At 44.7% G+C, this 102,600-nt stretch overlaps 1 protein-coding gene across 2 annotated transcripts; it reads left to right on the plus strand.

Annotated features, from left to right (window-relative positions):
- The first annotated feature begins 5,398 nt into the window (after nt 1-5,398).
- Nucleotides 5,399-102,155, plus strand: ORC5 (origin recognition complex subunit 5). Of its 2 annotated transcripts, none has more exons than XM_038741494.1 (14): nt 5,399-5,522; nt 12,666-12,758; nt 13,200-13,400; nt 16,102-16,176; nt 18,939-19,050; nt 20,043-20,173; nt 28,436-28,484; nt 28,594-28,684; nt 36,896-36,948; nt 40,670-40,782; nt 46,684-46,731; nt 58,449-58,559; nt 96,298-96,410; nt 101,661-102,155. In XM_038741494.1, the coding sequence occupies exons 1-14, from the start codon at nt 5,490-5,492 to the stop codon at nt 101,704-101,706; spliced, it is 1,269 nt and encodes a 422-aa protein (XP_038597422.1). In that variant the 5' UTR covers nt 5,399-5,489; the 3' UTR covers nt 101,707-102,155. The 2 variants fall into 2 exon arrangements, with proteins under 2 accessions (XP_038597422.1, XP_038597421.1); XM_038741493.1 differs by lacking the exon at nt 5,399-5,522 and adding an exon at nt 8,980-9,103.
- The last annotated feature ends 445 nt before the right edge of the window (nt 102,156-102,600 follow it).

The raw sequence follows: 102,600 nt of genomic DNA on the forward strand, positions 1-102,600 counted from the left end.
GAAGACTGTGAGCCCCACGTGGGACAACCTGATCATCTTGTAACCTCCCCAGCGCTTAGAACAGTGCTTTGCATATAGTAAGCGCTTAATAAATGTCATCATTATTATTATAACAATATATTTGCCTGACATTTTCTCCCTCTTGGCACTGGCTCGCCAATGAGTTAAGTCCTCAAGTAGGGGGAAAGAGCATGGCCCAGCGGAAAGAGCCCAGGACTGGGAGTCGGAGGACCTGTGTTATCATTCCTGCTCTGCCACTTGTCAATCAATCGTATTTATTGAGCGCCTACTGTGTGCAGAGCACTGTACTAAGCGCTTGGGAAGTACAAGTTGGACTTGGCTCTGTGACCTTCTGCAAGTCACTTCACTTCTCAGCTACCGCATCTGTAAACCGTGAGCCCCACGTGGGACATGGACTGTGGGACGTGGAGGGAAAATTCGATCGGCAGGAGTCCCATTGGGGAGCTGAAGCCTATGTCACTTCACTTCTCTGGGCCTCAGTTACCTCAGCTGTAAAATGGGGATGAAGACTGGGAGCCCCACGTGGGACAACGTGATCACCTTGTAACCTCCCCAGCGCTTAGAACAGTGCTTTGCACATAGTAAGCGCTTAATAAATGCCATTATTATTATTATTATTATTATTATGTCATCATCATCATCATCAATTGTATTTATTGAGCGCTTACTGTGTGCAGAGCACTGTGCTAAGCGCTTGGGAAGTACAAGTTGGCAACATATAGAGACAGTCCCTACCAAAGAGTGGGCTCACAGTCTAAAAGGGGGAGACAGAGAACAAAACCAAACATACTAACATAATAAAATAAATAGAATAGATAGGCCTTCCCAGACTGAGCCCCTTCCTTCCTCTCCCCCTCGTCCCCCTCTCCATCCCCCCATCTTACCTCCTTCCCTTCCCCACAGCACCTGCATATAAGTATATATGTTTGTACATATTTATTACTCCATTTATTTATTTGTTCTACTTGTACATATCTATTCTATTTATTTATTTTGTTAGTATGTTTGGTTTTGTTCTCTGTCTTCCCCCTTTAAGACTGTGAGCCCACTGTTGGGTAGGGACTGTCTCTATATGTTGCCAATTTGTACTTCCCAAGCGCTTAGTACAGTGCTCTGCACACAGTAAGTGCTCAATAAATACGATTGATTGATTGATATGGGGGTGTGGAGAGGATCCTGAGGGGAAGAACCGCTTAAAAGGAAATACACCTCCAAGAGACAGAAGGCCGTTTTCCAGCTGGGGGAACAAAGGAGTGTTCTTTCCCAAAGGACTGGTTCTTAAACAAAGGTTCTAGCATGGAGGAATGGGTCTATTAATTTTGTTGAACTGTAGTCTCCCAAGTATTCAGTACAGGGTTCTGCACACAGAAAGCACTCAGTACATTCCATTCTTGGATTAATAGACAGCTCTCAGTCAGGGAGGCATGGTTTAGTGAGACCAGGGAAACAGGATATATATATATATATATATATATATATATATATATATATACACACACACACACACACAGAGACAGACAGATATATATATATACATATATATATGTATATATATATCTGTCTGTCTGTCTGTGTGTTTGTGTGTGTGTGTGTGTACGTGCTTGCATACACGAGATGATGTCCAGACTGGACCAAGATGTCACCAAAGGAGGAGGGAGATGATTTAGAGGAAGGTCTTATGCTGCTCTTCTTCCCCATTGCTTTGGAGCAATTTAGGAAAGAAATCCAGAGAAATTTCCTTAGACACATACAGATATAAATTTGGAGATTTTACCATCATGCCCTGGGAATTTCAGGAGGAAGGGGGCTGTCTGATGGACCGGATAAAGTACGAGAAGCAGCATGTTCTAGTGGGTAGTGCCCCAGCCTGGGAATCAGAAGGACCTGGGTTCTAATCTCCATTTCCTCAATTATAAATTGGGGATTGAATACCTGTTCTCCCTCCTACTTAGATTATGAGCCCCATGCGGGACAGGGACTGTGTCCAACCTGATTAACATGTATCTACCCCAGTGATAATCAATCAATCAATCAATCAATCGTATTTATTGAGCACTTACTGTGTGCAGAGCACTGTACTAAGCGCTTGGGAAGTACAAGTTGGCAACATATAGAGACAGTCCCTACCCAACAGTGGGCTCACAGTCAAAAAGGGGGAGACAGAGAACAAAACCAGAAACTCCTTGATTAGATTAGATTAGTGATTAGAACAGTGTTTGACAAATAGTAAACATTTAGCAAATACAATAATAATAATGATAATGACAGCTGGAGCAAGGACAATGAAACATGCAGTCCCATGCAGATAAATTTCTATCTGGGGCTTTTCCTGAATTCTTACTTCTTAACCAGGCTAATCTGGGCTTTTGCCTCATCCTGAGCTGTGACTTATTTTTTAATGGTATTTGTTAAATGCTTACTAAGCGCCAAGCTTTGTACAAAGCAATGGGGTAGATACAAGTTAATCAGTCCATATCCCACCTGGGACTCACTGTCCTAATCCCCATTTTACAGATGAGGTAACTGGGGCACAGAGAAGCGAAAAGACTTGTCCAAGATTATAGAGCAGAGAAGTGCCAAGATTATAGAGCAGAGAAGTGGCAGGTGCAGGATTAGAACCCAGGTCCTCTAATTTCCAGGCCCACGCTTTTTTTACTAGGCCATGCTATTTCTCATACCTTCAATCATACATCATTCCCTCCTCTGACAGAGCAGGGTGGCTCTACTGTTTACAGCCTGTAAGTGAAGCCTTCAATTTCATGTATCTTTGAACAGGTTATAGCAAATTGGATTTGAGTTTGCTTTCCAAATATGAGGAGAGCTACCTGCACTATTTCCCAGAGCACTATTTCCCCATATACATCGCCGTTTTCATTACTGCTCTTCAGTTTATTCTGTTCATATATCCTAGGAATCATTAATGGCAAATAGCGCTTTATATAACAATTGTTACACTGTATTCCCCCAAATGCTGTGGTGTGCTCACATCAGCACTCAATAAATGCAATTGATTGATAGTATTTAAAATTTCTATGCCATCATTGACCCTGGTTGAATGCTTCATACATGGTCCAAGTTTTCTTTGCTGTTGGATCATTTTCCCGTTAGAACGTGATAAACTAATACTATTATGTGGGAACTTGCTTCACTACAGTTTTGTAGTAAATGTGTAGTAATGGTAAGGGAATTAAATCATATTAGTTAACAATTTATCAATCATTCGATTGTATTTATTGAGCATTTACTATGGTCAGAGCACTGTACTAAGTGCTTGGGAGAGTACAATACACAGAATTAGCAGACACGTTCCCTGCCTACAATGAGCTTACAGTCTAGAAAGGGAGACAAGCATTAATATAAATAAATAAACAATCTATAATATATAATTTAAAAGTATGTACATAAGTGCTGAGGGTTTGGGGTGAATATCAGATGTCCAAAGGTCACGGATTGAAGTGCATACTGATGCAGGGGGAGAGCGAGCCGGGGAAAAGATGGTTTTTAAGTTCTCTTTTTCCTCTCTCTAGAATCATAGTCCCCACATCCTTGAAACAAAAGTGGTTTAATATATTAGATCTTTCTTTCATCATTAGCAATAGATGATACTGCTAATGTTGAAATTGTATTTATCAATCCATGCAGAGAATTGACTTTGAGAGATGGTCTTTCGTTCACTGAGCCCACTGAAAATGGTAGGACAGTTTTATTGCCTTTTTCCATACATTGTCTACACGATGCCTCTAAATAGGATTGCTCAGACGTCAAGGGCCCTGTCTTTTCAATAGCTGTCACCTTCTCATACAATTCATGCAATTGTATTTATTGAATGCTTACTGTGTGCAAAGCACTGTGTTTCGCGTGTGACAGAGTACAGTATAACAATAAACAGACACATTTCCTGCCCACAATGAGCTTACAGACTAGAGTTGAATTTAGGGGTGTGAGGGGAAGAAGGGAAGTGTCCTTCTGGCTGAAGGCAGGGATCACATCAACCAACTCTGCTGTATTGAACTTTCCCAAGCGCTAAATACAGTTCTTTGCATACAGTAAGTGTTCAATAAATACCACTGATTGAGCCAAAGTCATTGCATTCCCCTCCCAGGTCCAAAGGAATTGGATCCCATAGTTGGCGTTAGACTGGGCTGGCAGTCTTCGGGGACAGCCGTGTGTTTTCAAAACATCCAACCAAAGGTCCTGTTGAAAAGCTGACAAGGGAATTGCAGAGTCAGACAGGAGAAACTTCATTTCTCGGGAAGCAAGGGAGACCATTTTCAAGTATAAGGGGATCTTCTGGTTTGACCTGAGCCCCCAGTGTTCTTCTGGGGTGGGGTAGCGGGGGTGAGGGGTACAAACACTGGTAGTAAGCGCTCAGTAAATATGATTGATTGATTTATGGCTTCCTGGCCCAGGCGCAGCGGTGTTGTCTTCCTCCAAATCCTAGCAGCAGACTCCACACAACCACTCAAAGTGATGGGAGAAAGAGGGTGGGGAGATGAGAGATTAATCAGGAAAGGCCTGTTGGAGGAGATGTGATTTCAGAAGAACCTCGAAGATGGGCAAAGGGGAGGGAGTCCTGGGCTGAAGGGAAGGCCAGAGCAGGGGTTTGGCTGGGAGAAAAGAGAACAAGAGAGAGCTGCGTGAAGTAATGTTTTCCTCTCTTGCCAAGCTATAACTGGGGTAAAAAAAGCAAGTTGGTGTGGGTTAATTGGATTATGAGCTTAATCTGTAATTTTGATCTACACCCTGTTTTTCCCCCCAAACAGCGTGAGAAGCAGCATGGCCTAGTGGATAGAACACAGGCCCGGGTTCTAATCCCAGCTCCGATACTTGTCTGCTGCGTGACCTTGGGTAAGTAACTTCACTTCTCTGTGCCTCAGTTACCTCAAGTGTAAAATGGGGATTAAGACTGTGAGCCCATTCAGGTCAGGGAATGTGTCCAGCCCGATTTGCTTATATCTACCCCAGCGCTTAGTACAGTGCTTGGTACATAGCAAGCACTTAACAAATACCACAATTATTATTATTATGAGCCGCAAGCTTTATATGCCCAGGTTTGTCCCCAGGGCAGCCCGAACCTGCTCCTATCCCAACCTACACAGCATCACGCATTGGAAGGACAGGGAGTGTGTCTACCAACTCTCATGCATTGTGTTCAACCAATCGATAGTATTTATTGAGTGCTGATTGTGCAGAGTACTGTGCTAAGCACTTAGAAAAGTACAACGGAGTTGGCGGCCGTGATCCCAGCCCGGGGCACTGCAAATGCGTTAAGTGCTCAATATTTATCGATTAATTGACCAACAGTCCCACATTTATCTAGTTTTCAGTTAAAAGTAAAAGAAAAAAATGGGCAGATTCTGTTGAGATGGAGACACACGCTCAATAGACTGAAAGCCTGCTGCACAATAACCGGACCCTGGGAAACTTTTGAAGAATACCCACAAAACCATCTGGAGTCCAAGTTGGAAATGAGCAAATGTCCCAGCTTTGCAGTTTTAAGGGTAAGTCATTCATATGGCACATAATGACAGTAGCAAAATACAGGATTAGATTCTCAGTTTCCATCTCTGTTGAATATGCAACGTCCTCTTTTTGATCATCTTGCTTTTTGGTGGTCAGCAGTTTCACCCTGTGATGCTGATTGCTTATATGAAAATGCTCTGGGCCCTGCAGTCGAGTAAACCCATCTTGGCTTTCTTTACTGCAGAATGTCTATTTCAAGATATTTATCTACACGTTTGTTCTCAAAATTATTAAACATTATTTCGATCCTACCACCCTTCTGAAAAATGATGCCAAGTTTATCCACTCGTAAACTGCTGGAGGAAAAAACGCAAGTCAAACATTTTTACAATATCTGTTTTCCCACTTAGAGTGGGAGCCCCATGTGGGACAGGGACTGTGTCGGTTGTGGCTATCTTTTATCTCCCTCAGTGCTTAGTACAGTTCTTGGTACATAATAACTGTAGTATTTGTTAAGCGGTTCCATGAGGCCACACTGCTGCTAATGAGCACTTAACAGATACCATAATCACCATCATCCTCATTATTATTACTATTATTACAAGTTCAATCTCTACAGAGAGCCTGAGATTCAATCAACGGCCACTTTTCCCCTCACTGACCCACCAGGAAGATCCGACCTAAGACTCATACTTGGGGGAGTACAATAATAATAATAATAATAATGGCATTTATTAAGCGCTTACTATGCGCAGAGCACTGTTCTAAGAGCTGGATAAAGTAGACAATATCCTTGCCCTCAAGGACCTTACAATCTGGGGTGGCACTGTTTAGATGCCATGGTCAGCGTGGCTCAGTGGAAAGAGCCCGGGGTAGGGAGTCAGAGGTCGCGGGTTCTAATCCTGGCTCTGCCACTTGTCAGCTGGGTGACTTCGGGCAAGTCACTTCACTTCTCTGTGCTTCAGCTCCCTCATCTGTAAAATGGGGATGAAGACTGTGAGCCCCGCGTGGGGACAACCTGATTATCTTGTATCTCCCCCAGCTCTTAGAACAGTGCTTGACACATTCATTCATTCAGTCGTATTTATTGAACGCTTACTGTGTTGCAGAGCGCTGGACTACGCGCTTGGGAAGTACAAGTACATCCGCCAAGCTAGCTCTCTTCCTCCCTTCAAAGCCCTACTGAGAGCTCACCTCCTCCAGGAGGCCTTCCCAGACTGAGCCCCCTTTTTCCTCTCCTCCTCCCCATTCCCCCCGCCCTACCTCCTTCCCTTCCCCACAGCACCTGTATATGTTTGTACACATTTATTACTCTATTTTACTTGTACATATTTACTATTTATATTGTTAATGATGTGCATTTAGCTTTAATTCTCTTTGTTCTGAGGACTTGACACTGGCCTTCCCAGACTGAGCCCCCTCCTCCCCCTCCCCATGCCCCTCGCCTTACCTCCTTCCCCTCCCCACAGCACCTGTATATATGTATATATGTTTGTACAGATTTATTACTCTATTTAATTTGTACATATTTATTCTATTTATTTTATTTTGTTAATATGTTTGGTTTTGTTGTCTGTCTCCCCCTTCTAGACTGTGAGCCCGCTGTTGGGTAGGGACCGTCTCTATATGTTGCCAACTTGTACTTCCCAAGCGCTTAGTACAGTGCTGTGTATTCATTCATTCAATCGTATTTATTGAGCGCTTACTGTGTGCAGAGCACTGTACTAAGCGCTTGGAAAGTCCAAGTCGGCAACATATAGAGACAGACGGTCCCTACCCAACAGCGGGCCCACAGTCTAGAAGGGGGAGACAGACAACAAAACAAAACATATTAACAAAATAAAATAGAATAGTAAATATGTACAAGTAAAATAGAGTAATAAATATGTACAAGGTGAGGTAGGAGCTGGCAAGGTGATTGAGTGGTGATACAGACGGTATTAATCCTCATTTTACAGATGAGGTAACCAAGGCGTGGAGAAGTTAAATTCATTCAATCGTATTTATTGAGCGCTTACTGTGTGCAAGGCACTGTACTAAGCGCTTGGGAAGTAGAAGTTCATTCATTCATTCATTCAATCGTATTTATTGCGCGCTTACTGTGTGCAGAGCACTGTACTAAGCAGTTGGGAAGTACAAGTTAGCAACATATAGAGATGGTCCCTACCCAACAGCGGGCTTACAGTCTAGAAGGGGGAGACGGCCAACAAAACAAAACATATTAACAAAATAAAAGAAATAGAATAGTAAATATGTACAAGTAAAATAAATAGAGTAATAAATATGTACAAACATATATACAGGTGCTGTGGGGAGGGGAAAGTGCTCAATAAATATGATTAAATGAATGAAAGTTGGCAACATATAGACACGGTCCCTACCCAACAATGGGCACACAGTCTAGAAGGGGGAGACAGACAACAAAACAAATTAACAAAATAAAATGAATAGAATAGTAAATATGTACAAGTAAAATAGAGTAATATGTACAAACATATATGCAGGTGCTGTAGGGAGGGGAAAGCGCCCAATAAATACGATTAAATGAATGAAAGTTGGCAACATCTAGAGACGGTTCCTACCCAACAACGGGCTCACAGTCTAGAAGGGGGCAGACAGACAACAAAATATATTAACAAAATAAAAATAATAGAGTAGTAAATATGTACAAGTAAAATAGAGTAATATGTACAAACATATGCAGGTGCTGTGGGGAGGGGAAAGCGCTCAATAAATACGATTAAATGAAAGTTAGCAACATATAGAAATGGTCCCTACCCAACAACGGGCGCACAGTCTAGAAGGGGGGAGACAGACAACAAAATATATTAACAAAATAAAATAGAGTAGTAAATATGTACAAGTAAAATAGAGTAGTATGTAGAAACATATGCAGGTGCTGTGGGGAGGGGAAAGCGCTCAATAAATACGATTAAATGAAAGTTGGCAACATATAGAGATGGTCCCTACTCAACAACGGGCTCACAGTCTAGGAGGGAGAAGACAGACAACAAAATATATTAACAAAATAAATAGAATAGTAAATATGTACAAGTAAAATAGAGTAATATGTACAAACATATATGCAGGTGCTGTGGGGAGGGGAAAGCGCTCAATAAATACGATTAAATGAAAGTTGGCAACATATAGAGATGGTCCCTACCCAACAATGGGCGCACAGTGTAGAAGGGGGAGACAGACGACAAAAGGTAGTTAGTGCTTAACAAATACCATCATTATTAAGCGCTTATTACAGCGCTGTGCACACAGTAAGCGCTCAATAAATACGATTGAATGAATGATGATTATTATGGTTAAAACTCATGTTCCCTTTCCCCGCAGCAGGGCCGGCCCTGAGGTGAAAGCCCAGCACAGGCCTGGTGAGGGGAGCCTGCTTCTCCCGGCATCCCCCGCGCGCCGCTGCCTGGTGGCGGCGCGTCGACGTGATGACGTCACTGGCGGCCCTTGCTGCCTCAGGCAGGGCCGCGGGCGCTGGTCCTCGCCGGTTCCGACCGGTTCTGACCGGTTCCGACCGGCCCGGCCCGCCATGGCGCCGCTGGAGGTGGCCGTGCCCTGCCGCGACGCCCAGGTGGCCACCCTGCTGGCCCTGTTCGGAGAGGTACCGGACCCCGGACCCTTAACGGGGGGGCGGGGGCAGGAAAGGCAGGGTGGCCCACTGGGTAGGGCACGGGCCTCATGCCTGCTTTGTGAGAAAAAGCAGGGTGGGCCAGTGGGCAGAGCACGGGCCTCATGACTGCTTAGTGAGGAAAAGCAGGGTGGGCCAGTGGGTAGAGCACGGGCCTCATGCCTGCTTATTGAGGAGCGGCAGGGTGGGCCAGTGGGTAGGGCACAGGCCTAATGCTTCTGTATTGAGGAGCAGCAGGGTGGCCCAGTGGGTAGAGCAGGGGCCTCATGCCTGCTTATTGAGGAGTGGCAGGGTGGCCCAGTGGGTAGAGCAGGGGCCTCATGCCTGCTTATTAAGGAGCAGCAGGGTGGTCCACTGGGTAGAGCAGGGGCCTCATGCCTGCTTATTGAGGAGCGGCAGGGTGGCCCAGTGGGAAGAGCACGGGCCTCATGCCTGTTTATTGAGAAGCAGCTGGGTGGTTCAGTGGGTAGGGCACAGGCCTAATTCTTCTGTATTGAGGAGTAGCAGGGTGGCCCAGTGGGTAGAGCAGGGGCCTCATGCCTGCTTATTGAGAAAAAGCTGGGTGGTTCAGTGGGTAGATCATGGGCTGCATGCCTGCTTATTGAGGAGCGGCAGGGTGGGCCAGTGGGTAGGGCACGGGCCTCATGCTTGTGTATTGAGAAGCGGCAGGGTGGCCCAGTGGGTAGGGCACAGGCCTCATGCTTGTGTATTGAGGAGCGGCAGGGTGGGCCAGTGGGTAGGGCACGGGCCTCATGCCTGTTTATTGAGGAGCAGCTGGGTGGTCCAGTGGGTAGAGCACGGGCCTCATGCCTGCTTATTGAGGAAAAAGCAGGGTGGGCCAGTGGGTAGAGCAGAGGCCTCATGCCTGCTTATTGAGGAGCGGCAGGGTGACTCGGTGGGTAGGGCACAGGCCTCATGCCTGCTTAGTGAGGAGCAGCAGAGTGGTCCAGTGGGTAGAGCAGGGGCCTCATGCCTGCTTATTGAGCAGCTGGGTGGTTCATTGGGTAGGGCACGGGCCTCATGGCTGTGTATTGAGGAGCAGCTGGGTGGCTCAGTGGGTAGGGCACAGGCCTCATGCCTACTTATTGAGAAAAAGCTGGGTGGTTCAGTGGGTAGAGTGTGGGCCGCATGCCTGCTTAGTGAGGAAAAGCAGGGTGGTCCTGTGGGTAGGGCACAGGCCTCATGCTTGTGTATTGAGGAGCGGCAGGGTGGCCCAGTGGGTAGGGCACAGGCCTCATGCTTGTGTATTGAGGAGCGGCAGGGTGGTCCAGTGGGTAGGGCACGGGCCTCATGCCTGCTTAGTGAGGAGCAGCAGGGTGGTCCAGTGAGTAGGGCACAGGCCTCATGCCTGCTTATTGAGAAAAAGCAGGGTGGTCCCGTGGGTAGGGCACGGGCCTCATGCCTGTTTATTGAGGAGCAGCAGGGTGGTCCAGTGGGTAGAGCAGGGGCCTCATCCCTGCTTATTGAGGAGCGGCAGGGTGGTCCAGTGGGAAGAGCACGGGCCTCATGCCTGTTTATTGAGGAGCGGCAGGGTGGTCCAGTGGGTAGGGAATAGGTCTCATGCCTGCATATTGAGGAGCGGCAGGGTGGCCCTATGGGTAGAGCAGGGACCTCATGCCTGCTTATTGAGGAGCAGCCGGGTGGGCTAATGGGTAGGGTACGGGCCTCATGCTTGTGTATGGAGGAGCGACAGGGTGGTCCAGTGGGTAGGGCACGGGCCTCATGCCTGCTTATTGAGGAGCAGCAGGGTGGCCCAGTGGGTAGAGCAGGGGCCTCATGCCTGTTTATTGAGGAGCAGGGTGGCTCAGTGAGTAGAGCACAGGCCTCATGCCTGTGTATTGAGGAGCAGTAGGGTGGCCCTTTGGGTAGGGCTCGGGCCTCATGCCTCGGTATTGAGGAGCAGCCGGGTGGCCTAATGGGTAGAGCAGGGGCCTAATGCTTGAGAATTGAGGAGCGGCAGGGTGGTCCAGTGGGTAGGGCACGGGCCTCATCCTTGCATATTGAGGAGCGGCTGGGTGGTTCAGTGGGTAGGGCATGGGCCTCATCCCTGTGCATTGAGGAGCAGCAGGGTGGTCCAGTGAGTAGGGCACGGGCCTCATGCCTGGTTACTGAGGAGCAGCAGGGTGGCCCAGCGGGTAAAGCAGGGGCCTCAAGCCTGCTTATTGAGGAGCAGCAGAGTGGCCCAGTGGGTAGAGCACAGGCCTAATGCTTGCGCATTGAGGAGCAGCAGGGTGGTCCAGCGGGTAGAGCCTGGGCCTAATGCTGGGGGGCTGTGAGCAGATGCGGGCAGGCCAGTTTCCCTCAGCTGCTGCTGATAATTATCAATAATGGTGCTTAAGCACTTACTGTGTGCCAAGCACTGTCCTAAGTGCTAAGGTAGATACAAATTAATCATGTTGGACACAGTTGGAGTTCATGGTCACAATCCCCTTATTTCAAATGAGGCAACTGAGGCCCAGGGAAGTTAAATGACTTGCCCAAGGTCACACAGCAGACATTTGGCAGAGCCAGGATTAGAACCCGGGTCCTTCCAACTCCCAAGCCTATGCTCTATCCATCAAGCCACCACACTGCTCAGCTGTAAAACATTTTGTTCCATTTCCCTAATTTATTTATATTATTATCTGACTCCCACTCTAAGCTTGTTGTGGACAGGGAACCTATCTACCAACTCTATTATATTATACTCTCCCAATCATTTAGTACAGTGCTAAAGTGTTTTTGTTCCATATCCCTAATTTATCTCTTTGATTAATGTCTCTCTCCCTCTCTAGACCGTAAGCTTGTGGGCAAGGAACTTGTCTCCCGACTCTGTTATATTCTACTTAGGGCTTAGTACAGTGCTCTGCACAAAGAAAGTGCTCAATCAGTACCATTGCTTGATTGCTGTGAGGAAACAAAAGTATTCCAATCAGCCCGCTGATTCATCCCACCCATTATTGTTTTTACAATTATTATTATTGCATTTGGGTGCTTACCATGTGTTCTAAACGCTGTTCACTGTTTTAAGCAGAATTATTTGTGTCTGTAATGACCAACTTGGAAGAACCTTCATTCTTCACTCCGTGGTATTTATTGAGCACTTATACTCAACATTGTTTTAAGCATTTGGGAATGTACAGTACAATAGAGGTGATGAACACTATCCCTGCCCATAAAGAGCGTACAAGAGAAGACAGGCTTTAAAATGAAGTAAAGAAATTACAGAGAGGGGAAATAGTAGAAAGTATTCAGTTATATTCTGAGATTATCCGTCTCTTAAGAGATGCGTGCCCTTCTGAACAGTTTGAGACAGGTGCTTTAAAACTGTAAATCAAGTAGGGCTTCCAAAACTCCTTTCAGGCTTCTAGTCTGAATTAAATACCAGAGGGCCTCAAACACTTCCACCTGCATTCCTATTGAACATATTTTGGGTTTGCTGTTATATTTTCCAATTCAAACCTTATTCTAAATCCCCAAAGAGTTAAATCAAAGTTAACAGATTTCTTGCAAATGAAGAAAATTCCACGGTCGACGTTTGCCTTTTCTCCTCTAGCGTCATCATTTCAGCTTTCCGGCCATCTTCATTTATGGACATACAGCCAGTGGAAAGACCTATGTGATGCAAACTTTGTTGAAAACGTTAGAGGTAAGATATGTTTTGTTTGGTTGTCTGTCTCCCCCTTCTAGACTGTGAGCCCGCTGTTGGGGAGGGACCGTCTCTATATGCTGCCAACTTGTACTTCCCAAGCGCTTAGTACAGTGCTCTGCACGCAGTAAGCGCTCCATAAATATGATTGAATGAATGAATTGTGGTCCCTGTTAAGCGCTTACTATGTTCTAAGCGCCAATGTAGTTACAAGATAATCAGGTTACACAGAGTCCTTGTCCCAGCTGGGACACACTAGACTTCACTGCTTATCCTTCCTCAACCCTTCCCTCACCCCCATAGTTTATGTTTACTTTAAATGGATCTGTTTATTGCAAATGGATTCAAAGACATTAGGTGCTCTGTCCCCATCCTATCCCTTAATTACTGTCCTAAAAGGAATAAACTAACGTCTCTCATTTTTTTCCCCCTCCCTTGTAGCTTCCTCATGTCATTGTGAACTGTGTGGAATGTTTTACCGTCAAACTACTTTTGGAGCAGATATTAAACCGATTGGATTGCCTTAGTTCTCCCGAAAATGGATGTTCGTCTAACGTTGCCTGTGACTCGCTTAATGACTTCGTCCGTTTGTTTAAGCAAGTGACTCAGGATCGAGGTTTGGAGGATCAGACGGTGTACATTGTAAGTCGTAAAATTATAGCTTGTAATTTTGAACTGATTCACTTATTTGTTCTCTGGAGAGTTCCCAGGTTCTATTAGTAACTGAGAGCCACCCTTTCTTGGTTCTCTAGAAGCATATTTGTTTCAGACGCATCATTCAACTACAGTGTATTGTAGAAATGGTCGTTGGATAAGATTGGGCACTTAATTGAGGCTTTAAACTATGGACTTAGAAAGCTATTAATAGTGGAGAGAAATCATCCACGAAGGATGTAGTTGCACAAGTTGGGTACCGAAAAAGATATGCAAACAGGGATTGTGGGCACCCTAAAAATAAGAAAAAGCTAACTCTTGTTTTCAGAACATTAAATTTTAATAGCAACTCTTTTAGCTACTTGATATTGAGTGGAAGTAATAAAATAAGGCAAGGACCAGTGAAAATCACTGAGCTTATAGTCCCACACGGGGCTCATAGTCTAAGCAGGAAGGAGAACGGGTAATTAATCTCCATTTTTGAGATGAAGCAAGTGAGGCCCAGAGGAAGTAAACTGACTTGCCTAAGGTGACATGGTAGACAAGTGGGCGGAGCTGGGATTCGAATCCAGGTCCTTTGACTCCCAAGACGTGCTCTTTCCTCTCAACCACACTGCTTCTGTGGTCCCAAGCTCACCTCAGGGGTCTGGGCCCTCCGCAGGCCCCCGGCCCTGCGGTTGTGTTTGGGAATGCTGCGGCGGGACCCAAAGATACTGGGCCGGTCCCGCAGGAGCGGCGAGATCATCAGGAGAGCCGCTTCCCCAGCTCCCTCCGTCATCGGGAGCGTCGGCAGCAGGACCCGGGACAAATTCCACGTGCACTGTCAAAATGGTCAAGCCCACTTCTCCCAGAGGTTGGTCGCTTGGTTGGTTGCTGAGGCTCTCGAAGAGACCACTGGCAAGTTTGCCTGCCAGTTGGCAAATTTCTTTGCCAATAATAACGGTATTTATTAAGCGCTTATTATGTGTCAAGCACTGCTCTAAGCACTAAGGTAGATACAGGTTAATCAGGGTGAACACTGTCTCTGTCTCACACGGGGCGAGCGAGGGGCCAGTTATATGTGACCTGGAAAAGCCGTTGGTAATTTTCGCAAACGTTTTAACCTTTTCAAATGTTAGAATTACTCAAAAATTGATGGCAGATGACAGGGAATTGAGTACCGTAAGATAATGGACAGGACTGGATAAACTCTACTCAAGACAGAAGGATTAAGTGGTAAATTAATGTCCCAACTCCATTCTGCCTCAATAGAGGGGGAAAATCAATTTATATGAATTAACCTGTTTCCTGGATTATGGGTTTTTGTTTAAATTGAGATTGATGGGAAAATTGCATAATAGGAAAATGGACAGGAAAGATGGATTTATTACTTCTCATTCTAGGAGTAACTTAAAATATTTCATCCTCAATTAACTGAGAAGAAATTAAGATAAATGGTTGCTCTCCTGTAGTGGTTTCTGCAAGGGTCTTTTAATTATATACAGGTACCTAACAATTACAGTAAACTAAGGAGACAAAATAATGCGTTTTGTCTGTTGAAAAATCAAGTCCAACTGTGTCTTGCATTTCTTCTTCTTGCTGATCAAGAGGCTTATAAACTTATATTTGCTATGATAGTGAAGATTTAGAAAGTTTTTCAAAGAAGCATCCAGTTCAGCAATAAACTGAAAAGACTTGTTAATGATATTATTATAATGATTATAATTATGGTATTAAACACTAAGCACTGGGGTGGTTACAAGATAATCTGATTGGACCCACTCCATGTCCCACACAGGGCTCACAGTGTAAGGAGGGAGAACAGATATTTTATCCCCATTTTACAGATGGTGAAACTGAGGTACAGTGAATTTAAGTGACTTGCCCAAGGTCACAGGGCAGGCAGATGACAGGGCCAAAGTTAGAACTTGGGTATCCGGTTCTCTGGTCTCTGCACTATGCCTTACTGCCTCCTCTTTTCAACTTCCATGGGCAGTATAACATGTATCAAGCTCTTGTCTGGTTCATCTGACCAGGCGATCACTTTGGTGAAGTGATCAAGTTTAATGGCATAGACTTGTGAATAAAATGTGTTCAGAAATCCATATTTGCAGGCCACCTCTCATTAAGATGATTTTTCTAGAAGCCTGGTTATTCCCTCTAAGTAGGTGAAAAGACTTAAAGTGAAAGCACTTTCACTTAATATAATAAAGATTTTGAACATTTTCTTCAAAGCGGACAAAGGTATTTTCAGTTCATATTTTATAAATGTGAATAAGAGCAGGGCTCTCTTTCTCTAGGAAAAGTCTGTGCAGTAAATTCAAGCCTTGAAATACCTGCTCCCTTTCCCCCTGCCCGAATCGACATTCTAAGTTTTTTTTTGGTTTTGTTTTAAATGGTATTTAAGCACTTACTATGTGACAGATACTGTTCTAAAGGCTGGGGTAGATTACTACGTAATCAGGTTGGACCCAGTCCATGTCCCATATGGGGCTCACAGTTTTAATCTTCATTTTACAGATGAGGTAATTGAGGCACAGAGAAGTAGTTTGCCCAAGGTTGCACAGCAGACAAATGGCAGAACTGGGACTAGAACCCAGGTCCGCCTGATTCCCAGGCCTGGGCTCTAGCCACTAGGCCACGTTAGGTTTGAAAGGGCAGATTAAAGAGCACTAACGGTATGAGTAACAAACTGCATTTTTGTTGGTAGGTCTTAGACAAAGCAGAGTATCTAAGAGACATGGAAGCAAACATTCTGCCTGGATTTCTTCGGTTGCAAGAATTGGTAAGTGGTTGCCACCGTAGAGCCAGGGTTTGCCTTCCTCCTTGTTTGTTTGTTTTGTGGTATGGCCTTGATCTTGTCCATCTTGCCGCCAACCCCTTTCCCACGTCATCCCTCTAACTATCCCCTCCCTATACGCCAGACCAATCAATCAATCGTATTTATTGAGCGCTTACTGTGTGCAGAGCACTGTACTAAGCACTTGGGAAGTACAAGGTGGCTACCACCACACTCCCCACCTTCAAAGCGTTGTTGGGGTCACATCTTCTCCAAGAGGCCTTCCCCAATTAAACCCTCTTTTGCCCGGTTTGCTTTCCCTTTTGCTTCATCTGTGCGCTACAGTCTGTGACCTTTGGTCATGTGATATTTGCCCCAGCCCCATGGCACTTATGTATATAGCTAGACTATAAACTAGCTAAGGGCAGGGACTAATTCTGTTTTACCATACTCTCCCATGTGCTTAGTACAGTGCTCTGCACAGAGCAAACACTTAATAAATCAAATTGATTGCTTAGGAGAGAACAATATTACGGAATTGGCAGATATGTTCAGCACCCACAACCAGCCATAATTTACTGTGCATTAATCAATCAGTGGTATTTATTGAGCAGTTACTGTGTGCAGAGCACTGTACTAAGGGCTTGGGAGAATATAATGCAACCGAATTGGTTGATACATTCCCTGCCCACAACGAGCTTAGTCTAGACATTCCCCTTCGAGACTGTGAGCCCGTTGTTGGGTAGGGACCGTCTCTATATGCTGCCAACTTGTACTTCCCAAGCGCTTAGTACAGTGCTCTGCACACAGTAAGCGCTCAATAAATACGATTTGAATGAAAGAAAATGTATGATCTGTTGCAATCTGTCTTCTCGTCTCATTGCACATGCAGTACAGTAGTTGTAAACTACAGAGTACTTAGGATATTGCCCTCAAGAAGACCACCTTCTGGAGATGATTGTGAATCAATCGACCCATCAGTGTTATTTATTTAGTGCTTACTATGTGCCGAGCACTGTACTAAGTGCTTGGGGGAGTTCAGTACAGCAGATTTAGCAGACACATCCCTAGCCCATAATGAGAATCATGTGGATCGCTCTGTGTGTGCCGGATCCCTCTGTCCTTTTTCAGTCACGTTTCTCCCAGCTAAGTATGGGCATCTGGCCAGCTGGGAGTCTTGATCATCTTGAGATTATTTCTGATGGCGTGCTAGGTATTCCAAGTAATAATAATAATAATAATGGGATTTGTTAAGCGCTTACTATGTACCAGGCACCGTACAAAGTGCTGGGGTGGATACTAGCAAATTGGGTTGTCCCACATGGGGCTCACTGTCTCAGTCCCCATTTTACAGATGAGGTAACTGAGGCACAGAGCAGTGAAGTGACTTGCCCAGGGTCACACAGCAGACAGGTGGCGGAGCCGGGATTTGTACCCGTGAGCATCTGGCTCCCAGGCTCGTGCTCTAGCCACTTTGCCATGTTGCCGATGGGGTTGTTTTATTAGGATCATTTTGTACTAGAGATGAAGTACCGTCCCTTAATGGCTGTTGGGTTGTGAATCTTAAAAACCTGCTCTCTCCCTCTTGGCAACCCGCCTGCTGGGTCGAGTGCATCCTGCTGCCTGCTTCCCGGCTTCCCTGCTTCTTTGTTGTTTGGAAGCATCCCTTTATTGGGATCAAATCTTTCCCAGCGCGACACAGCCATTGCCCACCCTTTGACTGATGCCATTCCACCCCATAGCCAGTTCCATTTTTCCGTGTTTAATCTTGGGGCCTGGGAAATCAAATTATAATGATTTGCCTTCTTAGCTTGCAAACTAAGAAATTCAGCTCATCACCAACCAATCATGTAGTGTTTATGGAGGTGAGTGCATCTTAATGCCCCTCTGCCATTCTCTCACGGTTTGGCCCACCGCCCTTCTCTGCCAGCTCCTCTAATTACACCTCATTTTGTGACTCCTACTAACATTGGCACTAGGCTTTCTGCTTGTCTCATAATAAGAGTTGGTGAGTTAGGAAAGGCGACACCCAAAAGATGGCCCGGAAGTCAGGAATTAATATGCCACCCTAAAGTTATAAGGAATTATTCATGTAAATAGTGTGCATCTTCTTAGGCATCTTTTCTATCATTGGTACCACATTGTAGAGGATTTAAAAAATATAGGTCTTCTGTTTTTTTACCTTTTTGTTCCTTTCATATTTTTAGAATTTACATTTTTCATAAAGATAATTGATTTCTTCAGTAGTCAGTGGCAACGGCACCACAAATTGATCCAAAAAGCTTGGATGCTTGAATATTTTGGCATGAGGTGGGAGAGGGGTATTACTTTTGGCCCGTTGTGTTTTTTCGTCCTTTTTTTCCCTAGTCACACAGAGCCAGTGGGATTTTGGCAGCTGAAGAAATATGCTTTTAAGAACTGCTCTGAGTGTTCCTGTAAAAAGACTTAGCTCTTAATTATTCCAGGTGATGCAGTATCATGGTTTGCAGGAAATTTTAAAACTCCTTGGGAAGTTTCTGATAACTTGTGAGACACACAGGAACCGGAATGTCATTTAAAACAGCTGGGTTTTTTTTTTTTCCCAAATTTCAGATACAAAAATCTTGCAAATATGTGAGCTCCTTGATTAAGCTATCTAAAATTGGCTTATTAATATGTAAATAATTTGCAATAAGTTGGGAATTTGATGAAATTCTCTGAATGAAAACTCCTAATAATTTTCGCATTAAGATGTTCTAAACAAGGTCGCCTTTATTCCTTTCTCTCAGACCAACAGAAACGTGACTGTCATCTTCCTTAGCGAGATTGTGTGGGAAAAGTTTCGCCCAAATACTGGATGTTGTGAGCCATTCGTCTTGTACTTCCCCGACTACAGCATAGGTACAATTTTCATTTTTATTTCCTCTCTGGGTAGGTGAGAGAAGACAAAATTGGCACGAGCAAACATGAATAATTACGTACCCGAAACTTCTAAAACTCAGAAAGCGCCTACCACTACCACATGGGAAATTAGATTTTTCGAACTAGGAGACGTCGTAGGAATCTCATATCACAGTGAAGAACAAAATGGAAGTCTTAGTTTTACATTTTGAGTACTGTTTGGGGATGAAATTGCCTTAGAGCAGAAAGCCAGAGAGGTAGAAAAGTAGCTTTAGGCCCAGCTCAAGGTTGTCTGTGTCTGATTGAGAAGCAGCTCGGCCTAGGGGATAGAGCACCGGCTTGGGAGTCAGAAGGACCTGGGTTCTGATCCCGGCTCCGCCACTTGTCTACTATGTGACCTTGGACAAGTCACTGCACTTCTCTAGGCCTCAGTTACCTCATCTGTAAAGTGGGAATTAAGACTGTGAATCCCATGTGGACATGGACTGGGTCCAACCTGGTGAACTTGTATCTATGCCAGTGCTTAATACAGTGCCTGGCACATAGTAAGCACTTAACAGGTATCATTTAAAAAAAAATCTGCTTAGCTGTATCTACCCCAACACTTAGCACAGTGCTTTGGCTAATAGAAAGCTCGTAATTAGGTGCCTGCCAAGTTACAGTGAGAACATAAAAGGCCTGGGCCCTGCCTTTGAGTCGCTTATGGAGTAAGAACTATAACCACTGGCCTATAAGGTTTAATTCCAGAAGCGTCTTTTGCGGGTTGGGAAAGAGAGGAAGCACGTATAGAAAAATGTCATGTTAGAAACAAAATGAAAAATTATGCCAATAAAGATGGAAGCAAATACCTCCAAGTCCAAGGATGAAGACACCAGCTGCCACATTGGAAAAGAATCCTGGTCTAGATTTCCATTTCCCCTCAATATTCTGAGCAGGAGGTAAAGGGCCGTGATGTGTGAATCATTAAAAAATAATTAGTGCTATTTGAACAGGACACCTGCAGAAGATTTTGACCCAAGATCATCCTCCTGAGTATTCTGCTGACTTCTATGCTGCCTATATTAATATTCTTCTTGGTGTTTTCTACACTGTTTGTCGCGACCTAAAAGAGCTCAGGCATCTGGTGAGTTATGTCATTGGTGTAATAAAAGGACTAAAATGATTTTTTTTTTTTTTGAGGAGAAGCTATAGTCGGGCAGTCTGGTTGTTTTAGATAGAGGGAGAGACTATTGTACCACACCAACTGGGAAGATAGATTCAAAAAGATAACGACCCCTGAAAATTATGATCTGTTCATGAGATTTTCCCTTATCTACACGGAAGAATGATAGTTTTCTCTACCCAACAGCTACCTTTCTCTTATTTCTGCAGTTCAGCGTGTGTCAGATATATCGTGTCTGTAGTTATATCCATCTGGATTATCAATAAATAGAGAGAGAGAAAGAAAGAAAAGCACTGCACAAATGTAGGAGAGAAGATGATAAGGCTTTAAGGTTTTTTCCCCCTAAAGACCGAGGTGCTGCAAGGTACTTGGAGAAGATTTGGCCCAGTTCTAGACCTCTCAACTGTGGAATGAGAAGCAGTATGGCCTAGTGGAAAGAAAACGGGCCTGTGTGTCAGAGGACCTGGGTTTTAATCCAGGCTTTTCTAATTGCTCTGCCAGTTGCTTAGCTATGTGACTTTGGGCAAGTCTCTTAACTGACTGAGTCTCTTTTCTCAGTCCTTTAACTGAGAAGCAGCATGGCTCAGTGGAAAGAGCCCGGGCTTGGGATTCAGAGGACTTGGGTTCTGATCCCGGTTCTGCCGTTTGTCTGCTGTGTGACCTTGGGCAAGCCACTTAACTTCTCTGTGTCTCAGTTCCCTTGTCTGTAAAATGGGGATTAAGATTCTAAGCCCAACGTGGGATGGCCCGATTACCTTGTATCTACCCCAGCACTTAGAACAGTCCTTGGCACATAGTAAGTGCTTAACAAATAGCATTATTATTATTCTCTCTGTGTCTGTTCCCTCAACTTTAAAATAGGGATTCACTACCTGTTCTCCTTCTCACTGTGAGCCCCTTGTGGGACAGGAACTGTGTCTGCCCGAACTTACTTGTACCCACCTCAGCGAATAGAACAGTGTTTGACACGTAGTAAGAGCTTAACAAGTACCATAAAACAAGCAAACCAAGACAGCAAAGATCGATGGCTGACTCACCCAGGGCAGAGAGAGAGGATTTCTGCATTGAGGTCACCCGATGTCATTTGGAGAGAGAATACGCTGGAAACCAGCATAACGCAAGATAGAGAATGTCGTAGAAGGGGCCAAGCTTATTTTATTGGTAGTCACAAGATGCGGGTGGTCAGTTCTGGGGCCAGGGAGAGGAGGTACCAATTGGTTAGGGTTAGGAATGTTGGCACTGAGGCAGGAGACTTGCCCGACAGCTGCCTATATGGCGCAGTTACAGTGTACTCTCCCAAGATCTTAGGACAGTGTTTTGCACACAGGGAGCGCTCAATAAATATGACTGAACAGATGAATTTGCTTAGAAAAAGTTAATAATGCTCGTGGCCGAATTGGCGTGTGCCTAGCTTATTTCTTAGAGGGATAGTTTGATTGGAAATATCCATTTGTGTCCCCCACATACCCTGGGGAAATTAAAGTCAGTGCCAGTACAATCATTGCTGGGGTGGCCAATTCAGGCAAGAGGGAAGATTTGGGTGCCACAAAGAGCTCCTGCTCTTGAGCCCAGTGGAGTCTTTTGGGTAGTTGTTCTATAGTGTTTGTTAAGTGCTTACTATACGTCAAGCACTAGGACAGATACAAGTTTATCAGGTTGGACAGAGTCCCTGGCCCCAGTGGGGCTCACAGTCTAGGATTCCATCTCCATTTTACAGTTGAGGAAACTGAGGCACAGAGAATAAAAATAATGATTGTGATATGTAAGTGCTTAACTATATGCCAGGCACTGAATTAAGCTGTGGGGTGGATGCAAGCATATCTGGTTGGATGCAGTCCGTGTCCCATGTGGTGCTCACGGTCTAGGATTCAATCCCCATTTTGCAGTTGAGGAAACTGAGGCACAGAGAATAAAAATAATGATTGTGATATTTAAGTGCTTAACTATATGCCAAGCACTGAATTAAGCTCCGGGATGGATACAAGCATATCTGATTGGACACAGTCCATGTCCCATGTGGGGCTCACAATCTCAATCCCCATTGTACAGATGAGGGAACTGAGGCCCAGAGAAGTGAAGTGACTTTCCCTGGGTCACATAGCAAGCAGTTTGGGAACCCAGTCCTCAGACTCCCAGTCCTGTGGTCTTTCCCACTAGGCCCCGCTGCTCCTCATCTTTCTCCTGGGGTTTTGGTTTCCCAATTCTGAGTCAAATAAAAGGTGTGTTTTTTTCCTTTCCGGACAGAAATCTAGACTAAACCCGGCAGCGCCTCTGCAACTCCTTACGGGAGTAAAATTTTCAAGAGTCTCTTCCTTCTTCATGACCGATGACATCTGTTTTGATACCAATTAGTGGTATTTATTGAGTGCTCACTATGTGCAGAATGCTCTGTTAAGCGCTTGGGAGAGTACAATCCAATCCTGATATGAGTGGACATGGACAATAATCAAAGCAAGCTCCCCTCAAGACTGTAAACTCTTTGGGAGCATGGGTAGGGTCTGCCAACTCAGTTGTATTGTTCTCTCCTAAGCACTTCGACCAGTGCTCTGCACACAGTAAGTGCTCAATAAATACCAGTATTGATTGATTAAAACATCGATAGTTAAGGAAACCAGAGCCAAAAGAGAAAAAGAAATCTGAAATAGCACAGTAACACACAATGGCATTTACTGTAATTGGCTAAAGGTTTAAAAAGAGAGAACAGAGTTATGATAATTGAGAATGAACATTTCATTCCACTATAACAGGCTTCTTCTAGGAATTTGTCTTCTATTCTGAAGCGTTCATGTTTAATTTGTCTGGGATTCAGAGCGTTGGTAACATTGGCTTTTAGCTGAGTGATATGGGTGTGATTATTTTTCGGTTAAAACCATTCAGGTTAATCAGTCAGGTTAATCGGTTGAACTGATCAGATTTATTAGCATCAATGTGGGGCAAATGTTAATTTGCCATTAAGTTCATTAATTCATTAATAAAGCTGAATATTATCTTGCTGGCAGAATTAAAGGGCCCTTTGAAGGAGGATGATTTCATTGAGTAGAATTCAAGTCCAAAGGGTACAATTTCAGTGCATGCAAAATTAAGCACTGAAATATTTTTAATGGAAATGAAACTTTTATGCATATTTCCAAGCCTCCCCCTGGAAACGGTGTCTCCGGTTACTGTCCCCTTAGGTCTGGCTTCCTTGTCCTAGGTAGGACAGCTGGCCTTTTGTCAATCAATCAATCAATCGTATTTATTGAGCGCTTACTGTGTGCAGAGCACTGTACTAAGCGCTTGGGAAGTACAAGTTGGCAACTTGTACTTTTGTCAGTGTGCATTCTTTATTTTAAAAAAACTGCTCGAGTCTTTAGGGGTCAAAGTGTTTAAAGGTAATTAAGCTCAAGGTGAATTTATACTCCATACTCACCCTGTCTAATTCAGAATTTTATCTGGCACGAACCAAGTGTCACTGGGCTTTTTCTGAAAAAGTCCACTTTTGTCTTTCCCCCGGCCACTCAGTTTGCCTTTGCCTGTTAAAATAATAATTAATAATTATGGTACTTGTTAAGCGCTTACTATGTGCCAAGCTAGCACTGGGTTCATTACAGATTAATCAGTTGAACACAGTCTCTGTCCCACACTCACACTCTTATCCCCATTTTAAAGATGAGGAAACTGAAGCTGAGGAAACCGAGGCCCAGAAAATAATAATGATAATGGTATTTGTTAAGCGCTTACTATGTACCAAGCACTGTTCTACGCGCTGGGGTAGATACAAGGTAATCACGTTGTCCCACGTGGGGCTCACAGGCTTCATGCCCGTTTTCCAGATGAGTTAACAGAGGCACAGAGAAGTGACGTGGCTTGCCCAGAGTCACATAGCTGACAAGCGGCAGAGGTGGGATTAGAGCCCACGACCTCCGACTCCCAAGCCCGTGCTCTTTGTGACTTGCCCACGGTCCCACAGCAGACTCGTGGTGGAACCAGGATTAGAACCCAGATCCTTGTGATTCCCAGGCCCGTACTCGATCCATCGAGCCGCGCTGCTTCCAAGTGGCACGCGCCATTGGGGGCCAAATTTCCGTGGTGCAGTCAGGGTGGATGTTTCAGGGCCAGCCCGTTAGCCCTGCCTTCTGGCCCGGCCCAGGTTTCCCGGGGTCAGCCTGATCAGCCGTCCAACGACAGGGTCTCTGGGGCTTCTCCCCACCACCATGGGGGCCCGGAGCGGGCCTGAGAACTGGAGACTGGTGGCCCAGTGGTTAGGGGGTTCACTGGGGTAGCGGCGGTCAGTAGAAAAGTTCCAATCCCTGGTGAGTTAGAAGGCTCCCGCGAGGGTCCCCACTCAGGAAATCAATCAGTTCCTCTCCCCCCTGCTTCAAAGCCTTATTGAAGGCCCATCTCCTCCAAGAGGCCTTCCCTGACCAAGCCCTCCTTTCCTCTTCTCCCACTCCTTTCTGCGTCACCCTGACTTGCCCCTTTTATTCATCCCCCATCCCAGCCCCACAGCACTTATGTCCATATCTGTCATTTATTTCTATTCATGTTTGTCTCCTCCTCTAGACCGTAAGCTCGTTGTGGCAGGGAATGTATCTGATTATTGTTATACTGTACTCTCCCAAGCTCTCAGTACAGTGCTCTGCACACATAAGCCCTTAATAAATACAATTGACTGACTGATGTGTGAAACGCTAACCTTGTGCAGAGCACTGGATTAAGTGCTTGGGAGAGAACAGTGCAACAGTTTGTGGTACGTTCCCTGCCCACAAGCAGTCTAGAGACAGGCATTAAAAGAAATACATGAATTATTGATATGCATGTATGTGCTGTGGGGCTGAGGGTGGGTTGAATAAAGGGAGCTCATCTATGAGCAAGCTTGATGCAGAAGGAAGTGGGAAAAGAGGAAATTAGGGAACTTCTTGGAGGAGATGTGCCTTCAGCAAGGCTTTCAAGGTAGGGTGGGTGATGGTCTGTCGGTTATGAAGGGAGTGGAGTTCCAGGCCAGAGGCAGGATGTGGGCGAGAGGTCGGCATTGAGACAGGTGAGATGGAGGCAAAGCTTGGCATTAGAGGGGTGAAGTGTGCCAGCTGGGTGGTAGGAGAGTAGCGACCTAAGTTACGAGGGGCAAGGGGGTTGACTGGTAAAGATTCTTCACTTGCAACGACACATCCCAATCCTTACGAGTACTGCTGAGCCCAGTGACCACAGTAAAAGCGAGTGTCAGATCCTCCTAATCAGTCAATCAATGGTATTTATTGAGCGCTTCACTAACATAAACCAGGAGGATAAGCCCTAAAAGACGTGGTTTGGGCCTTTTTTTAAATTTTCCTTTTGTTTTTTTAAACTGCTATTCAGTTTGCTTTGGGCAGGTGCAGACCCTGAGAATAAATTGAGCCTGGTCCATAGACATCCCAAGTCTAATTCCTCTCCATTTAAGATGAAGAAACTTCGCAGCACCGATATTTCAGTTTGGAGCCGCCAGACCATGTTAGCTAGAGCTTCTTAGTGCGTATTGCCTGGCCGTGCATGGCATAAAGAAATGTGCTGACTCAATATCCCGATGGTTAAAAGGGGCATATGTAAACCAGAGACACACTTTATGTGTAGTCGCTTCATTAGTTTCCAGAATTCCCCAGGATTCAAAGAAACTGATGAATAATGTGTACGAAGATTGGCTAATCACGCTAGAATTGTTCGCCGGATAGTCAGCAGAAAGAGATATGAGTATCTCTTCCCTTCATCAGTGATTTGTGCAAAGCCCAGGTCAGTAGTTGGTACTAATTGGTTCCATCTGTTTGCTGCTGTTGACTGGCATAGAGACCCAGGGGTCTAAGATGCCAGGCCCTTACTAATAATTATAATAATACTAATAATTGTGGCATTGGTTAAGTGCTTACGACATGACAAGCACTGCACGAAACACTCGGGGAGGTATCTTAGTTCCCTTTGTTGCTCACAGAGTAGCAGGGAGAATGGGTATTGGATCCCCGTTGTTCAGATGAGGAAACTTAGGCACAGAGAAGTGAAGTGACTTGTCCAAGGGCACACAACAGGCAAGGGACAGAGCCAGGATTAGAACCCAGGCCTGCTGACTCTTAGGCCCAGGGCTCTTTCCATTAGGTCATGCTGCTTCTCTGAAAAAGAGGTCTCATATACCAAGATAGAATATGTAGCAGCTGAGGGTTCCTGGACACAGGCCCATAGGGAAAAAATAAAAATAAAAAGGCTAATCCTCTTGAGCTGTGACCTCTTATACAAATAGGCAGTGAATTTTGAAGATTCTGTCTTCAGTGCAGTTCTGCTATTGACCATAGTCTTTCTGGTGTTTTTTTTATCCAGGAAAGGATGCCGTATATTAATTTCCATCACAGTATGAATGACTCAAAGCTTTTACGGCAATTTACTTCTCTTATGTTGAAGGGCTTTGTTTTTCAGAAATGTAATTTCAGTTTGGTGTTGAATGTAGGACTATGAAATTGTCGTGAGCTCCTGCTCAGACAAGCATCAGGGTTTAGTCATGACCACGTGAAAATACTAAAGATATGGAGCAAATTTACTGATATTTTTAAAATCATGATTTGAATTATTATTTTTTTTTTACCAATTAATGACTGAGCAGCTTGCTAATAAATGGGACCAATAGTTTACTCCCTTAGGAATGGATAAGTTTGGATGGGAATTAATTTTGTAAAGGCACCACTTAATATGCTGAGGTTGCATCCTCAGCGCTTTTGCATGTACTCATATTCAGTTTACTCATCCATCTCTTTCTGATGTACTACTGCTACTGTCTATATCGTCTTGGCAAAAATAAATGCATAATTGCAGAGGTGGCCAAAGGGCTCTTAAGAGTCAGGTTATTGGCAATTAGGGAAGGCTTGTTGGAGGTGGTAAGAAGTTAAGGAGAATTTTGAAAGCAGGGAGGACTGAAATCTGCCAGATTTAAGTGAGGAAGAAAGTTCCAGCCAGATATTTTTTCAAGCAGAGCCTTTTCACTGAAAAAAGGTGTCAGTGCTTATAAAGGAAAAAGTGAAAGAAACTCGACAGGGAAAACCCAGTTGCCCTTCAAGTGCTTAGTACAGTGCTTTGCACCCCGTAAACGCCTAATAAATACGATGGAACGAAAGGAGTCATTTTGCTGAATTCATGCGTCTCGTAAAGCCTAGAGAAATCCTTGTTTAGCGGCTTTCCACAGTATTGTTTCTTGCAGGTGAAAGAGGACTAGGAAAAGCATTAGGTTAAAGCGGTACAGGGAGGAAATTTTTCTGGGCGTGTCTCCTCACGGGCACAGGGATTCTTCTCACGTCTAAATCAGCCCGGATTCTGGAAACCGCCTTGAGGCGAGCCACGGTGGCAGTGGGAAATTGGGGCAGGGCTGGGGACTGCCGAAGAGCCTCAAGTACTTTCTTCCAATCGGGCATGTGGGCAGACTTTACCATTCCCAGGAAAGAACCCAGAGTCACTTATCTCATCCAGAATGGACACACGCCAACCTTGTCTTCGGACATCCAGTGAGCAGATTCATCCACCAGTTCATTCATTCAGTTGTACTTCTTGAGCACTAACTGTGTTCAGAGCACTGCATTAAACGTTTGGGAAAGTACAATGTAAAAGAATTGGTAGGCATGATCACTGCCCAAAAGGGGCTGACAGTATGCAGCATGGGCCCGGTAAATATTTGTTATAGGCAGAGATTTGTTATAGCCAGAGTGCAAATCTTTCTATATCAGCTGAGGCTTTCTAAAGAAGAGCAGTCAGTCAGTTGCATTTATTGAGCACTTACTGCGTGCAGAGCACTCTGCTAAGCACTTGGGAGAGTACAGTGTAACGACAGTCCCAGCTCTGCCACTTGTTTGCTGTGTGATCTTGGGCAAGTCACTTCTCTGTGCCTCAGTTGCCTCATCTGTAAAATGGGGATTAAGACTGAGCCTCGCATGGGACAACCTGATTACCTTGTATCTACCCCAGCACTTAGAACAGTGCTTGGCACATAATAAGTGCTTAACAAATACCCTAATTATTATTATTATCATTATTATTAATAATAAACAGCCCTGGCATGGTCACCAATAAGTGGTCACAACCCTTTAGCTCCTGGGCTGAACCCACTCCTGACTGTATTTTCTGGATACCAGTTTTACTTTCAAAGGTAACATCTTTACGTGGTGAAGAAATTTTGGTCAATACAATGTGTGATCTATGGTTTGGAAATGAGCCTGTTTTTCATTTATCTTTTCCCTATAGGCAGCCCTTAATTTTTCTAAATATTGTGAACCTGTGGTCAGAGGAGAAGGTAAGCGTTTATCATGTTTGATACATGGTAGTAATAATTGTTTTTCTGGGGCTGTGCCTTTGGGAATTTGTACCCGTGAGATTGAATTTTTTTTTTTAATTTGATGCAGCAAGCGAGCGAGATACACGCAAACTCTGGAGAAATATTGAGCCTCATTTGAAGAAAGCCATGCAGACTGTTTATCTCAGGGAAATATCAAGGTAATCGTCCACACATTATTTTCCAGGGATTTATTATGCAGTGGAACTTCACTCTAGACAGTTCCTCAAGGATAAATTCAAGTTTTTGCTCTTGTTTTCATTAAATAAAGGTGTCGGGGGGGCGGAGGGCGGTTAGGGGTGGGCAAGAGGGGCTTCTGCTAAAGATTTTACCTGACAGAAAAGTAAACTAACATGCATTTCGTTCCATTTTTTCCCTGGGGAAAGTGGTTGGAAAACTAACAATCGTAACAATATTTGAAGTGAGAGATTTGTCCGTTAAATTATTAAACAAAGCATGGTATATTGAGACAAAAGACTGTATCTAGGGAGAAAACGTTGTCTAGAAGCTATATTTCTCACATTTGCCTAAATGCTCTTTTTTATTTAGCTGTAGTTTCATTAAGAATCAGCAGAGTTGAGAGTGAAATTGAATGGTTTGCAGAGCTGCAGTGTAGAGGGGAAAAAGAAACTGAGTGAATCAGAGCTTTTATATAGGCATGCCATCTGATATTAATGTGGAAAACATAGCTATAGTGAAGTGACTGGATCATGAGGGACATTGTCCCATAGACTTTCATGTTATAAATTGGTATCCGCCCCAGAACTAACACTGACATCAGTTATTGGCATTTATTGATTTTTCATTATGATTTTTATTAACTGCTTACTAAGTGCTGAGCACCGTTTTAAGTGCTGAGGTAGATACAAATTTGTCACGTTGAACAAATGTCCCACATGGAGCTCGCAGCCTAAGTAGGAGGGAGTAGAATTTAATTCCATTTTGCAGTTGAGGAAACTGAGGCACAGAGCAGTTAAATGACTTGCCCAGTGTCACACAGCAAGCCAGGATTAAAACCCAGGTCCTCCGACGCCCAGGCCTGTACTCTTTCCACTAGGCCATATTGCTTCTCTTTGAGTGCTTAATGTGTGTAGAGCACTGTACTAAGCGCTTGAGAGAGTACAATAAAACAGAGTTGGCACTCATGTTCCCCGCCCACAGTGAGCTTACAGTCTAGAGAGGGAGACAGACATGAATGGAAATAAATAGATTATGGATGTGTAAATGAGTCGGAGCTTTTATGAAGCAGCGTGGAGTAACGGGTAGAGCACGGGCTTGGGAGTCGGAAGGTCATGGGTTCTAATCGCAGCTCTCTCTGCCATTTGTCTGCTGTGTGACCTTGGACAAGTCACTTCACTTCTCTGGGCCTCAGTTACCTCATCTGTAAAATGGCAGTTGAGACGGTGAGCCCCACGTGGGACAGGAACAGTGTCCAACCTGATTGTTTGTATCACCCCAGTGCCTGGCACATAGTAAGCACTTAATAAATACCGTAGTTATTACTATAATTATTATATAGGCATGCCATCTGATATTAGCAGGGAAAGCATTGCTGTATTGGAAGTGGTTGGATCATGCGGGGCATTTTCCCATAGTCTCTCCTGTTAAAATTGGCATTCGCCCCAGAACTAACACTGACATCAATCAGTCAATGATGTTTTTTGAGTGCTTATTGTATGCAGAGTACCGGACTAAGCGCTTGGTAAAGTACGATATAACAGAGTCGGTAGATACATTCCCTGCCTACAAGGAGCTTATGGTCTAGAGGGGTCAGTCAGTCAATCCTATTTATTGAGCACTTTCTGTGTGCTCTGCACACAGTCCTGAGCGCTTGGGAGAGTACACTATAGCAATAAAGAGACACATTCCCTGCCCTCAAGGAGATTACAGTCTGGAGGGGGAGATGGACACGAATGGAATTAATAAATTGTGGATATGGACATAATTGCTTGGAGAACATAAGTGCTGTGGGAAGGAACAAGTTCACTGAACATTGCAGTGTGTTCACTGTAACTCTCTCCTCCGTCCTCCCCTTCCTTCCTTTTTCTTACAGCTCAGCAGCTTGGGGTATTTATTTTATTTTGTTTTTAAACTTTGCTTGGCCTTTCCTGGTGGCTCCTTGCATTACTTGCTTCCCTTCTCCCTCAGAGCCCATCCTCTGAAACTATCCAAGCCTTTGTCTATTTTTTTTTTTGTCTTAATTTTTCACTTAGTATCTTGCTTGCACCCTCTTCCCCTTCATTGACTGGCACTCCCCCATCCTGTTTGACTGGGGATTGTGGCGGGGATAGTGGTGCCACTGCTGTTTTAAAAAATATAAGTGGAGACCCCCCCCCACCCCGGAAAATAATTAGGGGCTTGGGACTGCCTGACTCAGGGGTTTTGGGTGGGACCCCAGGGAGACGTGGGGTTGGGAGGCAAGTAGGCCGGGGGAGGGTACTAATAATAATAATTGTGGTATTTGTTAAGCGCTTGCTATGTATCAAGCACTGTACTAAGGGCTGGGGTGGATGCAAGCAAACTGGGTTGGACACAGCCCCTGTCCCCCAGCCCCATTTGACAGATGAGGGAACTGAGTAAATTCCACCAGTGGCTTTGCCATCCTCACCCTCCTATCATGGCCTAGTGGATAGAGCCACAGGCCTAGGAGTCAGAGGGACCTGGGTTCTAATCCCGGCTCTGCCACTTGTTGGCCGTGTGTCCTTGGTCAAGTCACAGTCCTTCTGTGCCTCAGTTGCCTCATCTGGGAAATGGGGATCAAGACTGTGAGCCCTGTGCGGGACAGGGACTGTGTCCAGCCTGATAAGCTTATATCTACCCTAGTGCTTAGTACAGCCCCTAGGGCATAGTAAGTGCTTAAATATGATAAGAAAAATATTGGGTGGGGGTAAATAGCAGTGTAGGAAAAGGAGTGGATCAGAAAGGGCAACTTCTGGCTGCTCTGGGAGGAATGGGGTGTGAGTCTTGGTGGTAGTCCTGCGTACACCCCCAAGTTCTGCATAAATCCCCACTAGAGAGCTTGCATTCCCTATTTTAGAAAATTCAAAAAACAGTAAATTCCCAATAATGTCTCTTGATTCCTGCCAGTGCTATGAATGGACTGTTTTAAGGTACCTACAAGGGAGTCAATCAGTTAATGCTCTTTACTGAGCGCTTACCATGTGCAGGGCACTGTACTAAGGCGTTGGGAGAGTACAATCCAACAGAATTAGCAGACACACTCTCGGCCCACAACGAACTTACCTTCTAGAGGGAACCAGTCCTCTAGACTGTTAGCTTGTGGGTGGGGAGTGTGTCTGTTTATTGTTGTATTGTACTCTCCCAAGTTCTGCACACAGTAAGCGCTCAATAAATACCATTGAATGAATGAACCAAAGCCTTTCTGTAAAGCTCTTTTACTAAGAAGAGGGGCATTTTTATAGTTGGGTTTTTAATTTTATATTTGCTAGACAGGGGTCTTGTCTTTGGATTTTGTCCCATCTGCTAAGTGTGTGATGATAAAAAAATGCTTATAAGGACGTTGGTTGGCTACAGATATGTGATCCACCAGAGAAGATCGAAGTATTGCAAGTGTATCGACAGCTCTGTCTGCTCACGATCAATTTTTTGTGATGTAGTCTAGTCAGGTTCTCACACACAAAAAATGCAAGCCTGCAGTTGTCCGTGTAGTTTGGCAATAATATAAAAATGCATCCCACTGTAATCCAGTTGTAATGGGTCATGTAGGTGTAATGATTTAATTTTGCATTTAATTTCAGTTTAATTTGGCATTTGAATTAACCATAAATCTGAGTCATTTGACCTTGTAGTACTTGATGTTCTTTAGTTAGAAATGCAGAGAGTAACAGGATAAGTCAAGTTAAAAATGAATTTTCCCGGGTTGAATTAAACTGGCAGTCAGATTGCTGCAGTCTCATTTCTAGTAATGTGTAAACTTTGAAAAAGCAACGGAGATAAGATTCAACCCTGGCAGTTAGCAAACCTGTCATGTGAGTGAACGAGGAGAACAAGCGGCAGACAAGGATGTCTGCTGCTGTTGTCGGCAGAGAACTTGTCTGTTTATTATTGTATTGGCACATTCGTACAGTTGTTCTGTACAGAGTAAGCGGTCAATAAATATGACTGACTGACTGAATCCATTCTAGTTGGATTCCACGGCTATAATTTTTTGTTTATTAATGCCTGTCTCCCCTGCTAAACTGTGAGCTTGTTGTGGGTGGGGAATGCATCTGTTTGTTGTTATATTGTACTCTCCTAAGCGCTTAGTACAGCGCTTTGCACACAGTAAGCGCTTAATAAATATGAATGAATGAAAACCCCTGGCCATTCAGGAGTGGATGCGGAAACCCCGTCCGATCGGGCTGATGTGTGGGTTTAGGGGTGACAGTCATTGTTGAGGCCGTGGCCTAGTGGAAAGAGCACAGGTCTGGGAGTTAGAAGGACCTGGCTTCTAATCCCAGCTCTGCGCCTTCTCTGCTGGGGGGCCTTGGGCAAGTCACTTCACTTCTCCGTGCCTCGGTTGCCTCATCCGTAGAACCCAGGTCATTCTGACTCCCAGACTCATATTCTGTCCGCTAGGCCATGCTGGGAGGGTGTGGATGGCAAAGCCACCGGTGGGATTTCCTCATCGGCAGGACCTGGCTGGAAAGTCAAGGTTGAAGCAGGCCCTTTTGGGGGATAGGGCATCCAAATCCCCAGGTTGGTTCTGTGATGATGATGGCATTTATTAAGCGCTTACTATGTGCAAAGCACTGTTCTAAGCACTGGGGAGGATACAGGGTGATCAGGTTGTCCCACGGGGGGCTCGCAGTCTTAATCCCCATTTTACAGATGAGGTAACTAAGGCACAGAGAAGTTAAGTGACTTGCCCAAAGTCACACAGCTGACAAGTGGCAGAGCCGGGATTAGAACCCATGACCTCTGACTCCAAAGCCCGGGCTCTTTCCACTGAGCCACGCTGCTTTGGAGCAGTTGTGTCCCAGCCCGGGGCAGGTGTGGTCACATGGGCTCACAGTGTAGCAACCCAGTTAGCGCTTAGTACAGTGCCTGACATAAAGGAAGCGCTTAACAAATACCACAATTGCTCCCGGTGCCTCAGTTTCCTCATGTGTAAAATGGGGATTTCAGTACCTGTTCTCTTTCCTGCTTAGATTGTGATCCCTGTGTGGGAGAGGGACTGTGACGGACCTGATTATTCCATATCTTCCCCAGGGCTTAGAACAGTGCTTGGCACATAGTGAGTGCTTAACAAATACCACAGTTATTTTTAATACTATGATGCCCAGTCTCAGGAACTCTTCTTGGGGACCCTCCTAACCTTCCTCTCCTTGAAAATGGAGAGGAGAGCGAGGGACCAGTCTGGTCACCACCGTTTGCAATCATTATCTCCAGGACAGGAGTGGTGCGGATTGGTTTAGAAAAAGGCTTCATTCCTTCTTTATTTTATTTTTATGGAATTTGCCAAGCGCTTACTATGTGCCCGGCACTAGTCTACGCGCTGGAGTAGATACAAAGGAAATAGGTTGGATGCATTCCAGGTCCCACATGGGGCTCACAGTCTTAATCCCTGTTTTACAGATGATAGAACTGAGGTACAGAGCAGGGAAGTGACATGCCCAAGATCACACAGCAGACAAGTGGCGGAGCTGGGATTGGAACCCAGATCCTTCTGACTCTTAGGTCTGGGCTCTATTCAGTAAATTGCCCTTTAAAAAAAAAAAGCTATGCAGATATCTCTAGACTAAGTTCTGTAATGGGCAGAGAACTTGTCTACCTATTCTATATATTGTATTCTGCCAAGCGCTTAGGACAGTGCCCTGCGTGCCGTAAGTGCTCGATTAATATGATTAATTGATGGTTGAATTGGGAGTTGAGTCATTCCTCCGTCTCAGCAGCTTTGTCCATGTAGCTTATTATTTGACAACGTGGTTATGTTTTTTAGAGCATAATTCTTACTTTAATGGGAAGATTCAGGGTGCTGTGACCTCTGCATGTGAATATAGTGAAAAGTAGATAGATCATTATTTGACAACGTGGTTATGTTTTTTAGAGCATAATTCTTTAATGGGAAGATTCAGGATGCTGTGACCTCTGCATGTGAATATAGCGAAAAGTAGATAGATCCGCCTTTCATTTGCCTCAAATCAAGAACATTGGTTCCTTTTCATTGTGCGCACCAAGCATTATACTAAACACCGGGTGAATGTACAAAAGAAATATATAGCTCAGTCTCCGCCCTCAAAAGTTTGAAATCCAGTGGGAGAAAGGAATGACAAAGATTGATGAAGTACTACTTACAAGGGAGAGAATATATTATTAACAAGAAACAAGTAAATCAATCAATCACAAATGAAATGATAAATACATAATAGAGGATGCTGAGAGAATAGCATGTCTGGGAAGGATTGGAATTAATCAGGGAGTGACTCCTGGAGGAAGAATGGAAGGGTTCCTCTGGGATGAGTTACAAAGAAAGCAGAAGATACAATCCCTGCTCAGAGGAGCCCTTAGCACTTAAATTCATTTTTTAATGGTATTATAGCACTTGCTATGTGCCAAATGCTGTTCTAAGCACTGAGGAAGGTACAAGTAAATCAGATTGGGCACAGTCAGTGTCCCACATGGGGCTCACCATCTTAATTCCTATTTTACAGATGAGGAAGTGGAGGCACAGAGAAGTGAAATGACTTGCCCGAGATCACACAGCCAGACATGTGGCAGAGGTGGGATTAGAACCCAGGTCCTCTGACTCCCAGCCCCATGCTCTTTCCTCCAGGCCACACTGCTTCTCTTTTCTTTGAATACAAAATTGTTCAGGACTGTTTCTGGAGGAAGTCTCAGGAACTATTCTATTCTATTTATTTTATTTTGTTAGTATGTTTGGTTTTGTTCTCTGTCTCCCCCTTTTAGACTGTGAGCCCACTGTTGGGTAGGGACTGTCTCTATATGTTGCCAACTTGTACTTCCCAAGCGCTTAGTACAGTGCTCTGCACACAGTAAGTGCTCAATAAATACGATTGATTGATTGAAGTCTCATCAATATAGTTGTGAAACCTAATTCCATCTTTAATGAGGATATTCCTGTTAGTATTTGGACTGATGCGTCTTTCAGCAGCAGATTCCTCAACTTCTCTCTCCTTTACCCCAGCTTTTCTGAAGGCCACCCTTGGCTTCCAACACTGGGGAATTGAGGAAAAATAAGCCCAAATTAGAATTATAAGTAAAGTGCCGATGACTCCCTGCCCAAGGTTTCATTCATTCTGTGTTTTATCGACTTCGCCCCTCCTCTCCTCCCCAACTCCTGCAGATGTTCGAGAAGTAGCATGGCCTAGTGGGTAGAGTGTGGGCCTGGGAAATCAGAAGGTCCTGGGTTCTAATCCTCTATTTGCCACTCACCTGATGTGTGACTTGGGCAAGTCACTTCACACCTCTGTGCCTGTTACCTCACCTATAAAATAATAATAATAATAAAAATGATGGCATTTATTAAGCACTTACTATGTGCAAAGCACTGTTCTAAGCACTTGGGGGATACAAGGTGATCAGCTTATCCCACGGGGGGCTCACAGTCAACCCCCATTTTACAGATGAGGTAACTGAGGCCCAGAGAAGTTAAGTGACTTGCCCAAGGTCACACAGCTGGCAATTGGCAGAGCCGGGATTTGAACCCACGACCTCTGACTCCAAAGCCCAGGCTCTTTCCACTGAGCCACGCTGCTTCTCTAAAATGGTGATGTAAGTCCCAAGCGGGCCATGGACTGCGTCCAACCTGATTAGCTTGTATCTACCCCAGTGCTTAGAACAGTGCCTAGTGCAGAGTAAGCACTTAACAAATTCCATTTAGATTAAAAAAAAGTGCTTACTGGTTTTTTTAGGTTATTCTCGGAAGCTCATACCCCTCTCATCCCTCTTGGAAAGATCCACCGTTTATATTAAGTGCCAAACTGCTGAATACACGGCCCTTTCCTTTTTCCTTTTACTGGTTTTCTTGTGGTCTCAGAGCGAGGAGGCTCTAGGCCAAGATTAAAACAGCAGGTACAGCCTAACTGCGGCACCTTCTGGGAATAAATACCAAATAGGAAAGCCTGGACTGCGTCTGGAGGTTGCCTTACATTCCCATACATTCCTGCAAGGATAAGATTTCAGGGGCTGACTGAATTGGCACTAAACCATGATGGAAAGGAACATAAATTTAATTGAAATCCCAGACGATTCATTGTACAAAATTACCTCTTGTTTATAGTCAAATTAAGCCTGCCCACTTTAAAATACACAGAAGTTTATAAGTCTCGTTGAATGGAATTTCCAATTTGAATTTTTATTGGCTATTTTTCTCTCTGAATTCTAATTGATTTCTTACACTTTTCTTATAGTTCGCAATGGGAGAAGTTGCAGCAAGAGGATACAGAACCAGGGCAAGTGAAAGGTATCCAAAGGAACGTTAAAATAAATATTGAGACAGCCTCCGCTGATTTATGGTCAGTTGTAGGGTGAGGAGAAAACAATTTGGAAAAAAATATAAGATGAGGGAAAAAGCAAATGCACTTAAATGCAGGAGGTCTTTCTTTGTAATATTTTGAGATGTTTTTAAAAATCTGAAAGACTATTTTTCAACTCTTTCCAGGATCTAGTTTTGTTCCCCCCCATCCACAAATGCCTACTTGAGTTAGTCTTTATTTCACATGAGCAGACAGATTATTCTTCCTCTGTCAGAGCCGTTATCCCCAAATGACTGTGCTACTTTGGAAGTGGTGAAAGGCATCATCGAAGTGATGTCTATCACCTGCTCAGTGAGCTTGAGGTTAACCAGTGGAATAGTGGTTGTCACACTCTTGTGTTGCCTCCCAAATCCATCTGGGTTAGTAGACCATCGTTTCACCTTCGTGACTGATGTTGAAGAAGTATCATAACCGTCGAGAAGCAGCGTGGCCTAGTGGATAGAACACGGGACAGGGAGTTGACAAAACCTGGGTTCTAATCCCCGCTCTGCCACTCGTCTGCTGTGTGATCCTGGGCAAGTCGCTTCACTTCTCTGGACCGCAGGTGTCTCATCTGTAAAATGGGGATTAAGATGGTGAGCCCCATGTGGGACAAGAACTGCGTCCAACCCGATTAGCTTGTATCTACCCCAGTGCATAGGTACAGCGCCTGGCATATAGTAAGGACTTAAATATCATTTAAAAAAACACAACAGCATTCAATTTATTTTATTCAGACCTAGAAACAAAAATTGCCACTTGCGGTATCCAAGAATAAATTTGCAAATTGAATAAAGAACGTTCACTCTGTGATCTCAGAAAAAACGTAAAGCCCTATGTAGCTAACCCTCGGGAAATACGGAGTCTCTGGTGTCCTGGGTCAGCGAGTTGAGGGAAAGATTTTCCGATTGAAGTTTGGAGCTGTAAGGGATTGGGTTTGTGTCAGGTGTCCTCCCTAAGGGGAGACTCCACAAGCGGTAACGTGGGATGTGCAGTTGCTCGTAATTCTCCTACAGCCTCGGATTCCCTCAGGAGGCGAGCTAAATCGTTTCATGCTCTGCTCCAGGTAACTGGGGTAGTTTTGTGCTCCCCGCTTTGGCAAAATTGACCCCTCTTAAAAATGAACCGTGTGGGCTTTGCGTCTCAGGTTAAATCCATGACCCTTTTTGTTTATTTTTCAGCGAGACAGAATAGACTGAGGCGATTTTTCAGCTACTTCTATTTCGTCTCCAGTTGTGTAAACGTCTGCCCTCTTTTCTTCAGCGATAGGACATAGGCATTATCGTCTTCTATCTGTTCTCAAAAGAACTGAGAGAAAAAACCTAGACACCAGCAGAAGGGGATTCTGGTGAATATCAGTACTTTCCCCAAAAGATCACCCAGGGGTGCTGGGTAAACATAGCTCCAGACATCTAACTGGAGTGAAGGCCTGTGTATAATATCGAGCTGTAGCACAAGAAGCCCGTTCCCTGGCAATTTTCGTTGTTTGTACTTAAAGAACTCATGCACCCATTTTGGAACTCATTGAAATTGGTGTGTTGGAGTCCTGGGATTGTCCTAAACTATCATCTCGAAACTATTGTCCCTTTATCCTCCATGCTTCTGATCACAGTTTTGGTCCAACTGCCCACACGTTCATGAAATTTACAGGGTAATAGTAATTAATCATTATGGTACTTGTTAAATGCTTACTCTGTGCCAAGCACTGTTCTAAGCACTGGGGTAGGTACAAGTTAATCAGGTTGGACACAGTCCCTGTCCCACATGGGGCTCACGCTCCTATCCCCATTTTACAGATGAGGTAACTGAGGCATAGTGAAGTGAAGGGTAGTTTTACAGGAAGGGGGTGACCATGCTATCAATTCACCTCAGTTTTAAGGCGTTAAATTGTGTTTTTTAAAATGTTCCGGATCGTGACAGAACAACTTCAGGTCCAACAGACTTTGGTATTAATATTTTATTTAAATTCAAAGTGCATTAAAATCAGAATGCTGGGGTTGCCATTTGAAGAATGTGTGCCAGCACAGTGGCTAGTCTTAGCATGTCAGAAGAATGAAAGATCCCAGGCTAGTTATTCAATTATCATATTGTTCTCAACCTGAAATGAGGGGGTTTTTTGGCCCTTTTAGTGGTAAAATGGAGCCATGTCTTCAAACCATTCTCTAAGCCAGGGTCAGCATGGATGTGAAATGAGAATGGGATCCAAAAAAGCTATTTTCCAGTAGATGTGCTAGGAAAAACATACTGAATCATCCAGTTTGCTTCATTTCACCTAATCAGCAGCATGCAGAAAGACTGGCAAAGAGCTGCAGATAATACTTACGAGCGTTCATGCAGGCAGTGAGCATTTCAAGAGTCAAATTTTTCCTCTGCACACAGATTTCCAATTCACGTTTGCCGATTTTTCTAAAAAATACATTTAGAGCCACTTGTAAATTTGAGGATGAATGCATTGCGGTGTTGTAATAAGAATGTATTCTACGTTTTAATTAATATCTTTCCATGGTTTGAAAAATGAGAACTGTCGAGTAGAGTTAGGGCATTTCATTTTATTCTGACCCTTTAGGGTATGGAAATCAGTTTGGGGATTCATTCATTCACTCGTATTTATTGAGTGCTTACTGTGTGCAGAGCACTGTACTAAGCGCTTGGGAAGTACAAGTTGGCAACATACAGAAACGGTCCCTACCCAACAGCGGGCTCACAGGCTAGAAGGGGGAGAGAGACAACAAACAAAACATATTAACAAAAAAAATAAATAGAATAAATATGTACAAGTAAAATAAATAAATGGAGTAATAAATATGTACAAACATATATACATCTATACAGGTGCTGTGGGGAGGGGGAGGAGGGGGAGAGGAAGGAGGGGGCTCAGTCTGGGAAGACCTCCTGAGCAGAGGAGGCAGATACAGTGAGGGATCATTTTGAAACTAGCTCATTATTTAAGGGAAACCATCATGCTTGACTGAACAGAGAGCCTGAATTAGCATTTCTCAGATCTTTCTCTTTCTATGCTCCTTGTCCCATAAAAGTTAAAAAAGGGAAAATCCTCCTCTCCTCCGCCCGGCAAATCAGTCAGTGATATTTTGAGTGCATATCATATTCATTCATTCATTCAATCGTATTTATTGAGCTCTTACTGTGTGCAGAGCACTGTACTAAGCGCTTGGGAAGTACAAGTTGGCAACATATGTGCTCAGAGCACTGTTCTGAGCATTTGGGGAAGTACAACGGAGTTGGTAGATACGTTACCTGACCACAGTGAGCTTACAGTCTAGAGGAGGCCCCCCCCCCCAGAAATCTGAAATTCAAATTTTGCCCATGATTGTCCCTCACCTGGAAGCAGGTAATGTCCAAGCCAGGCCTTCTCTGGGAACAGGAAGTAGTGGATCATCATAATCATCATCAATCGTATTTATTGAGCGCTTACTGTGTGCAGAGCACTGTACTAAGCGCTTGGGAAGTACAAGTTGGCAACATATAGAGACAGTCCCTACCCAACAGTGGGCTCACAGTCTAAAAGGGGGGATGTCAAGGTCCGGGCTTCTCTGAGGCGAACATAACAACTGGGAACCTCAAATCGATTAATGAGGCAAGGATGCCACTGGCTCAGTCAGCTGCGACGATTTCTCACCAGAATCCTACATGAGAGGTTTTGTGTCCTAGGTCTTTCTGCGCATGCTCACGTGGAACTTCCTTATTACTCCAAATTCCTTCTCATCGCTGCCTATCTAGCCTCGTACAACCCGGCACGAACAGATAAGAGGTTCTTCCTTAAGGTATGTGAACATTTTTTTTTTCCCCTCCTCCACTATTGGGTTCCCGTGGTTTCTCATATATTCTCACTTGCCTCTGGAGGGTTAGGTAGCGGGAGGGTAAAAGTGAGGTGTTAAGAGAGTCACTCTCTGGGGTGAATTCCCAAGGGGGAGAGGAAAGTAGATGATCTCTTTGGGGGTATTCAGGACTTCTCCCATTCAGTATGTTGACTCAGGTCAAAAGCGTGAATTGCAATGCAACTGGTAATTGGTAACCTGGCAGAAAGGAAGGTAGCATCCCCTCCAAGAGGCCTTCCCCAATTAAGCCTATTTTTCCATGGCTCCCTTTCCCTTCTGTGTCTTCCTTGAACTTGGATCTGTGACCTTTGGGTATTTGATGTTTGTCTCACACTCAACTCCATAGCGCCTGTCTACGTATCTTTAAATTATGCATTATTTATATTAATGTCTGTCTCCCTTCTAGAATGTAAGCTGGTTGTGGGCAGGAAATGTGTTTGGCAACTCTGTTGTCCTCGGCATATACTGAGCGCTCAAATACCATTAATCATTGATGATGAAGAAGCCCATTAGATGTAGGAGTTGTGATATTGTGATATAAAAATAATTATCAATTATTATAGCCCAAATTCCGTGATGGAACGGGGCCCTCGTAACTGTGGCCTGAGAGCCCTCAGTGACACCGGGAAGTTGTGGCTCCCAATTCTCCCCAGGACTTTGTGAGTTTCCACCCTGATTTTCATTTCAGCTCGGGGGTGTGGGAGATGGGGCCAATCAGTCAGAAGTGAGGCTGACACAGAGGGGAGAAAAATGAGAAATGAGAAAAGGGCCATCAAGAGATGAGGAAAAAAACTAAGACCATTCCAGAGGGGTATAGCGAATGCAATCCTAACTTTAAAATTGTCCAGAAGTGGTGTTTTTTAAGCACTTTCTGTGCTCCAGGCACTGAACTAAGCCCTGGAGTAGACACAAGTTAATCAGGTTGAACACAACGCATGTCCCACATGGGGCTCACTGTCATAATCCCCATCTTACAGATGAGGTAACTGAGGCACAGTGACTTGCCCAAGGTCACACAGCAGGAAGATGGCGGGGCTGCAATTAGAACCCAGGTCCTTCTGTCTCCCAGATCTGTGCTCTAGCCACTGGGTCACACTGCTCCTCTACTGATTGCAGACTGCATGCAAATCTTATGGAGCTGCCCTGAAGCCCCTCCTTTTTTTAAACATTTTTTGTGGCCCTGAAAAATTTCTAGTGGAAATCACTGGAAATAGAGGCCAGGTAAAGGGAAGCATTTAAGAGTAACAGTCTTATTAAAGATAATTAACAATGGTCCTAGCATAACAGCAATAGACAGTAATATTGAATCCTATCCTTTTAGGGATCCAAAGAAATTGTATTTTCTGTAATTGAAAGAACAGTGCATTGTCTCTCCTTTGTCCCATACAAATTACCTTGTTTCAAGATAAAACTGGTAAGCGATGACTAAAATTGTACCGGAATGTAACTTTTGACTTACGCACTCCTTCCCCAGAGATTCTCTCCCTTCTTTTACAATGCAGTTTCATCTTTGGATTTTATGATAAATATTAAAAAGCTGTTTCAGCTCCTTCCGGGGGGATAGATTTTTTTCCAGCCCCACAGTAAATTCAGTTTTCAACGGAATATTCTTCGATTAGAAGGTATAACTTTCCTGTGGAATCAAAAAAGCATTTAGAATTTTTTTCTTAAGCAAACAATCTTACAAATGGGTACCTCGCAGGGGCAGTTTTTAGCAGAAGACAAAGCAACTCCTCTGCCACATGCATAGAGGAGGCTGTCTGTGTTATGTGCCAAAGGGTGGCATTCCACTTTGTGGTAGCTAAATGCGATTAATAATCACAGTCAATAAATGCGATTGACTGACTTCTCTGCTGTATGACCTTGGGCATGTCATTTTTCTGCTTCAGTTACTTCATCTGTGAAATGGGGATTAAGAGTGTGAGCCCCATGTGGGCATGGACTGTGTCCAACCCGATTAGCTTGTATCTACACCACTGCCTGGCACGTAGTAAGCGCTTAACAAATACCATTTAAAAATAAAGTAGGGGCACAACAAAGAACAATGTATTGACAATGCACCAATTTCTTACTAGTTTGGGAAGCTGGAGCCAGACGTGCACCAAGTCTTTAAAACATGTCTCATCTTAAAGGGGCTTGGTAGCTTATAATGACAATCAGTAGCATTGACTGAGCACTTTACTATGTGCAGAGCACTGTAGTAAGCACTTGGGAGAGAACAATACAATAGAGTTGCTAGGCACACTCTCTGTCCATAAAGATCTTTATGCCCAAGGGGCGAGTTAGACATTCAAATAAATTGCACATCCGTATAAGTGCTAAGAGTGGCGTGACTATCAAGTGCCTAAGAGTAAAGTTTCCAGTGCATAGGGGAGGAGGAAGGGAGAGGGAGTAGGGGAAATGAGGGGCTTAGTTGAGGAATGCCTCTTAGAGGAGCTGTGGTTTTAGTAGGGCTATGAAGGTGGTGAGAGTAATGGTTTGTCATATATCAATCAATCAATCGTATTTATTGAGCGCTTACTGTGTGCAAAGCACTGTCATATATGAAGGGGGGAGGGAATTGCTGGCCAGAGGGAGGACATGAGCAAGAGGGGGTCGGTGGTGAGATAGACAAGATCGAAATGCGGTTGAGTGGGTTGGCAATAGAGGACAGAAGTGTCGGGGCTGGGTTGCAATATTAAATTAGTAAGATAAGATAGGCAGAGGAGAGCTGATTGAGGGCTTTAAAGCCAATACATCTTTGACGTAACCCATCATGCAAAGGTGGGGTAGCTTGAGGGTCTTGGTGAACTTCTTGAGGGGCCAACGTGGCTTGACAATTGCCCAGGCCCTTGGCTGGCTCATAGTCTTCACATGCTTTTGTGTGGCCCTTGGAAAGGGTGAAGAAGTCCTGCTGGTGTTTGTCAGTGCAGTCGTATTTATTGAGCACTTACTGTGTGCAGAGCACTATACTAAGTGCTTGGGAGAATCCAATCCAACAATAAACAGGCATATTCCAGCGCTTAGAACAGTGCTTTGCACATAGTAAGCGCTTAACAAATGCCATCATTATTATTATTATTATTATTCCCTGCCCACATCGAGCTTACAGTCTTGAGGGGGAGACAGACGTTAATATAAATATAATGTTCTGAGACCTGTTCTCTTATCTGTTGTGCGGCAAAGGTACCTGCTGTTCTAGGTTGGATCTGAAGCCATTTGATGATTGAGGGAGCGCAGTACTTAATCTTTCAGACTTTGAGCTCCTTATGGGCAGGGGACATGTCTGCCAACTCTGTTATATCGTACTCTTCCAAGCGCTTAGTACAGTCTGTCCTTTATTGGGACTGTGAGCCCCATGTGAGACAGGACTGTGTCCAACCTGATTAGCTTGTATGCACTGCAGCGCTTAGTTCAGTGTCTGGCACATAGTGGGTGCTTAACAATGGCCATCATTATATCACTATTGTTATAACACACAGTAAGCGCTCAATAATTACGATTGTTTCAGTGGTTCATCCAGGGCAATTCTGGCTAGAATCTTGACAACAGCGGAGAACAGTGAGCAATTCCAGTTAGCCCTCCTAATTGGTTTGATAGTAGTAGATAAGTGCTAAACTAGGCTTGATTTTCAATAGGAAATATTGCGAAGAGCATCAGTGCTTATGTTCAGTGACATTCCTTAATGGTTTTTCGTTGTTTATTGTTGACATTCAAGGATATGGGTTTTTTTTTTTTTTTTGGATTTCTTTCTTCAAGGCCTTCAGAGACAAAAATGTTCATAAAGGTTGATGATGCAAAACTGTACCCACTCATACTAGAAGTAAGTGAGCTAAGGGCTCCTTTGATTGATTGACCACACAATGTGTTGTTTAGCATGTGGTGGATTTTTAACATCCAGAACATGAGAGTCAGAAGTACTTGTGTTCTAGTCCCAGCTCCATCTCTTGTCTGCTGTGGGAGCCTTGGGCAAGTCACTACACCACTTCTCTGTGCCTCAGTTCCCTCATCTGTCAGATGAGGATTAAAACTGTGAGCCCATGTGGGACATGGACTGTGTCCAACCTGATTCATTTATTCATTCAGTTGCAGTTATTGAGTGCTTACTGTGTGCAAAGCACCATCCTATGCACTTTAAAGAGTACAGTATAACAATAAACAGACACATTCCCTGCCCACAACGAGCGATTAACTTGTATCTGTAACTTGTATCTGTATCTGTGCTTAGTCCAGTGCCTGGCACATACATATTAAGCGCTGAACAAATGCCATTAAAAAAATAAAGACTATTGGAGGGATGGTATTGACTTGGGTGAAAGGTAAGGAGGTAAGCAGAGGTAGGCCATCCAAAAGCCACACTTGCAAATCTTTCCCTAGTCTCTTCCCTAGGGAGCTACGTTTGGCTATGGGGAGGAGCGCATTGTGTAAAAGAGATGTGGGAAACCTCCACCCTTCAATCAGTCTGTCAGTCAGTAGTATTTATTGAGTGCATACTGTGTGCAGAACACTTCTGTAGGAGCTTGGGAAAGTACAGCACAATAGAGTTGGCTGACAGAATCCCTGTCCACAGAGAGCTTGCAGTCTAGAAGGAGAGATAGATATTAAAACGAATGACGGTTAGGGGAAATGGCAGAGTGTAAGGATGTGGTCATAAGTTTAGATTTCCTCTAGTGTCTTAGACATTCGTATCCTAAAAAATGGCTTCTAATGTTCGCAGTCATTGTGGAGATGTGAGAACTCTGATTTTTACTGTAGCAACTAAATAATAATAATAATGATGGTATTTGTTAAGCACTTACTCTGTGCCAAGCACTGTTCTAAGTGCTGGGGAGGACACAAGGTAATCAGGTTGTCTCACATGGGGCTCCCAGTCTTAATCCCCATTTTACAGATGAGGTAACTGAGGCATAGAGAAGTTAAGTGACTTGCCCAAAGTCACAAGCTGACAAGTAGCGGAGCTGGGATTAGAACCCATGACCTCTGACTCCCAAGCCTGGGCTCTTTCCACTGAGCCATGCTGCTTCTCTACAGCTTCTCTTCTTTTATTTTCTCGCAACCAAGCCTCTTAAAACTTGGATCTAATAAAGCCCGGATCTATTACATCGTCAGGCAGTTACTGTTTAATGAGTTCTGCTGGGTCTTCACAATCTTACATGAACTTTTTGAATTGCAAGCAAAGAAAACCTGGTCAGTCAGGAAGTAATTACTTGGGGAACATCGAGAAGGCAGGGTGATATTCTTCTCTGGCCAAAGGGACTGTGGAATCTTTAGCAACCATAAAAGGAGTCATAAAAGGCCCAAATCTTGTCATAGAATCAGTACCCTCCTATGATTTTAGGTCATTAATTTAAAAATTAATCGGGAAGATCACATCTCTCACTAAATTTATGATCCTTTGTAGCCGCATTGACCGTTATTTTGCTGTGAGCTGTAATTGGGTCAGGGCCTGTGTCCAACCTGATTATTTTGTATCTAGCCCAGGGCTTAGTGCAATGCCTGGCACATAACGCTTAACAGATACCATGAAGAAAAAAGGAGATTACAGTCTCGTGGGAGGGAAAGACAATAAAGTAAATTGGAATTGGATGGGGAAATGCAAGGTTAGTCAGGGAAAGCCTCTTGGAGGAGATATAGTTTAAGTAGGGCTTTGAAGATGGGGGAGAGTCGGACAATCACATAGGAAATGGGAGCGGAAAGAGAGCAGGGGAGTCTCAGGCCAAAGGGAAGGTGAGGGCAAGGTGGGACGAGATCCAGGTTGGCATTTGAGGAGCAAAGTGTGCTGGCTGGGTTATAGTAACAGAGTAGTGAGGTGAGGTTGTCGGGGGAAAGAGGATTGAGTATTGAGTGTTTGCTTTTATTCATTTGCAGCATCATGGAAAAATTAAGAAGACCAATTTTCTGAAAAAGCATGAAAAGGTAAGTCGATTTTCATTCCTGTGGTAGAAATATAAAATCAGGTTGATGAGTTAAAAAAAAATAGAAAATTGGGAAGTATTGCATATTGACCTTTGGTTTAGATTCGCGTTTCACTTTCATATCCTGTGATTTTATATATATATGTTGGTGTCTTTATTTTCCTGTCTGGCTGTGCATTTTTGGTGGCTCTGTTCCACTCTGCCAAACACTTGGGGATTTAGTTGGCAAGAGCCGGCCCTTCAATTGTATGTGTTTTAGTGTGATTGACAACCACCCAGCTTTGATCTTCAAAACTTGGGTAGTGGTACTGTAAGCCACCGCCAGTGGTTCTCTTCATCCACAGCCCAACCCAAGTAACCAAGGGAGATCCAGGCCTGGAAGATAAAATCAGTAAGAGGTATCAAATTCCCTTGCTCCCTTTGACTTATTTGATCTGCTGAACTTTCTAGTCTCCCTTCCTGGCCTTTGTTTTCCATGCAGGGATCCAGCAGACAATCAGTGGTATTTATTGAGCACTTCCTATGTGCAGAGCACTGTACTAATCACCTAGGAGAGGAGAGTACAGCAGAGTTGGCAGACATATTCCCTGCCCACAACGAATAGTACCTGCTGTGGTGTTTGCTAAGAATTTGAACTGTCGTAAAACCTAGCTAGAGCCCGGCATTTGGAAAAGTGTGTATCTCCATAGCCTTGCCTTGCACACAGTAGGATCAGACCTGATCGGGAGACCTGGGCTCTACACAGTAGGATGAAGAACCTGTCCTCCCTCGCCCTTAGACTACTGCTGAACTGGCAGGAGGAGGGGAAAAGGGGGGAACTTTTCGATTCGAGCCTCGAGGGCAGGTATCGGAGACAGTTTTTAGGGGGCAGGCAGGACAAAAGCTGGGAGAGAGAGGAGAGAAGCAGCAGGGGAAAGAACGAGGAAGGAAAACCTATGCTGTCTCCTCCTCCTCCTTCACCATTGCCCCAACTTTTTTGGTCCTTACCAGGATTCTGGACTGGCACAGGAAGTTCCTCCCAACCCAGTCTCAAATCTGTGAGGAGGAGCTTTCTGAATGCCTCACTACCTGGTCCTGGCTCAGAGTGGTAAAGAGGTGGAAGAGCCACCCTCTTGGCTCCCCAGAGGTCCCCCTCCCCCTCCGTCCTGGTAAAGTTGAGACTAATGGTGAAGAGAAGGTGGGGAGGGAAGAGAGTTTACTACTCTATTTTATTAGTGATGTGCATATAGCTATAATTCTATTCATTCTGACGGTTTTGACAGCTGTCTGCTTGCATTGTTTTGTTGTCTGTCTCCCCCTTCTAGACTGGGAGCCCGTTATTGGGTAGGAACCGTCTCTATATGTTGCCGACTTGTACATCCCAAGAGCTTAGTACAGTGCTCTGCACACAGTAAGCGCTCAATAAATATGATTGAATGAATGAATGAATAGGCCCAAGCTTCTCTGCCCTGTAGCAAACTGAGAATTCTAGTCAGCAACAATCAATCAATCAATCAATCAATCGTATTTATTGAGCGCTTACTATGTGCAGAGCACTGTACTAAGCTCTTGGGAAGTACAAATTGGCAACACATAGAGACAGTCCCTACCCAACAGTGGGCTCACAGTCTAAAAGGGGAACAGGAACAGATTGACTAAGAAGGGATGATTAGAGGCTACCTGTGGCTGGCCCTTTTACCTCCCACCTCCCTCCTCCTTATCTACCATGGATGCCAACCCTCTTTCCCCCTACAAGCCCCATGGCCTAGTGAAAAGAGCCCGGGGATAGAAATCAGAGGACCTGGGTTCTAACCCTGGTTCCACCACTTGTCTGCTGCATGACTTTGGGCAAGTCACTACATTAGTGTGCCTCAGTTATCTCATCTGTAACATGAGGATTAAGAACATGAGCCCTGTGTGGGACTGTGTCCAACCCACTTAGTACAGTGCCGGGCACACAGTAAGCACTTAGCAAATGCCGTAAAAGAAAAAAAAAACCCAAATGCTCCTCCTCCCCAGAATTTCCCTATCCTGCTTCAGAGACTTGCGCTGTAGGAAAGGGAGTGCGGGATTCGGGAGATAAGGAGCTAAGGGACAGGGCTAATCTCCCACCCTGTTCCTCCTGGGAATAAAAGCCAAAGCGTTACTGAGTTGGGAACACAGTTTTTGGATGCTTTATTCATGTTGCCCCATTCACCGAGATCACTAAACCAAGGGTAAAGTTGCAGTGCGTTCTGTGGGGAACTCACAGAAAACGACCCTGTTCAAATTGAGTGGTTCTGAATGGCAAAAATTCATCCAGGAAATGCTATATTCAAACTCGCCTGTCCAAAGGTCGCTTCTCTGGGGAGTGAAAAGAGGTGTCCTTAAAGAGGTTCCTCCTGTGTTTAATCTGAGGCTGTTGGTTTTTAATGATTTTGACACAGTGATTGTATTTGTCAGCCATAATAACAGTGTGGTCTTTTCAGTTTGAAGGAAAAGACAGACCTTGCCTTGGCTCTTTTATTTGGAGTTTTCAGCCATTTCCTCTAGCGCTATTCCACTCCATTTATTAAAATTCATATGGCCTCCGAACTCCTTTGGTAATTCTTTGTCAGATTTTGAAATCCACCCCTGGAGTATTTCATTTTCTTCTTCACGTAGGGAGACTAACTCATTAGCAGCTGCCCTCTTAATTGGGAGATCAAGACATCTACAAGGACGAGAAGCCGTTTTTAAATTGCTGATGTGTTTCGGTTATTTTATTTTATTTTATTTTTTATCCAGCATAGATGACTGAGGGTCCTAACCCAACTGTCCCTTTGAGAATCACTGTTCGGAGAAATGTGAATTTGAGCATTTAGTTTCTTGTCGTACTGTTATCTGCCATGTCTGGAAAAGGAGCATGCCTTAAGGAACCGTATAATTATTTCAGTGGGGAAAAGGGCTTGACTATAGATAAATGTTACAAAAAAGGGATTTAAAATGCACATATTTTAATTCTGATATCCCTAAAATAACATGAAATGTTATGGGAGACTTGTATTTGGACTATATAAACATCAGAGAAATGTAAATTTCTGACTCAGAACAAGGATCTTAAACAAATATATTCCCCTGACAGCATGCCTTGAGCCCCCAGACCCTGGATAGTTCTGAAAGTTCTTCCCTACTGTCTTTCTAGAATAAATTTTTCCACCTTTTAAAAAAGATATTCCAGGAAAGAATAAATATTTCATAAAAGCCCACCCTGAGAAGAGCCCTTCTTCCTCAGCCTGTCACAGAGCTATGTGCCGTAAAATGTAGGTGCAGAGGAAGTGGGGTTAGATAGGGCAGGATTTCTGGAAGGAAAGCCCAAGGAAATTCATAAATAGGGAAATAGGGGGCCCTGAGATAATAGGATACGGTGTTATCTGGCACCCTCCAGCAAATAGCTTTGAAAAATCATGGGACCGGAGAAGATCCAGTTTGACGCCTAAAGTTTGCATCTCATTTACAGTTATCCCTTTATCCATCCGCCTCCATACCTCCAGGTTGAGAGCAAAAGAATTGTCCACAGCAAATACCCAGATGATGTTCATAATTGTGGTATTTGATAAGGGCTCACTTTGTGCCAGGCGCACTGTACCAAGCGCTGGGGTGGATACCAGCAGATCAGGTTGGACACAGTTCCTGTCCCACATGGGGCTCACAGACTCAACCCCCATTTTACAGATGAGGTAACTGAGGCACAAGTGAAGTGACTTGCCCAAGGTCACAAGTGGCAGAGCTGGGATTAGAACCCATCACACCTTCTGACTCCCCTTCCCATGCTCTTATCCACTATGCAATCCTGCTTCGCTATGTTGATATGCCTAAAATGTGCCAATTTGGGGGAAGAAATAAAAGGGAACTTGAGTGAACATTGCCCCTTCTCCCACTCCTCTGGACTGCAAACCCCATGTGGGGCAGGGACTGTGTCCAACCAGGCTAACCCCAGCACTGAGTACGGTGCTTGGCTCATAGTAAGCATTTAGTATTATTATACTATTATGATGTTATTATTTTATTGAGTCCAGCAGTTATTAATAATAACAATAATAATAACAATAATTCTGGTATTGAAGTGGTTACTATGTGCCAGGCACTTTACTAAGCACCGGGGTGGATACAAGCAAATCGGGTTAGACACAGTCCCTGTCCCACATGGGGTTCACATTCTCAATCCTCATTTTACAGAAGAGGTAACTGAGGCCCAGAGAAGGAAAGCGAATTGCCCAAGGTCACGCAGCAGATACGTGGCGTGGCAGAGCTGGGATTAGAGCCCATGACCTTCTGACTCTGAGGCCCGTGCTCCATTCATTAAATCAAATGTTTTGAACAGTTACCGTGATTCATTCATTCAGTCAAATGTTTTGAGCACTTACTGTGATTCATTCATTCAATCAAATGTTTTGAGCACTTACTGTGTGCAGAGCACTGTACTAAGTGGTTGGGAGAGTGCATTATACCAATAAATACACATTCCCTGCCCACAGTGAGCTTACAGAGGGGGAGACAGACAATATAAATAAATAAATTACAGATAAGTGGGGCTTGGAGAGGTGGATGATTAAAGGGATAAAGTCACGGTGACGTGGAAGCGAGTGGGAAATGAGGAAAAGGTGGGCTTAGTCTGGGAAGGCCTCTTCGAGTAAGGCTTTGAGGGAGGGAAGAGTCATTGTCTGTCAGCTATGAGGAGGGAGGGCATTCCAGGCCAGAGGCAGGACGTGAGTGAGAGGTTGGCAGCGAGATAGATGAGATTGAGGTACATCGAGAAGGCTGGCATTAGAGAAGTGCAGTGTCGGGGCTGGGTTGTAGTAGGAGAGTGGTGAGGTAGGAAGCAGAAGCAGCGTAGCTCAGTGGAAACAGCCCGGGCTTTGGAGCCAGAGGTCATGGGTTCAAAATCCCGGCTCCGCCAATTGTCAGCTGTGTGACTTCAAGCCAGTCACTTCACTTCTCTGTGCCTCATCTGTAAAATGGGGATTAAACTGTGAGCCCCACGTGGGACAGCCCGATCACCTTGTAACCTCCCCAGCGCTTAGAAGAGTGCTTTGCGCATGGTAAGTGCCTAATAAATGCCATCATTATTATAGGAGGGGTAAGGGGGATTGAAGGCTTTAAAGCCAATGGTGAGGGATTTGTTTGATTCAGAGGTGGATGGGCCAAGCACTGGATTTCCAGGAGAATATAGTGTAGCAGAATTAATGGACTTCTTCCCTAGGTGTCCGCACCAGCCGTGAGTAATCCCGTCTCAACAGGCGTCTTTTCAAACCGGAGTCCTAATCTGTCCTCTTAAAGAAACCTCTTTTGATTCGGATAGGGGTTGAGCTCTCCAATCTGAGAATTAGGTTTCTGGCCATACCGTATTAGGGAATGGAACCACTGGTAAGTGGGGGGAGATCATTTTGGGGAGGGGGAGAAGGGGGAGAACAAGCAGCAGATGACCCGGGGACACAAGACAAGTTGCGCTGGTGACAGAAAGTTGTTCTGTTAGCACCATCTGGTGGGAGGAAGGATCAAGTCTGCTATTAATAATAATAATAATAATAATAATAATAATAATAATGGCATTTATTAAGCGCTTACTATGTGCAAAGCACTGTTCTAAGCGCTGGGGAGGTTACAAAGTGATCAGGTTGTCCCACATGTGGCTCACAGTCTTAATCCCCATTTTGCAGATGAGGTAACGGAGGCCCAGAGAAGTTAACTGACTTGCCCAAAGTCACCCAGCTGACAATTGGTGGAGCCGGGATTTGACCCCATGACCTCTGACTCCAAAGCCCGTGCTCTTTCCACTGAGCCACGCTGCTGCTCTGTTCCTATTTCTATTTCTGTTTCTATTTCTATGGTATCGCCTACTCCAGGGTCATGGGAGAGGGTGAGCCTCCTTAGCTAACAGCAGGAACGCTCCTTGAAGCAGATAGCGCAGTGACCTCATCTCTGCAGTTTTGGAGCCCAAGATCCCAAAGGTCGTCACCGTCTTCAGTTAGAGAGGTGAAAGATCAGACTGCGGCTATTGTTCAGTCAGCTCTGTAACCATTCATCTGTATTTATTGAGCGCTTACTGTGTGCAAAGCACTCTACTAAGCCCTTGGGAGAGCACGATATAGCAGCAGTGGAGACATTGAGGAATAACTGACCCAAAGCCCAGGCCCGGGAGCCAAAAGGGCCTGAGTTCTATTTCTGGCTCTGCCACTTGGGTGCTTTGTGACCTAGGGCAAGTAACTTCACTTCTCTCATTTGTATTTATTGAGCACTTACTGTGTGCAAAGCACTCTACTAAGCCCTTGGGAGAGCACAATACAGCAGCAGTGGAGACATTGAGGAATAATTGACCCAAAGCCCAGGCCCAGGAGCCAAAAGGGCCTGGGTTCTATTTCCGGCTCCTCCACTTGGGTGCTTTGTGACCTAGGGTAAGTAACTTCACTTCTCTGGGCGTCAGTGATCTGTAAAATGGGGATTAAGAGTGTGAGCCCCATGTGGGACAGGGACCGTGTCTAATCTGATTAGATTGTATCATCCCGTGCGCTTAGTACAGTGCCTGGGACTAGTAAGTGCTTAAGAAATGCCATAAAAAAATAATGATTATTCTCCTTTACTCTCCATTGCCAGCAAAGTCCTACCACAGGACTTCTGGATCAGTGATGACTACTAGTACTACTACTGCTACTATTAATAGTACTTGTTAAGCACTTTCAACATGCCAAGCACTGTTCTGAGCACTGGGGTAGATGCACACTAGTCAAGTTGGACACGGTCACTGTCCTATATGGGGCTCACACTCTTAGTCTTCATTTTACAGATGAGGGAACTGAGGCCCAAAAGAAGCCCATTGGGCTTTACAGTCACATAATCACATATACACATGCTGGGAACGCACTCTTTCTCTCTCTGTCCCTCTCTCTGTCACTCTATCTCTTTCTCTGTCTCGTTTCTCTCCATGGACTACCATCTGAATCACCTAATTGATCATCAGTGCATATTACCTGTTTGATGATTAAAATCTCAGAAGCCTATCACTGTTCGGAAGCTGAAACTTAGCTCCTGAAGCACTTTGTAAAAAAAAAAAAAAAAAGCAGGACTGTTAACACTCCCTCAACAATCACTATTTTCAGAGCAAATTTCTGAGGTGAGATTAGCAGCGTTATTTGATTCTAGTGTGAAATTGTCAAATTAGAGAATACTTTCAGAGCTGTTGGTTTAATTCACTGAAGTTCTGGCGAGTGGAAACGTTGATGTCAGCTCTGCATTTCAGTTCATTTAAACTATTTCTTTCTGTCGGCAAAAGTAAAGAAAAATATCTTAATTTTTCTCTGTTTTCATTTGTTAAAGATGTCTGAAGCGATACTTTCCATTTTCATTGTATTAGCCTCTTCTGGGTGCCTAGAGTTACGGCAGGGATTCCTTACGCTTCCTTGATCACTAGATGACTAGAGACGTTTAGAGGGACAAAGTGTGGTTTTTCTTTTACAAAAGATAACATACTCCTAATCTCGGTCAAGACCACGTGGAACAAAAAACGGGTGAACTGTCAAAGCTTAGAGAGAGAAACATGTGCTTCTGGGTAGGTATATGAATTTCAAATCAGACCTTGGAGTATTTAGCAATAATAATATTTGGCAAACTCTTGGAATGAGCAAAGCACTCTGCAGGCACTGGGAAAAATAGAAGAACATTGATTTCGAGACTTCCAGCGGGAGAAAAGGGACACACAGAAAAAAGCAGTGTGGTCTAGTGGAAAGAGCTCAGGCCTTGGAGTCAGCTGATCCGGGTTCTAATGCTGGCTCTGCCACATGTTGGCTGTGTGACCTGGGGCTTGGGCAAGTAACTTCACTTCTCTGTGCCTCAGTTCCCTCATCTGTAAAGTGGGGATTAAATCCTCCTCCCTTCAGTTTAGACTGTGAGCCCCATGTCAGAGACTGTGTCCAAATTAATTACCTAGTGTCTACCTCGGAGCTCAAAACAACCTCTGACACCTATTAAGTGCTTCTCAAGCAATAAATCATATTTATGGAGTGCTTACTGTGCACAGAGCGCGTGGGAGAGTAGAGTTCAACAGAATTGTGGTAGACACGTTCCCTGCCCATAGTGAGCCCACAGTTGGTACTGGGACAGTAGTATAAATAAATCAGCCATGTAATAGGTGTCAGAATTCAGCTCTTGCACTCTCCTGGTCTCTTTGGAGATTCCAGCCTGTGAGATGGGATTTTATTTTGTGGAAATAGTGACTTGTGATGATCCGTGAGTATTCACTGCAAGAGGTGTCCAAATTGTCAGCCAGTAGCTGTGACTCTTTCCAGGCTGCACAGACCCATCAATCCATCAACGGTATTTATTGAGCGCTTACTGTGTGCAGAGCCCTCTACTAAGCGCTTGGGAGAGTACAGTATAACAGAGTTGGTAGACGTGTTCCTTGTCCACAGTGAGCATGTAGTCTTGAAGGGAAGATGGACATTAATATAAATAAATTCAATTAAAGATAAATCCATAATTGCTACGGGACTGAGGGGTGAATAAAGGGTGCCAATCCTAGTGCAATAGTGACGCAGAAGGAGTGGGAAAAGAGGAAGCGAGGGCTTAGTGTGGGACGGCCTCTTTCTTTCAGTGTGGCTTTAAAGGTGGGCATAGTGGTTGTCTGCAGATATTTGGAGGAAGGGAGTCCCAGGCCAGAGGCAAGACACGGGCGAGGGGCTGGCAGCGAGATAGACAAGATTGAAGTACAGTGAGTAGGTTGGCATTAAAGTGAAGTATGCAGGCCGCGTTGTAGTACGAGAGCAGCAAGGTGAGGTAGGATGGGGGGGAAGGGGTTTGAGTGCTTTGAAGCCCATGGTGAGGAGTTTCTGTCTGATGTGGAGGTGGATGGACAGCCACGGGAGGATTTCGGGGAGTGGGGAAACATGGACTGAACTTTATTGTAGAAAAACGATCCGGGCAGCAGAGGGAAGTATTGATTGGAGTGGGAAGAGACAGGAGACAAGGGGTTCAGCATTAAAATACTATTAAAAAAAAAAGAGGAAACTAACAGGTAAAACAACAAAGGTACAAGAATAGCAGCAAGGTAGCTGCTCATTACTTCTATGAAGCAGCAGTCCTTCGGTTCACTGAACCCTTCAAGGGCACAATCACACACACATACACACACTGATGATGTGTGTGTGCATATATTATCCCCCCCCCCCACCTCTTTTTTCTGTCCCTCTGTCTCTCCCTTTGTCTCTTGGTATGCTATATTGTGTGGCTATCATTGCATCTCACCTTCCGCACCTGTGAGGAGGGCCAGAATGGGGCTAGGTTCCCAGGAATAATAACAAAAGTAATAGTATTTGTTACTGGCTTATTATGTGCCAGGCACCGTACTAAATGCTGGGGAGGAGCCAAGCAAATCGGGTTGGACACAGTTTCTGTCTCACATGGGGCTCACAGTTTCAAACCTCGTTTTACAGATGAGGTAACTGAGGCCCAGAGAATAATAATAATAATAATAGCATTTATCATCATCATCAATCGTATTTATTGAGCGCTTACTATGTGCAGAGCACTGTACTAAGTGCTTGGGAAGTACAAATTGGCAACACATACAGTCCCTACCCAACAGTGGGCTCACAATCTAAAAGGGGGAGACAGAGAACTAAACCAAACATACTAACAAAATAAAATAAATAGAATAGATATGTACAAATTAAATGAATAAATGAATAGAGTAAAAAACATGTACAAGCATATATACAGGTGCTGTGGGGAAGGGAAGGAGGTAAGATAAATAGAATAGATATGTACAAGTAAAATAAATAAATAAATAAATAGAGTAATAAATATGTACAAACATATTAAGCGTTTACTATGTGCAAAGCACAGCTCTAAGCGCTGGGGAGGTTACAAGGTGATCAGGTTGTCCCACGGGGGGCTCGCAGCCTTCATCCCCATTTTACAGATGAGGTAACTGAGGCCCAGAGAAGTTAAGCGTAAAGTCACAAAGCAGGCAGGTGGCAGAGACAGGATTAGAACCCACGCCCTTCTGATTCCCAGGCCTGGGCTCTACCCATTAGACCTTGCTGCTTCTTCAGGGACTGTGTCTGACCTAATAATAATAATGACAATGTCATTTATAAAGCGCTTACTACGTGCAAAGCACTGTTCTAAGCGTCGGGGAGGTTACACGGTGATCAGGTTGTCCCACGGGGGGCTCACAATCTTAATCCCCATTTTACAGATGAGGTAACTGAGGCACAGAGAAGTGAGTTGCCCAAGGCCTCACAGAAGACAAGCGGCAGAGCCGGAATTAGAACCTATGACCTCCTGATTCCCAGACCCGTGCCCTATCCACTAGGCAACACCGCTTCTCCTGTACCGACCCCCCTCCCACGTCCGCTGCCCAACCTCAGGGAGCGTGACCTGACGCATGCCTATTCCAACTTTCCAAGCTCGCCGTCCGCTCCGTATAAATGGTGGGATCCGATCCCTTTCCATCCTATCGATGTTACAGAGAGCGACAGAACTGTTTTGCTTCGATTTGCCCGGGAGCCGGGGGATGTGAGGAGGTAATGAAAGATGAAGGGACGAGTGGGAGGTGTGAGCAATGGTGACATGATGGTAATTACAAACTATTAAAACACAGCCGCCGACTGCACGGAAATAGAACGGAAATAGTCAATACTAATTCTGAAATTTCATGGGGAAGAAACCTGGTCTAGTCCACTTGTCTGTCGTGTGACCCTGGGCAAGTTGCTTAACTTCTCTGTGCCTCAGTTACCACAACTATAAAATGGGATTAAGACTGCACGCCCTATTTGGGACAAGGACTGTGTCCAGCCTGATTAACCTGTATCTACCCCAGCACTTCGGGCGGAAAGTGCATAACGTATACCTCAAAGAGTGGATACTGAGTAAGTTACAAGTGTAAAATCATCAGACTACAGACAAAGCAATGTATAAAAAAAGGCCTGAACAGGGGGAACAGACTTTCAGCGAGGGAGAGGGAGAAGAAATGAAAGGACATAGAAGCCAATCAGTAGTATATATTGAGCATTTACTGTATTCCGAACACTGTACTAGGTGCCTGGGAGAGAGCAGTACAGTAAGAGTTGGTAGACACGTTCCCTGCCTCAATTTACTTCCAGTCTGCGGAGGATGACAGACATGAAAATAACCCAGAGGGCAATGAGACATCTGCTAAATCTCGAAAAACAACATGCAGTCACAGTGATAGCACTTAGAAGAGAAAAAAAATCGAATAAACTCGACTCTCTCCCCTACTCAACATTCTTCCCCACTAGCCTGCCGTTAGTCGTTACTTGGCCTGGGCTAAGAGCAAATCACTGCCTCTAAGGCAGGTAGATGGAGAAAATGCCATTGGAAAGAATAAGAAAAAATGATCCGTTTGCCTGGAAGCGTGCCCGAACTGACAAAGGGAGTTGAAAGACAGGAGCCATTTTGGAAGGTTTCAAGAAATATTCCAAACCCACCACTGTCCCCCTCTGTTGCCCCCCCGCCGCCACTCGGTAAACGCTTGCTTGCAATATCTTGACCCAAAAGACTCAAGCCTAGCGTCTTTTGGGCTCAAATAGAACTTACCAGAGACTTTTAGACTCTAGAGTTTTTGTGATTTTTCTGTGGGCTACCACTGGCCCTTTTCCAAAAGTAAAAGTTGAGGTATGTTGCCTTGGGGGGAGATACGGGAGAGTAAATAAGCTCTTGAATTCCCAAGAAAAAAATCCATTGAATTGATCGTTTTTCTTGCAGACGAGCAATCATCTCCTTGGACCAAAGCCATTCCCGCTGGACAGACTGTTAGCCATATTATACAGCATTGTGGACAACAGAGTTGCTCCAACGGCCAATATATTTTCCCAGGTGAGTGAAGATTTAATTATATAGGTGGCTTTTAATCATCCTCTGCAAGTTCCCGAAAATGCCACCGTCTTTAAGATGAAATCCCAGGCCTCGTTATTTCTGACAGCGTAGGGTAATTCATGTTCAAGCAGAAAGGGTATTGTGGGAAAAGTGGAAAACGAATGGCTTGTCAGCAATTTTGAATTTCGGGCCCCTGGAGAATTTGATCTTTTGTCAATTCACATACAGTGGCCTGCGTTCCATCGTGTTGGAAATTTTAAGGCAAAAACAGATTTTCAGCATGAACTGTGTTTTGTACGTCGCTAATATCGATAAAGCAAGAGTCCTGAATTTTCTATCCAGCAGTGGTTTCATTATGGAATGAATCCCAGTTTTGGAAATTTTAATTATTCCGTCCGTGGCTCCGTGGGAAAAGCACAGGCTTGGGAGTCAGAGGTCATGGGTTCTAATCCCGACTCTGCCACTTACCAGCTGTGTGACTTTGGGCAAGTCACTTAACTTCTCTGGGCCTCAGTTCCCTCATCTGTAAAATGGGGATTAAGTCTGTGAGCCCCATGTGGGACAACCTGATTACCTCGTAACCTCCCCAGCGCTTAGAACGGTGCTTTGCACATAGTAAGTGCTTAATACGTCATCATCATCATCAATCGTATTTATTGGGCGCTTACTATGTGCAGAGCACTGTACTAAGCGCTTGGGAAGTACAAATTGGCAACATATAGAGACAGTCCCTACCCAACAGTGGGCTCACAGTCTAAAAGTCTAAAATAAAGTCTAAAAAAAAGGTCTAGAATAAAAAACAGTCTAAAAATAAATGCCATCATTATTATCATCAAAACTGAACCTCTCTCCTTGCGACTTAGAGATTTGCTTCCTTGAAAAACGTATGATGGTCCATACCCACTGACATTGTTACGATGCGCAGCAGCCTTCTTTTGGGTAAAATGAAGTCATCAAGAAGAGTTTAGGAAGGAAGAGAAATGTAATCAGGCCCAAATCAATTAGGGCCTTTAAAATTTACAATGTAATCTTGTTCTCGAGTGTCTATTCTCTATTGTAATTCACTAGATGGCAGCAATTCTATGTGGAAAGCAAATCCAGGGAACTTTTCTAGCAGTCGGAGAGCACGTGAGCTATTGACATGTTGCTGGAGAAAGCTTCACCCTCGAAGGAAAATGGCGAGTGGGATTTTTCAGGCCTTGCAAATGGATTCCTCAGTAGGTCCCGAAAATTACAGAATGCTGTCTCACTGGAAACAAAGTTCAGATGAGATACTGGGGTGAAAAATATCTTTTTTGATCCATCCGAGTTCATCTAACACTCCCAGGTTTGTTTTCACAAAACCCCGTGTTAAGGAAAACTTGTGAGGTTTCCAGTGCCTTGTGACTGCTTGCAGGCTTCTTCCAGCGATGTGTTATTCTGTATCCAGACAGGCTCACGCTGTCAGAAGAACTCTCTTTCGTTCCCTAAAGATGTAGAGAAGCAGCTTGGCTCAGTGGAAAGAGCCCGGGCTTTGGAGTCAGAGGTCGTGGGTTCAAATCCCGGCTCCGCCACTTGTCAGCTATGTGACTTTGGGCAAGTCACTTAACTTCTTTGGGCCTCAGTTACCTCGTCTGTAAAATGGGGGGTTAAGACTGTGAGCCCCCCCATGGGACAACCTGATTACCTTATATCTACCAAGTGCTTGGCACATAGTAAGCACTTAACAAATACCAACATTATTATTATTATTTTAGCCAAAACATGTATTGAAATATTCATTCTGGCAGATCCAGGTGTGGGGGGGACAGGAAACCCAGGTTTATAAAATCCAGGAAGACACTCATTGACACAAGCACTTTCTAAATCCAAAGAGAGTATGGCAGTTTAACTCTTTCAATTTTTTAAAAAATCTAGTCTAGTTAAAGTTCTCTTTCCAGGATCCTCATTAATATTTCTACACAATATACTGTAGAACCACTTGTACTTCAAGCACTTAGTACAGTGGTCCACACACAGTAGAGAAGCAGGATGGCCCAGCAGATAGAGCACAGGTTTGGGAGTCAGAAGGATCTGGGTTCTATCCTGGCTCCGTCAGTTGTAGACCGTGTGACCTTGGGCAAGTCATTTCACTTCTCTGTGCCTCAGTTCCCTCATCTCTAAAGTGGGGATTAAGACTGTGAGCCACTGTGTCCAACTTGATTAGCTTGTATTTACCCCAGCACCTTAGCAAACAATAAGAGCTCAATGAATTTGATCGAATGAATGAATAGATGAATTCTTAGGTGCTGAAACTGATTTAAGGCTAGAGTTAGGAAAGATCTAGGCCTGCTTTCGAAGCTCATGAGAATGTGGCATCCCCCCCATAAGAAATGCCATTACTGGGTCATAATCAATAAGTGGTATTTATTGAGCACTGACTGTGCAGAACACTGTACTAAGCTCTTGGGAGAGTATAATAGTACTTGGGAGAGTAGCTTTGCACATAGTAGCGCTTAACAAATGCCGTCATCATTATTATTATTATTACAGTGCAGCAGTTTGTAGACATGTTCATTCGCTACCCGCAGCGAGCTTACATTCTATATGGGGAGACAGGCATCATTGTAGCACTGTACTAAGCACTTGGGAGAGTAAGATATAGCGGAGTTGGTGGACACATCCCAGTCCCACAAGGAGCCTTTTTTAAAAAAACAAATTGTTATTAATAAAAATAATAATAATGTAAGCGCTTACAGTGTGTTATTGTAGTACGTGCAGGGGACGATATAAGATAATCAGGTCAGACACATTCCCTGTCCCACACAGGACTCACATTCTAGGAAGGAGAACAGATATTCAATCCCCACTTTACAGATGAGGTAGCTGAGAGGCAGAGAAATAAGCCCCACAGTACTTACGTATATATCTTTAAACTGCATATTATAAATTATTTATATTAATGTCTGTCCCACTCCCTCTTTGTTGCCCTGATTTGCCACTTCAGTACCACAGCACTTTTTGTACATAGCCGTAATTAGTTTATTAATATTAATGTCTGTCTTCACCTCTTGACTGCAGACTCATTTTGGGCAGGGAATGTGTCTTTCAACTCTGTTATATTGTTACATTGTGTTGTCCCAAGCACTGCAGAAAGAGCTCAATAAATATGATTGACTGATTGATTGAGTGAATGAGTGAATGATTGATTGAAAAAGCCCTTGCCTGGGAGTCAGAGGAGCTGGGGTTCTAATGCGGACTTCACCACTTGTTTGCTGTGTGACCTTGGGCAAGTCACATAACTTCTCTGAGCCTCTGTTACCTCATCTGTAAAATGTGGATTCAGACTGTGAGCCCCATGTAGGATAGGGACTGAGTCCTACCTGTTTATCTCACATCTACCCCAGTGCCAGGCACATAGTAAGTGCTTAACAAGTACTATTTAAACAAACAAAATTAACTTGCCTTCTGCCTTCATGAATGGCATTGTGTCATATTAAATAATGTTTGTAAGTGTACAACAGCTCAGCACACCATTGAGGTTTTTTTTGTTTCTTTTTGGGAAAAACTGCTGTTAGATCGTGAGAAATTTTTTTCTGGGTTAGTCTAAATACATAAGCAGTTTTCACTGAGAAACCTTAATTTGAGAGTTGAAATGCCTAAGGTCAGGAATATTCTTAAGAACCTCCCCAGCCCATTTTCACCTTCCTTTCCACCAGACCTAGGAGCTATATGGTCCCACATTGTACCTCAAGGGTTCATGGCTCAGTCTCAAGGTGACAACAGGAATCCCGGGCAGGAAATTGTACCCTTATGCCCACAAGGAAGTAAAAAAAAAAGGGGAAAAACGCCCAAGCAAACCTGCCCGGTTTTACAGATCTCTCTTGCCAGTTAGACTAGAAGATGCTTTGGACATGTCCTATCTTATGCTGTCGAGCTTCTAGACTGTGAGCCCGCTGTTGGGTAGGGACCATCTCTATATGTTGCCAACTTGTACTTCCCAAGCGCTTAGTACAGTGCCCTGCACACAGGAAGCGCTCAATAAATACGACTGAATGAATGAGTCGTCTGTGACCCATAGCGACGCCATGGACACGTGTCTGCCAGAATGCTGCACTCTTCCTCTCCAGTTGTTCTGGTGGTGTTGTCTTGGTAAAATATTTGGAAGTGGTTTACTATTGCCTTCTTCCGCGCAATAAACTTGAGTCTCTGACCTCGACTCTAGCCACTGCCCAAGGTAGGAATGGAATGGGTAGGCCTCTGCTTGACTCTCCCTCCCCTAGCTGAGAGTGGTAGAGGACTGGAAACTCTCCAGATCATCATCATCATCATCAGTCGTATTTATTGAGCGCTTACTGTGTGCAGAGCACTGTACTAAGCGCTTGGGAAGTACAAGTTGCGATCCTGAGAGGGATACTTTGGGCAACTTGGAGTATATACAATACCCAACACAATGTCAGTGTTGGTGAGTTTTACAGAAAATATTTTTTGGTAACTCCCCAGGTGTGTGAAGGGCCGACTTCGTATTCACACTAGATGGCAATAGTGTTATAATCAGTGTTTAGGGAAGGTGAAAAAAGGAAACCATAAATAATGCTTGCCTTTAATGACTAGGAATTTTAGAGGTAGAGGAACAATTGAAGATTTCATTTAGCATCAGATCCACAAGTCGAACTTATTGGTTAAATCAAATTCGATATCTTCAGTGCACTTTGGCATGTGTGCTCATCTACAAAAGTGAAATGGGAGAGCAAGTCTCAGAAAAATGTTAAGTCTTTTGTATCAGAAAGAAACAGACATGCATTTAGGGAGTGGGGCTGGAATGTAAATTTAAAAATCCCAGCAAAAAGGTAGTTCGTTTTGGGTGTTTTCTATTTGACCGTGCTCCAGTATTTTCTATGTTCTTTTTGGCTATGTTGTCATAGAAACAGTGAATTTTAAACCTTACCTAACCTTGACTGAATATTTATTGCCCTCTGTCATTTTAAAATCCCGGTGGAATCTGAAGGCACACTATAATGTACACTTTTAACTAGTAAAAAATTTAAAAACCATTTTTTTAACAGTCATAGTTGATTAACATTGCAGTTTGCTTTAAGTCTGTTCCTCCGTGAAGTCTTAAAAATAACAACAGTGTGTTTAAGCGGTAAGGTTCATTACAATCCAACTGAGAACGGTAATCAACTTAGTAACGGCTGCTTTTGGTTTTAAATTATTTAGTTGATATTCAGAGTTTCTCATATCTGTGCTGAATTCACATAAAAATCCTTCTCATTAACTTTTCAGAGTTAGTCTCATCCATAAATGATGGGAAAGCAGGCAGATTTCAGAATTTCAGAGAATATCCTGGTTTGAAAAATACACATGCCTTAGAAGTGCAATTTAAGACTTCATCCAATGTTTCTGATTCAGTATTGGGGATATTCATTAACATGGATCCTCTTTCCTTTCAAATATAAATGAATGGCTCCCATCTAACTGTATGTGCACTGTAGGACAGGCAAGGCATTCATATTCTCTTCCCCTCTTTCCCAGATGGCTGTAACAGAGAACTCATGAGACATTGTGCAGGTGAAATTTCTTCCAAATGAAGTAATTTTAATTACCTCTTTAAAAAGTCTCTGTCTTTTACGAATTTACAATTTTATATATCTTAATTTTTTTTGAGATAGACTTCATTACCTCTTTAAAAAGTCTCTGTCTTTTACAAATTTACAATTTTATATATCTTAATTTTTTTTGAGATAGACTTAGTGTTTTGTGTCCTACTGCAGTGTTGTAAACAATGCTAATTTTACCCTGAAGGGTATTTAACAGTCTGAGTTTCCCGGGATGTCTTGCATGATATTTTTCTTTCATTTTATGTGTCCATTTTTTCTTATTTTCCCAGTAATGTTATAATTAGTTGGGGGAAGGCCACAGCCAAATGAGGAGAGATCAACTTTAATTGTACTGTTCTTGGATATTCTTATTGTTTCTTTTCTGAATCCTTAAGGGGTGTGATTCCTTGAAAGTCTGAACTTTAAAACTACTTTAGACTGGCAGCAGACTTCCATAAGAAGGGAAGGGCTGAAATCTCGTAGGGAAAATTTGACGACTTTATTTATAGGTTCTCATTGTAATAGAAAATTTAGTGTGAACATTTAATGTGAAAGGCATATTTAGTGCTTAAACCCACTTTCGATCTTAATATTTGGGCAAAGATGGAAGGCGTAATAGCCTAAATATTTCTTTCCTCGGCACATCAATTTTATTAACCTTTTGATAAGCCCTAGAATATCAGTCATAACACTGTATTCTATAGCTAGGTCTAGAAAATAGGGTGTAGTGAAATTCACTCAAAATGAGAAAAAGGAAATAGCTTTTAGTGAAACCATTTATTTTAGTCCTTTGAAATGCATTTCTTTCCTTCGTTTCACACCGATCATTTAATTTCTGCCTTACCTGACTAGTTGAAAATTCATTTCAGGATTATGTATGACTACATTTTGGATTTACTATAGTCTAGCGTCATTTTTAAAAACTTTTTCCTGCCCACATATCTATGACTTGATTCTTGTTTGACATGTTATAAGTGTAAAAATGGATCATTTGAAGTGCACCTGGCTAGGAATAGCACGATGACTTCTATCTTTAAATGTTTTGGGGTAACTAAGGAGCAAAGAAGCAGTATGACCTAGTGGATAGACCTGGCGCCTGGGAGTCAGAAGGACCTCAGTTCTAATCCTGGCTCTGCCGCTTGTTTGCTGTGTGACCGTGGGCAGGTCACTTAACGTGTCTGTGCCTCAGTTCCTTCACCTTTAAAATGGGGATTAAGACTGTGAGCCCCATGTGGGACATAGACTGCGTCCAACCTGTTAGCCTGTCTCTGCCTCGGCACTTAGTACCATGCCAGACACATAATAAGCGCTTCACAAATTGCCATGAAAAGTTTGTATTGGAATGTGATTTTGATCCTATTTTGACTCCATCATGTCTTCATAATTGTGGAACCCAAACGGCGGTCTCTGGCTTTCTGTTAATCCCTCCTAGCTTCTGAAACCAAGACAACCTGTGCCTTTTCTCCACCTCTCCAACTTTCCTCTGCACTTCCAGACATTTATGCCACATATCGGATTGATGAGTAAAATACAGTTCTGTCGGCAAAATCTCAACAGAAGTAGAGGGTCTGAAGTAAATCACAGCACAGCGTCTAGTGGGTGAACTTATTTTTCCTTGATCTTGGCTCTCCTCCACTTTTCTCGTGCCTTAGACCGTGAATCTTTCTGTTCCAGTGATGGCAAAAGAATCTTCCTCAGTGCCCACTCGAGGGATGAATAGGTCAGCAGGGTTGCTGTTTGACGGCATCAAGTCCTACTCCCCGGAAATCGTAGAGCATCCCCTCATAATGTGCACTCTCCACTGGTGCGATAAATTAGATTTCCCAAATCCATTGTTACAGTGCACTCTCCCAGTATGGAAGTTCCATCTTGGGTAAGACGCCTTATTTCTAAGGGTCGTGTTTTGTTTTGAAGGGTTTGAGAATTCTTTTTCATTTTTTGAAAAGGCAGTGCCATCCTTATTCCCTTGTCTCCCTGCATGGGACTCCCGTGGTAAAGTGTTGGAAATGTTACTCTGAAGCCATTAGGAAGGATAATTAAAAAGCCCTGAAGATTTCACTTTCTTGACTGAAGAAAAGTTTAGTCTTTAAATTTATTGTTCAAATCATTCAGGGAAGCAACTTGGCCCTAGGGATCGTACAGTAAAGTGAGTTTTTTGTTTAGTAGTTTGTGCTGAACTCCAGGAAATGAAGCCCATAGCTCAAAGGTGACTTGTACAATTCTGCCTTAGGGATAACAAAAAAAAGGACATAAATTAGACTTTCAACTTCCGAATAATATTATGATGTCAGTAACTAGTCTTTCCCCGAGGCAATATATATAATATCCACTGCTCTCCAAACCTGACAGTATTTCTAATAAATATTCTGAATATAGTGTTCATATGTATGCATGACTTTATGGAAAATTTATCGCTGTGAGTAAATTTTACGTCGCACTTGTACTACTCCGAGCATCAGGAAGAATTTTTAGGAAATGAATGAAGTTTGGGGAATGGGGTCTAGATAGGTTATGGAGTGAATTCGGGTCGAGTTTTGTGGGTTTGGTGGTTCGTGGATTCAACAATTCCGAAGGGAGTCCATTGGGAGTGGAGTGGAGGGAGAGAAGAGAAGCAGTATGGTGTGATGGATAGAGCACAGGCCTGAAAGTCAGGAGGTCATGGGTTCTAATCCTGGCTCGGCCACTTGCCTGCTGTGGGATCTTGGGCAGGTCACTTTACTTCTCTGGGCCTAAGTTACCTCATCTGGAAAATGGGGACGGAAACTGTGAGCCCCACATAGGACAGGGACCATGTCCAACTCTATTTGCGTGTATCCACTCCAGCGCTTAGTACAGTGCCTGGCACACAGTAAGCGCTTAACAAACACCATCATTATTATTTATGATTTCCTCCAAAGTGAGTGCGAGGTGGTGGCGGAGAAGCCAAACTGGAGCAGTGAACTGAGACTGCGGAGTGCTGTGCACGTAGTAAGCGCTCAATAACTACCATTGGTTAATTGATTGGCAGGAAATGTGTCTCTGCTTTGGGCCCTGCTTTCCCAAGCACTTAATACAGCACCTTTAGGGGGAGCATAATAAATACCATTACTGATGCCCTGACCACAGTTCCTTGTTATCATTTAACCCTGGATGAGAAGACTTTCATGAGGGCTCACAGACTCTTCACTGAGGACAGGGATGGAAAGAAAATCTGCCCCCCTCCCTCCCTCTCTCTCCCTTCTTCTTTCTCCCTCCCTCTTCTCTCTCTGCTTTCTTGCCTCTCTGTCTCTTCTCTCTCCTTTCCATCTCCTTTTCTTCTCTCACCTCTTCCTCTCCCTTTTCTTCTCTCTCCTCTTCTTCTCCCTTTTCCTCTTCTCTCTCCTCTTCTCTCTCTCTCCTGTCTTCTCTATATTTCCCTCTTTTTCTCTCTCTTCCTCTCCCTCTCCCTCCTTCCCCTTTTTCTCCCCCCCCACCCCTTTCCCCCCACCATCCAGAGCCCCCGCCTGATCCCTGGAAGTTGGGAATAGATTGTGGATTGCCCAACTCTTCAGCAGGGCAGCCCTCAGGCACAGCAAACACTTCTCTCTCAGCGTGGCCTTTTGGAAAGAGCATGGGACTGGGAGTCAGAGGACCTGGGTTCTATTCCCAGCTCTTCCCCTTGCCTGCTCTGTGACCACAGGTAACTTCTCTGTGCCTCAGTTATCTCATCTGTAAAATGGGGATTAACTTTGTGAGCCTTATGTGGGACATGAGCTGTGTCCAACCTGACTATCTTGTATACACCCCAGCACTTAGTACAGTGCCCAACACATAGTAAACGCTTTGTAGAGACGCTAAGCATGTTATGGGCAGGGAATGTGTCCTCTAGTTCTCATGTATTATATTCTCCCAAGTATAGTGCACCGCACAAAGTAAGTGTTCAGTAAATACCATTGTTAATTTGGTAAAACAAAAAACCCATTCCCGCCACTGGGATTCTGTGTTCCCTCCTGGAGGCATCTCAGAGCCGGGAGCCACGCCGAGAGTTTCTCCCACCCCTACATCCAATCCTGCCACCTTCCCCTCAGCTTCAGAGGGGCTGGGCTCCTCCAGCTTGGAAACCCTGGTAACTTACTTACTGACCAAGACTCGAGGTCACAGGTTTCTTCCTGACCCTCCCATTGTCACCAGAGTGTCAGCGTCCCCTCGGAGTGCTGGCTTCTTCCTCCGTGTGTGAGGGCTTGAATTCAGAATTTCTACAAACTAGATTTGGGAAGCCTCTACCAATTCTCCTCTGGTATGAAGAAGGGCGGATTGACCAGAGCCCCATCTATGGCACGGCCTAGTGGATAGAGCACAAGCCTGGCAGACAGAGGGGCCTGGGTTCTAATCCTGGCTCTGCCACTAGTCTGCCCTGTGTCACTTCACTTCTCCGTACTTCAATTACCTCATCTGGAAAATGGCGATTAAGACTGTGAGCCCCATGTGGGACAAGGATTCTGTTCCACCTGAGTAGCTTGTATCTAATCCAGCACTTAGAATATAATACATGAGAACTAGAGGACACATTCCCTGCCCATAACATGCTTGACATATAAGTGTTTGACATATAGTAAGCGCTTAACAAATGCCATTATTATTATTATCCTCGGCTCAAACATGCAGTGCCGGCAAAGGAAATAATGCTTTTTCCCCTCAGGTTCCTTAAATGGTTGCGTCTCTTTTGGGCTGCTAACCTAAAGGTACCCCAACTATAAATAGGCTGAGAGCACATCTCCCCGTCAGTCGGTCAGTTAGTGGTATTTATTGAGCGCTTACTGTGTGTGCTTGGGAGAGTTCAATACAGTGGACCTAGCAGACACATTCCCTGTCCACAACGAGTTTACAGTCTAGAGGGGGAGACCGACATTAATATAAATAAGTAATTTTATACTACATAACGGTAATAATTTAAGTATAGTATTTGTTAAGCTCTTACTATGAGTCAGGCTCCATATGAAGCACTGGGGTGGATTCAAGCAAATCCCGTGTGGGGCTCAGTTTCAACCCGTTTTTACCAATGAGGTAACTGAGGCACAGTGAAGTGACTTGCCCAAGGTCACACAGCGGACAAGAGGTGGAGCTTGGATTAGAACCCACGACCCTCAGACTCCCAGGCCCGTGCTCTATCCAATAAACCGTGCTGCTTCAGTGCTTTGGGGTTGAAAGTGGGGCAATCCTTGCTACTGAAGGGTTGAAGAAGTTAGTGTTTTCCTTTTTTTTGTCCAGGGCAGTGGGACGCAATCATTTTTAGAGGTCCAGAGTCTTTAGAAGTGATAGGTTAAACTCCTCAGTGCAGTATTTTACCTTACTGTTTGTGCCCAAGATATTGGTACTGCTGGGGGTGCTGGATCTTCTCTCCAATGGTGGATCATCTCAGCCTCTGAAACCAAAGCTGTCGTGAAAAATAGAATTTACGTCAAGTCAACCACGATGTCTTTCATGCTATCACGCAAGGCGTTTATTGTGGAGATTGGCGGGCCGATATTTGGAGCTAATCTCTAACGGGCATTTGAGGTAATGTTGAAAAGCAGTCGATGAAATGTTCCAACTTGCAAAGGTACAAAAATAATGAGTATTTAAAAAATTAATTACAGCTGGAAATTGATTTGCTGTTGTTAACAGAAGGAACATCGTTTATGAGTCAGGGAACAGGTTCCCACTGTTTTTTACATCAAGCATTTCCAGCTGAAGCTTGTTAGTGATTGCCTCTCAGATTAAAAGAAAAAAATCCTCACTGTGGTACATGAACTCCTATTGTTTAGAGATAAATAATCGGCTCATCCCCTACATAGATGAGAACAAAGACCATAATAGTACATCTGGTATATCTGTTGATGGAGCAAAGATTAATGAAGCAAATACTGCACAACATTGTTTAAGAACGTGTATATTGAGAATCATACTGCCTAAGAAATTAGTTTTGAATTTTTTGAGGTACCTTTTTTTTATCAAGAATCATATCATTTCGCTTTCAGCAGTGAAATATCTGCACTTTGATTTGGAACATTGTTGAGTTGGCTTAATGCATTCTTTTAAACTCAAATCCAGCAACCTTGCTTAGAAGCCACGAGAAGCCTCTTTTGTGTGAGGGAGATTCAGGTGAATTTTCGGAGTTTACCGAGAACCTAAACTCTAGTTTGAGAAGGGTGAAAAGTGCAACTGCCTAGCCAAAAAAGACACAAAGAGTAAACGACTACACCTTCTTCCGTATTTTTGACTTGCAGCCATACTTTCTGGCTACGTACCGTTCTAGATCCCGACTTCGAACAAGATAATCCACCCCCCGTGCTGCTTTTCAATCATCTGAATTGGAACAACAGAGCTTGGCACAGTTTAATGGACAAGGAAAAGCAGCTGTGGAAAGCCGTGTTCAACTCCCTTCAAATCTGAAGATTATTGACAAAAGAATACATCTTCATAGATAATGGGCCACTAAGAATGGGGGTGATATTGTAAGCTTTTTTTTTCCAGCAGAATTAGAAAAGCTTCTTTTTTCCCTGAGAAAATGGAACCAAATTACTTTCCTAAGAAAGTGCTTCAGTTAAGTTGCTCGGAGAGTATCTCAAGAGTGATCACTTGTCTGTCGCTTTAGCATTCAACGGCGCAAAATTCTTGTTTCAACAAATTGAGAGATCCGGTTTGGGAATATGCCGCCGCCGGCCACATAAGCATTCCTGGTTTCAGGACAGGATTTGGGGGCTGGGGTGGGGGGCGGAATCGTAATCCGAGCATCCCGTGCCCTGAAAGTTGGAGTCTGGTACGATATTCTGACCTTTGTTAAATGTTTACTTGGAGCGAAGCACTGAACTAAGCTCTAGGGGAAGGTGTGAAAGACATCGACTCAAATGTGGTCCGTAGCCCACAGGTAGGTTCGCAGTCTAAAAGGGAGAGAGGGAGAGAAACAGATGCAATGGAGAGAAAGAACCTGGCCCCTTTGGTCAAAACAGCATTTTAACAGCACCGACAAGAAAAGCCAAGCAGCACTATCAATCAGTCTTATTTATGGAGCACTTACTATGTTTAGAGCACTGTACTAAGCCCTTGGGAGACTTTTAGACTGTGAGCCCACTGTTGGGTAGGGACTGTCTCTATATGTTGCCAACTTGTACTTCCCAAGCGCTTAGTACAGTGCTCTGCACACAGTAAGCGCTCAATAAATACGATTGATTGATTGGGAGAGGACAGTATAACAGTAAGCAGACACATTCCCTGCCCGCAGCGAGCGTTCAGTTTAGAGCCGACAGTGTATGACCACTGGAGGGGGAATTAAGTACAGTGCTCTGCACATGGGAAGTGCTCAATAAATACGATTGGATGAATGAATAGTCCTTAAATACTTCACTGCCCCAGTTAGTGATACCCAGTATCAGCCACCCTCGAAGTGCCTGCCAGAAGTGCTTAGTACAGTGCTTGCCACATGGTAAGCACTTAAAAAATGCCATTATTATTATTATTATTAAGTGGGCTGGCGTGCCTCCTTTGGCCACAGCAAGGGCACTGACTCTCCCCCTCCTTCCATCCCTTGCTCTAGACGTGACTCTACCCCCGTACCCCTCCCCTGCCCACACCTTCTGGAGGACTGGGTGATTCTTTGAGAGCCAGGGTCACGCCATGGAACCCCGAAACTGCGGCCGTGATCCAGAAGGACCGATGGTGACGCCCACCCTAGGCCTTCCGGGAGCCAGTGGGCAGTTTGCCCTCTCTGTTCCTTCACCGCAGTCCCCCATCCCATGGGTATCAATCAGTCAATCAGTCAAACTGTGTGCAGATCACTGTACTGAGCGCTTGGGAAGTACAAGTTGGCAACAGTGGGCTCACAGTCTAGACTCTGTCGGCACATACTGTGGAGCAGCTTTCCATTATTAAAGTGCTGATTACCTCAGTGGCTCATTTAATGTCCTTTCACTTGCCATCCTTTGGATGTTATAGATATGGTCCTTACCCAACAACAACAACATCCTTATAGAGATGGTCCTTACCCAACAACGGGCTCCAAGTCTAGAAGGGGGAGAACAGTCTAGAAGGGGGAAATAGCAAATAACAATATTTGTAATTATGTCAAGGGGTAGGGAGTATATGAGTAAGAGGGAAATGGTGAGAGACGCAGTGAGGCATAGTTGGTGTTAGAAGAAGTCAAGGGTACAGTCTGGGTTGGAGTGGGAGAAAAGGGAGGATAAGAAACTGATAACTGGTATTTGTGTAGCACTTTATCACTCTATTTTACTTGTTTACTTATTTACTATTCTATTTACTTTGTTAATGATGTGCATCTAGATTTCTATTCTGACGACTTGACACCCGTCCACATGTCTTGTTGTCTGTCTCCCCTTTCTAGACTGTGAGCCCGTTGTTGGGGAGGGGCCGTCTCTATATGTTGCCAACTTGTACTTTCCAAGCGCTTAGTACAGTGCTCTGCACACAGTAAGCGCTCAATAAATACGATTGAATGAATTAATTATTCATTCATTCAGTTCATTGAGTTGCACCTGAAGGCTTACTGTGTCCACAGCACTCTACTAAGCGTTTGGGAGAGTGCAGTAGAACAATAAACAGACACATTCCCTGCCCGCAATGAGATTGCAGTGTAGTCTTACACATCTTGGACATCTTGGGGGCTCATGAGTTCCTAGAGCAGAAGGCAGACTACAGTTGAGAGAAGGCAAAACTCAGTATTTCTGCTACATTACAGCAGCTCAGATAAGAAGTTTTGTGGACAAGATGGTGGAAACTCGTTGCCCCACATCAAGGTTGGCATGTCTGGGGAATTCCAGCTATCGCTGGCTTACTCAGACCACATTTACAGTGGGCCAGAGTGGGACCATTTCGTAGAGACGTATGATAAAGTGTGATACGGTGTAGTGGGTAGAGCATGGGCTGAGGACTCTGAAGGTTAAGAGTTCTAATCCTGATTTAGCCACGTGGCTGCTGTGTAACCTGGGCAAGTGGCTTTACTCCACCGTGCCTCAGTCAGCCCATCTGTCAAATGGGGATTGGGACTGTGAGCTCCACGTGGGACGGGGACTGTGTCCAACGCGATTTGTTTGTATCCACCCCAATGCTTCGTACAGTGCCTGGCACAGAGTAAGTGCTTAACAAATGCCACAATTACCATATAGTGCAGTAACCTTTACTGGTGGGATTCAAACGTCCAGATGGCCACCCGTGTCTTGGCTTTTCCTGGCCTCCTATTGCCACTGGTAAATCAGTCAGTCAGTCGTATCTTCTGAGCGCTTACTATGCGCAGGGCACTGTACAAAGTGCTTGGGAGAGGACAGATCAGCAAAGTCGGTAGACACCCCTCCCTGCCCGCAAGGAACTTACAGTCTAGAGGGAAAAGTGATTTCTCAGAGGAAGATTCCAGGCTTTCACTCTCTGGGTTATGGGCCCAGCATGCTGCTTCTGCAAGGAAGGCAGATTAGTGAGCCAGATGGACCTTTGGGCTGAGCCTGTAATCAACCAGTGGTATCTATTGAGCGCTTATTCTGTGCCGAGCACTGTGCTAAGAGCTATTTATATTAACAGTGATGGTAATTGTTAAGCGCTTACTGTGTGTCAAGCACTGTTCTAAGCACTGGGGTAGAGATAAGCTAATCAGGTTGGACACAGCCCCCGTCCCACACGGGGCTCATGGTCTTAATTCCCATTTTACAGGTGAGATGACTGAAGCACAGAGAAGCGAAGTGACTTGCCTGAGCAGACAAGGGGTGGAGCCGGGATTAGACTCCAGCTCCTTCGGACTCCCAGGAGTATCTGCTAGGCCGTGCTGCTTCCCTCTGTCTGTCTCCCTTCCTCTTCTAGACTGTAAACTCGTTGTGGGCAGGGAACGTACCTTTCAACTCGGATATGTTATACTCTCCCAAGCATTTGATGCAGAACTCTGCACACAGTGAGGGCTCAATAAATATGATTGATGGGGGAGAATACAATTCAGCAGAGCTGGTAGACCCCTTCCCCTGCCCAGAATAATCTTACAGGTCTCTGGTAGTTCAAAAAGAGGTAGATTATGTATGCCTTTTCCCTAATCTTTAGCACTGCCTTGACGTCCTTAATTCCTTTATGCCAAAATGGGGTTTTAAACGGTGCGGGAGCCCAAAGGACCCAGTAACAGCTGCCGATCGCTCTAGGCCCTTCTACCGAAGCAACGGCTACCTTCCGTTTCCATGGAAATTCCCCTCCCGCAGCTATGCCGCTAACATGGCTTTGCCACTTTGAGAGACCCCCGAGGAAGGAAACACGGCTATAATTTGACCTGAGACACTCCATTTTCCCAGGGTAAGTGTGGAAAAGTGTAGGAATGGATCTCAGAAAGCAGCGCAAGCTTCTCATCCCGTGATGCCCTTAGCGAGGGTGTCCTGGGGAACTTGTAAATTGGCTTTGCTCTATTGAATTTTTAAATGGCCAGGTTTGAATTAACTTTCTCCGAATGGTCCAAAGATCTATGGGCTGACTTCTCTGTTAGCGTGAAAGGTGAGTGAATTCAATTCCGAGGGATAGCAGAGGGTAAATTCATTCGGATCATGGAGTGACAGTTTCTACATTGGTCTAGTGGACAGGGTATGGGCCTGGGAGTAGAAGGACCTGGGTTCTAATCCCAGCTCCATCGCTTGCCTGCTGTGTGACCTTGGGCAAGTCACTTAACTTCTCCATGCTTCCGTTACTTCATCTGTAAAATGGGAATTAAGACTGTGAGCCCCATGTGGGACAGAGACTGTCCGCCTTGATTTGCTTTTATTCACCCCAGCGCTTAGTACAGTGGCTGGCATATAGTAAGTGTTAAACAAATCACAATTTTATTAATGTTGATTATATGTTATGATATTATTATTAATTAATAATAATAAAATTATGGTATTAAGCACTTAATATGTGCCAAGCAAAGCATCGTAGCGTAGTGGATAGAGCACAGGCCTGAGAATCATAAAATAATGGGTTCTAACCCCAGCTCTGCCACTTGTCTGCTGTGTGACCTTGGGCAAGTCACTGCACCTCTCTGTGCCTCGGTAACCTCATCTGTAAATTGGGGCTTGCGACTGTAGACTGGGGCTGTGTCCAACCCAGCATGTAGTGCAGTGCCTGACACATAGTAAGCGCCTAACAAATACCATTATTATTATTATTATGTGATTGTACAAATAATCATCATCAGTCGTATTTATTGAGCACTTACTATGTGCAGAGCACTGTACTAAGCGCTTGGGAGGTACAAATTGGCAACATATAGAGACAGTCCCTACCCAACAGTGGGCTTACAGTCTAAAATGGGGAGACAGAGAACAAAACCAAACATACTAACAAAATAAAATGAATAGATATGTACAAGTGAAATAAATGAATAAATAGAGTAATAAATATGTACAAACATATACAAGATAATCAGGTCCTACATGGGGCTCAATACCTACCCCTCTCCCTGACTTAGCTGCATTCACTTGACTATACAAGCCCATCAGTGTTTGGAAGAATTGGATTCAGTAGTATCAGGAAACTTCTTTTAGTATTTCCTATTTTGGTCGTAGTCAGAGATTGGAAAAAAAGAAGTTATCATCATCATCATCAATCGTATTTATTGAGCGCTTACTATGTGCCGAGCACTGTACTAAGCGCTTGGGAAGTACAAATTGGCGAAGTTATGCCAGGACTAAGGAGACAGCTCTAGCACCAGTTCTCAATCAATAAATTGTGCCTCGTGGGCATCATAACCCACGTATGTTCTTAATGGGGATTTTCCCAGAGCCATGACAGCGCATGTCTGACGGAGACATGTCTGATTCGGATGATTGGGCCTCAGCGAGCATGTAATCCTGGTTCCGCCACTTGTCTGCAGTGTGACCTTGGGGAAGTCACTTCACTTCTCTAGGCCTCAGTTTCCTCCTCTGCAAAGTGGGGATTAAGACCGTGAGCCCCGTGTGGGGCAAGGACTGGGTCCAACCGATTGTCTCGTATCTACCCTAGGACTTAGTACGGTGCCTGCCACAAAAGAAGCGCTTAAAAAAATACCGCAATTACCAGTAATACTGTTAAGACTGACCTACGGAGAAGGAGGTTCTGTTCTTCCTCCTTTCCCTGCCCCATTCCTCCTGTCAGTTCTGTGAACACCACCCTGTGGAAAACGATATCCACCCCGTAATGAACCCACCTCTCCAAAGTTAAAATGGGTGGGGAGGGTGTGTTAAATTTGGGAAGGGGACTCTGACTGTGATGGAAGATGACCACAACTGCCGAGGAAGATTTAAAATGTGAAACGGTTTATTTTGGCCTTTTTCCAGCCTTCCATCCAGCCCTAGATGCTCTTGGATCCACCTGAATAATTTAGCAACGTTTATGGTTGTTCACAGTTCTCTTCTGAATAGACTCTCCTGGACTGAATATATTTGTAGGTTATTTAAAGTTGTAGCTAATAATAAACCAATGTGCTTGTCTCATTTAAGGTCTGATGATTTTAAAGAAAAGCGGGGACAAGAGTGTTTTATACTGAACTCGGGCTGGGGGGTGGAATGAAGCTTTTCTGATTCATTAATCCCTTTTTTCTCTGCAGAATAAGTGATTCCTTCCGTATCTTGGCTCCCAGGGGTGCACAGCTCACAAAGCAAGGCCTGGGGAACAATACATTTACTTGGGTTCCACGTAAAATAGAAATATTATTTCTGTGAGGAGAGAGGCAGCAAGAGAGGGAATGTGTGCATATATATATATATGTATATATGGCTTTATTGTTTTAAGTCATTTTTTACTGTGATCAGTGGGTCTCCAGTGCAGTTTCAACATTAACTATTGGTTATTTCCAGGGAACTTGGAACGGACAGATGCACAACCCTTGTCATTTGATAGTCTTCAGAACAAAACGTTGATCTTTTCATCTTTCCAGTTCCAATGCAAGTTTGTTTTTGTTTTTTTTTTTTTTCCATCGTACTGCTACTCTCCGTTTTTGTGAATCTGTTCTTTCTGGACCCGCTTTGTCCTGGCTGAGGTTGATTATCCAAGTTCAGCCCCAAAGGACTATGTCTGTAGCCGTAATTTCTTTGTTCATATTAATTGGTGGATCACTTACTCTGTTGGGTAGGGACTATCTCTATATGTTGCCAGTTTGTACTTCCCAAGCGCTTGGTACAGTGCTCTGCACACAGTAAGCGCTCAATAAATACGATTGATGATGATGATGATGCAGAGCACTGTTCTAAGTGCTTGGGAGAGTCTTCTAGACTGTGAGCCCACTGTTGGGTAGGGACCGTCTCTATATGTTGCCAACTTGTACTTCCCAAGCGCTTAGTACAGTGCTGTGCACACAGTAAGCGCTCAATAAATACGATTGAATGAATGAATGAATGAGAATACAAGAGAATTAGCAATCACATTCCCTACCCATTGTGAGCTTAGAATTTAGATGCATAGGTCTGTCTTCCTTTAGCCTGTAAGCTCCTGTATAGGGAACGTGTTTACCAACTTTCTGAATTGTACTTTCTCCAGTACAGAAGCAGCATGGCTCAGTGGAAAGAGCCCGGGCTTTGGAGTCAGAGGTCATGGGTTCAAATCCCGGCTCCGCCACTTGTCAGCTGTGTGACTTTGGGCAACTTACTTGACTTCTCTGTGCCTCAGTTCCCTCATCTGTAAAATAGGGATTAAGTCTGTGAGCCCCACGTGGGACAACCTAATCACTTTGTATCCTCTCCAGCGCTTAGAACAGTGCTTTGCACATAGTAAGCGCTTAATAAATGCCATCATTATTATTATTATTAAGTACAGTGCTCTGCCCACAGTAAGTGCTAGGTAAATATCCTGTTTTGGCTGATTAACTGATTGATTTTTCCACAGCTGGCTGCCCGCGCGACGAAACCAACAGCAATTTCTCTCTGCAGCCTCGATTCAGTAGATAGACATCTGAGTAAACCCCAGAGGTGAGGCAGGGCCAGAATTAAAAATGACGACGATAGTTGTGGTGTTTGTTAAGCTCCCACGCCGTGCCAAGCACTGTACCACAGGTTGATGTAGGTAGAAGACAGTCAGATCGGTTGCAGCACGTGGGGCTCACAGTCCAGTGGGGAGGACAGGCAGTGAATATGTATTTTGCCTTATGCTGTTGAGTCGTTTCCGACCCAAAGTGACTCCATGGGCACATCTCTCCTAGAATGCCTCACCTCCATCCGCAATAGGCTGGAAGTGTTTTCTTGGTAAAAATATGTCAGTACTTTACCATTGCCTCCTTCCACGCAGTAAGTTTGAGTCTCCTCCCTCGACTCTCCTGCTGCCCAGCACAGGTGAGTTTTGACTCGTAATAATAATAATAATAATGGCATTTATTAAGCGCTTACTATGTGCAAAGCACTGTTCTAAGCGCTGGGGAGGTTACAAGGTGATCACATTGTAGCACCTGGGGCTCCCAATCCCACTCTCTAGCCACTGCCCAAGCTAGGAGTGGAATGGACAGGCCTCTGCTTGACTCTCCCTCCCGTAGCTGAGACGCGTAGAGTACTGGAAGCTCTCCAGATGCGATCCTGAGAGGGAGAATGACTGTTTTACAGATAAGGAAACTGAGGCACAGAAAAGTTAAGTGACTTGCGCAAGGCTGCACAGCAAACATGTGGCAGAGCTGGGATTAGACTGTGAGCTCGTTGTTGTAGATTGTGGATTCTAGAGAAGCAGCGTGGCTCAGTGGAAAGAGCCCGGGCTTTGGAGTCGGAGGTCGTGGGTTCAAATCCCGCCTCCGCCACTTGTCAGCTTAAGTCACTTCACTTCTCTGGGCCTCAGTTCCCTCAACTGTAAAATGGGGATAAAGACTGTGAGCCCCCCGTGGGACAACCTGATCACCTTGTAACCTCCCCAGTGCTTAGAACAGTGCTTTGCACATAGTAAGTGCTTAATAAATGCCACTATTATTATTATTATTATTATTATTATTATTGTGAGCTCCTTTTGGGCAGGGAATAAGTCTGTTGGATTGTACATATTTATTACTCTATTTTACTTGTACATATCTATTCTATTTATTTTATTTTGTTAGTATGTTTGGTTTTGTTCTCTGTCTCCCCCTTCTAGACTGTGAGCCCACTGTTGGGTAGGGACTGTCTCTATATGTTGCCAACTTGTACTTCCCAAGCGCTTAGTACAGTGCTCTGCACACAGTAAGCGCTCAATAAATACGATTGATTGATTGATTTTACTCTTCCAAGTGCTTAGTATAGTGCGTCGCACACTGTTAGCTCTCCATAAATATGATTGAATGAATGTATGAATGAATGTTAGAACCCAGGTCTCCTGATTCCCAGGTCTTTGTTCCTTTCAGGAAGCCAAGCTGCTTCTCAAGTGTTACAAATTACCAGTGGAAAAGGCAGATACTACAGTTCTTAATTCCTCATTTCCTTGATTTTATTCTGGAGTTACCTTATCTAGTGCTAGTTTTTTTCTTTTGTGAATGTTGATGGGAACCTCTAACAGCCCATTCAAAGAGAGGAGCAGACACAAAAAAACATGCAGATAAATGGATGGTTGGTATTGTGCATACATGCATGCATGCAGAAATGCCTTTGTGATACTCAGCACAGATAAAATGACTTCCTGTGGTAAAGAAATCATAATTGTATTCCTATAAGAAAAACAGATGTTTCCTAAGGCAGATAGGAGACAGGGCTTTTAAGTTCTGTCTTTGAAAAAGACTCTACAGCATTTTGGATGTAACAAATCTCTAAGTAAGATATGTCCCCTTTAAAAAGTACAATAGATTTAATGATAGCATAAAATCATTCAAAGGGACTTTGACCATCTTAAAAATGCTACTACTTGCTTTTCAAAGAGGAGTGTTCCCTGACTTCATATTTGAAATGAATTTTTCCAAAAATCAACTCTTCCTCTTCAGTATTAGTAGCGTAAGCCTTTAATAATAAGTATTATTATTAGTATGGTATTTAAGTGCTTACTAAGTGCTGGAGTAGATACAAAGAAATCGGGTTGGGTACAGTCCCTGTCCCACATGGGGCTCACAGTCTCAATCCCCATTTTACAGATGAGGGAACGGAGGCCCAGAGAAGTGAAGTAACTTGCCCAAAGTCACAGAGCAGACAAGTAGCAGAGTCAGGATTTGAACCCTGATCTTCTGACTCCCGGGCCCTTGCTCTGTCCAGTGCACCACGCTGGGTTATGAGTCATGTTTTTTGCCAAGTTTGAAATACAGGAGACAGTGCACAAACAAGCCGCCCTGTTTGGAAATGTGTTGCAAAGTCATCAGCCGTCTTACTCATTTGATGAAAACCCAGCAGAACTGAAATTCCTGAACTGGGAGCCTGAAATCTCTCTTCTCCCCCACCCAGATAAAGCAGTTGACACAATAACCTGAAAAATTCCGTGATGCCTAACTAGCTGAATTTCACTCTTACCATGAAATAATCACACTAACCAAATCAGAGTCCTCCGTTATGTCTGAAGAATGTAGCAATTTTTTTTTTCCTTGAGTGCTGACAGATACTGTTTCATGCAGTGCCTGGCACATAGTAAGCACTTAACAAATACCATTATTATTATTATTATTATCTAGTAATAGCACCTTTGACTTTAAAGCAGGGAAAGGACTGGAAAAGGCAGGATGGGAAGGGCTTTGATCACATTGATCTAATTGATCAAAAATGGTCTAACTCCACTTGACACAAGTAGGCCTGAAATTCGGGCTGTTTTGAGGGGGCCATCCTAAAAAAAAAAGAACGGGATTTGAAATTATTTATAAATAGCTTCCTGTGATGAGCATTTTTGCAATGTCGTCTTGCTTTCTTGGCCCTAGACTCGAAGCACTTAGGAACCCTTTGAAGACATCCTCCTAGCATCTCTGTAAAATAGGAAGTAGAGGCAAGTAGAAACCCTGCTTTATCAACGAATGTGATAAAGCAGAGAAATCTGAAATGGCTGAGAGAAATTTTCGGAGTCGGGGAAAATGGTAGGAGGAGGAACAAGAACTAGAGAGACACTTTACACAGCCCAGGTTTTTCCGTTAGTTCAGAGTGGCGCTTTGTTTGGAATCCAAAGCTGAATGCGAGTTAAGCTCGTTTGTATTTGTATTCATACCCCTTTCGGTTCAATTAATGATTATTGAGCTCCCGCGGGGCACTGCGTTTGGCACTTTGGGGAGGTGAATTAGAAAACACGGGAGCCCGTCCTTGGCTTGGGTCCCGAAGGAGTTGGTGCATGAATTTTGAACCGCTAGCTTTCAACAGCAAGTGGCAGCGAGAACCGGCAAGAACAAGGAGGTCGAAATGGCACCGCCTGGGGCAAAAACCTCTGCTCTCTTCTGAAAAAGAAAATCCCCGAGCCCTGTTATTTCCTTTCTGCTCAACTAATGCCACCTAATAACCTCACCAATAGGGGTACGATAAGGGGATTAAGGACACATTGGATTTGTCCCAATATTTAGGGATTGGCACAGAGTTATTCATTTAAACCTTGGCTGGTTGGCATTTGGGGCTCATTTGACTTGCCTGGTTGGTTGAGGGATGGGCCAGATTGACGGCTGCTCCCCAGAGGGAATGGAGCCTCTTAATAATAATGACACTTATTAAGTGCTTACTATGTGCAAAGCACTGTTCTTGCCTCTTCTGTCCCCGTAGCCTGTTTGACCACCTGCTGTATCTTTCTTTTTTTTAGTCATTCATTCATTTGTTTCATTCATTCAGTCCTATTTATTGAGCACTTACTGTGTGACTCCGGCCCTGGGAGTCAGAAGGACCTGGGTTCTAAATCCGGCTCCACCACTTGTCTGCCGTGTGGACAAGTCACGTAACTTCTGTGCCTCAGTTACCTCACCTGTAAAGTGAGGATTAAGACGGTGAACCCCAGGTGGGACAGGGACTGTCCCGGTCTCCGGGGCAGCGCTTAGAACAGTGCTTGGCCCATAGTAGGTGCTTAACAAGTACAGTTATTATTATTAATCGTGTCATTATTATAGATATCACTGATTGATTGAAAGCTGTGCAATTCAGGGACTTTGTCAGTTCATTTCATTTCTTGCTTTCTGCTTAGTACAGTGCTCTGCACACAGTAAGCGCTCAATAAATACGATTGATGATAATAGTAGAAGTAGCATTTGTTGAGCACCCAGTTAGAGCGGTGCACTGCGCTGAGTGCTTTGAGAAGTACAGAATAATGAAACGATGTACTCCCCAACCAAAAGGAGTTTAAACTCTAACTGGGGAGCAAACGTAAAAATGTTTACAGCTAGAGAGGTTAAAAGTAAAAATAAACCCGCCCAACTTAGAGCACTGCTCTGTACACTGAAGGCTTCTGGTCCAGTGCTCTGCCCCTAGAAGGTGACCAGAAGACACTGAGCACAGTGCTCCGCACACAGTGTGCACCTGTAAATGTTGATGAGAATAGCTATAGTGTTTGTTTAAGTGCTTATTATATGCCAAGGACTGTACTGAGCATTCTAGACTGTGAGCCCGCTGTTGGGTAGGGACTGTCTCTATATGTTGCCGACTTGTGCTTCCCAAGCACTTACTACAGTGCTCTGAAGTAAGCGCTCAATAAATATGGTTGATTGATACAAGGCCATCAGGTCCCGCATGGGGCTCACTGGCTAAGTAGGAGGGAGAACAGGTTTTGAATCCCCATTGTGCGGATGAGGGAATGGAAAGACAGAGAAGGGTAATGACTTGGCCAAGGACACACAGCAGGCAAGTGGCAGAGCCAGGATTAGAACCCAGGTCCTCTGATTCCCAGGTCTGGGCTCTTTCCACTAGGCCACGCTGCTTCCTGATGACGGCGACGGTGGTTCCCATACTCTTTTCCTCCCCCACGGTCCGGAGGGCACCGAGGGGATGAATTGCCCCATCTACTCTGAAAGCCCTCTTTGAAAAGGCCAATACAAGGCTGGCCGTCCCCAGCACACAAAAGACCCTCTCTGGTGGGCTGTTGTGCTTCACTCTGCAGTGCCTGGTGCTGACTTTGTGTTCGCCCCTGAAGCCTTTCAGTTCTTTCCAAGCTTTGGCTTGAAAGGAGCTGCTCCTTTCTCTCCCGCAGCCTGCCCGGCTGCTCTGCCTTCAGCCCGTTCAGCTGGGACGGCTGCCACGCTGTCTGGGTCCGGGCCCTGCCGCAATCCCGAAATCACTTTCTCGCTCCTCCTGACTGCCAGGAGAACCGCGAGGAACAAAAGGATCACGGTCCCTGGCACAGACAGTCTTCAGAGGGAGGCAGCATCCACCATGTAGGCAGTCAAGACTGCAACGGGATTCTGCCCCCAATTGAGGCCGGAATGGGACTGCAAAGTGAATTATTTTTAGCTACCGGGAGCGGAACGCTCCTAAGCGCTCGAGGCGGATCGGGGAAGGGGGCGGGTGGCGGTGGTCGAAATTTTCTCTGGGAAAGCAGCAGAGAGTCGGGCCCCTCGATGGGGCGAAAGGGTCACCTAACAGGTGTCTCCGCGTAGGTCAGAGATATTTCGAAGGAGGTGGGATAGAGAAGCGGCGTGGCTCAGTGGAAAGAGCCCGGGCTCGGGAGTCAGAGGTCATGGGTTCTAATCCTGCCTCCACCACTTGTCAGCTGTGTGGCTTTGGGCAAGTCACTTCTCTGGACCTCAGTTACCTCATCTGTAAAATGGGGATTAAGACTGTGAGCCCCACGTGGTACTACCTGATCACCTTGTATCCCCCCAGCGCTTAGAACAGTGCTTTGCATGTAGTAAGCACTTAACTAATGCCATCATTATTCTATTCTGAGAGAGAAGCCTGAGATTTAAAAAGCGCCTTTTGCAGCCTGAGGCCCAATAGATGGAGTGATGAATTATAATTCACACAATTCATTCATTCAATCGTATTCATTGAGCGCTTACTGTGTGCAGAGCACTGTACTAAGTGCTTGGGAAGTACAATTCAGGAAGACTGCCTGTTTCCCTACTTAGAATAAAGGTTCCACTGTTTTATTGGAATAATGGCTAAATCATTTTGACCCTCCGTTTGAGATTTAAAGTTTTTACCCATAAATTAGTTTTGAGACTTGCGATTTGGGGGGAGGCAGGGGAGGACAGGTTAAGGGGGTGGGCTTCAGATTTTATTTTATTTTTTTTAATGCCAACTAGTGGTGGTGTTGCAAGTTGTGTTTGGAAACTGTTGCTAGCTACTGAAGCCAGCGGTCTTTGCGACTTCAGCACATCTATCCGTGGGTGACAAAAGGAATCGCACCGGACGGCTCGGCGACAAGGCAACACTTGAGAAAATGCCTTGGAGCTGCCAGGTTTCGAAGGGAGGGTAAATGCCTCCCTGAAATCAGACCACCAGTATGGGAACAAGTCTCGTCCCTCTTGGTGTCTCCCACGGGTTAGCGTGTAGAAGAGCCCCACGGAGCCCGGTGACGGAGTATCTCGTGGACCTTGCCAGCCAGAAACATGTTGCTAAGTAGCAAAAGAGAATGGGGTAAGCCTCCACTCCCCGAAACAAACAGCATAATCTGTCTTGGCGCTCCGGGCCTTGTTGCGGCTCTCTGAATTGAGTGGACGGAGAATGAAACACCTCTAGGTTTTGCAGGCTGAAAATTCCCTTTCAGAGTTCACGGGTTCAGGGGAAGAGATCCAGAACAAGGAGGGAGCCTCTCAAAGGTTTGGGCTTCTTTTCTTGAGCTTCTGGAGAAGCAGCATGGCGTAGCGGGTAGAGCCTGGGCCCGAAAGTCGTAAGGTCACGGATTTCAGTCCCAGCTCCACCACTTGTCTGCTGTGAGCAAACCACTTCACTTCTCTGGGCCTCAGTTACCTCACCTGTAAAATGAGGATTAAGGGCACGAGCCCCATGTGGGACTGGGACTGTGTCCAACCCGATTTGCTTGTATCCACACGGTAAGTGCTTAACAAATACCACAGTTATCATCATCATTATTATCAAAACGTGGTACTAGTTGCGCTCCTTGAGCTTCAGCATTTACCAGATTGAGCTTTTGGAAAAGTCCTTTGGGGAAGAGTAATGAGTGATCTTGCAGTAATTCATCCAAGAACATGTGGTTGAGGTGTTGCCCAAAGAGACCTAGCCAGAATTTTTAAAAAACCTATTTAAGGGAATTAAGGTAGAAGGCCGGTAAGGAAAATGGTGAGAAGGATGGGAGCAGCAGGGCTTAATGGAAAGAGGAAGTCAGAAGACCAGGGTTTTAATTCTAGATCCATCGCTTGCCTGCTGTGTTTGACCTTGAGTGTGTCACTTCACTTCTCCGAGCCTGTTGCCTCATCTGTAAAATGGGGATTAAGAGTGTGAGCCCCACATATGTCCAACCTGATTAGCTTGGGCCTACCTCAGTGCTTACTGCAGTGCCTGGCACATAGCAAGTGCTTAATAAATACCATTAAAAAAAAAACAAAAAACAAAACTCGTGGTTCAGAAGAAAAAAATTTAAGGTAAAAGAAAGTTTGTAGGGGAAAGCTAATGACAAAAAATAATTACTGCAAGAAATAGTACAATTTTCCCTTATATTGGTGAAAAGAGAAGTCTGCCGTTAGTAGTAAAGGGAGATTAAATGCTTAAATACCTGTATATATGTATATATGTTTGTACATATTTGTTACTCTATTTATTTATTTATTTATTTATTTTACTTGTACATATCCCTTTTATACTGTGAGCCCACTGTTGGGTAGGGACTGTCTCTATGTGTTGCCAATTTGTATTTCCCAAGCGCTTAGTACAGTGCTCTGCACATAGTAAGCGCTCAATAAATACGATTGATGATGATGATGATGATTAAATAATAATAATAATAATAATAATGGCATTTATTAAGCGCTTACTATGTGCAAAGCACTGTTCTAAGCACTGGGGAGGATACAAGGTAATCAGGTTATCCCACGGGGGGCTCACAGCCTTAATCCCCATTCTACAGATGAGGTAACTGAGGCACGGAGAAGTTAAGTGACTTGCCCAAAGTCACACAGCTGACAAGTGGCAGAGCCGGGATTTGAACCCATGACCTTGTTCATTATTAAATGAATGATTCTAAAATAACCGTTACTGACCTACTTTATTAAATCGGCCCCTCTTTCAGAAAGGGCAGAAAAGTACTGTGGAGCACTGAAAAGGGCACTGTCTTTTCCTTAGCAAAAAATAAAAAAATTATTGGGATTAGGGAGGGGGCAGGTGGAATCCTGTATTTATCCTGTGTATTTCCTGAGAATTCTGTCAGATCAGCTTCAAACAATTTCACCCTCATCTCTAGGAAAGCTCTAAGTGCTGAGTTGTCAGGCGACCGTGGGGAAGGAGGGCAAACAGTCAGAAAGGAGCTTGGCGGAAGGACAAGTGCTCATGGCTAGGAGGAAAAAGGAAAGATTAAAGAGATCGCTCAGTCCAGCGACTCGTAAAATTGAGAACGCCTCCTCTTGCAATGAAACCATTTCCCCCCGCGAAGTTTTAAGGGTCAGAACACTAATTCTGCTTCTGTTTTGTTGTTTTGAGCTTCCTCCGTTTCGTGCCGTACCGAAATTTACGGGAGACCTAATTCTATTCGACATGATTATCCCAGCATCCTTTGATGGCCCTGACAGAGAAAGAATGCTGGGCTGGAAGTACTTTGGTCTGACCCATCACCTGTGTTGTGGTAGCGAAGCAGCGTGGCCCAGTGGATAGAGCATAGGCGTGGGAATCAGGAGGACCTGGGTTCTAATCCAGCTCTGCCACTTGTCTTCTCTGTGGCCTTGGGCAAGGCACTTCACTTCTCTTTTCCTCAGTTACCTCATCTTTAAAATGGGGGTTAAGACTTAGAGCCCTGTGTGGGACCGGGACTGTGTCCATCCTGATTAGCTTGTATCTAGCCCAAGTGCCTGGCACATAGTAAGGGCTTAACAAATACTATTAAAGAAATCATTGGCCTTAGTGGAATTGCTGAGGGCTGTATGTGCCAGTGACTGTTTGTTCTCAGCGCGGAGATAGATACAAGTTAATTAGGTCAGACGTGGTCCCTGTCCCCCATGGGGCTCACAGTCTCAGTGGAAGGGAGAACAGGAATCTAATTCCCATTTTACAGAAGAGGAAACCAAGGCACAGGGACGTGATTTGACTTGCCCACGGTCACCCAGCAAGCAATTGGCAAAGCCACCGGAAGAGTTAGGATTAGAACCCAGGTTCTCTGACTCTTACATATCCTCATACTCTACTATTTCTCCTATCTCGTAACCTATTTTGAGTTCTTTATCCCCTGTAGACTGTAAACTCCTTGTGGTCAGGGATTATATCTACTAACTCTGCACATAGTAAGCGCTCAAAAAATACCATTGATCAATCGTATTGAGCACTTACTGTGTGCAGAGCACTGTACTAAGCGCTTGGGAAGTACAAGTTGGCAACATATAGAGACAGTCCCTACCCAACAGTAGGCTCACAGTCTAGAGGGGGAGACAGAGGACAAAACCAAACATATTAACAAAATAAAATAAATAGAATAGATATGTACAAGTAAAATAAATAGAGTAATAAATATGTACAAACATATATACAGGATCAATTGACTGATTAGGTTGTAAACTTCTTGAGGGCAGGGACCACACTGAACCTTCAAGTCTGGTTAGTGCTGTTTGTACTTAATCATTTGGCTTATTCTGAAAACCCAAGTAAATTGAGCAGTGACAACCAGCCAGTCAGCACGTAAGGAGAATGTAATAGGACCTCCAAGGTTTAAAGTATGAGCAAGAACAAACAAAATGAGATCTAGCATGATAAAGGGCAACATAATTTGAGAGGGAAAAATAACACAAAACACAGAAAACACATAGGGAAAACACATAAATGCCAAAAGAGACCCCAGGGTGGTGAGGGTCAGAGATTAGAGGGGGATTTACAGTGGGATCCGGCAGCAGAAAAGGTCAGCGGAATTTCGGATCGTTTCCAAACCAAGGCAGCTTTCTTTCATCGGGGATGGAAGTGGTTCTGCCTCTACAGTGATGCTGGAAAAGAATCATGAATTTAGTATGTTGCAGTGCCCAGGCCTGAGTAAAACTGGATGGAGAAGTGAGGATATTCATGGTGAAAGGCAGCACCTTTCTGAAGATAACTGCATGTGTGTAGATCTAGATACACCCGATCTCCCCCACTTAAAGAGGGAATTCTAAGAGCTCAGAGAGGAACGTGACACCCATTTAGAAAAGAACTTGAAAGGGTAATCAATTGAATAGCATTTAATTAAGCGAAAGATTGTCATTGATTTCCTAATTATCAGATGAATTAGGGGTTGCAGTAAAACCAGTGCAAGGAGTGGTGACTAACTGGAGTGGATACAGCAGTAAATTGCTCTTTTAGTGCATTCAGTTAAATGGTCTAAAGCAATTCCGCTACTGCAAACGTGAGTGATTTGCTCCTCGTTTATGGACCAGACTCAGCCTCTGAACCTCGTTAATTATCTCAGGTCCTCAGGGAAATGTCATCTTTCTTCTCTGAGTGAAGGGAATTAATTGTGAAGAGAGCTATTTTTTTTTTAATGGTCTTTTCTCAGCTCCAGGCACTGTACTAAGCACTGGGGTAGATGCAAGCCAGTCAGGTCGAACACAGTCCACGTCCCACTTGGGGCTCACAGTTTTAATCCCCATTTTACAGATGAGATTACTGAGCCTCAGAGAAGTGAAATGACTTAATAATAATAATAGCATTTATTAAGTGCTTACTATGTGCAAAGCACTGTTCGCGGGGAAGGTTACAAGGCAATCAGGTTGTCCCATGTCGGGCTCACAGTCCTAATCCCCATTTTCCAGATGAGGGAACTGAGGCACAGAGAAGTGAAGTGACTTGCCCAAAGTCACACAGCTGGCAATTGGTGGAGCCAGGATTTGAACCCCAAAGCCCGGGCTCTTTCCACTGAGCCACGCTGGCTTCTTCAAAATTACCCAGCAGACAAGTGATGGAGTTGGGATTTGGATTTGCCCATGATTGTACATTGAGGATCAGGGTTCACTCCCTAACAATAATCATAATAACAACAACAACAACAATAATAATAATAATACTAGTAATAATAATAATAATAATAATGTATTTGTTAAATGCTAATAATAATAATAATAATGTATTTGTTAAATGCTTAGTACGTGCCAGGCATTGTACTAAGCACTGTGGTAGATACAAAGCAAATTGGGATGGACAGAGTCCCTGTGCCACGTGGGGCTCAAGGTCTCATTCCCCGTTTTACAGATGAGGTAACTGAGGCCCGGAGAAGTGTAGTGACTTGCCCAAGGTCACATAGCAGACAAGGGATGGAACTAGGATTAGAACCCATGACCATCTGATTCCAAGGCCCGCGCTCTATCCACTTGGCCGCACTGCTTCTCAAGGACCACTACCTCTAGCTTCTAGTTCCTGAATTTGCCTCCTGACCATCATCGTGCTCCCTAAGGAGGTGGTAAAGCGGGGCACTTGGACACAGTGATTTAGGATTTAGGCGTGTAGTTGGTTCCCCCCCCAGACCTCTGTTTTTGCAGGCACACTCCAGGACATGTGTGTAACGTGTATGGTGAATCTGTTTTGGGAAACATTTCCCCATAGACTCTAAATGTAATTATTTCCTGTTACAGAAGCAGCATGGCTTAGTGGAAAGACCACAGGCGTGGGAGTCAGAGGACATGGGTTTTAATCCCGGCTCTTCCACGTGTCTGCTGTGTGACCTTGGGCAAGTCACGTAACTTCTCTGTGCCTGTTACCTCATCTGTAAAATGGGGATTAAAACTGTGAGCCCCACATGGGATGACCTTATTATCCTGTATCTACCCCAGCGCTTAGAGCAGTGCTTGGCACATAGCAAGCGCTTAACAAATACCATAATTATTATTTTTATTCTAGAACCACCCTGATATGTCCGCTGTATATCACTCCTCCCCTCCACCTTTCTCCTCTGCTATATCCCTGAGGACTTCCTTGCTGTCCGTACACCTCCAAATGTGACCACCTCCCCTCCTTTTGTCTCCCCACTGCCCTCCGCCCACCCTACCCACCTCCTATCCAGTGATTTTTTTTTCTTCATGGTATATGTTAAGCATTTAGTATGTGCCAGGCATTGTATTGAGCACTGGGGTGTACACAGAGTTGGACATAATTTATTTATTTATTTATTTTACTTGTACATATCTATTCTATTTTATTTTGTTAGTATGTTTGGTTTTGTTCTCTGTCTCCCTCTTGTAGACTGTGAGCCTACTGTTGGGTAGGGACTGTCTCTATATGTTGCCAACTTGTACTTCCCAAGCGCTTAGTACAGTGCTCTGCACACAGTAAGTGCTCAATAAATACGATTGATTGATTGATTGATGTCCCAAGTGGGTCTCAAGGTCTTTTTCCCTATTTTACCGCTGAGGCCCAGAGAAGTGAAGTAACTTGTCCAACGTCACACAGCAGATACGTGGAAGAGCCAGGATTAGAACCCAGGTCCTCTGACTCCCAGGGTTGTGCTCTTTCCACTGAGCTGCGCTACATAAGAAGAACTCATACAACTCCTGCTCATACAACTCCTGATATTCGTGGCAGTGTTTCTCATCCTACATCGATTGGTTCAGTAGTCAAGTTCATTTCGTAACCAAGGTTATTCATTCTTTTCCATCGTCCCCCCTCTTAAACGCTGTTTTGCCTTCACCTCTTTGAAAAAAAATCAACATATTCAACCTAGTTCAGTCACTAAGTGAATCACTGGACAGCTTTCGGTGCTAACATAATTTGAGCTGGGCTCATTGAATTTTAACTCCACGAGACTAGTTCTGTACACTCATTTTGCCTGAAATGTCTTTCCTAAGCGGCATCTGGTCGCGCAACTGTTCCGTAGTAGCGGCGTTTGAACATCTGTAGGCATTTAATGACCAGCGACAGTGGGTCGTGGACAAGTGCAGCCAACTGAAGTTAAACTGTGGCTTAAATATTCTAACGTGAGATTGCCTTGGTTCCCATTTGTGTCTTGGCTTATGGGACCGATGGAAAGGTGCCCGTTCTGTTTCTGGGCTCCTGAAGGAACACTAGCTCACGGGTGATGGGGTCGAGGTGGCGAGAGCCAGGAGAGAAAGTACCAGCAAGGTGGACTGCGTGGGGGACTTGGGACAGGAGAAGCAGCATGGCTTAGTGGATAGAGCATGGTCCTGGCAGTCAGAGGGTTGTGAGTTCTAATCCCAGCTCCGGGGTTCAGATCCAGACTTTACGAGTGATGCCAAGTCCCGTGACAAATACGTGGCGTTAGTGGAACTGCCAAGGAGTTGCCTGGGGCATCTGTAATACAATTACGGGCCACTGCCAAAAGGAATCCTGGACCCTAGAATTGCCTGATTTTCCAAAGAGAAACAGCGTGGCCTAGAGGCTAGAGCATGGGCTTGGGAATCATAAGGACCTGGGTTCTAATCCCGGCTCTGCTACTTGCGTGACTCAGCTCCATCATCTGTAAAATGGGATTGAGACTGTGAGCCCCGCGTGGGACAGGGACTCTGTCCAACCTGATGAGCGTGTGCTTAGAACAGGGCTTGGCACAGAGTAAGCGCTTAACAAATACCACCAAAAAAGACTGACCTTGGTGTAAACTATTAGGCCATGCTGCAATAGATGGAGATTGACCATCTAATGACAGTTGGGCTGCTAACTTTGTCTGCAGTTGTGCCATTAAAAACTCAGAACCAAAGTGGTAATCATAGATTCGTTTCATTTTAATACAGCAAACCCTTGTAATCTCATTAAAATGAAATATCGCATGCCTTTCTTGTAGCAAGTCCATGCTTCTTTGGAGTTTTTACTAAATCTGCTACTATTCGGGCAACTGGGCTGTGCACTTTCTAGTCTCCCACAAGTGAATTGCTGAAATTTATTACAGTCGGCTACACCGCTGTCTGATTGTGACCCAGGCTTAACTTCTCTAGCCCAGAATTCTCCCATCGGTAAAATGACGATGACAAGAGTATCCTGTCTCCAGGGTGCCGAGATAAAGTAATCGTCAAAGCCTGCGGTAATTTTAAAGGGCTCAGGATTAGATGCCCTTGAACATTTGGACAATGGGGAGAATAAAATCAGATGTACCCTTATTAGCGGACTGGCCCTTCCAGTAAACGAAACCATGAAATGGGATTTCCACTCCTCACCTTTCCTCAGGCTACATTGTTCAAGGATCGTTGTACTGTCTTTGTTTCTTTCACCAGAAACCTTTTAGCTTCGAGTCATTTTCTCAGAATGAGGATTTCTCCTTTGTGTTTTTAAAATAAGGCATACTTTAAAAAAATTCCCGTTGCATCTGTTCTGAAAATACACTTTCGTCTGTCCTTATAAACCCCGGTTTCACCTCTTTCTTCCCCTTCTCTCTAGACTCCGTCGATGACGAGCATTTAATAAACAAGCTGCTGTCGACTTAGTCCTGAGTGCCTTCCTTTTGGAAGTTTTAAGTGATTCTTCAGAGGTTGAAATAATTACCCTCCATTCCCAAATCTATTTGGTGACTCATTTTTTAGTGACAGACTGAAGCTGAAGTTACTCGGCATTAGAATCATAGTTGTCAACCTTGATGGCAGTCAAACCTGAGTTCACTTACTGCCCAGCCCTCATTTCATTTTCCCCGTTACGATCACCTGCAGCCGAGTCGCCAATTTAACGGCAACCGAAACTCGGTTTTCTGCCCCTAACTAATTTCCGTAAAGAGTCGACTGACATCTTTTCTTCTTTCCTAAAGCCCAAAAATAACGATACAAAATAATTGACACCACCGGGTTCTCTTCGGGTTCCCTTTGGGTTTCCATCATGGTTTCTAGACCAATTAAAGGAGTGTTAAGTCCATCAGTCGCGCAGCATCTCTGCTGAGATTCATCTTCATCCAAGTCAATCAGTAATAGCATTTATTGGGGGTTTACTGGACGCGTGCCTGCTGGATGCTTAGGGGAGAGCAGGATCCCTGGCCTCAAGGAACCTTCTCAGTCTTTCAAGGGAGAAAGACGGTACTATAAATTATGGGTAGAGGAAGAAATATTATAAAGGTATCTATATCGGTGATATGGGATCAGGTGAGCACCCAAGGGCTTAAGTGGCCCAGAAGTGCTGAAGTGACAGTTCAATCAATCAATCAATCGTATTTATTGAGCACTTACTGCATGCAGAGTACTATACTAAGTGCTTTGGAGAGTACAGTGTAGCAGAGTTGGTCGACACATTCCCTGCCCCACCCAGCTTACAGTCTAGTTGAATAGGGCAGGGATACAGGAAACTAATCAAGGAAGACCTTCTTGAGGAGGTGTGATTGCAGAATCACTTTGGAGATTGGGGAGATCACCTGTTGGATGTGAAAAGGCAAGGGAGTTCCAGGAAGGAGGGCGTGAGGGAGAGGTCAGCAGCCTGAGTTGGGAGTGAGGCACGAAGAGTGCAAGGTGGGATGTGGGAGACAAGTGAGGGAATGGAAGTCTGATTAAGTGCCTCAAAGCTGACGGTCAGGAGTTTCTGCTTCATCCAGGGGATGATTGTGAAGTGTGGGGAGACACATGTGGAAAGATGTTTTAGAAAAATGACCCAGACAGCGGTGTAAACCAGAGAGGAGAGAGACTGGAAGCCAGTACAGTGTTCAAGCCAGGACAATAATAGTAATAATAATAATGATTACGGTATTTGGTAAGCGCTTACTATGTGCCAAGCACTGTTCTAAGCACTGGGGTAGAAATAAGGTAATCAGGCTGTCCCACATGGGGCCCACAGTCTTAATCCCCATTTTACAGATGAGGGAACTGAGGCACAGAGAAAAGTGGCTTGCGCAAGGTAGGGCAGAGAAGGGGTAGATTTTGAAAGCAGTTGGCCAATCTCTTCTTGAGTGTTGGTGGAGAATGATGAGAGGGTAATGTCTCAAGTAGGTACAGGCCACTCAGTCAATCAATCAATCAATCAATTTATTGAGCGCTTACTGTGTCCAGAGCACTATGTTAGGCAGTTGGGAGAGTCCAGTTCGAAAGAGTTGGTATTTTTTTCTTCATGTGTCTGCCGCTAATCCCCTGTGGTGGTCACTGGCTGTGCAAGGAGCCCGACAACGCTTGGCTCTTCACTTTTGTATTCATCCCCGCCCTCATCTTTTACGCCAGCTTTGTCATCACATTTTTTTCCTCGTGTCTATTGCCAGTCTCATTTCCTCCTTTATTCTTAGATTGTGAGCCCCTTGAGGGCCAGGGGCCGTGTCTAATTCTCCAGTGCCTAGTCTGTCTCAGCACCAGTACAGTCCCTTGCACGAAGTAAGTGAGGCATGAGGGCCGGGTTGTAGCGAGAGAGGAGGTAAGTAGGGCGGAAGAGAGCTAATTGAGTAACTAAAAGCTGATGGTCAGGGGTTTCTGCTTGATGTGGAGAGGGATGGGCCACCACTGGAGATCCTCTAGACTTGAAGCTCATTGAGGGCAGGGAACGTGTCTACCAACTCTGCTATATTGTATTTTCCCAAGCCATTTTCCATTCTGCCGTGCCGTTAGACTGTAAGTTCTTTAAGGACACGAAACGTGCTTTTCATTTCTCTTCCTAAGTGGGTAGTACAGAGTTGTGCTCACAGTAGACAACCTGTAAAGTACTCTGCACGCGGTAAGCGCTCAATAAATAGGATTGATTGAAGGTGTTTGAGGAATTGGGGGACGTGTGCAGATCAAGGTTATAGAAAAAGGATCTGGACAGCAGAGAAAAATATGGACTGGATAAGGGCGAGGCTGGAGGCGAGAGGTCAGCGAGAAGCCCGATGCAGTACTCAGACTGGGATATGACAATTCCCGGGACCAGGATGGTGGTAATTTGGCCAGAGAGTGTATGCTCGTCGTGGGCGGGAAACATCTCTTTTGTTTCACTTGTCCCAGCACTCCTGCTGCACGAGCGATCCGGTTCTTTGAGAGCCGGATTCTGCTTCTCGTCCCCATCTCTTTGATCCGGATATGGAAAGCAGGCTGCGATCACCCGTGATCCAGACGGCCGTGTTTGCAGTGGAGAAGGGCAAGGTCATTTGAAATATTCCTCTGCTGTATTTAGATGAGCGTGACTCCAAACGGTCTGAGCATGTAGTAGGTCCTTTGAAGGCTTTTACGGGCCTCATGGCGTTCCTTCTGTGGGGCATGACCCACCTTCATTGATAGTCCCCGAACAGAAGAGCTGCAAGACAGTCCTGCAAAGTGAGTAGCCGGCGATGAGGCACCGGGGGGGATAAAATCGCAGTTGTAATAACAGATGACTCTATTAGGCTTCTTTATGGCCTGAATAGAAATTGGATTCAACCGAGATTGTCCATCTTACTAATCATAAAGAGAATTTAATTTTTCCAAACGAGCAAATGCTCATCAGCAAATTCACCTTCCCCCGTTTCGTACTAGAATTGAGGAGAGGCGGAAAGGCTGAGGTTGAAGTCGAGCAGGATCATTTACAACCATCTGTGAAATTGCGAGTGGTCAGCCCTAGAGGGATGGTTGGTTACAATGGAAAATGGAAATGAAATATGCGAATCTCCAACGGAACCGAACGGAATCGGCGTCGCCGAGCCCATCTTAGCATTGAGACGGGTGACTTTGAACCCTCGTGTCTTGATGTAAGGGTTCAAAGTCTAACCTGATTTACTTGTATCTACCCTAACGCTTCGAACAGTGCTTGGCACATAAGTGCCTAACAAGTATTGTGACTAAGTTCTGGACTGTGAGCCTGATGTGGGCAGGGATTGTCTCTATTTGTTGCTGAATTGAACTTCCCAAGTGCTTTGTACAGTGCTCTGCACACAGTAAGTGCTCAATAAATACGATTGAATGAGTGAATGAAAGTACCATAATTATTATTGGTATTATTAAAGGGTTCTCCAACTCGGGTTTTTTTCCCCAAGAAAGGGGTGGACTAAGCAGGCAAAGTAGTAGTTAATAGTGTTAGTATGGAGAGGTTTTTATACCCCCTGGAATGCAATGGGCCAAAAGGACATCTTAGTACAGTGCTTTGCACTGTAAGTGCTCAATAAATACGATTGATCTAATGAATGAATGCCTCCCAGGTGGAAGTATCTCCTGGATATTACTAGCTGTTTTCAGTTTTCATTCTGCCCCAGCAATAGATTGTAAGGTCTTTAAGGGCAGGAAATGTGCTTTTTATTTCTTTTCCTAAGTGTATAGTACAGAGTTCTGCTCACAATAGGCAACCAGTACAGAACTCTGCACACAATAGGTGTTGAATCTGGTACGGGTTTCTGCTCACAGTAGGCAGCGCGCACAATGTCTGTTATCGCCAAAGTCCCTCATCCTTTGCTTCCCTTGTCGTTTCCAGATCACCTCTCTTGTGACCCTTCAGTTGCTAACCTTGGTGGGCCATGACGACCAGCTGGATGGACCCAAGTACAAATGTACCGTGTCTCTGGACTTCATCCGAGCTATTGCAAGGTAAGGCGAGAACGGGCCGCACGGTGACCGCGCCGTGGCCGCGAGTTGGCTGGGATGGCCCGGTGAGGCCCTCAGACACGTCCTTCGCGGGCAAAGACCAGTCAGTTTTCAAAAGAGAAAAGCAGCCGTCAGAAAGCGAGGCAGCCCGGCTCCGGCTTACAGCTTTGGACCCCTAAAAGCAACTTGAGCTAGCTAGGACCGAATGCCAGACTCCTTTCTGTCTCATCCGCGTCCTTCTCCATACCAGTTCCAAATGTATTGTGTATTTATAGGTTCCTTCTTAAGCCCTGGATATTTCTTCATATTTGGTCGTGTGTTTTCCCAGTCGTTTTACAAAAGAAGGTCAAAAAGGGCTCTGCTGACCTGGGCGTGGGTGTGATTCCTGCAGCATGGCCTGATGGAAAGAGCACAGGCTGGGGAGCCAGAGGACGTGGGTTCTAATCCCGCCTCTGCCACTTTGTTGTGTGACCTTGGGTATGTCACTTCGCTTCTCTGGGTCTCAGTTACTTCGCCTGTAAAGTGGAGATTGAGACTGTGAGCCCCACTTGGGACAGGGACTGCGTCCAATTCGATTTGCTTGTACCTCCCCCGCCCCCCGCGCTTAGTTCAGTGCCTGGCACATAGTAAGCTCTTAACAAATACCATTATTTTTATAACGTCCTTGCTCGAGTCGGGTATGCAGTCCTTCACAGTTTATGGCTTTAGTCCCCAGATTAACTTCCCCACTAGCTTGTAAACTCCTCAGGGGCAGAAATCAAATTTACCAACTGTATTGTACTCTCCCAAGTGCTTAGTACAGTGCTCTGCACACATTGAGCACTCAGTAAATACCGCTGATTGACTGATGGATTAATCCAGGCCTCCCCAAAGGGCAGAGGTCCCCAGTGGTCCCAGCCCAAAGACCCACAGAGGGAAAGGCTAAAGGGAGGTCCGGTGGCCCTCTAGTAGGAACTTTAGCCACGGGCCTCACGGGCAATCATGAAACCCCTAAATTACCGACTAGCATGGCCTAGTGGGTAGAAGCCGGGCCTGGGAGTCAAAAGGACCTGGGTTCTAATCCTGACTCCGCTACTTGCCTGCCAGGTGACCTTTCTTCTAGCCTCAGTTCCCTCATCTATGAAATGGGGATTAAGACTATGAGCCCCATGTTGGACAGGCACTGTATCCAACCTGATAAGCTTGTATGTATGCCAGTGCCTAGAACAGTGCTTGACACATAGGAAACACTTAACAAACACTACTATTATTATTATTATTATTATTATTATTATTAACTCACACTCCCTCGGTGGGGTCCCCTCAGCGTCCAGCCTGGGGCCTGGTGGCTTAATCTTCTTGGAGCATGGCACATGTTCCCAAGGCTTAGTACAATGCCTCACACAGAGTAAACTCTTAACAAATACTCTACATACCCCCACACACCCAATCTGAGTCCTGAGCCTTTCTCCACTGGGGGGGTCCCAGGAGAGAACCTGACTTCTGGGCTTTCTGGGCCTTATCGGTCAATATTTTCTAAAATTAGTGTAAGTAGATTTCCAGTCCTAAGAGAAAGCCACCTGAATTGCTGTAGGGCGGTTGGCGCCTCAGGATAGCCTCACTTGGATCTACTTAGAGACTCAACTGTGCATCCTTTTTAATGAAAACTTTGGAGTCCCTCTTGGTCTACTTTACTACTTGGGGGCTTTCATTTGAAACGTAGCAACATTTTGCAGTTTCACGTCCAGACTCTTGACCACACCAGTAAACCATAAGATCTCTGTAATGCAGTTGGCTTCTCCTCAAAACCCGTAATCGTTGTAAGTCCTTTTTCGGTCAGTGGGGAAGGACAATGAAAGGTAATTCAACTTCACCCACTGGAAGGCGGCAGTTACCAGAAGGACTAACTTTTAAATGAACCATAAGACCTGCAAGCCACTCCTATAGGCAGAAATAAATAAAACCGGCGTCTCGGTGAAAAATTTGTGAGGAAACTCAAGAAAAGGATAAGAAGCAAGGCAGCGTAACCCTAGCTCCAGAAACTGTGTGGTAGGCTCATATTAAAGGCATTTAAACTTGGTTAAAAGAGCATTCCTTAGCAACCCATCGCTGCCCAAACTATCAGCTTTCCCTAGGTCCGGGGGCTGTCCCATTTCCCAAAAGGCTCCCGTGCCAAATCGAGGGAAAGCCATGTTCCATCGCTCTCTGTATATTGGGTTGAACCCATTTGAAACCCATAGCGGAGAGGGTACTCTATCCCCAGGAGGGCATTCGGCCCCTTCTGAATCTCGGCTTTCTCGGAATCAATAAGGTGGAGACGTTGCCTCCTTTCCCCTCCTCCTCCCCACCAGAACTAGCGTCAGAGACGGCCCGGGACCCCCTGTGCCAGCCTCAGGCATGGTTGCCAGCTTTCCCCCGAGTTGAGAGTTTCACGTAGCTTTGATGCCACCCTCGCCTGGTTCTCACCTTCCTCCCCAGCTCCCTGGCAGCCTCTGCCCGGCCAGGAGGCTCTGAAACCAGTAGTGTTCTCAGAGGTGGCAGAGCGGCAAAAGTGGGAAAAGCCAGAACATCTGGAAAAGCCAAGAGTTTGGGAGAGGTGTTTCGGCAATGCCGAAAGGACAAGGTCCTTGCCCCAGACTGTCCGGGACCATTTTTGCCATTGGCTGGCTGCTCCTAAATATTTCCTAAATATCTCTATAATTGACTCCCATGAGCCCAGGCTTCTTGGACCTTTGACCTCTCTGAGGCCAGCATAGTCCCAGACGGTCTCTTACGCCGACATCCATGCCTGCCGGCCGTTGTCAATCAGTCGTCAACCAGTCCGTCTACTACGGATGATGGTAGATACAAGACAGACTTGGCACAGACTCCTTGTGGAGGGTCTCAGTCTAAGCAGAACAGGTATTGAATCCCCATTTTGCAGGTGAGGAAACTGAGGCCCAGAGAAGTCACCCAGCGGGTCATAAGTCACAGGTCCTCTGATTGCCAGGGCTGTGTTCATTCCACCAGGCCACTCTGCTCCTCTAAATAATACCCGTGGTCCGGTCAGTCAGTCATTGAGTGCTTTGCTGTGTGCAGAGCAGTGTACTAAGTGCTTGGGAGAGTACAGTATAACTCAGTAACAGACAGAAGGGAGTCTGGGGACAGGAGAGGCAAAGGATTAGGACAGTGGTCTTTCAAAACTAAGTTTCAACTGATCTAGGAAAGTTTCATTTCAAAAACGGAACACATTCACCCTTCCTCATTTAGACAAAATTCATCGTGGGGTAGTTATTTGGAGGGTAGGGTCACCGGAGCCATTTAATGATAATGATAATAGTATTTGTTAAGTGTTTACTATGTGTCAAGCACCATTCTAAGCCCTGGGGTAGATACAAGCTAATCAAGTTGGACACAGCCCCTCTCCCACATGGAGCCCACAGTCTTGATCCCCATTTTCCAGATGCAGTAACTGAGGCACAGAGCAGGGTGACTTAGAGAAGCAGCATGGCTCAGTGGAAAGAGTCCGGGCTTTGGAGTCAGAGGTCCTGGGTTCACATCCCAGCTCCACCCAATTGTCAGCTGGGTGACTTTGGGCAAGTGACTTCACTTCTCTGGGCCTCAGTTGCCTCATCTGTAAAATGGATATTAAGACTGTGAACCCCCCATGGGACAAGCTGATCACCTTGTAACCTCCCCAGCGCTTAGAACAGTGCTTTGCACATAGTAAGCGCTTAGGAAGCGTCCCCCTCTCCATCCCCCCCATCTTACCTCCTTCCCTTCCCCACAGCACCTGTATATATGTATATATGTTTGTACATATTTATTACTCTATTTATTTATTTTACTTGTACATATCTATTCTATTTACTTTATTTTGTTAGTATGTTTGGTTTTGTTCTCTGTCTCCCCCTTTTAGACTGTGAGCCCACTGTTGGGTAGGGACTGTCTCTATATGTTGCCAATTTGTACTTCCCAAGCGCTTAGTACAGTGCTCTGCACATAGTAAGCGCTCAATAAATACGACTGATGATGATGATGATAAATACCATCATTATTATCATTATTAGCAGACGAGTGACGGAGCCAGGATTAGAACCAGGCCCGAGTTCTGGCTACTAGGGCATGCACTTCTTCCAATATCGGGACAAGGTCCAGTCAGAACGATGTTAGGGAAGCAGGAACCGATCGTCGCACCGCACATCCGTCAGAAGAGAGGTTCGGGCGCTGGTCACAAGGCCCCAAACACGAGCGGATTTTTCTCTAGCGCGTGATTCAGCCGGGACAAAACCCTGGGAGGACTGAGTCTCGGACTGCAGCGGCCCACCTGAGCGGCTCCGACTTCTTTCTCCGCCCTTTAGTTGACGCCGAACGGGTGTCTCCAGTTCTCTCCGCTGCCCTCCCCTCTCCCCACAGTTTCTGGAATTTTGTAACATTGAGGCGAGAATCGTTCACCGGCTAGAAACTTTTTAAAAAGAAATTTGCAAAATGATAGGCACAAACATTGGATGATGATGGCTTAATAAATAAGGCCTGCAATTAGCGGATCTTTAACATGCGGCTCTCACGCGGGTGATTATTTTTGCCGCATTCACGACGCGAAGCCTTTCATTTTATACTTATTTTCAGATCATTATATCTAGTTATTTTGATCATTTGTTCAAATAATAAACCTCCAAGACTGAATGTTTATAGCGAAGAGTGAGTTGGGGATAAAAGAAAATAATTATATGTCTCTCTCCATTGCTATTTTGTTCCGCCTGCCATCGGCGTACAAAAATACACATCCACTGCCTCTATCTGTTGAGTCTCATTCTTGGCTCTCACAAATTTAGCTACCATACACACGCAGGTCAACCAGTGTTAAAAGACTGAAAGAATAAAGACTACCGATGAGTTATGCAGTGTGTAATGCTAGAACAGGTGGTTCGCAAGAGGAATAATGATCGGAAACACAAAAGGCTTAAATACTTCTCCATCTCTAATTACCCTCTCCCGTTTTATTAGACAAAAAAAGCAAATTGCCCCCCTACTCGGCCGACATTTTCCAAGGCATAATTGAAGCGGAGAGGCTTGAAACTTCCTCTTTGTGAAAGGACGTCACGCGTGGCCAGAAACCCCGGTCGGTGGTCCGTCGCGCAGCGTCCCAGCGCGTCTCCGTCGGATCCGTGATCGTGCTGCTCGGCAGCTGAGTCTGCCGCTCCCCCGCCAGGGCGGTTGTGCGTGGACGGAGGAGAGATCTCAGCCGAGGACGGGCCACGGAACCTAACGGGTGTTCTCTGTTTCGGTTTGTAGGACGGTGAACTTCGACATAATAAAATACTTGTACGATTTCTTGTGAACACGAGGGACCGGGACCGGACCGGGCCGCCTCCCTCCACCGCCGTCGGTGTCCGGGGTCGGAGGAGTTCTGGCTCTCTGGATTTGTCTCAACAGGTGCCCGCCCAGCGTGGGCCCCGATGGAGCGGACCGGAGGACTAGCTCCCGGGGCCCCTGGAGGATTTGGAAGCGACATGTCCATTAGGAGCAGCAGGGCCTAAGCACAATCTGTTCTCCTCTTAATGTTATGTTAACACCGAAATAGCCCAAAATCCACATCCTTAGGACTGCGGTTCGCTCTCCCAACTCTCCCTTGTGCCTGGAACATGCCGACGACTCCCGTTTCTGCGCCTGACCTTCCCCCCTCCCCTCTCTCTGTGGTTGGCCGCCGAAGCGGCTTTCCCTCGGGCTGCCACGTTAAGGTCTGGGGCTAGCAAAATACAATAAATGTCAGCACGCGTTGAAATCCCAGCCGGTGTGCTCCTCTTTCCGTCCCATCTCTTTTCCGAAAGGGTGTTGGTTGGATCATCGAGAGATTGGCTTTCCAACTGGGCCCACCATCCGAACTCAGCCAATTCAGAACTCCCCTCCCTGCCCACCCTTCCAACTTGCTCTTGGCAGAATTATCAGCGCGGCTATTTCTTCACCATCCTTTCAACTTCTCCTGCTCCGCCAGCCTCAGGCTCTGATTCTGATCTGTCCATCCCTGAAGGACATTTCGGTTCTTTAATATTTGAATTTTGTCTTTAACAGTATTCGTGAAGCGCTTACTCTGTGCTGGGCACCGTTGGAAGCACTGGGGTAGATAGAAAGTAATTATTATTAATCAAATTTATTGAGTGCTTACTGTGCGCAAAGCACTGTACTAAGTGCTTGGGAGGGTATGATATAACATCAGACGCGTTCCTTGCCCACA

Source organism: Tachyglossus aculeatus, assembly GCF_015852505.1.
Source record: "Tachyglossus aculeatus isolate mTacAcu1 chromosome 12 unlocalized genomic scaffold, mTacAcu1.pri SUPER_6_unloc_1, whole genome shotgun sequence".
Lineage (NCBI taxonomy): Eukaryota > Metazoa > Chordata > Mammalia > Monotremata > Tachyglossidae > Tachyglossus > Tachyglossus aculeatus.

Bases quoted from the DNA above. Each gene is read 5' to 3' on its own strand.
- ORC5 (XM_038741493.1), top strand. From the start codon at position 9,032: ATGGCGCCGCTGGAGGTGGCCGTGCCCTGCCGCGACGCCCAGGTGGCC. The intron at 12,759-13,199 runs GTAAGATATGTT...CCTCCCTTGTAG, and splicing joins CTTTGTTGAAAACGTTAGAG to CTTCCTCATGTCATTGTGAA. The intron at 20,174-28,435 runs GTGAGTTATGTC...TTTTCCCTATAG, and splicing joins TAAAAGAGCTCAGGCATCTG to GCAGCCCTTAATTTTTCTAA.